The sequence below is a fragment of the Pezoporus occidentalis genome, unplaced genomic scaffold (assembly GCF_034315485.1).
Source record: "Pezoporus occidentalis ecotype Australia unplaced genomic scaffold, CSIRO_AGI_Poc_V1 ctg67, whole genome shotgun sequence".
Lineage (NCBI taxonomy): Eukaryota > Metazoa > Chordata > Aves > Psittaciformes > Psittacidae > Pezoporus > Pezoporus occidentalis.
In genome coordinates, this window is record NW_026916019.1 from 3,059,432 (window position 1) to 3,172,486 (window position 113,055).

The following is a 113,055-nucleotide window of genomic DNA, read 5'->3' on the forward strand; positions in this document are numbered from 1 at the left end:
GTCCCTGTGGGCTGTCAAGTCTGAGAAGAAAGGCATCAAACTGAGAAAATGGATCAGCCAGGTAACTAAGCAGGTTCTTTGTCCATCTAATGGAACTGATAAATGGGAAGGGAGGAGTGAGGGATACAGAAGAGAGGATTTGTGGCCAGCCAACTTAGAGGCTTGGCTGGTACAGTGGAAGAGCATTGTCTGAAGAGCTTGGAAAGGCAGAGAAAGTCTGTGAGTCTGGAGGGGGAAGAAAGAAAGGAGAAGAAAAACCATAAAAAAAAAAGTTTCCTTTTAGGTTTTGAATTCCTTTTCAGGGTTTCCTGAAAAGATTTGCCCAAAGGGAGAGGAGGGACAGTGGTTAAGTTAATTTTATTTAGCTGCTGGGTCTCTGCCAGAAATAACTGCACTTTGGAGCCCTTGCATACTTTCAACTATAATGTCTCTTAGGAAAATGTGTCTGTGCTGGGCTACCTAGAAAGGGTGAGCTTAAGCTGTTAGAATCAGTAAAAGGTGGTGTGGAGTCAGTGGGCTGTGCAGCCCCACTTGCATGAAGGGGTGATCGACAGAAAGGATGTGTCTGTAAACATGGTACTGAGCTTAGGGGAGGAAGAGCACTGCACATCCTCTAAACCAAAGCAGGTCAAGTGCCCTGGGACTAAAACTCAGCTGCCTGGGGGTGTCTGGCCAAGGGAGCGTGCTATGGTCTGATGATCCAGTGTCTGTGTTTCTTCAGACTTCTTCCTGCCTGTGAGTAATGTCTGCTTTATGCCAGGAAAGGTACCTTTTTGCTGTCAGACACCTGTACCAGGATTTGTGGGTATTCTCTCTATCATCTCACTGATAGGGAAAGTGAGGGACAAATGAATTGTCACATGCCAAGAAAGTAGGAGGACTGTGAATGGAACCCAAGTACTAATTCTGAGGAAGTAATTTGATTCTGAAATTCAGCTAAAACTCAAAACTGTAATCCCTGATGCCTGCCTAGCTTCCTTCTCTTCCCTTGGCCTTTCTCCCCTACTCCAGCCTCTTCAGCTGATGCCTGACTCCAGAGCTCCTCATAGTTTGCAATGGTAAGGTTTCTGATACATGGATTTCTTAAAAGCCCCTTGAAATGTTTATGTGAGAATCCCTCCCCACCTTTTTTTTTTTTAAACCTGTCACTGTAATGTCCAAGGGCGTGCTAGAAGCACAGACCTTCAGAAGTCCAGAACAGGAGAGCACCACTGTTTCTCTTATGTTCTTCTATTTATATTTATTTTATTTAATCAAATTCTTTGCAAGCCAGGCACAGCATCCTGTCAAGTTTGGTGCATCCAATAATAACCAAGTTGAACTACAGCCAAAGAGGAAGGTGCCTCAAAAGTTGGGGCCATACGAGGGTGAGGGACAGTTATCTATTTGTTCACAAGTTCCCAACTAGCTGACTATTATTTTTAAGCTCAGTAAAGATTTTGTTTAAAAACTCACCAGCTGGAAGCAGAAATTTAAATGTAGCATCTGTTGCAACATAGTAGAAAAATATATGCAAGGCTGCTTGCTGTTAGGATGGAGCTGCTGAGCTTGATGCTGCCTCAGAAGGTTCCCGTCTGCACTCACGAGGACTGCACCACTCAGGACTTGTTATGCGTGCAAAGAAAGTTGAGAAGTAAGGAGACTCTTCATTTGTCTTCCCTGTTAAAATAGTGGCACTTTTCTGGCTGGTTCCAGATCACACCTACCAAATTTACAGCAAGGACCCTTTCTGAAGAGGACTTCATCTCTCCTACGTTTATGCTTACTTGGCAGTAGATAAATTTTATCAAGGTAGCAACTAGTGCCAGTCTATCTGCTGCTTATAAACAGTCTTAATGCTTGGCAGAAAGGGAAAACAACACAAGAAATAAAACCCCAAACAAACAAAACCATGATGCAAGTGCTTATGAAAATCTCCCAAAATTTAAACCTAATTTACAGTCAGTAGAAGGTTGCTATCCAGAGACAGCTGTACTGTAAAACAGGTCTGCAGGATGGCTGCAGGAGTTGGGATCTATTTGAATGTGTTGTAAAATCAGTACAAGAAAAGGGCAACTTTCAGGGACTGGCATGGTTTCAGAGGGGATGGAGGGTATATCCCTAGGGCAAGAGTTGAGTTCAGAAAAGTTGTGTTTGTAGGTGCAGCCTGACACAGCTCCCCTCGGAGTGAGTTGCTAGTTTCATATTGTAATTATCTAGTGCTAGTGTCTAATAAAATTGCTGGTGGCCTTAAGTCACCATAGCTGACTTCTGGCACAGCTAGTAAACAGCCCTAGAAATCTGCCCCAGGCTACCTTAAGAGTTTTCTCCTGTGGGACTCCAGCCACCACCAAGTTAAACTCAATAAAGCCAGCACTAGGCAACAGTTCCAGTGAAGACAATCATAAAACAAAATTAATAAGTAACTCTAGTCAATGTGCATAAATCTGTCTCTTAAGGCAGCAGATTCCTTAAAAGCAGTAATTTTATAATGCTTTCTCTGCAATATGTTGTATCCTGGCCCATTCAGGAGTTCTGTTCGTGTATCAGGGCAGCTGTCTGAGCAGAGTCTTCTAAAATTAAACTTCAGTTTAATTACTTTGTCTTCTAAAAGGCATTTTATACTCGCAGAGCATCTCTGCTTTTATTCAGGCATGCTATGAACTGTGAATCAGTGTTTCCATGTGGAAAAGATCTACACCAGTTCTGGACTTTCCATGTAGTTTGCAATAAATCTCCATGATCAAAGTCTATCTCAAATTTCTGGAAGGAGTAAAGAATGAACTTCTACCAAAATATGCAGGGAATATTATTTAAGATAGCTACTCTGTAAGAGCAGCATTGGAAAGCTGTCATTGCATCCATCTTTTAAAAAGACACAGAAAGCGACTGGTGGGATAACCAAGCAGTAACTCTCCATATGTGTCAGGAATAATAACAGGCCTAATAACAGAAGCCAATCATCAGCAGACCAATTAGGCAAAAAGCATCAGGGAATGAAGCAGAGAGAAGGGAGAGGGAGGAACAAAGAAGAGGATAGCTAATGGGACCATAAAGAAGAGAAAATACAAACAAGAGGAATTGGAGATGTGTGCACGTCTACAGGGGTATGATATAATAGGCATCGCAGAAACATGGTGGGATGGCTCCTATGACTGGAGTGTTGGAATGGAAGGTTACAGGCTCTTTAGAAAAGACAGACCTGGCAGGCGGGGAGGGGGAGTTGCCCTTTATGTTAGGGATAGGCTGGAGAGTATGGAACTGTGTGTGGGGACAGGTGAGCAGTTAACAGAGAGTTTGTGGGTCAGGGTTAAAGGGAATATAGCTATGGGAGTGTCCTGGGTTCAGCAGTGGCAGTCATGTTTTTTCCTTTGTGGTAGCTGGTACAGTGCTGTGTTTTGACTTCCAGCTTGAGAACAGTGTTGGTGAAGCCGATGTTTTCAGTTGTTGCTAAGTGATGTTTACCCTGACCAAGGACTTTGTGAGGCTCATGCTCTGCCAGGGAGGAGGGCAAGCTGTGAGGAAGCAGGGACGGGGCGCCTGACCCGGGCTAGCCGGGGAGGTATTCCATACCACAGCACGTCATGCCCGGGGTGAGGGGTAACTGGGAGTCATACCCTAAACCTAGTATTCAGTCACAGAAATCAAATGGACAATTGTTCTGCTGTCTTACTGCATACGCTTTTAGTTTCCTGATGTTAGTGGAAAGAGCTGCCTTTGAACCCAGGTACTACCATGTATCCCTATGAGCTTTAGTCGGTTTTATTACTAGTGAATAGGAGTGTGTTTTCATTTTTATTACTACAATAATATATAGAACTGTAGGCATTTATAATGTTTACACATGAAGAGGTGTCATGTTATTTAGAACTGTGCAGTTATATTTTTTTATGCCATAAACCGTCTACAGAAAGCCTTTGAAAGAGTGATGAGGCTGTAGCAGGCATATACAATGATCTTGTCACCCTTGAATTATTTTTCCAAAGCCTTGCTTCTCAAGCTGTCATGCGGGATACTTTAATCTCTTTTGCTGATGCCATTCAGTATGTCCTCTTTCAGGGAAAGACTTTTTAGAAAAAAAGATGAAGCAGTTTATATAATTTATTGGCTGGAGAGTATGGAACTCTGTCTGGGGAAAGGTGAGCAGTCAACAGAGTTTGTAGGTCAGGGTTAAAGGAAGAACAGCAATGGGGGACATTACTGTGGGGATCTGTTACAGACCGCCTGATCAAGGAGAACCTGTGGATGAAGCACTCCATAGACAGATAGGAACAGCCTCACGCTCACAGGCCCTTGTTCTCATGGGGGACTTCAACCACCCTGACACCTGTTGGAAGGATGGTATAGCCCGGCACAAGCAATCCAGGAGGTTCCTCAATTGTGTGGAAGACAACTTCCTTCTGCAAGTAATAGAGGAGCCGACAAGGAGAGGTGCCATGCTTGACCTTGAGCTCACCAACAGGGAAGGGCTCGTTGGAAATGTGACACTCCAGGGCAGCCTTGGATGCAGCAATCACGAGATGGTCGAATTCGAGATCCTCAGGACAGTGAGAAGAGCGTGCAGCAAGCTCACTGCCCTGGACTTCAAAAGAGCAGACTTTGGCCTCGTCGGGAACCTGCTTAGGAAGGTTCCACGGGATACAGCCCTAGAGGGCAGGGGGGCCCAAGACTGTTGGTTGATATTCAAGGATCACCTGCTACAAGCTCAGGAGTGTTGCATCCCAACCAGAAGGAAGTGGTGCAGCAGGAGGGCCAGGAGACCTGCTTGGATGGATAAGGAGCTACTGAGGAAAATTCAAATGAAAAAAGAGGCTTATAATAAGTGGAAGCAAGGACAGGTGGCCTGGGAAGAGTACAGGGATGTTGTCCGGGAAGCTAGGAACCAGGTTAGGAAAGCTAAGGCCCAGTTAGAATTAAACTTGGGTAGGGATGTGAAAGATAACAGAAAGGGATTTTACAGGTACATAGCAAATAAAAAACAGACTAGAGAGAATGTAGGCCCCCTCAGGAAGCTCTCAGGAGAACTGGCTACACAGGATTTGGAGAAGGCTGAGGTTCTGAATGACTTCTTTGCCTCAGTCTTCCCTGACGAAGGCTCTGACCACACCACCCAAGTCTTTTAAGGCAGACGCAGGGACTGTGAGAATGAAGACCTTGCGCCCACTGTAGGAGAGGATCTGGTTCGAGACCATCTTAAAAATCTGAACATGCACAAGTCCATGGGTCCTGATGAAATCCATCCACAGGTCCTGAAGGAGCTGGTGAATGAAGTTGCTAAGCCACTGGCCATCATATTTGAGAAATCATGGCAGTCAGGTGAAGTTCCTGATGACTGGAAAAAGGGAAATATAACCCCCATTTTCAAGAAGGGGAAAATGGATGACCCGGGGAATTACAAACCAGTCTCACCTCTGTGCCTGGCAAAATCTTGGAGCAGATTCTCCTGGATGGCATGCTAAGGCACATGAAAATCAACAAGGTGCTTGGTGACAGCCAGCATGGCTTCACTAAGGGGAAATCCTGCCTGACCAATTTGGTGGCCTTCTATGATGGGGCTACAGAACTGATGGACAGGGGTAGAGCAGTTGCTGTCATCTACCTGGACTTGTGCAAAGCGTTCGACACTGTCCCACACAACATCCTTGTCTCTAAATTGGAGAGACATCAATTTGATGGATGGACCACTTGGTGGATAAAGAACGGGGTGAGTTGTGGTCAATGGCTCAATGTCCGGCTGGAGACCAGTAACGAATGGTGTCCGTCAGGGATCGGTGTTGGGACCAGTCTTGTTTAACATCGTTGTCGCTGACATGGACAGTGGGATTGAGTGCGCCCTCAGCAAGTTTGCCGATGACACCAAGCTGTGTGGTTCGGTTGATACGCTGGAGGGAAGGAATGCCATCCAGAGGGACCTCGACACACTTGTGAGGTGGGCTGATGCCAACCTCATGAAGTTTAACCATGCCAAGTGCAAGGTCCTACACCTGGGTTGGAGCAATCCCAGGCACAGCTACAGGTTGGGCAGAGAAGAGATTCAGAGCAGCCCTGCAGAGAAGGACTTGGGGGTGTTGGTTGATGAGAAAATGAACATGAGCCGGCTTCAGTGTGCACTTGCAGTCCAGAAAGCCAACCGTATCCTGGGCTGCATCAAAAGGAGCGTGACCAGCAGGTCGAAGGAGGTGATCCTGCCCTTCTACTCAGCTCTTGTGAGACCTCACCTGGAGTATTGTGTGCAGTTCTGGTGTCCTCAACATAAAAAGGACATGGAACTGTTGGAACAAGTCCAGAGAAGGGCCACGAGGATGATCAGGGGACTGGAGCACCTCCCGTATGAAGACAGGCTGAGGAAGTTGGGGCTGTTCAGCCTGGAGAAGAGAAGGCTGTGTGGAGACCTCATAGCAGCCTTCCAGTATCTGAAGGGGGCCTATAGGGATGCTGGAGCGGGACTCTTCATTAGAGACTGTAGTGATAGGACAAGGGGTAACGGGTTAAAACTTAAAGAGGGGAAGTTTAGATTGGATATAAGAAGGAAATTCTTTCCTGTTAGGGTGCTGAGGCACTGGAATAGGTTGCCCAGGGAAGTTGTGAATGCTCCATCCGTGACAGTGTTCAAGACCAGGTTGGACGAGGCCTTGGGTGATACGGTTTAGTGTGAGGTGTCCCTGCCCATGGCAGGGGGGTTGGAACTTGATGATCTTAAGGTCCTTTCCAACCCTAACTATTCTATGATTCTAAAATAAATTCAGTGGTAAGGGCAGCAAAGAAGGCAATCCCAACAGCTAATGTGTGTGACACAAGTAGGGCTGTTACTTTTGGCTTCAGAGGGGAAGAGGTGGCAATTTCCAGCCTCCCCTGCCCTCTAAAATTAGTTTTACGGGGCAGCGTAGTTCTCACACCCAGGAACTCGCTTCCCGGAGATTGACAGCTTTGCTGAACTTTTCCAGCCACACCCAAGTGCCATCTGTCCACCCCATCCCCTGCTTTACCAAGCTGCTGAGATCATTTTGGCCCGCCCAGGTCCCTGGTACTACCGTGGTGCCGGTAATGGTGGTACGTACTGAAAGTGAAGAAACATTCTAGGAATAGAATGCAGGGTACAGGAAAGACAGTTTCTCACCCTCCCTTCCACACTGACAACTTTGAGGTGCTCCCCACCACCACTATTTGAAGGTAAAAAAGGATGTTAGCCTGCACACGAGATTAGTTCTAATCCTGGCAATTTTCAATCAGCAGGGCTAATGAGTCCTACACTAATCTACTCACTTATGTGGACGACTAATTACTGCTGTGCATGCCATGACCAATCTGCAGGCTGGCAGGGCTAGCAGCCCCTGAGAACTACAGACACAATGAAATCTAAACCACCTGGACCCTGGGTTGGGAATTTATTATTCTTAACCTCAAGCTCCCATAATGGTTTATGTGTTAACAGTGAGCACAGCATGAGTTAGAAGTACAGCATGAGTTAGAGCTACAGGCAATTCTTTTCGTAAGAGCAATGCGAAATCTTGTTTCAGTGAAGCAGAACAGCACACCTAAATAAGTCAGGTTTTCAAAAAATAAATACTAGCAAGCAGAATGAAAGCCTACCTATGTTTACTTGTACATACACACAGTCTGTGGATTTAATTGGTGCACTGAGAACAATTTGACATACCAGACTGGTGGTTCAAATAATTTTAAACCATGTTATTTTCTCAGTCCTTCTCTTTTCTGGTCTGTTCCTCTCATTCACACACTCCATGCTATTTTGCCAGTTACCCCTTTACAGCAGCACTGACAGAGGTAACACCTCATTCTACAGTCGTCCTTTCCTTTCAAGAAAAACATGTTATTCACACTGCATTCACCATAAATCGTGGGGCTGCGAAATAGCTTGATACCTCATCCAGTTTGCTCTATTTTACTGGTTTAGTTTTTCTTCACCCTTCTTCAGTTCACGGCTGGTGTTGTGCTGGGGAACTCCATTAACTATCCCAATTCAAACTAGTTCATATTCACTGTCTTTTCAAACTATTTGGTCTAAGTCCTTGTATCATAAAGCTGCTGAGAAGGAGAGGAACACCTGAGTTTTATCACCCAATGCCATTTCTACAAGCTTGGGGTTGTTTCTGGTTTGGTTACTCCCCAAAACCTCAGTCTTCTGGGGAAACAAATATGTTTTCCTTCCTTCATGGGAATGTGTCATTACACTGCCTCTTGCTCCCCTTGCTCTTTGGTTTGAAACCCCTCCTCAATCTGGAAATTAGTAGGCAGGGCTTGCTAAAGCATGAGGAGACATAATATCACAAACCATCTCTTTATAAAATGAAATCAGAGAAGCAAGCCTAACTTCAATTTAAAAGCAATACATATGTTGCACTGGAAACCACTAAAATGGAAAAAATATTGACATGTGATAATAGAAATGCAAGTCTATGTGTGCAAGACAGTTTGGGTTGCTTTGAGAACTACTGAATGCTTTTTTTTTTCCTGTGTGGGTTAGTACCTGGCATGCAACCACTGTCCATTATCAAAGGCACTAGATGTGGAAATCATGTATCTTCAGAAAAATACTTGTATTCATCTCTTCACTCTTGTATTCATCTGTTTCTGGTTAGCCACAACATCTCAACAGACAATGAAACTCACAAATTCTGAATAACCAGAAAAACTCTATTCTTCCTTCTTACAATTATTGTGCATCAACAGAACAGTTCAATTCTTTCTTAAGAATGAAAGTAGGAATGACTTCGTTGCACCACGCGGTATATTCCAATACCCTGGCTGTGACAATTGAAGCCACTATGGACCTGAGAAACACCATAACAGGCAATCTGGGATTGCCCCTTTCTAGAGTTTTCTTTACAGTTGGTTCACAGACAAGAGGAAAGCCTTTTCCACCTCATCAAAACCGTATCCCCTGATACGGGGTAATCATAAAACCCCTGCTTTCACTGTTGATGTTCAACACAGGTGTGCACAATTTGTCCAGATAAGAAAAGCCATATGTTCACTGATAAAACATGCCAACATACATGCTGCACCACTCTCTGTGTGGATATTAAGCAGTACACTTTAATTTTGAACTATTTTATGAAGCATTTTGTTTTTCCTATCAGGAGTTCCAGAAAGTGAGGCAAGAAGCAGTGGAAAACTCTGTGGCTTCCTAGTCCTTTGAACATAATAGAGGAATACCTATAACTAACCATAAGCATGTCAGTCTGGAAGAAAGAATAAAAATTTTATCTGGTCGTCTGGTCATTATTACTGCCTAAATAAACACTGTCTGACTGCTCATCTGCACATAGTTTGGGGATGAAGGAAGTTAAGCTTTAAAACAGCAGCTGTTACTGAAAATAGTCTTCATAAGAAAAGGCTAATATCAATCTGCCTCTCTAGCTACAGCTCTTTCATTTAGTGCACACACAGTTAAAATCTAAGTAGAAGAGGAGGTGAGAAATTCCACAGACCTCCCAGCAACACTTCAAACACATTTTCTCAGCAGCAGCATTTATAAAACAGTTAACACTCTACCAGAGCATCTCTCAGCTACTCCTGGTACACCTTGTTGTGGTTTAAACCCAGTCAGGCAACTCGTTCACTCACTTCCCCCCCTTTCTTGCCCTCCCCCTACTCCCAAAGGGACAGAGAGGAGAATCGAAAAGAATGCAACTCCCACGGGTTGAGATAGGAACAGTTTAGTAACTAAGGTATAACACAAATCACTACTGCTACCACCAATGATAATAATGATAAAGGAAATAACAAGGGAAGAGAATACAACATCTCACCACCAGCCAACCGATAACTCGCCCCCCAAGCCCAACCAAGCTCCGACCGATACCTCCTCCAACCCTGCAGTCTCCCAGCCCTTCCGGCTAACTCCCAGTTACATCCTGGGCATGACGTGCTGTGGTATGGAATACCTCTTTGGTCAGTTTTGGTCAGGTGTCCTGTCTCTGCTTCCTCCTGGCTTCCCTTCCTCCCTGGCAGAGCATGAGGCTCACAAAGTCCTTGGCCAAACCAAAACATTGGTATCAGCTCTGTTCCCAGGCTGAAAGTCAAAACACTGCACCGCACCAGCTACCAAGAAGGAGAAACATGACTGCTACTGCTGAACCCAGGACAACCTTCAGAGCTTCAATTCACAGCTCAAACTTCTGCCAATCTGCAGCTACAGCCTACAGCTATATAGGCCCTGACAGTCTGAACCTAAAGCCAGCTGGCTTCCAGTCCAATCAGCTTTAGCAGCTGAACCTGCACTATTTAGTCACTCGAGAAGTCTCCCCCAAGCAGGGAGCTGTGTGATATTTAGGTTACTGATATACTTAGACATATGTTTTAGTGTCCCACTGAACTGGAAGCTCAGGTCTGCTTTATTAACCCACCCCTCTTCTTTCCAAATAATTGGTTAAAGGGTAATACTGATAGAGAAATATTAGTATTAAAAGTTTCTTTTTCCTGTTGTAAGGATCACGGTCCCCAAGGGAAAGGATTAAGGCAAGTTCATCAAGAAAGGTTGTAAAAACAGGAGTGGAAGGTTGAAAATTCTGTCACTGGCTTAAGCAAAGAAAATGTCTCTGCAGCACTCGTCTTAACACTCATGGTAAGGTCTGAACACACAGAGCATACTGATTTATCACCCGTGCTTCTCATGCTCTTCAGAAGTATTTGTAAGGAAATGGTGTTGACTTTGTAGAGAAACTGTGACCTAGCTCAGAGTATATCAGACTATCTCTGTAACAAAGTACCAGATGTCTTCTGCACACGAAGTTTTTCATGCAGTCAAGACAAGCATAGCCAACTAGAATAGAAAGCTCTTTTTTCAATTTCACTGAGAGGGTAAGAGGTGACATTAAAAACCCACAGCTACTTTCAGAGCAACATTTTGAGCACTTTATCCTACAAATGTTGCGAGTACTTCTCTGTGGCAAATTCAGCTTTAAATAAAAGTTATCATAATATTTACTAGAAAATGTGAGAACAATTAAAAGTTTCGTGTATTAGCAGCAGTGACTAGTTGTTTTAAATGTTATGTCCAGGAAAAGCTGTGCTGAGATATTTCCCCTATTTCTCCTTTACTTACTGAAGTCACAAGTTGCTCATAAAAGGCAAAAAAACAAACTGTTTTTAGTGACCTTGTGGGCACACACATTTCCTGAGGAATTTGTGACCACTGAGGCCATGTGCACATGGCCAGAAATCCCCAGGAAATGCCATCATAAGTAATCTTCTATGTTTAATCCCAGAGTTTAAAATTACCACTGTTTGCAATAGCATAATAGTGGACACAGGCAGGTATGTTTTGTTTGTTTCTGTTGTGTATCACCAAAGCTTTTTGTACAAGAGCCCCAGACTGTAGAGATCACTCAATAGCACAGAAAGACAGACAAGTAATACTACAGGGACATTCACCCATTCTATACCCTCAAGTCAAGGATATGGGGTTCACACAGATCTCCGAGACAGGTAGCCATCTAAGCCAAATACACCCTACTCTTCCCAGTTCTGCTAAACTCTGCTTTGTAACACCCCTGTTGTTACACTTCTGACCGTCTCCAGGCAAACATACAATGCCACCTGCTAAAATCAGCATGCAGGACTCTTCTTCACTAAGGCAGTTATCCAGACCCTCTAAACTACCCACTACCCCATTACACTGCATAGCATGCTTCAAGAGGTAAAAAAAAAGGCTGGGGAGGGGAAGGGATAGGAAATGTGGACCTAACTGAATAATGACTTGGAAGAAGATAGGATTGTTCAGAAAGTACACAGAGGTGTGTACACAGCTGAGGTAAGAGCTGAATTTCTGATGGTGGCATATATATAAAAATAGTGTGGACATCAACACAGTTCATGCCACAGGTGAGTTAACAGGAACTAAACTTTATTTAGCAGCTGAAGGCTATATCCTCCTACTGTGAAGGCTGGCCCTCAGACATATCAGTGCTGCAATTTTGTTTGAACGTATTTCACATAGTTCTGCAGTCAGCAAACATGGCATAATAAGGATTCCTCCCCTTCTGACAGGAAGAGAGAAAGATCTCATCACCACCACTACCCCCTCCTATAAAGACAGGAGCTGGAAAAGTAGTTGGAAGGAGAAAAAATGGAAAGCAAAGGAGCACTACTGCTGACAAGACATTCCACTCTCCAAAATACTCCCACTATTACAGAGTAATAGAGATAGCCCACAGACCTAGTGCTTTTCTCAGCTGAAGATAGCAGATCACCTCCCACTATTTAGCCATGGGAACATTCAAAAAGCAATGCAAAATATCTGTGACTGCTCAGAGGTAGAAAGAGTGATGAAGAACTAAAGATGGGAGTCTGAAGAGAGGCAAATGAACTAATATGATGAAACTATCAAGGCAGAAGATTAAAGAAAAAATCCACTGAGAAAGGAGGATGGAATGAAAAAATGCAGAGGAGTTTATGAGGGTGTATGGCCTGGGTGAATACAGATGCTGTAGAAGGGAGTGAATTCACCTGGGGGACTCTCCAAATGACTGTGGGACCTAATCAGTTTCCATGATGCTCACATACAAATGCTCCAGAGCAAGACAGCTCAGCTCCAAATGTCAACTAGAAGATGATCTATCAATCTCAACATTTTTCCTTAAAAATAGACTTTAATGCATTAAATCATAGTCAGTTTGGTCAGATGAAAGGATCTTGAGTGCCATAAAATGAGGTAAGGGAAATCTCTGCATGTCCTCCTGATATATGGAGAAAAGTTCCCATCTGTGCTCTCACTCTGGATGTCATTCTGTGCGGGGGAGGTTTGTAAAGCGTATGGCTTTACTCACCATTCATCTTCACCATTTTCAGATAGTTGCTTTCTCAGTCTTGTGTTTCTAAGGTAACAGACCTGTGACAAAAAGTCTAATTAACTGACTTACTGCTTTTTCAATAATCACAACATCACACCTTTAAAAATGCATCTTCCTGCACTGTGGATGTTTTGCAGCCAGAGACCTCTGAAAACACACTGCTAAAAGGTTTCCAGTTTTCCACCTTGAACTTCTCACATCGATTTGAGGTGCTGAAAAAATACTATCCCAGGTGCACTGGTGCTTTCTCTAGTATTTTGCCCAACAAATCTGACAGTCAGCTTTTTATTAACAATCCTAAATTGTGTGTTCTTGGAATTTGCAGTGAAAAGCACTCATGGAAAAAGCCTACTAAAGCGTGAGCAACAGGGAGTGACAAACCAGTGTCCTCCAAGTGATAATTTACTCTTCTGATGGATTTCAAAGAGGACTATAAGGAATCATGCCTCAAAGGCAAGGACACACAAGAAAGTGGTGGGTTTTATTATTATCATTTTAAGATACATGAGTGCATGATGCAGGACAGCTTCTTAAAATCATATGTGATACAACTGTGTTAAGCAGCTCAGATTGTTTAAGTGATACTTTTGGAGTTTCATCTCACATAAGCACTTTTCTCTAAGGAAAGAGGTCATGATGAAAGGTGACAAAGATAGATACAAATGGATTCTTGGTCTACCATTCCCATAGGATAGCTGTAAGAAAGGCATCCCTTCTGTTTAAAATCAAGAATGGTTAATGCACACTCTTTCTTATATCCTCTAAAACCCCCAAACTTTGAGCTGTGAGCTCCCTCGCTTTTTTTCATCCTGGTCAGTTAAGTCAGACTGCTTCTGAGTCATTTCTTTTACATTACCCAGCATTCTTTATCTCACCCTATATGCTGTATTAATTAATAGGATCAGAGGAAAAATTAAAAGCCCAGTGCAAACACCAATCCCACTTTTCCTACTACATTTTTCAGAATGCTACTTGTTTTAAGAAGACACCATAAACATAACTAAAATTAATTTCTAGTTTCAAATTACTACTAGTTATAAAATAAATAAAACTGAGGTGTGTGACAGGAAGACAGTACCTGCTTTTCAGTTTGTTTCCATGAAGTTCAATGAGAGCAGGGACTGTTATATTTAGAATCATAGAATCATAGAATAGTTAGGGTTGGAAAGGACCTTAAGATCATCAAGTTCCAACCCCCCTGCCATGGGCAGGGACACCTCACACTAAACCATATCACCCAAGGCTTCATCCAACCTGGTCTTGAACACTGTCACGGATGGAGCATTCACAGCCTCCCTGGGCAACCTATTCCAGTGCCTCAGCACCCTAACAGGAAAGAATTTCCTCCTTATATCCAATCTAAACTTCCCCTCTTTAAGTTTTAACCCGTTAACCCTTGTCCTATCACTACAGTCCCCAATTAAGAGTCCCTCCCCAGGATCCCGATAGGCCCCCTTCAGATACTGGAAGGCTGCTATGAGGTCTCCATGCAGCTTTCTCTTCTCCAGGCTGAACAGCCCCAACTTCCTCAGCCTGTCTTCATACGGGAGGTGCTCCAGTCCCCTGATAATCTCTGTGGCCCTTCTCTGGAATTGTTCCAACAGTTCCATGTCCTTTTTATGTTGAGGACACCAGAACTGCACACAATACTCCAGGTGAGGTCTCACAAGAGCAGAGTAAAGGGGCAGGATCACCTCCTTCGACCTGCTGGTCACCCTCCTTTTGATGCAGCCCAGGATACGGTTGGCTTTCAGGGCTGCAAGTGCACACTGCCTGCTCATGTTCATCTTCTCATTGCCCAGCACCCCGAAGTCCTTCTCTGACTTCTATTCCAGCTGGTAGAGCACAGCCATGACTGATGTTCTCCATGTTTATGTCAGAGAGTAATGACAGATGGTAATTTTGGTGGTTTGAATTTTGCAGTTTTCTCTACATATAATTGTAAAGTATAATTCTACAATATTAACAAATTAGAATTGTGCTTAATTTACCTGTGTATAAACAGGACTGTACTTTCTGCTAAAAAATACAGCGAGTTTTCTCTGGTCTGAACACATTTCGCTCAGTTAGTCATAGGATGAACAGTGTGGTTTGAAGGAGAAGCCTCCCAATTTTCATTTTAAATCTTTAACAGATACTGCAATTAAGCCTTATTTAAAGACTAGTCTGAATAAAGCCTAGTGTTCCTCTTGCTCCTCAACTTTCCTTGGTTCTAACAAAGAGAGCCGGGTAGCACAGTGGAGGTATTTCCAGAGACAAATGCTCCAGCTGGTGCTAGCACCGTTGTCAGAGAACGATCTTTGGGTTAATGTACAGACAACGTAGTTTTGCTGGGCGGATGAATGGAATTGGGCTATGACGATGGAAAGCACTGGAACAGGCTGCCCAGGGAAGCGGTTGAGTCACCATGCCTGGAGGTACTTAAAAAGACGCAGAGATGTGGCGCTTAGGGACACGAGTTAGTGGTGGACTTGGCGGTGCTGGGTTATGGCTCGACTCCGCTGCCGCGGCCGCGGGAATCACTCAACCGCCGCCCGCCCGGGCAGCCGCTCCCCACAGGAAGCGGGGAGGAGCGCAGCCTCTCCCGGGGTAAACCCGGGCAGCAGCCGCCTCACCCTGACGCGCGGCCTGAGAAAGCCATTTCGGGGACTCCAGGCGTTTCACTGGTCTCTGAACCCCCTCGCCGCGCTGTCGGGGGCTCGGTGGCGGGCTTCACCTCAGCGGCCGCGGGCCACGCAGGGTGTGGAGCGCCGGCTTCGGGCCGAGTCGGCCTGTCCCCACAGCGCCCCGCCGAGCCGCCGCTCTTCCCCGCCCCCCCCCCAGCAGGCAGGGCAGGCGGTGGCGCCCCGCCGGCGCCCCGGCCCGTACCTGTCCCGGAGGAGGAGGAGCCGCAGCCGCGGAGCGAGAGGGAGAAAGTTAACTCCGGAAAGTTTTCAGGGTAGAGTGAGTGGGAGGACAAAGCCGGTGAGCAGAAGAGAAGGTCGTGCCCGCCCCGCTGGCCGCAGCCGGGGGCTCCCCGGGGAGGAGGCAGCAGCGGCCGGGCCACAGGAGACGAGGGGAAACGGCTGCCGTGAACTCCCCGCTCTCGTCCCCGCTTGAGCGCAGGCACTTGGAGCCTGCTGAGGTGGCCGGCTCCCTGGGCGTCCTCGCTGCCGGGTGAAGCAGGCTGCCGGGAACCGGGGACACCGCGCTCGGAGGAGCTCCCGTGGGGGCGCGGGGCTGTTGGCGGCCCCCCGAGCGCCGTGCTCCGAGCGCTTGAGGAGACGGGAGGCTTCTTCGCTACCCGCGTTAGGGGTCGCATCTCTTCTCCACTGCCCCCCCCTGCACTTTTCTTACTACGACCGGCGGCTCCCATGGCTCTGAGCAAAGGGCTACGGCTGCTCTGGAAGCAGGAGCCGGGGCCGAGCGCTCTGCTGGAGTCGCGCACCCGCCAGGACTGCCTGTTGCTGGAGGCCGGCACCGTGGCGGCGCTCAGTAAGTGCCCCGGGCCGGGCTTCGCATCCCGCGCTGTGCGTGGCGGGGAGTCCAGGCCGTGGGTAGTCGGCTGGTGGCGGTGGGTAAGCGGCTGGTGCCTGCGGAGGGGTGCCGGGGTACTGGCAGCGGCCGGTGCCCGGGGACTTGGGACATTTTCTCCCCGGAGGCTTGGAGAGAGGGAAGGGAGAGCGCAGACCTGGGCCCAGTGGGACACAGGCCGTAGGGAACTCGCCTCACTGTAAAGCCCGGCCTCCGGCATAGCACTCCAGCCCTGCCCTCTCGCTGCCGTTTTGGAGTGCCCCCCTGTCACCTCGTGCTACACATGGAGGGTTGGCCAGCATCTCCTCCCTCTGCAATCCGCAGGCCTGATCGGTGGCTGACAGGCTTCTCCTCTGTTCTGGATGCCTTTAGCATCCTCAGCAGCAGCCAGGTGGAAGAAGCAGGAGAGGCCACCCACCTGTCTGGTGGCTGTGGGGTCTTGGCACAGGACATCTTTCGCGTGCAAGACTTGTACTCTGCAGCCTTGTATGAGTCTTACTGATTGCAGATTCGTACAAGAACACTGCAGAGGGGGTCCAGCTAAAGGGACGGGCCCCAGTGCCTCTTGAAGAAATTTCTGTTCAGCTGTATTGGGTGCTAAACACCAGCATAGATATTCATTTCACAGCTGGGATTGTTTTGGCTTGAGATTCATGTCCCGTAAGAAAACCTGGCATCTTGCTGTGGCACTGTGCCTGCCCATGTCGTTTGCACTGTATATGGTTACCTGAGCGTCTGGGCCTTATCAGAAGCGCTTGAGTCCCACCTGAGGCAGTGGAAGTTGTAGATGTGCCAAAGGTTGTCTCATCTTGTGTTCTTATACTTGCCAACCGTGAGTTAATGTAATGCTGCTGTTGAGGCACACACAGAAAAATGAGGTAACTGACGTAAGGTGCAAAAAGTAGTGCAGGGAACATGTGCTTGTGCTGGGTTGTTAAATTGTTTTGCAGGTAATACTTAATTGTTCCTGTAATCATGCTACTAATCGGTGTTGTAGGAGTCTGTATTCAAGCAGTGCAAAGGAAAGGGAAGACTTAAAAGTTTTTACTGCAAAGAGCTCACAGTTTATGTATGCTATGGTTTGTACAGTGTCAGTCACAATGTCATCTCAGTATCCAGGTCCACTGAGCTGAATCTTCTATGATACATGATGGCAAGACATTTTAGTGTTGGGGATTTTTGACTGAAGGAAGCCAAAAAGGTCATGAGGTGGCAGTTGATTTTCATGAGGATAGTTCTGATGGTGTAAAAATTTTGATCTGCCATGATAAAGATCAGATTAGCGAATTTATGTAGTTTTTCTTAAAATGTACACTAGAAGAATTTTGAACTAGTGATCTGTATGGTGGCTAGTATAAAAGCGTGTTTGTCATGACCTTTGAAGTCCAGTGTTACCTTTTGAAAGTCCAGTGTCACCACTAGAGATAACCGTAATAATCATGTATGCTTTGGCATCCAGCCACTCCATGTTAATAACTTTGTCTTTAATTTAATTTGGTTTCTCTTTTCCAGCCTGGATTGCTTGCTATATTGTAGGAAAAGCTAGTTTATCCAGTTGAGCCTGTTTATTTCTTCTGTTACTGCAGCAAAGGACCAGAAAAGGAGGGGATAACCAGCAATAGGAATTATGATGGTAAATTTACAGTAATTGTGAAGAGCAAACTCTGCAGCCAGGGTGGGAATAGAAACAACAGGAATTCTGTTTTGTTTGACTGGCATTTAGGTTGTTACTAACCATAGAGCGCTCCAGTAGAGGTTAACATAAACTTTGTATATGTGTGGTTTCAGATGTACTAGCCCTAGGATTGTGTTAATTTTGGCTTCTCTGTCTAATTTTCTGTGTCTAAAATAAAGTCTTTTTAAAAATTGCATACCTGTGGTGAGGAGGAATTTTGCAACTGTGCCTTACTTCCACACTAAATAGAAGCAGATACATAAACCTGGAGCGCTTAAGTTGTCAAACAGTTTATGTGGTTTTGCAACAGGAGTCTCATGTTGAGTGAACTGTCAAGAGAAATAATCATGGATAGACGATGAAGGCCCAAGAACAAATTTTAGTCATTGTTCATTATTCTTTTTCCATAATTAGTAAGTATTTCTGCCCTTGAACCGGCATGACAGCTACCCCTTTTTTGAAAGTTCAAGTGCTTCTATAATACTTCTGTACTACAAGAAGTTTAAATGTTGAATTTAACCTTGTTCAAGTGGCAGCAGGGAGTGGGAATCATCAAGTGGTGGAGTTACAAAAAAGAAATCTAAGAAATCAGTTCTGAACTGCTGTCAAGGTAGTCACTGATGTAATCTACAGTGCAGGAAATACAGTTATTTTATTATAGAAAGTAATCTTAGTGAAATGATGTTGGCAGGAATGCTCTGCTATTGAAATTCAGCATAAAAATATGTTTTTCAAGGGCAGAGCTAAAGGTACACATAATTTTTTTTATTTTTTTTTTTCTGAGTACTTTGATTCTGCAGTTGTTTTTACTACGGGATGTTAGAGCACCTCTTATGGTGGATCCTAAGTGCATGTTTTTGGAAATATGCATGTTTTTGGAAAAACGTTTAGAAGCTTTTCCATCGGTTTCACTCACAGATCTGGGAATTAAACCTTTACTAGAGACAAACTTATATATAGTTAAGGTGTTTGTATACTCAGCAGAGCAACTCTGTGCCTCCTGTGCGGCTTCAGTTGCGAGTGTGTGTGCGGTTCTCTGATGCAGCTTAGTGAAGTCAGAGTATAGCCTTGCAGGGGGAGGGATGCAAAACCAGGAAGTGGTAATTATTTACCTGTGTTATGTTTTTCTTTCTTTCTTTCTTCTTCTTTTTTTTTTTTTACACAGAATACAGTTTCTGTGCTGTAGGTACATTCAATGTTTACAATTAGCTTTAGTTTTGTATTTAGGTGGACAAATATGTGTGTAGTATGGAAATACACATATTTATCATTACCTGCAGCTAAGCAGGTGTCTATTTCCGGAATCAGGCTTAAGAATCTGAGGGAAGACCTGGAATCTGTAATTTGGTACCAGACTCTTTTCTTTAAGAGCTCTTTCTTCAGTTTCATGTGTAAGTTGTAGGTATTGTTATGCCTGTCCTTAATGTTGGACCTGGAACCAAGGTACCTCTCTTCCCTCTTACTCCAGTCACTGACTTTTCTGAGTACCCTGTGTTTGAGAACCATGCTGGATCCTGCTGAAGTCTGGGGCATCAGCCTTAAGGAAGGGTTGAATAAAGGAAATTGTGTACAGCTGGACAGTATGTCTGGCTTTTCCTGCTAGCCGTTAAATTGAATTTGCAGCTTTCACAAGGAGGAAGTTGCGCTTGGATAGGCCATGTGAAGTTGTATATATATGCATGGTGGTGTTCATCGGCTCTAAAATATTTTATGCATGGAAAAATGTCACTTTTAGTTGAGTTTATTGAAGCTTAGTTTCATTGAATTGTTGTGTGCCTCTTGTTTTGCAGGGGTTACAATTTTGAGCTAACATGCCAGCCTTATATATAATTTACATCAGGAGCTTTTACATAATTGATATTAGGTACTTGAGGAGTGCAGACAGTGCAGGTCGGTAAAGTTGTTATGAACACAACACAGTTGTAATTATTGCAGAAAGGTGCATTCTCAATTATATGCTTAATAGAAGGGAAGTTTACTAAGAATATTAATGGGAAGCTTTCATGGAGTTTGGTAATTACTATGTGTGCTGTTTAGTTACCTATACTTATTAGTAAATAGTAAACAAATGCACTATGCATTTGCAAACTTGACTTGTTCTCTAAGTGGAAAACTTTTTCACAAGTTTCATCAGCTTCTGTAGCAGTATTGTTCATTAACTATATATGCATGTATGCGTGGATCTCAAGCTGTCTGGCTTGAAAAAGGAAGGATTTTACATGTGAGCAGAGTATAGTTAAACATCCAGTCCTCATCCTAAGTTTTCAAGCAGACCGCTCTCATTGCCTTGCCTCTGTATTTCAGAGTTTTTATGAAAGGCGTTGCAGAATAAAACCCCTGGCTTTGGAACATTTGACAGAGAAACACAGAAATAATTTTCATGTTACCAACTAAAAATGCTAAGCCTTTAGAGTTTTATAGTAATTTATCCCTTGAACTCTCTTTATCCAGCAAAGGTAGTAGCACATCAATTAGTTTTGTTCTCTGTCTAGTCATTCTCTTGTGTCCTAGCACTGTTTGTGAATACTCTGGGAGATGTTTCAACCAGATTTTGATGGCAGTTTTTTGAGATTTCATTAAGAATTTTTTAAGATTTTATAAACATTTCTTGGACAAAACCTTGGGTGACATGGTTTAGTGTGAGGCACCCCCGCCCATGGCAGGGGGGTTAGAACTAGATGATCTTAAGGTCCTTTCCAACCCTAACTATTTTGTGATTCTATGAACTTGGCTCAGGCCCTCTGAAATCATATCCTCTTAAAGTAACACTCTAGTCATCCTTTCTATGTATTGTTTTTTATACTGGTTTCCTTCTCCTTCTCCCTCACCCCCTCCAAAAAAGAAAAAAAAAGTTGGCTAGGGTCTGTCAGAATCCAGCAAAGACCTCCCAGTGTTGGAGGGATGATGCCTGTATCCTCACCTGCATGTCTACAGGGCATGGAGCAAGACAGAGCCATGGTGGCTAGAGGCTCTTGCAGCCCAGAGGAGTCATGCCCCAGGTCAAATGGGCCCTTATGGAGGGGTGCAGCATGTGGGAGCTGCTACCTGACCTCTGGTGCCTGGGGCCCCTGTCCTGGCCCTTGCCAAATGACGGTGGTCACGGTGCATCTCGGGAGTTTGTGCAACACCAAGGAGTGTAATGGGTCAGGGGACTTCAAATTCCATCAGTATCTATAATAGAGGGATATTCTTTTTTGCCATATAAATGTGGTCTGTATGCACTAAAATATTCTGGCCTCTCCGTGTGTGTGACCCACAGGCATGTTCCTTCCCTCTCAAAATATCTGTGGGTGAAGTCTTAAGTGTGCTGAGTCTTTGGAGATATTGAGAAAAGTTCACTGTCACTTTTTTGGTTTCTGAACCCAAATTGCTTCAGGGAGAAAATGAACCCTAGCATAAATAACAGAATATTCCATATGGTAGAAGTTACTGGCAAGCTGTTAGCCAGCCAAAAAGAGTGGCAATGCAGCCCAAAGTTCTTCTGGAGCTTTGTCTTTGGAGCCTGTGCCTCCTGATGCGATTGTGCAGGCAAATGTTCTGTCAAATGACTTGCCCAGAATTATGGCATATTTCTGTACCGGTACTGACAAAACACAACTATTTGTCTGTGCATTTGGAAAAGTCCCGTGCCTGGAGCTGATGTGCATGTGATGCCACTGGCTTGACCTGGGAAACTGGTGGCTTCCATACATGCCAATGTCATGTGCAGAAGCCACCAGAAAACTGATTTTGCTGAAGTTTTAAGTGCCAGAGAATTGAGCTTCCAGAGTCTGAGCTCTTAAGTGGTGCTGTTACTGTATATTTAGATCATTACCGTCCAGAGTAACAATTGTTCTATTGCTTATGTTTTGTTTCTCTGGTGTGTGTGGCATCAATGTTTTACTAGTTTTTCCTGAGTCACTCAGTGTTTCTAAGAAAGCAGAATAGATAAGTTGTGAAAGTCTGATAGCAAAAATAAAATTAAGAAAAAAATTAACAAGTCTTCCTTAGTTGTCATGCGTGCAAGAACTGAGACTAATGCGTTTTGATTTCCTTCGGGGGGTTGCCTCTGCTAAGGAATTTTGCAAGTGGAATTGTCCTTCCTTTCACTTCAAAATGTCAGCAATATACAGGATATTTGTTTGTTTTCATGCTTCTCACTGAGCTACTTGCCTCTTGAGGCTTACAAAGAAAAGTTTGTTTTTCTTTTCTGTTCTATTCTGTCATCTATTGCAGGCAGTTAATGCCAGAGAATTCAGATTTTTTTTTTTTTTTAACTGCTGAAGCTTATTAGGAGCATAAGATTTTAAAGTATTAGCTAAACTCTGAAGTACCATGTTGCTATTTATCTGTGGTTCAAAAGTAAAAGGGCATTTGAGGATACAGGCTGTTTTCCTCTTTCATGAGGTTAACCTCTCTCCTTGTTGGGAAATATATAGAAAACACAGACTTACCCATTCAGGAAGTACTTTGGTTTTACTTAAAAGTAGCTAGTGACAGGTCTGGGCCATGCTAACTCTTACTTCACTGAAACATGTTTAATTCCTATTGAAATCATACCTGATTTCAGTAGGATATCAATCAAAACATCTGATGTACCTACATCACATTATTTTCCTTGCATAAAAATTGCAGCTCTATCTGAAATTAGACTGTTAGAATCTGGAAACAGAAAGCATCTCTTTTTGTACATCAAGGGAAGATGCATTATATTTTAGCTTATGACCAGATAAATTATTATTTTTGTACTTATTTTAGATTGGTGTAAAGTTTACATGTGCTTGTATATTCCTTTATGTATTCTGAAACTGATCTGACATCTGTACCATAGAATAAGAACATTACTAATAATCATGTTGTTTGGAAAGGTAGTGAGCACCCTTCTTTCTTCTAGGGTTGTATGTGGAGGTCCTATGCCTTTCTGTCCCATCACTTTTTACTTGCTGTGTTCCTACAGCATTTCAAACCTACCTTTGTAATGCATTTACTGAGCGAAATCAACTGGAAAACATTAGTGTAGGCAGTAGCAATCTGAAACTTTTGTGAAGACTGGAAAACTAAGATTTGCTGCCTTTCATTTTGTTTCTCAGCTCCAGAAGAAAAGGATGCAATTAAAGGACAATATGAAAAACTCATGGATGCTTATGGCTGCTTAGGAGAGCTTCAGCTTAAGTGTGGTAAGTAACCATATATATGAGATTATAAAATGCCCAGATAACGCTAAACAAGAACAAGTGGCTATAAAGTTGTCCAGTTCCTTAACTTGTTCCTTAACACAGTGCACTGTGTTAAGTACAGTCTGGAAAAGATCCATTTCTTTTCCTATGCTGTGCCAAAAGCATATCACTAAAGGATAGTCTAAGAATTTTGGATTTTTTCTCACTTTTGTCTACCATTCTTAGCTGCATAAAGATAATTGCCCTATCTTACCCTACTGCGTTTGTCCAAGGCAAGCTGTGATTTCTCACTATTTTTTTGAAGGGTTTTGTTTAAACATTGGTTAATCAAGGTCATCTGATACTGTGGTACTACAGATTGCCAGTCCTTGATACAGCGCCCGATTGCCTTTAATTAAATAATTCACATGGATAAAGATCTGCAGAAGCAGGCCTTTAACTTCAGCTATTAAAAGTCATTGAGACAATATTTATTGTCATTGCTGTAAATTTCTGTAAGGTTTGGGAATCTTCATTTACTAAAGGACTTGCTATTACATTGACAACAGGAACGTTAATAGAAATACAGTGTTTTAGGAAGAGAGCTGGAGTCATTGATTTGAAGGTATCTTATACAGCAGACTTCACTGCATGAAAAAGATGCATTAAATCTGTATTCACTATATGCCCTGTTCCCAGCGTCGTCTTAGCGTAAACCTTAATTTCGACTTGGAGGAATGACAAGGCTGTTTTCCATATAACTTGCTGCTTGGTCAAGGAATCTGCCAAAGGCAGTGGTGGTGTGAGCACTGGTGTATTTAGACCAGTAGATGTAAGTGTAGGTTTTTATATCCTACTTACCATTTTATGGTTTGAGTAATATGACTTGAGATTGATCTGAAGAGGTAACTGCAATCAAGAGAGATTTCTATGTCATAAATTAAAACTGTAGGCTCATCTAGTCTTTTAAAATGAATGTGGGCTTTTTATTTGTTTTGTTTCTTGTGGAATTAATTAAGCATTTCTATGGAGATTAGTATCAGTTCGTTAATGTAATTAAAAACAGAGGACTTGTAATTAGTTTTTCTTGGAACTTGCATCTGTTTTTCCTCATAGCAGTCTAATGAATCCTGTTGTAATAGGAAATTTAGTTACACAATAGCGTAGCTATTGCATTCAAGCTCTTCAAGCTACAGATGAATGTAGTTTCTTGTATGTGATGGGAACTAAACGTATCCAGTTTTGGTCTTCCTATTCAAAGTTGAATGATTTTTAAATGGGGTGTGAAATTTTCTCAGCCTTTTTCGTTTCTTCTTTTATCTTTTTATTTCTGTGTATCCCATGTCCTTATATTACTTTTTGAACAGCAGCCGGTAAACTTCAGTACCCTCAAAGTGTGAGGTTTTCCCTCTCTGAATTTCATCACTGCACCTCTGTCTAGTTACAGGTTTTGATTACAAGTCCTGGTACAGGAATTCCTTTTGAAGGGATTGTTAAAAATTTTCTTGGTAATTGGATAATTAACTGGAGGCAAACTTCTAACTGTGATTGAGTGAAAAGTCAGGAGGGTCATGCTGTAATGGTAAGCAAAGATAGGCAAACATTTTCTGATGCTGAACAGGTAACTAAGTTCCATCCCTTTAGCTGTTGATTGCATAAAAGATTAACACTAGAAAATAATTGTATTGGATTTGGATGTCAAGGGTTAGGTAGCAGTGGGGGCTACAGAGGTGGCTTTCTGTGAGAAGCTGCTAGAAGCTTCCCTTGTGTCTGATAGAGCCAAAGCCAGCAGCTCCAAGACGGACCTGCTGCTGGCCAAGGCCAAACCCATTAGTGGTGGTGATAGCACCGCTGCGGTAACACACTTAAGGGAGAAAAAACCTGCACAACTGCAGCTGGAGAGAGGAGTGATAACACGTGAGAGCAACAGCTCTGCAGACACCAAGCTCAGTTCAGAAGGAGAGGAGGAAGTGCTTCAGGTACCAGAGTAGAGATTCCCCTGAAGCCTGTGGTGCAGACTGTGATGAGGGAGGCTGTCCCTCTGCAACCCATGGAGGTCCACAGTGGAGCAGATGTCCTCCACAGCCTGCAGGTGGACCCAGCACCAGAGCAGGGCGATGCCTGAAGGAGGCTGTGGCCTTGTGGGAAGCCTGTACTGGAGCAGGTTCCTGGCAGGACCTGTGGCCCCATGGGGAGAGGAGCCCATGCTGGAGCAGGTTTGCTGCAGGACTGGTGACCCCAAGGAGGGCCCACACTGAAGCAGTCTGTTCCTGAAGGATGCACCCCATGGAATGTACCCACCGTGGAGCAGTCTGTTCCTGAAGGGCTGCACCCCATAGAAGGGGCCCACGCTGGGGAAGTATGTGAAGAACTGCAGCCTGTGGGAAGCACTCTGGAGAATTTCAGGGAGGACTGTCTGCTGTGGGAGGTATCACATGCTGAAGCAGGTGAAGAGTGTGAGAAGTCCTCTCTGTGGGGAGGAAGGAGCGGCAGAGACAACCTGTGATGAACTGACCACAACCAGCATCTTCCATCCCATGTGCTGCTGTGGGGCAGGAGGTAGGGAAAATCAGGAGTAAAGTTAAGCCCAGGAAGACTGGAGGGGTGAGGGGAAGGTGTTCTCAGGTTTCACTTCATTTCTCATTATCCTGCTCTGGTTTGATTGCTAGTAAATAAAACTGATTTCCCTAAGTTGAGTCTGTTTAGTCCATTATGGTAATAGGTGAATGGTATCTCACGGTCCTTAACCCACGAGTCTCTCATTTCTCTCCACTGTCCAGTTGAGGAGGGGAGTGATAGAGCAGCTTTGGTGGGCATCTGGCATCCAGCCAGGACCAGTCCATACAGGAAAAACTTTATTTTTCATATAATGTATTTTAGTAGCTGCAAACAATGGCAGAATTGGCCAGCTCTTCAATGAGCAGCAGTGATCACATCGACCTGTTCAGGAGTATCAGTATTTCTTTTCTTGCTACTGAAAGCCTACGGACCATACCTACTAAATTAACTGAAAATATTTCTAAAAGTACATTCCATTGGAATATTAAGAGTATATTTGTTGAGCAGAAGGGGAGACTTTTTTCCGAGACATCAAAGATGTCTCTGAGCACTTTAATTAATCTGTAAATATCACTACTTAGGAATCCAAATAAATCACATTGTATTTCTGCCAAAGTAGATCGTGCTTTTCACAGGAAAGTAGATGAAATATGTGAAACTGGCTCACAAAGTTAATGTTTCCCACAAGAAATAACATTCATTTCTATGTACTTACGTCTGTTAACATGACTCACTAAGTTCTTCTGCTTTCTTTTGTGAGATGGATGGCAGCAAATGAATTGTACAGTGTTTCTGAGTTGTATCTCAGCCAAGATGTTGCTGCCAAAATAGATCTAGCAGTGGCAAATACATCTTAAGTAAAGTATTAAATGAGCTGGCTTTGCAGGGTTCAATTTAGACACTGATGTCAGAATGGGTGCATATGTAAGGCAGTATTTTGACATTATTAGCACATAGGTTGTTTAGTTTAATACAGCTGCTGTATTTGGGGAGTCATTCTGAATTCATTTGACTGTGCATATACTTCTGCTCTTGCACATATACAATGTTTAGTTGAAAGGAAGAGGTTTTAAAGGCAAAAAGGGCAACTAAGTACCTGTTCTCTATTCCTTTTGAACATTTCCTAATAATGTAATCCCATTTAGAAGAGGGAGGAGTATCTTTCAGACTAAAACTGTAGTTTGGAAAATCTTGGTTCTTTTCTTAAGTCTGCTATAGATTTCCTCAGAGGTTTTCAGCTAGATGGTTAGAATCTGTTCCTCTGCTGTGTTCTATTGCTAATTTTGAAGGCAGAAGAGGCAATGATACCTTGCAAATTGTTTTTTGGAGGACTATAAAGTGAAGTGGAGGTATGTGTGGAATGGTGACGGTACAGGCTGAGGGAACACAAGGCAATGGCATGACTGCATTAGAATGGAGAAAGAGCAAAAACTGGAGTCAATTAATTTTACAAAGAAAAAGGCAGTCTGTAGTGAAATACTCACAGTTAAGAAGGACAAAATAAGAATTGAATGTTGCCTCCTTTCCACTGCAGCTTATAATAGGCAATATAAACTGCAGTGGAAACAATTGCCTTGAGTCATGTAGGCAGGTTAAATACAGAAGCTGCATCTTATTATTGTAGTGTGTGACGTACCAGAACTGCATTTCCTGTTCAACATGGATTAAGGCAGTTGGTTTCACAAGAGCTTTTGAAAAAGTGAATGCGAGTTATTTTTGTCTTGTTCCTATGCCAAATATTCTCCATCCTCTGCCTCACTTGTGCAACCTGATGAAAGGGCATTCAGCACATACTGCTGTGAGCAAAACAATTCTCACATTTCTTTGAAAGTGTTCTTTACAGTCGGTTGTGGTAGCTGTAACAGGGCAAAATAATGGTGTTGGCCACAATGCATGAATGTTTATACCTATCTACCTGAGAGCAAAATATGGTCCATAAGCTTCGAAATACTGGTTTTTTATCCTTTAGTACTGTAGATGGGTCTTGCTTTTTCATAGATGTGTTGCTGTGGAAAGTGGCCAGTGAGGAACACTTCACTTTCTTTAAAATTATTTCAGAGATTGCTTTAAAACATTGCGGATTGCATCCTGAGGAAATGAGGGCCATTTCTACAGTTGTGATCTTCAATTGCAGTTTTTATATTCCTAAATCCTAAATTACATCATGTGTAAAGTTTAGAAAGGCAAATATGAAGCAGAGCTGTACGTTACTCGTAAAAGTTAAAGGAAAAAAAAAAGTTTTGTTTTCCAGGGTGGGGGGCCTGGTAAGCAGTTTGCAGCTGATGTGGTTGCTGGTACAAGCTGAAGTTTTAAGAGCCAGACCTGGAATCTTCATCACTTCACAGGAAAAGGTTTTCCATTTTTTTGGGTTGCTTTTTATTTGCCTTAGTGCTGGCCCCATTCATCATGTACTTCGCAGCTGTCAGCTGAATATAACATGCTTTCTGCTGCTGTACTGCACATGAAATCAAGGCAGAATTACATAATTTTTCCACCAAGTGCACTTCAATTAGTTACTTTTTAAAAATTTTTTATAGGAACCGTTGGGCTCCTGTTTCAAGAAGTAAGGATGGAGTTTGGCCTCTCCCTTACTCTAGATATGGGCGGAGCTCCTGGGAGCTGGGAGTCTTTGTGGGCTAGCTGCAGTGGTAGTACTGGCAGGGCCACTGAACATAGGGAACTGATGTAGTGTTAATTCTTCATTTCCTCTTGAGGGTCCACTGCCAGCATTTTAAAACTCAGCTTCCTGACCTATTTGAGCTTACACTTAGGGGGGGTGACTGTTCATTTCATGGCTTTAGCATGTTTTTTTTTCCATGTTGCTGTTGATGTTATGAGCAGAAGAAACATAAATACTTTGAACACTGTTTGGCTCCTCTCAAAGATTGTAACCCTGCGATATGCTTTCAATAATGCTGCCAGGTGGATTTGACTGGACTGACTGATGCGTTGGTGTTGTGATAGCTGTTAGTCTGGTACTTCAAGTGCTACTTGCATAAAAAGAGTTTCACTGGAAGCTTTAAAAGAAGCAGTATTTTTAAGATAATTACAGAACTGGAAATGGTAGTGAGCTGCAGTTTTGAAAAGCTAAGGCTGCGGGGATTAATGGAGTAGTCTGGATTGTTCTAAGGGGAAATACCGTCTAGCTTTAAGGAATGTCTGGGTGTCTTTTCCAACCTAGTTTATTCTGTGATTAAAGCTGTGATATTTTCACAGTGTGCTTAGCAAAACCAATTTAATTTAAAAAATAATTTATTTCTTGTGCCATGGCCTCACAAATCTACCATAGGAAATTCCATGTTGTGTTGATAGCAGGATTTTGTTGTTGTTGTGGTTTGTTTTCTTTGCTTTGCTTTGTTTGTTTGTTTTGGTTTTTTTTGTTCTTCTTTCTTTTTTTCTGGGGGATGGGTGTAGTAAACAAGGAATGCAACTTCTTACATTCTTTTGTGAGGTTTACTGGATAATAAAAATTTATTGTTTAGGAGCTAAAAGAATTTTTCAGTAAATTCTTGTCAGCTAAAAATGTTATTTTCCTTGCAATGAATGAACAATTACCAAAAAACTCAGTGTCTGCAATTTTTAGAAATGGTGAAAGTTCATTTTAATGTTGCTTGTTATAAAACCTGCTTGATCCAGTAGCAACATCCATCCTGATTGAGGCAATTTAAGCAATTGCTACCCTTAAATTTAAATACATTTAGGTAGGGTTGTAGTTGATACAGCTGTTTCCATGTTAAGTATCTATTTTCAACAGGAAAGATTATGGCTTGTTGACATTTATGTAACAGAAAAGAAACCACATTGACTTTTTAAAGTTTAAATTTAGAAGTAAATGGACTGATTTTTTGCTTTAATATGTCCATAATGATAACCAGACTTTCAGTGACTGGCAAACAGAAGCATTTTTCCTGTGGCTGGTAATAGGCTTCTGCCGTATTAGATTCTTTTTGGATATGTAATGCTATTGTTTTATTCCTTGGAATAGCATTTTCTATCTGACAAAATGCCTAGGAGAAAGTGTGAGTGGAGGTAGCATAGTTACAATTTCCATCACGAACTTGTCCAATGTAGTTTACTTAAAATCATTGTCAGCCTGGGTTGAGGGGAAACAGTGTGAGAAAAAACGTTTGTGATTGAAAAAAGAAATTTCCAGACATAAACTGATTTTGATGGCAAAAAGGGGAAGATGGGGAAAAGCCTTTTTTCACTGTGTATAGCTGTATAGCTTAGTGGTGAGTAATTTCTTAGACCTTAATGGAGACATGATTAAAGGACAAATAGCAGAGTAGTATTTCGGTAGCATTAATTTTGCTGTGTGAGGTGCTAAAAGGGTGAAAGGCTGACGGGAGCCTTACCCCTGCTCAGGATCCTTTGACTTATCTGTGCTGTGAGTAAAAATGAGGCAGGGCACAGGCTTGAGCCCTGTCAATATGATACTGTGATTAGCTTGCTCCCTGTGCCAAGAGTGGCATGTACATCAGCCAGGGATCTTCCTCCCACAGGCATTGCAGTGATAGCCCAGAGCTGATTCCCAGGAGCACTGTCCAAATACTACCTGGGATGAACATGATGTCAGGGGAAAGGGCTTGGGACTTTTTTCCAAGTCACAGAGTCAGATTGTTTTATCAAGCTGGGGCTGTGGTGCTGTAGGATTTATGCATTCTGGCTGGTTTTTTTAGCATACTGAGGGATTTAAGCGAATCAGATATTTCAGAGTTGATATGAAGACCACCTCAGCTCACAGAGCAGTCTAGGAGGACAAAGCAGCGAAGCAGACTAGCTCTGTTGTAGCTTAAATCTGTTTGTCTCTTCCTTTTACTCCAACTTTCTGGGCTCTGTGAACTCCTTTGCCAGCCTGCCTCCTTTGAAAGCTATCTTGAAAAGTGCCTGAAGGTTGTTCCATGATTTGGACTGCTGTAAAGAAATTTATTCCATGTGTATAGAATCATAGGATGGTTTGGATTGGAAGGGACCTTAAAGATCATCTAGTCAAACCCCCCTGCTGTGGGCAGGGACAGCTTTCACTAGATTGCTCAATTCACAGGTTGCTCAAAGCCCCCTCCCACCTGGCCTTGAAGACTTCCAGGGATGGGGCAGCCACAGCTTCTCTGGGCAACTTGTTCCAGTGTCTCACCGCTTTCACTGTAAAAAATGTCTTCCTTATATCCAATCTAAACCTACCCTCTTTCAGTTTAAAACCATTGTCCCTTGTCTTGTCATTACAGGCCCTGGTGAAAAGTCTCTCTCCATCTTCCTTGTAAGGCCCCTTTATATGTTGAAAGGTTGCAGTTAAGGTCTCCCAGAGCCATTTCTTTTCCAGGCAGAACAAACCCAACTCTCATGTGGGGTTAACTGCACAACGTCAGGGTAGAGCGTTACAGCTTCAGAAAGCTGTTAGTCTTCTGATGGTTTAGGGACAATGCAGTAGCTTGTTAGCTGTGATTACTATTTCTGAGCCTATTAGCTAGGGATTTGGGGGAGTGGAGATGCTGGATGCCTGCATGTGTAGATGTGTCTTCCTTTTTGGGGATGAGTGCAAGATGTCCCTGCACATGGCAGGGGGTTTGAAACTTGGTGATCTTAAGGTCCTTTCCAACTGTAACTCTTCCATGATTCTATGAGTGCAGGAGGTAGTAAAAAGAGTCTAGAGTCTCTGCTAAGGGACAGCAAGTTTCTAGGTGAGGCAAAACCATGTAGATTTTGATTGGTTTTTTTGTCATGCTTTAGTCCTACTAATTGCCATCTTAAACTAGAGAATTGTTTAGTTTAGATCCAGTGTCAGTGGAGCCAATGAAAGTGTTCATATTTTTTGTCTCAGCATCCCAGTCAGACAGCTCCGAGTGTGCCACTACTGGTTTTCTGTCACTGAAGCTGATAGTGAGCCATATTAATACTGTTTGTTTACATTGCTTCCAGAGTCTCATAAGTGATGTTTACTTAGACCTGATCAGTTTTCGTGGTTTCACAGAAACTATTAGCTATTCTAGGAGACAGCCAGCTCCTCCTAACCCCTTCTGGAGGCTGCAAGGCAGTATTTAGTCAGGTATGAACTAACATGGTGGTAACTGATGTATCTCCTATTCTTAATCCTTTATAATTATGCACACTCATGTGCAAAGGAGGAATAAGCTGTCAGGTTTTATGTATTTCTAACTCTCCACTATGGTGTCATCTAGAAAAGTACAGGAAACGTACTTCTTAAAAGCACTCAAGAAGGAGAACACAGCATACCCTTGTTAGAGAAAGAAATGTGACGAAGAGAGCTTTTTAGTAAATACCACCTACACTGGCCTTTATGCAAAACTGGAGTCAGCAGAACAGAATGAGTAAGAGCCGATCTCCCACCTTGTCCTTCCATTCCAGTCCCATGTGCCTACGCAAATATTCTGGCCCTGCTGAGAAACACTCTTAACTCAAGTTTCTGTAGCCAGCCTGTGATCTGGGAGTAAGGACTCCCCTGCTTCAGAAAAAAAACCTAGTTGGTGTGTGAAAGTTGGTCTGCATTTTCAGACAGTGGGCCACTGTGGAGGGTTGAAGGGCTGTACTACAAAGGGTACTACTTAGCTTGCTCTTGGCAGGTCAGCTGCTGTTTCTGCTATGCTAGAACAATAAATCTTGGCTCATTCCCACCTTCTCTTACTAATTGGAGTGAATGGGATGACATTGTCTCCATTAGAGACCAACTTAAGTGAATCAAACAGTTTTTCTGAGCAAAACCAGTGTTTTCAGAGCAATTGTTCTACTGTTTCTTAATTATCATTTCAGCAAGAACAAGCAACAGTTGAAATCCTACTGTGTATGAGAGATCTGATTACAGAGGTGTTCTGAAGCTTCAAAATTTATCTTTTAGTTTTTAGGCCCTGAATCATAGAATTGTTTGGGTTGGAAGATCCAAAAGACCTTAGAGACCTTCTAGTTCCAACCCATTACACACTTTGTTTCACAGCTGGAATTTTTCTAGTGATAATTGAGGGTGTCATCTAATTGTGTCCACTCTTCTGTGACATAAAAAGGAAAATTTAAAGAATTCATAATACTGAAACTTTCTGAATGGCTGGACATGCCCAGGTTCGGCTGAAGCCAGTAAGAAACCTGAATGCTTCATATCTTTAAAATTCAGAAGTCAGTTGAAAAATGCATAACAAAGAATACACGTTATCTCATATGTGATGAGTCTTTTACCTTTCCCTTCAATCATATCCAATGAAAACATATATTCTCTAGGGTGTCAAAATTTGATTTTTGAGTAGTGTCCCAACACCAAGCTCATTGCACTTCATAAAGTACGTGGGAAAGCAGTCTAATGCAACAAAGGATGAGAGTGTAGAAGTAGTGTGGAGTATTATGCAATTGCACTTACTTACCTGCAGTCAAAAGGAATCCAGACATGTAAATAGCCCATTTTTTGTATTTGTTTTCTTCCGAAGCAAAGATACTGGCCTCTGCTGGAGCCCTGTCAGCACTGCATATGACAGGACTGATGCAAAATGGCATAGCCTGTGTCCACCTGTAACCCTTTTGTAACTGTCCCTCACCTTCTAGGTAATGCCCGGCTGCACTTTCTGGTCCTGGTGACAGGCTGTACATCGGTGGGAAAAATCCTGGATGCTGAAGTTTACAAAATTACTGCAACAGATTTCTGTCCTCTCCAGGAAGAAACCAAGGAAGAGGAGCGCATTACTGCCTTGAAGAAAATCCTGAACTCTGGGATGTTCTATTTCTCCTGGCCTAATGCAGGCTCAAACTTTGACCTGACTGTGCGGGCTCAGAAGCAGGGTGATAACCACTATGAATCTGGTAACTCGTTCTTCTGGTTAGTACTGCATGTTATACCAAAGTCTTCTGTTATCCTTACCTGTATTTTATTGGTCAGACATTCTCAAAGGGAAATAAATGCATTTCAGGTACACCTTGTTTCATCTCATTGTCATGTCATTTTAGAGGGCATGTGGCCTTAGTGAATTCAGGGTAAACCTGGACCAAATGTGTAACTTCTCTTTAATTAAAATTAATCTGATAGTGAAATGCAGTTGTAATGACAACATTTTGTGTTTTTAAGGAAACACAGGATGTACTGCTCACACTACAGAAACGTGTCTCTAGATGTCAAGAATAGTTTCCCCTGCAGTTCTTTATAATAATTTGCTTTAAAAGTTATCTAATAGGAACCTGCACTTGAACTGTTCCTCAGTCCCATCAGCTGTGCTGACGTATCTTGTATTTCTTAAAAGTGTGGGCACTGAAAATCTGTAGTTTAATGTTTCAGTAATATGCCTCAGTTTTTATATTGAAAACATCAATATTAATATGTTTACAGCGCAATGTAAATGTGTTGCATGGAAGAAAACTCCTGTGATACACTGCTCTGTACTTCTTACTTTCTTGTGCTTACAAAGCAAAGAAACAGTATTTTTTGTTGCGGTAAGTATCAGTTGGGTAGAAAGGAGAACACACAATGCTGGGTTTTGTCTTCCCTAGGTGGGTTCAACATTGATTTAATTCAGTTTTTTTGCTTTACAGTTCTGGCAGAATGCTTGAATTTCCATACCCTCTTTTTTTTTTCTTTTTAAACAAAAAGATAGTCACACAGGAAGCATGGTTGTACTGGAAATACACGAGGGTTATATGATGTAGGTGGAAAATAACTGGCAGAGTTAAATGCGGGTCTGCTGCTAGAATGTGTGATGAGTCCTGTGGTCCAAAGTAGGTGAACATTAAATAAGAAAAAAAAAGTTCATAGTGGATGATAAATAAAAATGAGAGAGCAGTTCATCCTGGCTAAGCTTTCTAGCCATGATGCGGTTTTGGCTAGTAAGATCTAGTGTTTTGAGTTTAACTCAGAAGAGAGAGATACATAAAACTTTCTTTCACCTGTGCTAATTATGCATCCCTCTCAAAGAGTTCACCAAGCATGTCAAGTCAGACACGTGGCACAAATGAACTATATTCCTGTGATGAAAATCCTAGGATGGCAGTATCCCTTAATAAAGAAACAACCTTTAAAGCAGCTCTTTTTACCTGTTCTGTCTTTTGAAACTTCTTTTCTTGTAAGATAGGTGTTTGAACTTTCTCTCTTTGCTGTTCTGGCTAATCTAGAAGTAACCGTTAGGGAGATTCCATTCTTATGTTATAGAACAGGGATGGTGACAACATCACATTTAGAAAATTTATCTTGAGGCAATTACGCGATATTGGAGATATTGGGCCGAAAAGTAGGTTCTTTAGAGAAGTAAACAATGGAATAAATAGTTACACAATGAAAAGTGTCCAATGTCCTAAGTTACAGGCAGCACAAAGTGCCTGTTAAATGCACTGCAACAACAAAAATCATCTGCTGGAATTAATCTGAGTGAGTCTGTGAGTAAAGCTAGGGGAAGGAGGTGGAAGAGATACAAAATCTTTTTAGAGCTGCTTTTTCAGTTACATATTTAGTTTTTAAAGGTAAGAATGACTTGCACCTTTTTCAGAGAAATGCTGTACTCTAGAAGAACAATTCTTCAGGGGTTTTGCTAGATGTAATAACTCTTGTATTACTGAGCAATATATGATCATAAAAGGGATTTTCTTGGCCCTCATCTGTGACTAAAGGCACATTTTGGAAAACCATCATAATAGAAGAGGCTAGCGTCACTGTTAACCAGGCATGATAGGTTTCTTGGGTTGTTGATCTTAAAATAAATTGAAGGTTAAAACAGACATTCCTCTTAATTTTAGTAGCGCTTTTTGCAGTATCTCTGTTGACTTATGGGTCCAGTTTCTGCTTGGAAAAATTTTCCTGAAAATCTTCGTGGATTTTAAAATGGCTCTTCAACCTATAGTGTACGCTAAAGTGGTCCAGGCAACATTATTCAGAAAGTAATTAGCTTGACAGCACTGTCATTTATGAAAAAGATTACTAAATTTCAGTGTATTTCTGGAGCTGAAAGAGGTGACATTTGCATCTGAATTTATGAGAGAGAGGTACAAGATGTAAGGACAGCACCTTGGTGGTAGCTGTGCTATTACAGTTTGCCATGTTCCGTCCACTGTAGTAGTTCACAAGGATTTCTTTCTGATATTTTGTGGTTTTGGATAAAGGTACAACAGAAAAGGGGTCACAAAACATTAATTGCTTCAGTTAGTGATTATTGTGGGGTGACACCCACGGCTGTCTGTCTTAGTTTATTCAGTAATGTATCTGTATGTTGTTGAACCTTTCAGGAACCAGCTATTGCACGTGCCCTTCAAACACTACCAGGTGAACTGCTCTGACTGGTTACTGAAAGTGATGTGTGGGGTAGTGGACATTCGCACTGTTTATGCTTCCCACAAGAAGGCAAAAGCCTGCCTCATCTCTCGCATCAGCTGTGAGCGAGCTGGTGTCCGGTTTCACATTCGAGGGGTCAATGATGACGGACATGTGTCCAACTTTGTTGAGACAGAGCAGGTAAGTGCATGTATCCACTAGCTTTGAATAATTCATTCCACTCAAGTTTAAGTGGGGCAGAAATTCCAACAAGAATTAGAGGAGCTCAGCAAGTGTTTTTTCCAAGAATGTTTAAAATGCTGTTACATTTGTTCGTGCCCATTCAGCATTTCTTTGCAATCTGTTCTTTTTCTGGGTTTCTGACTTTCCATGCACACGGTTTTCACTAATACTTATGTTTTCTTTCCTGAATGCAGAAGTCTGGCCTTTTGATAGTGTAGTGAAATACAGACATGGGGTTTTAAACCTTTCAGAGAGCTCTGTGTGTTAATACATGTGAAATCAGCATGTGTAACAGTGAGTTTCTCAGCCTTATGAAACTTACTAGTTATCAGTCGTGAGGCTCATATATTAAACAAAATAATGTTTTCAAATCTGTTCCATAACCTGTGTCACACTTTTATGCATTCTGCAGACATTTTAAAGTGCATTTTTCTAAAATTCATTGTGTTTTCCATGCTATAGAATATTGGAGAAGAACTAGTTTGAAAGATTTTCTATAAAGTCATGGTCTCTATGCTTCATTTCTGTTTCGTTCATTTTAAATAACACTGTTAGGTCATTCCATCAGGTTTGCTGCATTAGCCATTGAAAGTCTCTTGCGCTACAGTGGCACGACTGTATCTACACTAATGTAAAAGAATTTGGTTAGAGATGCTGGGGGTGATTTTCAGCAAAGACTAGAGCTTGGGATTTGCTTTTGTTTCTAATGAAGTCACTTAGAATCATACAAAATCTTGTGGTAAATATTTGTCCTTCAAGTCTGCCTTATTGGATTGAAGCCATCACTTCTTTGTACAATTTTATTTTCAGCTATAAAATGAGGATGATTTTTAACTTCCTGTCTCACAGGACTTTAGCAGACCAGTGAGGACAACATTTATAGAATGTAGGTAGTTTATTACTTGCTGTGGTGAAGAATTAGAGCTCAAATATATCATTCTAGTTAAGAGGAAGCTGCACAGCAAAGGAGCTGTGTTAGCTGGGAGTCAAATCACCTTCAGTTAGTAGAGTAAATGAAGAAAACCCACTATTTTCTCAGTTAAGCAAATTTCAGTACAACTCATTTTGGAAGAAACTTTGCTTTATATTCCCGTTTGCTTTGTGGGTGATCCTCTCCAGTGAGAAGTGGTATGACACAGTTATACATAAATGATAAAAATTTTATTTCCAGTCGATGTTGAGACAAAATATATGAGTGAAATGCATTCAGCAGGCTGCCTTAATTGGCACAGCCTAACGACATAACAGTCAGTTGGTTTTATTACACATGGTTTAGCTTACTACCTTGAAAGTGAACAAAAAGCAGTGGACCCTGGAGAATCTGAGATCTTCAGCGCCAGCTGAAATGAACACTTTCTTATTCAAGTGTAATCACTTTTTCCTTTTTGACTAGGAGTAATTACTTGCAGTCATAATCATCATACAGAAAAGGATATCTCTGTAAGCAAAATGGATAATTGGCTGGTAGTAGTTTTCAAAAATGGACAAGGATCTGTTCCTTAAATTGCATTGTTTTCATTGTCTTCTGGGCAGATCCACAAAACTGTATGTAGTGTAGATTGTTTTTATATGTGATGTATGTGTCATATACATGCAGGTGCACATACAATGAAAATAAATTGCTTATGTGATGCTCATAAGGGGAGGCTGGAGAGACATCTTTACATGACACAGTGAGTGTAGCATAGAGATACTTAAACTCTCTGTGTCATTACTTGTTCCAGGAGAGTTATAGCTGTGTCACTGTAGGACTGTGCCTGACTGCTGAGGGTGGCATACTCCTCTCAAAAGGCCCATACGTCAGCACTAGCGTTTCCTCCTGGCATTGTGTAAGTGTAGCAGCTTACAGTTGTGCTACCCTTTCCATTACCCTACTGCTTGCAGCAGGCATGCCTTCAGTCTCCTCTTTGTCCAAAATTCAGCAATGTTTGGGTGCTTTCAAAATTTCCTCTTAAGATGTTGCCTTGCTGGTGCAGCTTTAACCTCTTCACCCAGTTCTTTCTGAGGACAACTTGGACTTGATACAATGCAGCATTGCTCAGCAGAATGCAGGAGGAGGAATTGCAGACTGGTATTACCCAGCCTGCTGGTGAGGCTTGATCCCCAAGACATGCTCAAAGCATGCACAACATGTGAATTTCTTGCACAGTGGTCAGAGTTCTCATCGGGATTGTGGGTGGCTCTTTGCTCATGTCCTTTCTTTTCATGGTTTGCCTGCATTTTCAGTTGGCTGGCCTGGCAGCCTTCCACTTAGCGTTCAGGCTTCCACAAGTTCTGCTGATAGGATGCCAGACTCTTCCCCTGCTGTGCTTGGGTCTAATGTCAGCCTCTGAATTCTCTGCTAATAATTCTCTTTTGTGCTTCTGTCCAAAGCAACTGCAAGGCAAGTTCTGCAGCATCTACATCTTTCTAGAAAGTCTGTCAGTGCACTGGGAGAGCAGATGCAGATCTGCCCAACAAAAAGTGTAATTTCCCCTGGAATCTGGGAACAGAAGAAGGGACATATGCCATTTTAGGTAATAACATAGTACAGTCTGCTATTTTAGTTGAGTGCCTTCTCATGAGCATTAGTGCAAAGTACATTTGCACTACTGATTTGAAGAATGTTCTCTTGCTGAAATGCAGAGAAAATAAAATGTTAGAAAGGGTTATCAGCTTTCTTTCAGATCAGTGTCACGTTTGCTGCACTGCACTTAGCAGTTGTCTAATTATGGGAAATACTTCTGGTATACTGCTTACTAGTTGGGTCAGAAGTAACTCATTCTATTTAATTATGTTCCTGAAGTACAGTATGTTGCAAATGATTAGCATGAAAAATAAGACGGCTTTTGCATCCCAGCAGAGAACCTGAGGATTGGCTCCTGGTGAGCGGCAAAGCAATACTTAGTTGCTAATGCCTGCCTTAGCTGGGCCTGGATCAAGCTGTTACAGGAACTGCTGTGCTTTGTTCCTGTTCAGCCAGGGGCTGCTGTGAAGTGGGAGGACTGAAGGTTTTTGTGTGTTGCAACTGGGTAAGCAAAAGCAGAAGAGTGGAATGGTTATAGGGTGAAAGGCTCTAGTAGGTTCAAAATTTTAACAAGGGTTTGCATTTTTAAAGGATTGTGTGGTTTTGATTTTTGTTTTTAAAGGAAAAAAGAAGGTTGCTGTTGCTAATGGTGATAAACACTAGTTTTACCAAGCTGCACGTCCTAAGGAAGCAATGTTGGGCTAACCACTGGGATGCCTGAGATCCAGTTTAAGCTGCCATCCACTTACCAAGGAAGAGTCCTAGAATAAACTCTCTCCTACTTTCATAGTAGACTACTGACTAATTGCTTATGAAGTAATATCTTGGCTGAATAACATTGTGTTTTCATTTACTGCAGCCTGTACAGTATAATGGCATGCTGTCTGTGCACTTTCATCGATAAATAGACCCAAGGATTCTGAAAAGCCAGGACTTTTCCTCCTTTTGTAGGAATTACTTCTAACATTTCTCTGTTTTTTAGGAAAGGGAGAAACAATTAGTCTTATCTTCAAGCAACTCTCTTATGCATAGATGGTATGCTTTTTTCTCCCACTGAGTTAGCCTTGTGGCATTTTAGCTCTGCAGTGAGTCATTTTTTGTGGGCTCACTTAACTGCTGTGACTCACCGTGTTTGAGAAGAAGGGGAGGAGACAGTTAAATATCTCGCTTCGCTTTTGCTTTTCAAAAAAAAAAAGAAAGAAAAAAAAGCTACTAGAGGATCTTTCAGATGTTTGATCATTTAGCTTGCATCTTTACAAAGAAAAAAGGAGGAAGAAAAAAGGTAGGAAACACTTAAGGAAAAAAAATGTGAAAGGAAAAGGGATTTAATTTTTTTTTTTTTTTTTAAATCCCTCTAACATGTACTTCCAGATTTGCTACCAGTATTTTGTAATGGGGTGGTAGCCCTCTCTACTTGCAGTATTGCAGTTAATCCTCAAGTAGTTTTAAAATCCTAATGTTTCCCAGTAATAGCTTATGTTTCTCTTCACCTTTTCTTCCTCTCTAGTAATCCCTTAAAGTTGAGACTGTATCACATTCTTTTAATTCTTTTCTGCTGATAGGATTGAGAAACAAGCACGCTTTCTTCATTTAGTTTGTGTGCCTGTCACTATTTACATTTCAGCTCCTCTCCCAATTATCCTTTGAAGAGTTAGGCTAAACTCTTCACATCTTATAATGTGACTTATGGGGAACAACTGTAATTTACTAAAGATAAATGAGTGGTTTCAGTTGTCTTCTCCTTCATGGAACTGTGTGAGAAAGAAAATGGAAACCTTGGCAAGGTATTAAAAGGAAATGCCATGAATTTGGATTAACCTTCCCTTTCTTCCAGTTTAAGAAAAAAATGTCAGGCGAGGATTAAGAAAAATGATCCATTTCACAATAACTCCTAGACCATGTTGGATAGCTCTCCAGGAGAGGAATGGATGCAATCATGTAGTTAATTTATTTTCTGGATCAAGTTTATTATGGCCCCAGGCAGGGCAAAGTGCATTATTTTGGCAAGTATATTCTTGGATCCTGTGGTCTGGGCTAAAGGAACTCATGGAGAGATATGTTTAGGCCATCTGTTATCCATGCTCTTTGTGGGTTGTGTGGCAGAGCGGGGAATCACAAAACAAGCCTTGTGAGTATCTGTTTTATCATGGATGGATGGTTTCTCTGTGCGCCCTTCGAGTCTGTAAAGAATTTTGCTGTTTGAAGTTGTGACTGAATAGTTGTTTATTTCTGATGAAGCTGAGTGATGGAGATTAGTAAATAAATTATTCCAAGTGATGAATGGGCATAGCATGCTGGGATTAGAATACCAGCTGGTTGATGTGGATGTTTACTTGTTGCTCAGAAGCAGTATCAGTTTGCTTCTTGCTCAGAAGCTTACTAGCAGTACCGGTGCAGGAAGTTTGTGTTGTTAGGAAAGACCCTTGGGTCACAGGGGCAAGGTCTGGCCATAAGCAACAGAAAAGAAGGATTGAGAAACATCCTTTTGAACAGTCAGAACTATCACGCTTGATCCTGGAGTCAGAGAAAGGGACCACAAAAAGAGTCTAACATGGCAAATTCTAACACCAGAGGTCAGAGGACAAGCAATCTATTATCAAGGCAAAGAGGTCCTCCACTTGGGTTAAGTATCCAGTTGCTACTATGTTGTCAGGTGGGAAACTGCAGGAAATGTGTCTGAAAATCCAACCAGCTAACTGGATTGGATTGTTCTATGAACTAGATCCTTTGAGATTAATGAAGTGGTCGTCAAGTGTTTTGAGAATTTGATAGGAATGAACATTCGCCTTGAGGCAAGTAGGCAACAACTTGCTGTCATTTTGGATCTAAGACAAAGATAGGATTCCACAATAGTATTATGAAGCCCAAAGACAGGGATTTAGCAGTCTGTATCAACTATAATGACAAAGCGTTGTCTAAAATATAATGTGATTGTTGTTGAATGTTTACAGAAAAAACAGTCTAATGTTCTTGGATGTATTTCTTGTCCATGAGTTAAGGAAAATGGAGGACAGGAAAATTCTGGAAATTGAATATATCTTCTGTGTTGTGACTTAGAATAAGGGAAACGGACTGATAGAGGATGGGGTAATAAAATCAAAACTAGAATAACAAGTGGGATAGATATGTGCTTGTAGAAAAAAACATTGTGAGTGAAAGATGATCAAGGCTTGGAGGAATATGAGAAAAGAAATTCTGTACTTATCCGTGCATAAATTTTGGAATTGAATAAGCGTCAAAAGTTGGAATCATAGAATCATAGAATCGTTAGGGTTGGAAAGGACCTTAAGATCGTCTAGTTCCAAACCCCCTGCCATGGGCAGGGACACCTCACACTAAACCATGCCACCCAAGGCTTTTATTTGTGACTGTAATTTTAACATGGATGCATTATCAGTGCTTATTTACGATTTTAACGAATGGGGTTTTTATAGTGTACATGCGTGTTCAGTTTATGTCCATTCCTGAATTGGAAAGTCTTAATCTCAGTCTTTCAACCTGCTTACTTAACAAGTCTGCTGGTAGGAAAGCTGTTGCTGCGATTACTGTGTAAGGTCAAGGAGCATATACAATGGAAGGCAATGTCAAGATCAGGGGTTGTGTTCCTTGGAGTAGTGAATGAAGGACAGTAGGTATTGCTGAAATTCAGGGAAGGTTTGCATAGTTGTAATGCTTAATGGGTACAGTCTGTTTAAGAAAGGAATGACTGACAGAAAAGTAATTCTGGTGAGTCTCCCACTCATTAAAAACACTAGGTCTTTTCCCAACTCTGTGCAGCTTGGAAGAAAGTTATTTTGTACTCATCTGCATCACAAGAATGAGGTGAGAGGATTGTGAAAGAGCACAGGATTGCTCCAGAGAACAGGACGATGAGCCCTGTAAGTGAAAGTTAAAAAAAAATGTGCTAATGCCAAGAACTTCCTTGTGAATGACTCTGGAGGGGCCATGCTCCCAGTTCAGAAACCTCATCTGAATTTCTAAAGGCTACATGGCAATGTGCATAAAAATGTCAGTTTCTTTAAAATGCCCTATCATCATAGGAGAGTCCTGTACTAGACCCCATCTTGGTAGAGGAACCCCTAGCCCATCACATCAGGGTGTGGGCATCCTGTTTAGATCACAGGAATGATTCCCAAACAGTTTGATCTTTTTGTTGTTGTTGTTTTTAAGTTCTCCAAAAGGACAGCTTAATAGAGCCAAAAACAGTTAGAAGAGGTAGTGGGTGAAAACCAATGAAAAGAAAATATGAGTGATAGTAGTAACTAACATCTGTTAACTCTTATGATGTTGAATCACTAATAAGTGGAAATATGAGCATCTGTTAATGCAGAAAGGCAGAAATGTTTGATCAGTATTTTTCTTTTGTATTTGGCATAAAGAAGGCAGGTATATATATTCATAGTCTGTAACTGATGAAATACTTTCCATTTAAACTGTAGCTCAGCAAGATTTTAAACTGAAAGTATTAAAATTAGAATTATTATTACTATCTTTTAATCAGTGGGTCTGGAGAATTTGCAGCTGGGACTTCTGAAAGAGCTGGTCAAAGAGAAATACTTGAGCTTTGGATTTTTCAGTTAGTTACGGAAACAGCAATGTTCAGAAGGTTGTAAAGAAAGGTAAACCTCTGTGGCAAGCTGCCTGAGTGGCCAAATTGTACTTCATAAAAATCTTTTCTGTATTCATCATCATTAGATATTTCAGTTCAACTCATTCATCTCTAAGGTGATGACTATTGTCACATTTTGAAGTGAGCCAGTCTTGACTCTTTTTTTGCATAGATTCAGGACCTGATCCTCATTTAGTATGAGTCAGGATAATGCTAGGCTGTCAGTGGAGCTACAGAAATTTGCTTTACCTTAGGATTAGCTCCATGACTGTGATTCAGTGTTTGGAAGTCACTGACTCATTTTGGTGCAACCTGTCCCAGAGAGGATGTGATAAAGAGAAAGAAGGTGGGCCTGTTCACTCCACCTGTAGTCCAGCTGCAGGACAAATGCTTCTGAGCACAGAACTGCAAACAGGCGCACCAGTGTGTTCCCATGGTTATTAGCTCCTGCACGCAGGTACCATCAATGTTTAGAAAACTTTATTGGGAGAGCGTTTTATAGGAGCCGTGTTACTCGAAGTGAGGCAGGCCTTGCAAGAAAGCTTCTCTGAGCAACTCCCTCACTTGCAAGGGATTGCACAAGGATGCAGTGTGACAGAGAAGGTTTCCTAATTCATTAGTGTGAGGCCAAAACCATAAAAACATACAGTTTTGCATTACATCTGGGCAAGCCATCATTCTAACACTGACACAGTGCCCCTGACAAAGCCTCTTAAATCTTTCTTCTTGGTGAAATGGGGATAGTTGTAAATGCTCTGCAAAAATATTGTAAAGATTAGTTAGATAAAACTGGTGACAGAATATTTAAATACCCACCTCTCTGGTGTAGCTATATACTGCTTCTTTTCACATGTGTAGCTCTAAGAATTATACACTGGTTGTGACTATATAAATATGAGAAGTCAATGTAAATTAACGCACTTCCCCTGGGCCACCCAGCAAGCACTTCTAGTGGCAAACCTAAAAGCACAAACCACATTCAAGCTGTAGAATAACCTATTTTCATGTTCTTTTCTATTTTGGGAGCTACTAGCTGGCTGGCAGCAGTTGTGCTAAGTGATACAGTATGCTTAGAGAAGCAGCTACCTGGATGACCTGGATACCATTCCTCCACAGGGCTGCAGAAGACTCATTGTCATGCATGAGATAACAGAGATGTGTATCATGTGTATCATATATCTTCCATGGAAAACAGCCAGGATTCCATTACTAAGTATAGGTCAGGGGAGTGAGCCAGGCTTTGCACAGTTGCTCTGTGGTCATACTGGGTCTGAAGATAGTACCTTTTGTGCTAAGTTGACATATAATGTAACATTTGCTTGGGGGCTGGTGGAGGGGTAAGGGAAAGGAGACAGTCAACCTTTCTGCGTAGCATAGATCTGATTCAAAATCAGCTTGTTAGCAGTGATCCTAAGAGCATATATTAAGGGAGAGTTTAAGGTCTGGTTAGGGAAGGAAATAGGGAATTTGAAGCCTCTCACTGTAAGCCTCCTCGAAAAGAAGTAGATCATGTGCTGTTCACTGTATCTCAGAATGGGAGTGGCAAAGCTGCTGGCTTATTTGGACACTGACAAGGCACAACACGCAGTGCAATAAGAAATAGAAAATAAAGCAAGAGATAAGCTTATCCCACACCTGGCATTACCAGTCATCGGTCACAAGGAGCAATGACATTTTGCACAGTTAAGTTTTGAGAGAGACACAGTGAGAGTATATGGTTGGTCTTCCGGAGCGTCTCCACTAGCAGACCAAATCCGTCTTCATTGTGGATGAAAGATTCCTTTCTTCTTTGCAGTGTTAGTGTTTTAAATTTTTTGTTATTTCTGGTGAGTAGTGAATTGAGTCTGTTGCGATGACATGAAAGCAAATACGTTGTGCTTTGTTCCACTGCCTGTGAGACTATGGAAAAGTGGCTGAGCAGTAAGTGGATACAGCGAGATACATGGTTTACTTTTTTTACCCTTTGAGTTCGGTGTCGTAATCTGTCACCTTAAGAAGAGGTCACAGACTGATAGATCTAACTGCAGAACTCCTTCCCTTTATTGCAGACTATTTACTTGGATGATGACGTCTCTTCCTTTGTGCAGATCAGAGGTTCTGTTCCACTGTTCTGGGAGCAACTGGGGCTTCAGGTAAACATACAATCAAAAAGCCTACCTTACTTATCTCTCTTGCTACTTGTAGTTCAGAGCTTCAATAGAATTTAGTTGGAGGTTTTTTTTAAAGAGCTGCAAAGTTCATTCAGTGAAAATGCTGAGCTCTGCCATTTTAGGTTTACATTGTAGAAAATTCTGCATGTTCAGATAAACAGAACTATATCAGGCAAATGCCTATAGTTATGTTTAATATTTTCATGTGTTTGTGTGCCTCTACAGGGAACTGTTTGTAAGGGATTGTGTTCTAATGTCCTAAGATGAAACTTGCAGCAGTATCTTTATAACATTTTCAGTTTAATTTGGAATAACCTTTCCTTCTAAAATGCTCGGTTGGCTTGATGATACTGACCTCCCCAGTAAAATTTGGAGTATCTAGGAATACCAAGAACTCTCTAGGAGTACATTACCTTGAAACAAAATATAATGTCTGGATGGTGTGTTTGCTGGATATCAGTCAAAAGGGTGATGATAATCTAATCTGATCTTCTGCAAGGCAAAGATGCAGGGTTTTGTCAGGAAATTCATCAAGCCTAGCGGCTTACATTTCATCTGTGACTTACATTTTATATACAGTTACAAGATCAAATAAGAATCATCCTAGAACTCTTTGCATTCTCTTAACAGAGGCATAAGCAATTGGAATGAGTATACATTTATTTACGTATACATTAGTAGGGAGAATGCATAAAATAACTGGTTTTTTAGATACTTTAAAGATTGTTTGATACTTTCTTGTCATTAAATCTAGTACCTAGGCTTTATTCAGAGCTACTAGATTTAGGGCAAAAGAAAGGTGACTAAAAGGTCTGTAGTGTTGTCTGTTAGCACCATCCATTGCCACACTTGCTTCTTTTTATAAAGCAGGTCTGCCCATATGGTCATGCACATGCCCTGCCCATGATGTAGCTATGTCCAGCACTGTTGTTCCATATGTTATGAAGCCAAAGAGCTTTTCCTGAAGTATTTTTGGCTAGTGGGTAGCATCTCTAGTTAAACAGAATTTTCAGTTTTTTATTAGGGGCACAGTCTGCCTTTTTGCCTAATCTGGATTAGATATGCAGCTTTCATTTATGTGGTGAATACTCATAACTCTTACTCCTTGGATGTGAATGTGCTGACACTGATGTTAGAAAGAATTGCAGAAACTAACCTCATGAAAAACAAAGGAAGATGATGAAGTACGGGAAACAATGCATGATCCTATAAATAATTAGCAGTGTAGTTTTTGGAGACAAAAGAAGCTCCCTCATACTGTAATAACAATAGCTGTAATTCAAAAGGAGTTTAGGGCTCCTGTATGTTGACATATGTATTAAAAGTCCTATTAGACTGATGACACAGGATTTCTTCCTTCCTATTTTGAAAGGACCGTTCTGGTGCTTTTTTAGTTTGTGCAAATAATGAAAGACGAAAGAACTTGGGACCCTCAACCCATGGAACTGGCATAACTGCAGGCTTTTCTGCTGAGGGAAGGGCAGAAAGAATGCTGGGCACGCAGCATACTCGTGTGAGGCACTGTGGGATATTTGCTAGAGGAAGCTGGCGAAGGGATGTGGTTTGTTTGGCCATAAAAAGATGTGTAGTTATTCCTTTGCTTAATGATAATCATGTTTTCACTTCTAGTTGAAAGCATTGTTGTCTAATAAAAGCTGTAGATTTTTGTATTAAGGATATTATGTGTGTGGGTGTGTGGAGTCAGCTGTAGGTGTCTGGTGCTGTTAAAGAGATGTTTTTCTCTGAAGGAATAAGGGAGACATCTAGTGATTTAGGACTCTAGCAGTTTAAGAAGTTATTTTTCTCTTTTTTTTTTTTTCTTCCAATATTTTCTTTTAGGTGGGTTCCCATCATCTAAGGCTTAACAGAGGTCTAGAAGCGAATGCTCCTGCCTTTGACAGGTAAGCTTCATTCCACTTTGGCCATAACACAGAAGCCTGGCATTTAACCAAGATTCTACTTTATGCCTTCATAGCAAATCCTGAGATATGTAAAACATGCAGCCAGTCTCCCAGGTGTTGTGGATTATTAAGTGGGTTTACTTAATTTATTCACTCATTTTTGTGCACTTTCCTTTCTGTTTTTAATGATAATTGAATTAATTTGGTCTCCTGGCTTGTTTCTGTAAAAGCTAAGAAATACCAACTAACATGCAAAAGGAAAGTCCTTGTAACCCTTTGTGAGCCAACAAATGTGAATTTGCACTTAAAGTATGCAGAACATGTGTTCTTTACCACTGTAACCCAGGTAATTAAAAAGTAAACACTGCTTCCATTCAATTATGGACTTGTTTTTCTCCCCACTGCTATACAGAAATAAGCCTATTATTCTATGGTCAGTATTGTATGATTTTATCACGCTGATGCTTTTTTGCTTTAGCCAAAGACTGGCTTGTAAAACTTTCTAAACCGTGAAGACTCTGCTTGTCAGCTGGAAACTGTAAAATAGCCATGCATTAGCTTGATTTCTTTGAGTGTCTGTGAAGTGCTGTCCTTTAAGGGCAAACTCCCATGGATATCAGTGGGAACATTGACTGAAAAAGACATGAAGAATTCAGGCTGAGGAAAGTTTTCAGTGCATAAGTGCCAGGTCATGTGATTAGCTTCTGGTTTAGCTTGGTTTTGGCAAATCAGAGTTTATGTTGATTTTGGTTAAGGCCTCTTAATTCCCTGATTTCATTTACTACAACTGTTAACAAACATAGTGTTTGTGACTGTTAAGTTTCGCAGCACTGAAGAACCCAAACAGGGATTAGAACCTAAAGGGACTATGCACCATTAGCAGTCCCTGCTCCAAAGGGTCTTAGCTTACATTCTCCAAGCTTTTTAAGGTTCTTAAATCCAACCGAATTCAAATGCCTTTGAGACTCATGGTCTTGTGGTCATCTGGTGCCATGGTAACTAGCCCTGCCAGTGCCCGTGAAGCTCCATCTTAAGAGGTTTGCATTCCACAGCAGAGAAACTTTATATAAAAGAAAACAAAAACTTATTTAGCATCTTCTTGTGCTACCCAAGAGATTGAGAGTACCTCAGCAAGGTACTTAGAGTAGCTTTCTTGTAAGAAACATGAACGTGAGTTTGATTATACTGTTCCTTCTTTCCATTGTGCACAGTAAAGCCTTTGCTTTGATCAGGTTATGGATGTCTCTGCTTACAGATCTGCAAAGACAGTCTTTTGAAAATGGGCAAAGAATAAGCAACTGCTTATAAATAAAAAGATCCTGAAACTTAACAACCTGATACAGCTTTTCTGAGAATGTTAGATTGGATGTAGCCTATTAAATTTAACCATCTGATAGGTTAATGTGTTGAGAAGACACTATGGGAAGCGAATGGTAATCTTGTTAGTGGATCTTTTGTGTCCTCTCTCCCTGGAAAATCCTCAGGCAGCTCTGCTGACAGTACTTAAGCGGGTGATCTAATCTCCAGCTGTTGTATGGAAGCAATATTGTCAAAGTAGGATTTTGATGCTGGGATCAGAGAGGTGCAAATGTATGGGAAGAGCTGGCATACAGAGAACTGGTTGCAGAATCGGGAACATCAATATGACCAGACAGTATATTTAGCCATGTTTCTTAAAGGCCATGATGATAACTTTTTCTTTCTTTTATCTCCTTCCATGATTTTCCTTGGGGCTTGTTTCTGGCTATAGGATTTAATGGTGCATGCCAGAAGATGTGTGCTTGCTATTTTCCCGACGCTTTGCCATTGTATGTCACTTTGCAACATTTAAGAGTTTTTCATTTATGTGAGACTTTATTTTATTTTTCTTGTCTATTTCTACCCAGCTTCCTTTTAAGTACTACCAAAGTGATGGTAGTACATGATGGAAGATGGCTTTAAGATCCAACTGTTTCCTAATGAGCCAGCACAACTCCTGTAGCACATGCATGCCGACTGAAAAAAAATTACAAACGGATGCCTCTGCATCTGGGTAAAAGCTCTTGGCTTGAGAGTCCCTAAGCATCAGGTTTTGAGAGATGGCATAGATGCCAGAAAAACCCACCCACGTTATACTTGTCCTATTTTGTTTTTACTGAAGAATCTGGGTCAGGCCACTTGGCTGAAAGGACCTTTGGTCTGATCCAGTGCAGCAGTTCTTGTGATTACTAACCTTCCTGCTTAATTTAATTAAGCTGAGAGCGAATGTCTCAGTGTTGCAGTATCTTAGAGATGTTTGAACCTTGTCATCTATGGCATGTGTGTTTGTGCCGCTCTGGCTTTGGCACTGGAGTCCTAGGCCCCATTGCTGCTGCTACCTCTTTGTAGGCTCAGCCCTGCAAGATGCTAGGTGAATAAAGTGTAATATGTTTTTTTTTCTCTTGTTGTCTTTCCTATGTAGTTCCCAGGCTGACAGCCAAGAGGTGGGAGCATACAAAGGGCAAAGCTAACAGTGACATAAAAGATCTGGGGCCTGTTTCATAAGATGCCTCTTTTTTTAAGTTCAGTACAGAATACTGTGTCCATTAATTGCATCCGTTCACCATTTGTACTTTAATAACTGATTGCAAGGAAACTGAGGATGATGTCTGTAGCTGCTGTGGCTGAAACTTTCTGCTGGATGGAGCAACCAGTGATCTTGACTTCTGTATTTTAAAAAAGGTAGTAGGCAACATAACATGGTTTTTTGTTTAGTACCGATTATGGTTACTTTTGCTGTAGGCATATGATGCTTCTGAAAGAGCAGTATGGAAAACAAGTGATCGTTAACCTGTTGGGAAGCAGAGGAGGGGAAGAGGTGCTCAACAGAGCTTTTAAGGTAAAAGCAATATTTTTTTTTTTTTTTAACTGCTGATTTCCCCTGAGTCTTCATGTTCTTTTGTTTTCCTTCTGGCCCAGCAGGTGGTGAATAGTTTATCTAAAGAAACTGTTATCTCTTTATTAGATATTACATACTGGGAGGGTGGTGCTTCATAGTCTCATGGCTTAATTTCCACCTCTGCCTTCCTGCTTATTTCTTCACATGGTTGTACACATTCTCTTTGATTGGGCTTTAAAAAAAATATTGCCTTAATTCACCTAAGAGTAGTTCTTATTTGCAAAAATGAATTGTAGTCAGCTTTGTAATAGCATATAGTCACCTGTGCAGTCAGATGCCTGATGGAGCTGCTGGAACTGCTTGGGAGCCAGGCCCTGACCCTGGCTCACAGAGCGTAAGCCAGCTGTCTTGCTCTGATTTTAATGGGAAATAGCTATCTTGCACTGATTGTGATGGGAATTAGTTGCCTGAGTACCAGATAACAGTGATTCATGGAGAGAGGTTTTCCTGGCCCCTAAATGTTCCCAGGCACAACTAATACCTGAAAGCAGGAATGTCAGGCATTGTAGAATTAAAGTTGCACTGAGTTTTAGTGCAGTATTATCATGGCCAGATTTTTAAAACTAATGTGAAGCCACAGATTGGCACAGAGTGGGGTTTGCAGCAGTGAAATAGGTGTCTGAATCTGGCAGGAGGTTGATGGAAGTCTGCCTCTGAAACACCTGTTGCTTTAGAAATCCAGTACTTTGGAGTATGTCTTCCTAAGAATAATATGAAGAATGGTTAAAGTACACACCTGTAATAAGGGTTATGTATTTATCATTGGTAAAGAATGATACAACAGTCTGAGATCAAATGTTTACTGTGTGAAACTAAGCAAAATGAACATTGTAGTTAAATAGAGGGATTTGTTTCCCTCTCTGTTGGAATATGTACTTGAGACAAGGAGCGGCTGGAGGGTTTTGGCAGTTTTTCTGTATGACCATTTCCTTCTCCTCCAAAAGAGCTAGGGAGGACTCCCAGCTTTCCAAGTGGAAACTGACAAAGTGAAAGTCTTCTTCTGTACAGAATGTGGCCAAAGAGAGTATTTGTGACTAAGGCTTGCAAGGCAATGAGGAAGGTACAGAACTGAAGTCTGGTCCTAGCTTCTGTTTTCAGCTTCTTCCTGAATTTCTGCATAACACAGCTAAGCCTTTATAATGTCCTGTTTTCCCTATCTTTAAAATAGTTTTTATGGTTTATTTTGCAAAACCACTGAAATTTAAGGGTAAGGGAGAATCACTTCTGAATACAAATCTGACATTTCTTGCAAATTTAATGCTGATATTTTATCAAATTCTGATGATGTTTAAGACCATGTTCATGGCAAGTACCATACAACCAGAAGTTAAGTCAGAAACAGGGCATCTCTAGAATAAATACATTACATTTGTTCATTTATTTTAATGAAAGACCAGTTTTGTTTAAATTTTAAAATTTATCCCGCTTAAAAAAAAATAAAAAATTATGAAAGCAATCTGTGAGCTGAAAAAATTAAGGCTGACAGCACAGGAACCTGAAATTTTCTACCCATTCAAAACAACCACCTCTTGGTCTTACCTTTGTGTTTTAATAAATGGATGTTTGGAGAGACTATGTAGTTAATTTTTACTTAAATGATTTGAAAGGGCTTGAATTAAAAGTAAAGTAATTTATAGGGGAATGGTTTGGAATGAAAACCTTTCTCCTCTTCTGTTATTGGTTTGTTTCTTTGTTTCTTCATCTTCCTTGGCTTGTATTCCTTCCTTTTCTCCCAGCTCTTGCTGCAGTCTTAGTCATTCTCATCAGAGTTGGTTCAAAATATTCTTGTAATTACTGCTGCTGACTTCCCTTGATCAGAATGTCACCACTACCGTTCATTTATACAGCAGGAACAAATGAAAAATTGTAAATGACCAACTTAGCATCAGCTGTTGCCAGACCAAAAATCAATACTGTTCCCAGTAATGCTGTTCCTCCCATAATCATTCTCAGTAACAGATGTAATTATATTTACAGTAAAAGCAGTGCTGTAGCATAGAGTTAGGAATACTCTGACAATGATCTACACCAAGGCAGTGGGTAAATACCCTCCTCAGCAGCTGTAAAGGCAAGTTGAGGTGTCAACAAGAGAGAAATGGATACCAAGTATTTTGGCTTTTGTAACAGTGTAATGAAATAGATTTTGCACATCCCCTCCAAAACCATGCAACACCTTTAAATTTGTTTCTGCAGGGAAGGCTTAATGGCTTACTTGATATAATTGTACTGGCGTAACTGCTGCAACTGTACACTTTTAATGTAATATCAGAATTGTTTGTTCAGTTTGTGTCATAATATAAGTGGAGAAAAGAATCCATCTCTTGGGATGAGAATGTGCAGGAAGAAAGGGAATAGACAAAGACATGCATAGTTAGAGTTAATGTAACAGTTTAACAGTTTTCTCTGGCTTTGTCATGGAGAGCAGGATGTATTATTGTTGTATCTATTACAGATAATGAAATTTGTGGTGATTACAGAAATATGTGTGAGGTCATTGAAATTCAAGATGAAATAATGAGACTATTTGTGCCTCTTCTTTCACTTTTGTGGTTTACCACAAACATTTTATAGTATGTTTCCTGGGATATAATTTTTTTCTTACTTACTTCCTAGGCAACCTCTACCTAAGTTTAAGGCCATGTTTTCCCATGTGTTTGCACTTCAGGAATTGTTAAAACAATACACCTATGCACCGTTATGCTCTTCTACCTTAAGCAGCTCTGGATAACCTTCTCATCAGGGTCCTGGTCCTGAGCTTGCCCAGAGCCATATACCCTTGTGCTCAGAGGTAGCAGTTCACTGCTGCAGGGCTACGAGTAGCCAAGGTGCAGACAGCAGCAATTCCGAAATATACTTTGCAGTTACAGTTTGAGTTCCCCTGCCGAAAAATTGGGGTGTAACAATCCAGATTAGTTTTAGAAAGAAAACAAACGGGGGACTTCAGTTGCTTTTTTCATGTCTGGCCTTTCAAAATTCCCAATGAAATTCTCAGTATTAAAAACATAATAAAAAGTAAGCTCAGTAGTGATAAAAGCACACTGGTATCAATCCCTACAGTGTGGTTTCAGCAGAATTTGGTTTCCTCCTTTCTCTGTCTAAACAGAAACTGCTATGGGCCTCTTCCCATGCGGCAGACACTCCTATGATAAACTTTGACTACAAGTTTGCAAAAGGTGGGAAAACTGAGAAACTGGAAAATTTGCTGAGGCCTCAGCTGAAGTTGCATTGGGAAGACTTTGGAATCTTCACAGAGGGCGAGAATGTAAGTCCACGGTGAGTGTCCCTGCCCCTCTGTCCCAGCATAGCAAGGCACTACCTGGTTGATTTCTTGCTGTGTTTGGACCATGAGTGTAAATGACCATCTTGAAATATGATTTTGAGACAAAGTGTAGTCTTGGTGCTAAATAGATTGTTTGCTTAACTGCATCTCCATTGTTTGGAATCTGCAAAATTACCGGTGCATGGATTTGCTAATACAATGTTGCAGATGTAGTCAAATAATTAGACAGTTTAATGGAATACATTGTCATTATCAAAATGTGGGTGGGAATATTCAGGCTGAATATTTGATGATCTTATTCAATCAACTTACGATTAGATAGTATTTTAAAATATATCTTTTTTTTTTTCCTCCCTCCTCTTGTGTTTGGTTACCAAAGTCTGCAGACAGGTACTTTTCGAATTAATTGCTTGGACTGCCTGGATCGTACTAATAGTGTACAGTCCTTCATTGCACTGGAGGTGAGTTTGTCAGGGGACCTTTTGTGGAAACATGTACTGCATACATGGTCTGTTCCATGGCAAAGACAAGAAAGAGGACATGAGCCTCATTTATACAAGTCTGTTTTGCCGGTACTGTGATAAAGAATGGTACTGGCTGGAATACTTAAACTGAGGATAAAAAGCAAAAACACATTTAAGAACAATGTCACTGTTGTTTTTTCTCCTTCTACACCTAATCCAGATCCTGCTTGCTCAGTTAGAGAGCCTTGGATTGAACTCTAAATCTGTAATTGAGCGCTTTGTGGAATCCTACAAAGTAATGTGGACTCTTAACGGTCATAATCTGAGCAGAGTATCAACAGGCAGTCGTGCCCTTGAGGGGAAGAACAAGGTAAAAAAAACAGCAAAACTGTTTATTCACAAATAAAGAAAGATGTCTGATTTACTCTTTGGTGTCTGAGTGATGACATTCGGTCACTAATGATTCCTGTTCAATGCAGGTTGGGAAGCTCAAGGATGGTGCCCGCTCTGTGTCTCGCACTATTCAGTCAAATTTCTCTGATGCAGTAAAGCAGGAAGCCATAAAGTTGCTGCTCATGGGTGACTTCTTCAGTGAGGAGTATGCAGACAAAGGCAAGATGCTCATGGACCACACTGCACTGCTGGGTGAGGCTGGTGTAAATCCTTTGCTTTTCTTTTGTGTCTTTTTAGCTGTCAGATATAATCAGTTGCACCCTTTTGAAAAAATCAATAAGCAAGCTACTTTTGCACAAATCTATTGTTTAAAGCCATGCTTTCAAGTGACCCTAGCACAGCTCCGTGTGTTTTAATTCCACTAAGCTTATTTCTCATATTTTGTTTTGGACTTCTAAGTATGTCTGCTCTTTGACGGTGATCTCCTCTGACAGTTTAGAGAAGTTGGACCAGAGGGAAAGATTTTAGGGCTGTATTCCCAGCCTGGTCCTAAGTTTGTCTTGAGGATGTCTCTTGAGCTCAGACCTTTTATCTCCTTACTTTTGGCCTGTGGTTTGCGCATACTTTTAGCATTTGGATCTTTAAAAGCACAATTACATTGATATGTTGGTTCATCCCCTGCTTTACTCCAGAGCCCTGATAGTCCACAACATACACATATTGGTTTGCACCCGTCTAGGGTAAAGCACCTTATGTCTCTCTGAGAAAATACTTGTATGCAAAATATAGGATAATTGCACCCACAAGCAGTATCAGGTGGTCAGTTTGCTTTAAAGAGCTACCAGATATTAGTAGGATAGACTTGAAGCATTCAGCGCCACTTCAATCCTGGGGCTGTTCACTGATACGGACCACAAGGAAGATTATAGATAGCTTCTCCATGCCTGACTGCCAATGCAAATCAGATAGTTAAAGATTAAGGTTACCTCAGTTGCTCAAAAGAAGCGCAGTACTAATTTTCTGTGCTCACCAAAAATAAGTGAATTACAGCAGTTTCCTGTGAGGAGTTCTGACCAGGCTAGAGAGCCACAACAGTGATAGATTTGGACTCGTGTAAGACCCTGGTCTCTGCATTTCCCTTCACACTCTAAACTTTTTAGGACTTCAGTTTAATTCATAACGTGACATGCTTGATTACTTGTCCTATTTTTGGCTAGGATAGAGTTAATTATCTTCCTAGTAGCTAGTACAGTGTTGTGTTTTGGATTTAGTATGAGAATAATGTTGATGACACACAAATGTTTTTAAGTTGTTGCTAAGTAGTGCTGATACTAAGTCAAGGACTTTTCAGCTTCTTATACTGCCCTGCCAGCAAGAAGGCTGGAGGGGCACAAGAAGCTGGGAGGGGACACAGCCAGGACAGCTGATCACAACTGACCAAAGGATATTCCATAATGTATGACATCATGCTCAGTATATAAACTGGGGGGAAAGCTGGCCAGGGGCTGCTGCTCGGGAACTGACTGGGCATCAGTGGTGAGCAATTGCATTGTGCGTAACTTCTTTTGTATATTCAAATTTTTATTATTGTTATTATTATTACTATTATCACCTTAATTATTTTCTTCCTTTTCTGCCCCATTAAACTGTCTTTATCTCGACCCACAAGTTTTCTTACTTTTTCACCTCTTTCCCCCATCCTGCTGTGAGGGAGGGAGGAGAGAAAATGACTGTGTGGTGCTTAGTTGCCAGCCGGGGTTAAACCACAACATCACTGTAGGCTAGACTGAAAAGGTTAAAGGAGCAAAAATAATTTGTTTGCTTATTACTTGAAGAAGTGCAGGAAAATGTATGCTGAAACTGAGTGAATGGCCCTTCAAAGGCTTTCAAAGAGTGCCTGGTTTCTGGAAGAGAAACTGTTGATGTCAACTCCAGCTATCTTGTAGTTCATGCCATCACCATTGGAGTTATTCCTTAGCTTTTGTGTTGTTGCTGCTAGATTAATGTCATTATTTCACACTGGCTGTTGTTTCTGTGTTGTTTCTGTTTGTATGCTTTCTGTCCTTTTACAGCACATTCTTTTACACACCCTCTTTCTCTTTCCTCTCTTTCATCAGTAACTCCAAGTATTTTGAAGGCCATGTCAGAGCGTCAGTTTGAATTCACAAGCTTCAAGCGTGTTCGTGTTGCCACAGGGACCTGGAATGTGAATGGGGGGAAGCAGTTTCGAAGCAACATCCTTGGTACCAGTGAGCTGACAGACTGGCTGCTGGATTCTCCCAAGCTCTCTGGAGTTTCTGAATTTCAGGGTAATACTTCACAGTCAAAATATGTAAGCAACGTTTGCTGGCATCTCTGGAGACAGTGAATTGGGACACACGACTTGACCAGCTGTTCTTTCCAAAGGCAGTGCATCTTAGAGGGTATTTTTCTGTCAGTTCTTAGGGGTGTGGGCTTGTGCTGCCTTCCTGCAGCAGTAGAATCATGTCTGAAGAGTTTCTGACACTCAGACCACCTCCTCAGTTTATACCATGTGTCTGTTTTGAACTTTCAGAAGTAAGAGGTCTCTTTTCATGCTACGATGGGGTGTATCTGCTTATTCTGCATTCCATATTTCATTTTCTTCTTCCATATTCTGTTCTTTGTTCTTCATTGTAAGTGGGAACTACATTCTTACATGCCCTCAGAATGTCTACTTGGTTTTTATCTGGAGCTAAACATACCTGTACAATCTGAACTCTGAGATTGTCTGGAAATGTTACTATCAAAGCCTTCAGACAAAAAGATTTATTTTTTTGAAGGCAATTTCATTTTCTTTTCAGTATAGAAAGCTCTTATACTTGTGGCTTGTTTAAATTGGCTGCTGAGTTTCTTACTTGCAGAACAAAGTCAGATATTGCAATTGATCTACAGATTTTATTAAGGAAAATGAAAAGTGAATGTTCTGCCATTTAAAAATTGAGTGGTTACAAAACTATGGCAAAACCTGTGCTTTTGTTGTTACAGTGGAACACTTAGCTTCCTGCAGGCATCAAAGGAGTAGTCCTGTGCCTAAACTTGAAGCTCAGGAATTCATTCCCCAAATCTTTGGCTACTTGCACAAGTTGTCTTGTTTGAACCCCCAGTGCTTAGGTGCGTGGATATGTGACTAGGTGCAGACCACTCTACTCTGAGCATCTTAGGTGGGTGATTGGTCCAGTCTGTTTCAGGAACAACTGAGATGTGTTAGTGCATGGCTGTGTTTGTGATATTAAAATCTCTTGAGTGCTTGTCATGTGCTAGCCTTGCCAGGCCTTCCCCTGAGACAACTGGAGAAGCAGGACTGCATGGTACATGCAGTCATAATGTGATAGGTATAAGCAGCTTCAGGAAGAGAGCTGACTAATGTGAACAGAGCTAGGGAGTGACCATGCAAATGTCTGTGTTCATGGTAATGTTAATGCAGTGCCTACACAAATGGGTAAGTGTTCAAAGACAAATGTCCAAAATTATTAATGAGAAATGCACATGTGACAGTGCCTGTCGTGTTAAGCCAGTAAACGAGACTAGCTGTCATGTGCTAGTTTCACCCTTGTGCCTACAGAGAGTTGCTGCATATTTTACTTCTTTTTCTAGTCATGTTTTCTGGGGCGTATCTGATTCAGGCTCTTATGGTTGTCTGCTGTTTAGGTCTTCATGTTGAATTAAGTTGCTGTTACCTTGGCCATATGACAGTTCAAAAAAAATAAAATTATAATCCCTTTAGGCAGTGGACAGACCTGATGGGTCAACTGATATACTGCACAATATGAGAGCATTTGATCTTTGGTGTTTTACAAGTGTATTATCCACAGGCCTAGGCCAGGGAAGAAAGGGTCACTGTGCTCTGGAGTGATCTAACCCAACCTTAGGTATGGGTGATCATCTAAGAGGATCTCAGAAAAAAAAGAAGAATAATCTTCAAAGTCTTCCTTAAGCTGGTAGATAAATTTACTAAAGGCATTGACATGGAAGTGACATACTGGTGTCTGGCCAGTAAGTGCAGTTCCATAGGATTGGTGTGGAAAACTAAAAGCATGTTGAGTAAAATGGCAAGTGAATGAAAGATGGTGGGTAGTGAGATGATGTGGCTTTAGTGATGAGTAGGGTGAGGGAGAGAGAGCATTGAATATTTTCTCATCTTAACACAGCTATAGTAAAATGCTCTATAGTGAACTGCTTCCTGCAAGAGAGATGGAGACCAACTGGTGAGAGAAAAGCAGGAAAAAAATTCAGAGGAACTGCAGGGGTTGTTTTGTGAGATTAGATTAAAGGAATTATGAATATGTATATCTTGGCAGGGGTTACACAAGCTAGAACTACAGGAGTGATCTCTAACAAATCAGAATACAAGTTGTTAGAAGAAATAACAAAATAGTAATTCTTGCATGACTTTTCCTTTTTTTGCCAACAGATGATAACTTCCCTCCTGATATATTTGCAGTGGGGTTTGAAGAGATGGTTGAATTAAATGCAGGGAATATTGTGAATGCCAGGTAAGTAAAAACAAAACAACAACAAAGAAGAGAAAAGCCATCAACAAAACACACAGAGGCAACCCCCCCTCCCCCCAAAAAAAACAAACACAAAAACCCAAATGACCAACAAAATAAACCCTCAAACCACAACTCAATACAAAACAACAACAAAAAACCCACCATCACAATCCAAATGCATTCTGCTCCCCCAGAGGAACCAGCCAAACAAAAGCCTCCACAGTTGTTCTTTTTTATGGTCAGATGTACAGAATACTTTCTTCCAATCCTGTTGCTTGTAATCATAGCTGGAAATATGTTTGCCATTAACAAATGGCACTGGGAAGGTGTTTGAAGTGCTGTTTTTCTGTGAACTTCTGTACAGTGGAATATATGTTTCTAAGTCTCTTAAATCAACATTGGCAGAGAAGAATTCTGATGGTTAACACTGATTTAATGCTTGTCCTTAAATCCCTGTCTGATGTTGGAAAAATGTGCTCAGTGACTACAAACATAATTGGCATTCTTGTGGGAATTTTAAAATGAATTAATGTTTCTGTGGCTAATTGTGTTTATGAAAATTATGGCTAGAGAAGGAGTTAAAGGCAAAGCCTGAGCTTGGCATGTCAGCATGCACAGGAGGCTGTTGTGTATACTGGTCCTTTTGAATCTGGATTGGGGTTGGAAGAATTTTCCAATGTGGATCCATCAGGCTGACCAGTTAGTTCTCTGTTTTGGGAATGGCAAGTTACAGCTACAGTCATCTCCCAGTCAGGGAAGATCTCCTTTTCTCTGTTACCACAAGAAATCTTACAATTCATGAGAATGACATGTATTTTTGTTTTTATGGCTATGATTACTACAATCTGCTTCCAGTTATCCCCAGTGAATAGGGATATCAAACATCATGTGAGCATGGATCTTTCTAAGCACAGTAGACAAAAAGCCTCTCATGTCCAGAAGTAGGATAACTGTTTCTGTGTGCTGTGCCTGGGCTCACTGACCCTGCTAACTCTGGACTGGCTCACAAGGAGGTATTAATCTGATTCTGCCATGCATCCATCCTACAGCACTTCCAGTTCCACAGCCTAATGGATGTCTGTAAAGCTGAGGCACAGTTAATCTGCTCATTTTATTGACTGCATGTGGTTTCTTTTGATTCCATTAAATGATTTTATGTTTGTTCCAGTACAACAAATAGAAAAATGTGGGGAGAGCAGCTTCAAAAAGCAATTTCCAGGACTCATCGCTACATTCAGCTGACATCAGCACAGCTTGTTGGTGTTTGTCTTTTCATCTTTGTACGACCATACCATGTCCCCTTCATCAGGTAAAAAACAAAACAAGAAAACCCAACCACCCCACCCAACCTGTGTTTTCAGTAACATCTGTTGTTGGAGCATAGCCAACAAAGGGTGGGGCTGGTTTTTCAGCTTGGTGGGGACTGCGCAAAACTGGTTTCTGGTCTCTGCTCAGTGTGGGAGACAGACATGTTTCCCGGCAGCTGTAGGCTGGAGTCCATCCTGCTGGGTAGCACAAAGGCCAGGCAGCCCCAATATCTTCCTCCAGTTGAGCTGAGAAGCCGGGCATGCTTGGACAATCAGGGTGTAGCACCTTGTTTAGGTGCTGTCTTTCTGGAAAGGGAATAACCTGAGCTAGTAAGTCCAAGAGTTCAAATGAAGGCAAGCGCCTCTTCCTGAAGGACATGTTTTACAGGACTAGTTCCAGACCTGAAAAGAATGGTGGAAAATGTGGAAAGGGAAGTGAGGGAAAGAGAGCTATTTTGCCATGTGACATTTTATAGAATCAAGAGCTTTTAGGGCCCATTAAATGTTTGTCTCTCCCAGATGTTACAAGAACCGGAACCACGTGCCTAGTCAGGAGGGTTCAGAGCTGTGTTTCCTCAGCTTGCTAGTACCAATGTCCCTGGAGACTGACCAAACTCCTCTTCCCCCTAGAAGATTACCAAGCCACAGAGAATATCTGCATTAAAATGCAGTGGTCAAGAATTGTGCAGGGTGAGCATAAATAGGTAGGAAATAAGTAATTAGCCAAAACTACCTTTGGGCATCTGTCTGACCTTGAAGTCTAGAGTGGTCCAATAAGTGCCATATACCCCATATTAGGGCACTGATAGGCCACTGCATTTTGTGATCAAAATATCAAAAGCTGCCTCTTTCTTCCTTCTGATCTCTTATCCACTGAGAAGATCAGTGCAGAGCTTGTTCAACATCAAGTGCTGTAGGCTAAGCAGAGTAATGCAATCCAGGTAACTGTGGTGGTCTTGCATTGCTGCCTTCCCAGTAATCTTTCTTCAGCATGATTTTAAAAAATTACATGTTTCTGCTGTCATGAAGCAGTCCAGAGGAGAATTGTGTCTGCCAGTTTTTGACTTTTCACCTGGCTTAGAAGAAATTTGAGTAATCCAGCAGGAAGTGCTTAACTTAAATGGAAATCAGAAGCAAAACAGCACAGTGGCTCTGCTGCAGCTGTCAAACTGGATGTAATCCTTTGAAATTCCAGAGGAAGAGGGAAGGGTTTGATGTTGGTAATCAAGTTTCATGAGTTAATGCTGATGTGCTGCTATGTGTTATGTGAGTGTAATCAAACCTAGCCTGTATGCTTGTGTAGTTTTTTCCCATGCCCAGAAAAGGAAAACAAAAATTATCAGAAGTGCAAAAGAAGGCTTCTGTGCTTACAGAAAAAAAAAAAAAGCTTAAGCTTTTTTGCTTACCTGGGGGTGTCTTCTGGTAGTTTTTTGCAGTCATGAAAAGAGAGAAAAAGAGGGAGAAAAAAAGATAGAAAGGTGGGGATAGAAGAAAATCAAGAAGGGAGGTAAGAGAGCTGTAGTGTCTTACATCATTCAAATCATGAATGCCTGACAGTAACTGAAATAAAACTTAGTCCACCTGCCTCTTACTTTAGCAAGTAATATTCTAGTCCAGATCTGCTTGACTTATGTCTAGAAAGTAACATTTTCTCACTAGGAAGGGCATGCGTGGTGCTGGGGTTGGTTACAGCAATGATCTTGTCATTTACTTACCTGATCAGAGAGGCATGCTTTATTCTCAGAGTAGAGTGGCCATCTGGGAGAAAGTATCCTGCAAGCAGGTGGTCTGCTTTGCCAAGTCATTTTTCTGTAGTGAAGTGTATGCTAATCATGACATTGAAATGCCATGTAATTAAGAACATAAAGACCCTAAGCAATTTGTCATCAGTACAGAACTCATTTTAGGAGTTAGGTATAAATAGTTGTATCCAATAATCACTGATTTTATTGCATCTGATTTAACAAATTATGGGTTATGATCTTTAATTGACTGAAAAATCTGGCACCAACTGCGAAGTTGGCTTTTAACATGTAGTAACACTAATGAAATTGTTAACTGCCTGAAAAACAGATTGCTGTATGTTCAAAACCAAAAGGGAATGTAATAGTAAATTTAGTTATTGTCTGTATTTTAAAGATCATAGTAGATTTAAACTTGAAAAATATGTTTTGTAGAAATTCCCAATATTTCGGAAATAGTGTCTTGCTCATCTGTTTGGAAGAGATAGAGGAGGGAAATACATTCAAATAGTTTTATTTCTCTGCTGTTGTATTATATTTACTTTGAAACACAAGTATGTGAGCATCATAAACCAAAAGATGAGCCTAAGACAACAAGTTTTCTGGAGGGGAGAAGACATGGCATTCTAAACTGGCTTTTCCTTTATGTTGCAGGCAAACCTGATTGAATGTTTGTCCCTGCAGCGCTTTACTCTCTTGTCTTTCTATTTTTACTTTTTTTTTTAATATAGGGATGTAGCAATAGACACCGTGAAGACAGGAATGGGAGGAAAAGCTGGAAATAAAGGGGCAGTGAGCATTCGTTTTCAGTTCTATAGTACTAGTTTCTGCTTTATATGCAGTCACTTAACTGCTGGGCAGACTCAGGTGAAAGAAAGAAATGAAGATTATAAAGAAATCACACAGAAACTCAGCTTCCCAATGGTAAGTGTATGTGCATGTATGCTAAAAAAAAGTTGAGATAGAGGATGTATCTTTGCATTATGAAAGCTGATTTCAGGCTGTCTTTGATGACAGGTCATATCAAGGAAGTCATCTCAGTGCTATGGAGAATGGGCTTGTAGGACAATGGTAAAACATTTCACAAGAGACCAGATAACACCCAACATAGCATTCACTTTACAAATGTTCTACCCCTTTCAAAAAATATAGTTGCTGCAGTGCTTGAAAAGTCCTTGCATTTGAACGGTTTTGAAGTTTATCATTCACAAAAGTGCAACTTAACTGACAAATCTGTAAGGCCTCATGGATAAAATCTAGGTGTCTGGCTAGAGAGCATAATATCAATAGCACTTGCTGGCACTAGTTAGTAACAGTACCTAAAAGACCATCCATGCCACTCAGAACACGAGTGCTTTAGCTGCTCCTACTCGGGTATGACATACCAGTTGTTGGCCACTGACACGGTACTTTCTGTTCCCTTCACTTTGTCCTTACAAATGTGTCACTTCCAAGGAAGGCTGTTTGGCTTTCCTCAGTGTGTGGCAAGTAGGCTTAGCTGCTCTAGCTGCACTATTGTATGTGTATGAATAACTTTTTCCCTAAATTGTGTCAAATCAATCATCCTAGTGTTTTATTTCACACTTGTCTCCTCAGGCCAGTAGATGACTCATGAGATTTAGTAGCAGTTCTCCTTTGCTGCCTTCAATGTTGGTTGCTTTAATTTCCACAATATTTTATTTCTCAGACCTCCCTGGAGAGGTCCTAAACCAAGGAGGGAATGGACCAGCTTGTGTATTCTGGTTTGTCAGCAAAAGATTGCATTTAGGTTGCAAAGCATAAAATTTTAACTTCCTGTTGTTTGCAAGGTTTAGAGGTTTGGCACATGCAGCGTATCAATAAGTTGTTTTATGTAAGAACTAACACTGAAAGTCTGGATGTCCTGCGTAGAATATCTGTTCCAAATGGCCATAAAGTTGTGCTCATGGTAGTTTTTTCCTTTTAATACCTCATTAGCTATTTTATGTCCTTTACATTTGCAATAGCTAAATGTACCTCTGTTTGCAATGCATAGAAAGAGTGCCCTCTAGTGCTGTGACAGCCACAGCACTGGTATGATTTCTTTACAAATCTGAGTATTAGAGGTTTATAGCTTAAAGGAAAGGAAGGAGGAAGAAGGAAAAAAAAAACAGAAAGACTGGTTAGAGGATGGGATGTAAAATTTAGAACTGGAGTGAATTTTCATTGACGTTTTATTTCAATACATTTACCAAACTACAACAGGCACATAAGATCAAATTTGGAGCTTGTTCTTACTCAGAGCCTATGTCATTGAATATTCCTTGGTAGCAGAAGCACATTTTGTGCTATATTTAGAATATGTAAACATATGTGGGTGAAATGTGTTAGGGAAACAAGCGTATGTTTTTAATATTCATGATAGCCAAATTGTGAATATAAAGCAGGGATCCTGGCTTAGACATACCTTCAGGAAACAGGGGTCAGAGCCTGAAACTCTTGTTTACAAATTCAGCTCAGCTGGATGCAAAAGACAGTGAAGGAACTGTTCCATTTTAGCACAAGGTGGATTTTAACAAATAGAATGTGACAAGTAGGTCCAGTATTTAGTAATTCAGAGAAACTGGGTTCTACATTTCAGTGCATTTAAAATGTGTTTTCATTAATGTGATTTAACATTAACAGTATTCTGTACCTCCAAACTAGGGGCAGAGCATGTTCTCACATGACTATGTCTTCTGGTGTGGTGATTTTAACTATCGCATTGATCTAACATATGAGGAAGTGTTTTATTTTCTCAAACGTCAAGATTGGAAGACACTTTTGGAATTTGATCAACTACAACAGCAAAAATCCAGTGGAAAAGTAAGGCAGTGTGTCTCCTTTCCTTGAATACCTGTATTTTGGTTTGGTCTGGTTCCTTGAGAGAGTAAAAAAGTTGCCTTTTCAGACCCTTGTTTGTAGTACATGAATGTACTAATTTGTTTAAAAATCAGAATGTTGTTTGTTTGCAAGGAAGCAGATGCATGACAATGGCACCTACCTCATCTGTGATTTGATCAAAGAGACGGTATTTGTCTTCATAGATTTTTAAAGACTTCCATGAAGGGACTATTAATTTTGGACCAACATATAAATACGACGTTGGCTCAGAGGCTTATGATACAAGTGATAAGTGCAGAACCCCAGCCTGGACTGACAGAGTGCTTTGGTGGAGAAAGAAACTGCCTTTTGAAAAAACAGGTGCGTAAGATCCTTCCTCCTCCTTTATCTGAAAGCTGTTTTAGATTTCATCCAGAATCCGCATAAGGGTGAATGGTGAGGGAGTGAGTTACTGAGTTCTGGACATAAGGGAATTTAATCTAGTGTATGGTGAAGAAGTGAGTTAGTGAGTTCTGGGCTGTCAGTTGTCTTTAGATGTGTCCTGTAGGCTTTGTCAAATTGCGGTAGCTTTACTCTAGCAGATATTCTTTCAGCTTCACTGGAATAACTTGTAGGGCTAGAAAGAGCCATTTCTTCATGTGAACAAAGGGCTCATGCTAGAGAATTAGAAGGTGCTGGGAGTTCTCTCGGGAACGGAAAATAATCCAGCTATAGCAATCTAGAAATTATTCTGTTGTTTTTCAGCAGAATCATTAGTCCACGTAAAGTTCCCATGTTCTAATGGCTAGGTTGTTGCCACTGTTGTCCTCAGCAGATGTATAAGCACTTTTCTGTAATTTCTTCTGCCATAGTAATTCTTAGGAATATTTTTGCTAGCTCCTGGAATCGGGGGTGATTCCATTAATTAGTGTTTGTTAAAGTACTTTCTGATCATGAGTGGCCAGCACAGCAGAAGGGCTCTTTTCACTTGTTATTCATGAGTTACACGAACAAAATAAAAAATATTTCTTTGTGTGTCCAGGGACAGTTTTCATAACCGTTCTTTCAGTCTGTAGGTACATCCCCTGGTGTGTATAAAATATGAACAAAATCATATTTAAAGTGTAATTGCTGGAGAAGTAGTTTAGTTTGTGCCTGCAGATTTGCTTTTTCACATGCCTGGGAACTACTGCTTGGAATCCAGATCATACCATGAGTACACTGATGGTAAAAGGTACAAAGCAAAACTAGTGCATTCAAAGAGTATGTGTCAGTGTGATACAGAGTTATATGCTCTTATTAAAGGAATGAAAAATAATGTAAAATGAGGACCTTAAACCATTGAAGGAGATGTAATCTGGGAAAGAAAAACTGTGTGAGATACAATAAGGAAGTTAAAAAAGCCCTCTTGTGCTGGCTGTTTTCAGTTTAGGAGAAGGAAGACCTTTCAGCATATTCCTTATTTTGCATAGCAGGTCTTGCCTCTGGCAAGAATTTAGTTGATGGAGTACACACAGAATGTAGGACCTATCTAGCCAAAGCAGGTTCCTGTCTTTAGAGCTTGTAGGCCTCCCACAGCTAGCTCACATAGGTATATACCTGACCCCTTGTCTGTTCATCCACCTTCCCACCCCTTCAAAGCTTTTCTAATTATTTCACTACCAGAGTTCCTCTCCTTTACTGCTAGTGCCAAGGCTTTTCTGCCTCTTGGCTCCGGTTCTTTTGCCTTTCTTTTGCTGTTACAGGCTAGAGGATTATTTGCCTTCTGAGAAGAAAGTGTACCCACAGTACAAGTGTTTAGGCATGAACATGATATTCCATATTAACTCATTTTCAACTCCAGAGAAAAGAAATGGAGTTGTCCATTAGCCTAAACAGTGACCTAGAACCTTCCTGTTATTCACAGCAGTATAATACTCTGGCATAATGTCTAGAGCACTTTGTCACCTTCATGCATTGCAAAAGAAGTATTCAGAGGTTAGATTTGCATAGGTTTGCTTTCTCCCATATCTTGCGCATTATTTCTCCAATCCCTGTGTATTCAGATTTACAGCGTGTTTTTCAGGTACAGTGTCTGTTTGTATGCTCCATAATGGGGCAGGAGCCAAAATCCTAGCATGACAATGTCAACCCAGATTGTACAGGCAGTTGATTGGGTGACATTCAAGCTAAACATTTTACAGGTGTCTTTTTCTAGTGATCAGCTGTCTCTGTTGCACTCCCTGTCCTTTCTGTATTTTTGCCCCAGTCCCTAGCTGGTAAATATTTCAGGATACAAGAACAAAAATACCCCACCTCCTACTACTAGGGTCTGTAAAGTGCATCCTAATAGAATAACTCTTAACTGTTAGTACAGCTAGTTTTGAGTGAGTTTTAAATCATGTTTTGTGCTGCACAGCTGGAGAGATCAATCTTCTAGACAGTGATCTGAATGCTGAAACTAAAGTCAGGCACACCTGGACACCTGGAGCCTTGATGTACTATGGGAGAGCCGAGCTTCAAGCATCTGACCACAGGTAAAGTCCTAAGCAAATAATGAAAGAAAGGCACTAGGTAGAATGTGTCATATTGAATTATGAAGCATTCATAATGTCATAATTGTTGTATTATGGTTGTAATACATACATTGTTGTAACAGGAATTACACTCTTATTCTGCGTTTATTATCCATTTGGAGGTTTTTTTTTCCCCTCATGGTATGTTTTATACCAGGGGGAAAGTATCTATGGTCTTGTGTTGACTTCTGCTGCACTGTGATGTCAGCAAGGATTGGATAAGCTGTAGCAACAGATAGAGAAAGCTGAGGGCTTTCTGTTGCTTGGTTTTGGAAAGCTCCAATAGCAAAACAAGCTGCTCTGATGGGCTTCCGCTCAGCTTGCCATGGCGGAGGACGAGGCTGGGACAGTGTGGCCTGAAGAGATGTAAGCCATATGCACAGGGCTAGGCATGACCATTTCAGAGTAGTGAAGTGTTGGGCTTTTGGGCTTCCCTTAGAAATGGAGATGGGAGAAGCAGTTAAAAATAAAGACCAGTGCCCCTGGTTGGTCCATATCATTAACTTGTCTTTAGGGATATGAATGACCTTTGTTAAACTTGTTCACTGCCTCAAACAAATTCTGTAATAAATTTACACCCTGAAAACTCCCTTGGATTTGGAATAATCTTTGTCTCACCCTTTGCATGCCCTATGGAAGTGCTACAGTATTTTTCCTCGTAGCAGCGCTCAGTGACCCACAGTAGCTGGCTCTGTGCTTCTCACAGTGCTTCTGCATGCAAGAACTGTTCTTTATTCCTCCAGCAATGCAAGAACGTGGCTCTTGCAATCAATTTCTCTGTGTCAAGGCTTTGACATTGCTGTCTTCCACAAAGCACAGTGGAACTGCTGCACTCATTATAAAGGACCCTGAGGATGCAATTGGTGAAACATGACTGTTGTACATCATTGGTTTTCTATTTCAGCAAACTTGACTGCAGAAACTGTTTTTTAATTACAGTCAGCAGGTTTGCTTTCCCAAGGTTTGTGCTGGAAAAAGGGCTTGTGACATATGGAAATGCATTATGATTCACAGTGCATGTAGAAATACTTAACTATTTCTATGCTTCCCCCCCCTTTACTATGTCTTTTGGGCTCTGCTATTGTTGCTTCCACATGTTCTGGCAATGCATATTTTTAATCTACGGCAAGTAGGAGGCACCAATTCCACTTGCTGCTCTCTGTGTATGTGCAGGTGGCAATCTGAGAATGTGGATTGCATCCACTGAGATGGAAGCTTTACTCTTTCAGAGAGCTTTCTCAGTTTTATTTAGATCTAACACACAGAGGGGTGATTTGTAAAAAGGCTGAAGAAGTAAGTTTGCAATGTTGGCTGCTTATAATGTGATGGATTGACATATGTTTGCTACATAACCAAATTATACACTTAGAGTACTTTGTCCTGTTTTTGGAAGAAGGCATCTTTATGTGGCCTTGTCTAAGAGAAAATAATATATTGCCTTCCTTATCTATAGATGTTTGGGAACACAGTTGTTTGATAATGAGTGAAATATCAGGTTTGCCAGAAGTGCTACACACAACTGTTATTTGAATTCCTTTACAGTCCTTACTGTTACATTCAGCTAATTCAGGACTGGTAAATATATTTAAAAGTGCTCAAGGCACGATTCCGCTGCAGGAAAAATGAAACAACCCACCAGACTCTGAGTTTCTGGGTTGTATTGCCAACCACAGTGCTCTTTTGCAGTGAGACCTTAAGTAATCTGTTCCGCTTCTCTTTCTGAGGAGGTCATACATAATGATCACTTCCTTCTAAGGCATAGCAGGCTTAATTAAACATTTGCGATGAGATGTAACATCATGGAGTTAATGGTCATAGTTGTATAGATTTCCTGTTGAGTGATATTGATCTTAATTTTAAATAAGCATTTCTCCTTTGCTTTATATAGGCCAGTGTTAGCTATTGTAGAAGTGGAAGTTCAGGAAGTTAATCAAGCTGCCCGTGAGAGTGTTTTCCAGGAAGTGTCATCTTTCCAGGGACCACTGGATGCCACAGTAGTGGTAAATCTGCTATCACCAACACCAGAAGAGAAGAATGAATTTCCTGAGGACTTGCGTACAGAGCTTATGCAAATGTTTGAGAATTATGGCACTATTGTTCTGGTCAGGTAAGTTTGGGATCTGAAATGGCATGTCGGCTATTCAAGAACATAGGCTAGAAATTCCCTTTTTGTCCTGACAGATTCTAATTTTGTATTAGAAAGCAATATGCTGCATTCCTTTCCTGCATGCTGAATTCCTCATTAGAAATTGAATACAAGTGTTTTGAATACTTTTTACCTCTCATCAACCTGTTAAAGAAATAGTCTAACAGTTCTGTCAGCTGAGTGGAGGAGAATTTTATCTGGTACAGCACCATAAAGCAGAGGCCTTGATGTGAATCATCACCTTTACATGCAGGCCTCATTTCTATGCATTGCCTCTGTTGGCAGGGCCCTGCCTCACTTCCTCTGAGGAAGTGCTGCTCTCTTCCAGCACTGTCATGCTCACTAAGATTTCCTAGCTTGCTCACCTTTCTTTTGGGAGTCATTTTGGTTGTTTGTTAATAGTACAGCTTCTTGAAGTTCCATCACCTACTGAGTTTGAGAGGGAGAGTGCAATGTGATACCTTCTGGCAGAGCAGTTTAATTTCATTCTGTACAGGGCTCCAGCATGTACAGCTCCTGTACAAGGCTGTGAGACTTCTGTTTTGAGAAATAAAGGCAAAAGATCTGGTAGTTGACCTCGGAAACAAGACCAGAAACTTGTTTGTATTATATTAGACCTGTTTATTAAGGGAGAAAACAGATGACCTCTTGTATGGTCTTATGAAGTACGAAATATAAGTTGAGGGTTTAAAAGCAACCCTGCAGGAACAGCAGCATCACCTTGTTTGTGAAGAAGTGGAGCAAGAAAAGAGTATGCTTTGGTGGTTTAGTTTTGGTTTTAATTTCCTCACACCTTGAGAGTATACCAATTTTGGGGAACATCACATGTCCTCTGAGGTGAGGACCTATGACATACATGAGGGGTATGGAGAGCTATGGAAGTTAGTACAGAGAGAGGGCAGATATCAGTCTTGGTCAGACCTGTCAACAGCTGCTGAAATGTTTGTACTTTTGCTTCTTGGGCAGGCAGTCCAGTCAAGGGCAGGGTGCTGGGGTCACACAATGCAGGGTGGGGGAGAGGAAGAGCTGAACTGGGATTCATAGATCATGTTACTCCCCCCAAAATAGTGTTGTGAGGAAAATACAACTAAAACCAGATATATAGCTATACAAAGCTATCATGCTTGCCTTTAAGGCTTTTTATTCAGCGGTGAAGTAAAATGCATTGTTTTTAATCCTCTACCCTTTTTTCCTAGGATCAGTGGAGGTCAAATGCTGGTGACATTTGCAGACAGCAAGTCAGCTCTTCGTGTTATGGATATAGATGGTGTAAAAGTAAGACTCTCTCAAACCTTTAATAGGAATTTCATAACAAATTTCTCAAAATTGGTTGCTTAGAATAAGACAGTTGAGTTTCTATCTGTATCAAGTAGTATTATTTTAAAGAAACTTAGTGCTCACAAAGTCCTTAGCTTTCACAGCTGCTGAGGCTTTTAATGCAGGATTTCAGTTTTGGAGGGCAGGAGGTGACTTTTCTTGGAGATCTTAAGGAGGCCTTAGGATTTGGCCTTTGGTACCAGTGCAGAATATATGGACTTGGCTGTTGCTCTGGCACTTGAAGCAGTTCTCCTGAGATAATATGTGACTTCATGCTGTTGCCAAAGCATCCTCACGATTGTGGTTTGGAGACTTTTCATTACTCTTAAGTGTATCAGATAAACTCTTTCTACCAAGCTGGAACAACATGATTCATTGGCCTCCATGGCAAACTAAGCATTAGCAGTAGGCATTTACCTTCCCATCCCCTGCTCTTCCTTTCTACACACATGCTCTACAGTTCATCAGTCCCCTCATTTATGCTGATAAAACTGTGGGGCTGCACTGTAAACTTAACACTCAAGTAACAGTACAAGCCAAAATGCAGTTGCATGTGTGCAGTGTCTAAAGGTGCTGGGAACCTGACTCAGGAACTTTCCATATTAATTTTGTTTCAAAGCTGCTGGCTTGAATACATCTCACCCCAAATGTCATGAAGCAACACATATAAGCAGTTGCGGTCTTAACCTGTTTAATACTATACTTTCCATATACATCAACCATCATATTTGGGATTATCTGAGCAGAGAATCTCCTTACAGGTGGCAGCAAGTAGCAAATTCCTGTGTATTTTAAAGCTACTGACTCAAAAATGGAAGCCTCCACATTATTACTATGACAGTATTGTTCTGATGATATTGGATGCTTCATCAATTTCCCAAGTATTTCCCAAATGTAGCATCAGTGCTTTTGAGCTGTGAAGCTAATTTTCTTTCAAGAATATTGTTACAGCCTGAACACTTGGTTGGGGGGGTAGGAAGAGTGCTTCCTTTTCATTTAGCTTCCTAAATGAAGCTAGTTGCATCAGTTTCTGAAACAGTTGTACAACAGACTGGCAGCACTTGCTTATTCTCTTCAGGTGTTCTCATTTTGTGAAGCTGCTTGGCAAAGGGGAAACCGTTCTTTCTTTGCATTAGGTTAGAGGCAGAACAGTGAAGATCCGGCCCAAGACTAAGGACTGGCTAAAGGGCCTTCAGGAAGAAATTGCTCGAAAACGGGACAGCATTGCACCCGTTTCTCCCACGGCAAACTCCTTTCTTCTGGAAGAAAATTTTGACTTCTCAAGTTTGGACTATGACTCGGAAGGTGAGCAGAAGGATTCTAAGTGAAATTGTGGGAAATGGTTTGCTGACTTTGATTGCATAGAGAAAGTACTGTAGGAGTGTCAGTTATATCTTAATCTGGAATGAAGCCACAATTCTTAAAAAGAGGATCGTAACTAAGGCCATGACCTGCCTTGTGCCTGGATAGAGAACTGTTGCTGAGATTGTCCTATCAATTTAGTGTTACAGTATGTGGTAGCAAATCCAAGTTATGGTACAGTTGTCTGTATAGAAACAAGCTGTAATGAAACACATGGGTTACACAAGAAGCTTGCCCAACCTATATATTAAATGCATTGACTAATAGTAGAGAGAGACCGAGAATACATTTCCTCGCTAATTCTTTCTTACTTAATATTTTAATTCAGGTGATATAGTGGAGGATGAAGATGACTATTTAGATGATACTTTGTGTCAACACCTAGTAGATAACACAGCAGAAGATATGCCTGAGAGCTCTGGACAATTTGCATCCACACCTCTTTCAAACAAATCTGGACCCAACCCACAGCTCTATAAAGGTAGAGTATCTACCTTCCTTAAAGTAAGACCTGAAAGTTTCTCCTTTTGTCTGCATTTCCCTGTTCATTTCGATTTTCATTGTAGGTCCTCCAAAGATGAGGATCATCTTTTTGGTACATGCTCACGCTCAACCTCTCCTTTGAGTTCGTGACAGTAGCTGAGGTCCTCAGGCATAACAGCAATACAAATAATAAAGCTTACATCCTCCTTCTCTGTAGCCAAGGCAAGAATGCTGAGAAATGCTGGTTTCCTTTTATAGTTAGGAGAAATTAAGTCTTTCTATCCAGTGCATGTTGTTTGGCACCAGAGTATACCACAAAAAAATGTCTGTTATTTTCTTATTAGTGAAGGACTGAGCAAAATCAAACCAAAGGAATCCTGTAGATTCAGTGATGGGCTTGGCTCTGTCCTTTGAGCAATAGCTGTGGCAGTGCAGTCAGGTGTAAGCTGGGAAGTACAGGAGTGGTTTTGTTCTAACAGCATACTTCAAGGAGGCCTAAAGTTTCTTCTTTGTTCCTATTTTATTTGAAGTTGAGGTTCACACAACAGGTATATTCATTCGTTTAGTGCTTCATAAATTTGTTACCTTTTTTCCTGGTCACCTGGCTTGTTTGTATGTTAATGGGAACTGACTCAATAAAGAGAAGATAAAGCTGTGAAGAGAATACTGTTAAAAACTGCAGCAAGAACCAGTCAAACCAGTGGAGGTCTTACAGTGGGATGTGATCAGGTCATGCTTTGGTGATCAAGCATTGACAGGCTGGGTCATGCACTGAACACTTCATTGTGACAGCAAGTGGTTCAGTAGCTGTCATTCTGTGCTCTCTCAGAAGTGCTTTGTCTTCTGACATACAAGTGAAAACTTTAATACTTTCAACGGCTGAGTCAGAAGTAAGAGTTCAAAAAGATTAAATTAAATTCCTAACTTTACACAGATTTTCCAAACAATCAGAGTGATATACAACTTTTTTGTCCACCTTGAGTCATGCTGAGTGCAGTCTGGCCAGACCCAGAAACCTAGCCCTGAGTTGAGAAGTAATCTGTCATTATTAAATACTGTGAAGCCAATCACTTTGTACTGTAGGATGACTTGCCCTCCAAACACCTCTGGCCTACTGTGTGATGATTCATTAAGCTACAGAGAATTGCAGTGATTCTTTTCACCCGCAATAACTCTTTCCCACAAAAAGTATCACAAAGTAAATGGAGATTAGGTAGTTTGAAGGAGGTCAAGGTGCTGTCACACAGCTCAAAATATTATATATTCAATCCATCGTGAAAGTCTCTGCAATTTCAGATGTGTCCATGAGCTTCCAATTCTGGCTGAGTAACTCCCAATCGAAGGTATGATGGTTGTATAGCTGATGTTAGACACAGATGGAAACCAGTGATGGGCAGAACAGTGTGTATGTATGTTTCTGAGGTCAAAGAAGGGCACAGCCTCACAAAACTGATGTCACTGGAAGCCATAGCCTAAAACCAGCAGCCTTTTAGGGGGATAGAGTGGTGATGGCTGTTTTTTGTCTGTGTTCAGTGTTACTGCCAGAATTTCAAGCCATGCTTTTAGGGGCCTGCATGACTCCTTGCATCCTACTGATGAATGTGTATTTGCAGCTTAGAAGTATAGAAAATGCAAAGAGAAAGGGGAAGGAAGGTTGGGCAGATCACAGACTGTCTCTGTGGCTACCATCCGCTGCTGAGTGGGAGATGGGAACTGTGAGGCAGCTCAGTATTCCCTGCAGAGCACAGCCTTCTGAAAAACAAGAACTTGTGTAAAAATGCCTCAAGTATGACAGACTGCTGCTACACAGCTCCTTCCCCATCCTCTTCAAGCCACAGGGACAAAATTAAACCCAGTGAATTTTGGAGCCCTAAAGAACAGAGCTGCATGGCTGGGTAGCCATGGCAGGGTAAGAGAACTGAATTGAAAGCCCTCAATATAGCAGAGGGGGAGATAAAAGCAATATCACTGCTTCTCACTTCTTGAGCTGTCAGAGGCTTAGGCAGGAGGAAAGACTGAAATTACCTAGTCATGTAAGAAGATGCAGCCAGGGTTTACCAGACTGAGGCAGTTGTACTCTGCAAAACAGAGACGTAACATGTGAGCCGTTCAGATTTTTCACTGGCATAAAACAGTTCTCCTGAGCACATAAAGTTGTCTACTCTTCAAAGGGAAATTCCTGTGTTCAGGAAGGAAGAACAAGGGATTGGCCGTGATTAACTAGCCTCCTTGTGGCTGTCATGACAAAGTTTGAATGTGAACAGGTTGCCACCAGTTCTTGCTGTGAAAAGCTCAGAACCTAGTACGGTGACTAATAACACTGAAATCAGATGCAGGCAGTCTTTGTGTTGATATAAACAGTTAATAAATGCTGCAAAAGGGGAGAGAGAAAAGTGTCTGACAAAAGCGTACATGTTTCTTGGAGTGGGAGCAGGAAGACATTTAGTGAAAGCAAAACAAGATGAAAGGAGCCGCAGCATGTTGCTGAGATACCTGGTTGAGGTTTGCCATTCATAATTCCCTCTCTCCTGACCATCTGAATTTGGTGCATCTCACCCAGCAGGTATCTAATACAGATTCTTCCTAAAATTTTCCTAGATGATTCAGACCTGGCCAATCTGAAGCGGGAGCTGGAGGTGGGTGAGGAATGCCATCGCCGGCCTCCAAGCAGGTCTCTGTCCATTCCTACCAGGCCTTGGCCACTTCAGCCACCACAGAGGCCTCCCCCTCCAGGTGAGTTTAACTTTCTTTAACCTTATGTTGGCACAGCTGAACAGTTTTGCTGCCAATTGTAGGTGACAAAGAAAGTAATACCTTGTTCTGAAATGTGAGGCTGTTGAGGTATTTACATTTGCTTCCCAGTCTGTTTCAGCCTGACTGTGGCTGCAGTTAGTGGGAGAAGTTTGTCCTTAAGGTGACAGATTCTCCACAAACAAATGCCTTTAGTGAGGATGGAATGGCCCATATGTTCCATACTAACTCAGATTAGTGAGTTAACCAGCCACTTTGTGGCAATAAAAATAAATATCAGTGTTCATGCCTGTTGACTTTCAATGTCACTGAGTGTTTTCTTACTGTTTCTTTGTTTCTGACTTAATTGTAATTTTCCTGTTAAAAAGCCTTGAGAAAATATGTGTTCTGGACAGTTTTTGTCCTTTCCTGTTTTGCAAGCAGTTCTTGATTCTGTGTTTATGAGAAACAAATGCAACATGGATTATAATTCTCAGTGAGGCACAAAGGGGAAGTCATGCTCTTCACCTAAGCTTTACCCACCTGAGATGCCATCAGTGCTATGCTGCTCCTGGTTTTATGGCTACTTTTGGGTAAATGCTGATTGGTAGATCTGCATAATCATCTGCACCTTCTGTAGGACACAAGCTGTCACATTTTTCTTGCAGCCCTAAAGTCTCTCTTCTGTGTATATTTTTCAGTCTTAAAAGTTCTGTCAGACTTGCTACTGAAAGATGAGTTATTTGGGATTATTCACATTCATTTCTAAGTCTTGTTGCACAGAAGTGACAGCTCTGGTATCTGTATTTCTGTGCCTGGAACTTGTGGGGAGATTCCAATTGGACACAGGAAATTTTTTCACAAATGGAACAATCAGCCATTGGAATACTCTCCCCAGGGAAATGGTGGATTCCCCAGTGCTGGACACTTTAACGATTCAGCTGGACAAGGTGCTGGGACATCGAGTCTAGGTCATGCTTGCCTAGAAAGGTTGGACTAAATAATCCTTTAAGTCCCTTCCAACCTGGTGTTCTGTGATTGTGTGTTAATGCTCAGCTGAGGTTATTAAATGAATTAAACGAAAGCAAGACTACCTAGGAAATCGCTTCCTGAAGCAGTTCCAGGTTTCAGCATTTCATTCTGTTTTGATAACTTTTTTCATCTTAGATTAGACCAGTAATAATTCAGCCCATCACTCCTAGATTAAAGTGTCTGGCCTTTGACACTCGGGCAGAGGAACTCAAAGTCCCCAGTATCCTATGGGAACACCTTACCCAATGTCTGTCCCTGGAGGAGCAGGGAGGGTGACAGCATCTTTTTTTACTTACCACAAACAATTTCAAAGCACATTGCTTTTGCTCCATTGCAGATAAAATGTTGGACCAGTTCTTGAATGTAAAAAGCCATTTTTATTCCTCTTTCAGCTGGAACACCAAGCAAAAAGCCCCCCTCAGATGGTTCCCTCTCTCCAGAAAGCCACTCCTCCTGTTCCATCCTGGCAATGGCAAAGCTGCTACCTGGAGCCCCTCAGCAGCCAGTGAGTCCTGCCACTCAGTGTGGCCACTTAGTGTTGTCCTGATCACCCCCATCCATGTGGACACAGTAGCCACTGAACACCACGTACATGGCTGAAAGCGGGTAAATTTAGGTTAGATATTAGGAAACAATTCCTCACTGCAAGAGTGGTGTGGCATTGGAACAGGTTGCCCAGAAAGGTTGTGAATGGTTCCATCTCTGGAAGTGTTCAAGGCCAGGTTGGATGGGGCTTTGAGCAACCTGGTCTAGTGGGAGATGTCCCTGCCCATGGCAGGAGGGTTGGAACTGAATGATCTTTAAGGTCCCTTCCAGCCCAAACCATTCTATGATTCCGTGACACACCTCCTGTACAAAGAAGGCAGTCTGTCACATGCCTGAGCTGGCAATGCCGAGATGAACTTCTTTGTACTGTAATACTAGATTGTAGGACCTGCTCAACACCAGATAAATGTTATTAATTTGCTAGGAATTAGAGAGGCCAAAGAAGGAGAGAGAGTGGTGCAAGACTGGGGCACTGTTGGTTTATTCCACCTGCTGCTTTTTGGCAGATGCTGACTTGAATTTTCAACGCCACAATAATACGCTTTGATTCTTTTCTCACCTCTTTTTTGATGGGCCATGCTAGTGCCCAGAATACAACTCCTGACCATTGCCAGCAAGGCTGCTAGCCCTCTGAGGAGACCAAGACCAGAATGTGGGAACACCTCCCCACTCCTGTCTCACTGGATAAGAACCCCAGAGTATTGAACAAGGGATGGCTAGGGGACCAGCTGTCACAATAAACCATTGGTCTGTCTGTTTAGTGGTAACAAAGATGTAGTATCTTCCAAAAGACCCCCCCACCATTGCTGTATTATTGATTGATTGTTGAATAGCCACTGGCAAAACCAGAGCTTTGCAGGTATCTGAGCTTAGGTGTAGGATTACAGGCATACTAGAAAAATCAGTTCTCTCAAGATCACTCATTCTTGTATTTTTTTTTAAGCCTAAAGTCCGGACTGGAATAAGTAAACCTTACAATGTCAAGCAGATCAAAACCACCACAGCTGAGGAAGCAGAAGCAGCTATTAGATGTCTTATGGAAGCTAAAGGAGGTGAGCACAGAAATCTTTATTTAAAGAAAAGTGCAGATGTATTCATCCGTTCCATCATAGCCCAGAAGCGCATATTTCTATTCAGAAACTCACCTGAACACTGACATACACATTCAGGCAAGGTTGTACTTGGTATTCTCTGACAGGTTTGATAAGACTAACCTTCATTTCCAAGATGACTCAAGTTGTGTATTTCATTTTCGAACCCATTACTAAGAGCACCTTGAGCTATTTTATGTCAGAATTAGTCTGAAAATTCAAAGATAAAGATGGGATCTTACTAAACTGACAGTACCTGTGTTAGCTCAGGGTTGCGTAAAGGATATTTGCTGCTCTATCTGGTGAATGCTCACTAGTCCAAGTAGAACTAAAAAGCAAGTACAACAGTGGGAGAAATAAGCTGGATTCTGTTCGTATTTGGGCAGCAAGTATAGTTGTAACCTGGACAGAATCTTGCACTACTGTAGCTTGAATAGCTGAGCTAAAAAAACATTCTGTGTTTAGACTGTTTAATCCCTGGAGAAGAGCTTCTTGCAAGGGCAAGTTAGAGCAGGAAACCAGCTTAGGTACTGAAACTCAGGTGGTGCGGAATATACCCTGCAGGGCTGCAAGTTGTCCTTCTGCTGATGCTGTATGAATGAGAAAGAAAGCAGCATGACTCTGAAGCTCTCAGTTTAGAAAGAAAATATCCCCTTTCATGTGTAAATGGAGCAAATGCAGTCTGGAATAATCCAGTTTAATTAGAAATATCATAAAGGCATCTTGATGTTTGTTCCTCAGAGAGTACTGTTCATTTGGCTTTGAAATCACATTTACTCTCCATTGATTTTGAAATTCACATTAAGCATTTCACTCAGGAAGCTTGTCCTGTCAGCATCACTTTCAGTCTCTTGTGCTGTACATCCAGTTGGCATATGTAGTTCTTCCCAAAGTACAAGATGTGCTTAGCAGCATTACCTTGATTTTCCAGATAAAAAAAAACAAGGCAAAAGGAGACTCACGACTTGAGTGAGTCCAGTACTGCTGACCCCCAGCCACTGTTTTTTCCACTTGGCCAAACGGTGGCACAGCACTGCTGACTTGGCATGAAATTATTCCAGGCAAGGGAATTTTTCCCTAACTGCCTCGTACAGATGTGATGGGATTGCAAGGGTCTGGATTTATTTCTAAAACCTGACTTCCTGGCCTGAGACAGCCCTTTAGGCATGCACTTTTTAGGAAACATGACTGAAAGAAATTACCTTGAACCTACATCCTGATCAGGCCAAGACACTGTATGGTTTTGCATTTCAGGACTACAGGAAGATGCAGTAAAGCCTGCTCCAACTAAAAACCAGTCCTTCACCAAAACAGAGCCTCTTCCCAGCTTGACAAAGTCAGCATCATTTCAAGGGTCACAAGCAGGACCAGTGCTTGTGCCCCATCGCCCACCACCCAAAGTTCCAACTACGAAGAAGCCAGTACCACTGCAACGGACCGGAGTCAAGGTGGAAAATGTAAGATAGTTGCAGCAAAATGCATCGAGCCTCCATTACAGAACATGAACGATGGCAGGAGGGGTGGCCTGTTAAATAGTTTTGTGTATGAAGTCCTGTCATTTGAAGGTCTTAGCCAGCAGGCACTGAAATGATTTTGTGTATTGAAGTCACCAAGGCATAAAAATGTAAGAAAGATCAGAAAGAAAAGAGAGCCGCGAGTTCCTTACTTGTTTGTATTCAGCTTTTCTATTTCTCAGTCCATTCTTTTAGATTCTGTTATTTTTCTTCTGGTTTGTCTAAAGCTCCTCAGGATTTCAGACTCATCCCTTCTTTATCACAGTGTTTACTTCTGACCACATCATGAGTGGTCTGCTCTGTAATGATTTGAGGCAGCTTCATCAGTATGCTGTTCTGTATCCTGTTCAGAGACATCTAACTTTGCTCACACACCTTGTAATGGAAGTCAGCCTTTCACTTTGAATGCTGGATTCTACTCAATAGTTCTTAAAAATTCAAGCCTGGAGGTCTCTGTCAGGTCTCTACAATAGAGATAATAGTTCACCTCTAGAACTGCTAAAATGATTATTTAATGATGAAAGCAATTTATGTACAAAAGAAAGACAAATCTTTTATATCCTTCCTTTGACAAAACCTGTGCTAGAAAGCTCTGTTCTAAGTTGCTGGGATTCCTGCCTTACCTTCCTTTGTAAAGGCATTCACCCCTTCCCTATAACGGACTTTGCACCTTCTGTACTTTTCAAATTCACAGAAGTAAAAAACCCAGAGCACAGAGTGCGTGCCCTTTCCTTAAACGCTCAGTAACAAGGAATGGTCGGGTTGTGTTGTCACCATTCCTAGGGTGCTCCTGAAAGGCACTCAGAGGGTTTGCTGTTTTGGTGTTAGTTACATGAGATGTCCTGCAGGAATCTATCTATTTCAGTTTGACTCTGCTTCAGGTTTCCACTTCTTCCTCCGAGTGAGTTCAGATGGGAGTTGTGTACTTGAAAACCTCTACCCAATCCACCTCTATCGTTCAGAGAGCATGCAAGCAAATGCAGGCCACTTATTGACAACATATAGACAGAATTGGCAGGAGATATGTCCATTATGAAATATTAAGTAAATATTTTGGCTGCATTGAAAAGCCTGTATATTTTAATACTGTGAAAGAATAATAAAGAATTAAATTGCTTTCATTCAGTCACACAGAGTTGTGAGAAACCTGAAGCAGCCATTTCCTTCCTGGACTGGGCTGCATTTATATAGTTTTAAGTGGTGAATATATGCTAGACTGTAGTTGGATAGCTTACTTTTAGTTTCTGTTCCTAGCATCACTGAGACATGACAGAGCCATTAGTGCATTTATTGGGTCAACTGAAGATAATTGTTCTTCAGCCTTATCTATTGGCATATACCCAAAGGTATGTGCTAATTTTGCCCTCCCTATGCATTCTTGCTTAAATAATATTAGTCAGCAGAGAGATGTTACAAGTAAATAACTCCTCAGAGCTGTGTTAATTGGGCCTGGAGAAAAATCCTAACAGGAAAGAGACTCGGAGATGTATTTCTTATATAAGGAGTGAACAAGCTGTAGTGTCCTCATCCTCAGCCAGCACTCTGTAAGTGTCCAAGGCACAATATGTGAGAACAGAACCAAGCAGGTGCAGTATAAAACTGCACTGTCAAGCCTCCTCTTTGTACTGCTCTTTTTCATTCCAGTACTGTCAGCTTCTCTCAGTAATGCCATCAATAAGACTTGCACTAGCAGTGACTTAGAGTTAAAGATACCCTTTTTAGTCTCACATTTCTTGTTCCTTTTTCCCCTCAGGCCACATCTACAGAAGAGCAGTTTGAACAACAGCCATCAGAGTCTCCTTTTGGCTTTCCAGAACCCCCTCTAGAAGCTGGACCTATTCTTACTCCAACCAGGATTACTCCAGTCCCTAAACCCAGAACCACACAACCTGGGAAGCCTCAGGAGAGCAGGGGGAGCAGTGAAAGGCAGGCCCCTTCCTCCAACATGGCTGACGCCATTGCACTGCCTTCGCAAAATGCCTCCTTTGCCCCAAAGGTGCCACCAAGAAGAAAGAAGTCGGCTCCTGCAGCTCTTCATCTGCAAGTTCTCCAGAGCAGCGACAACCCACTTTTTAGTGGGCTGATGTTCAACTCCAACAACAACAATCCTGGGCTCTGCCCTCAGACTCGGGATTCTCACGGCCCCATGCAGGCATCTCTCTCAGCTCCTGCCTTCTCTACCAGCCCAGAAGACAACACAGCTAAGCAGCTGGCACCAAGCACCACAGAATTGATGACCAACCTCCAGTATCCTCCTGTACCAGGCAGCCAGCATGCACAGCTCTCGGATACCAGCTTTCTTGCAGAGAACACCAGTCCTTTGGACCTGGACCTGGATTGTTCCTGCCCTCTTTCTATGCAGGTGGCATCAGCTTCTCCAGCACACACTCCAGAAAGTCTAAAACATCCCAGCTTGAAAGATTTCAGTCACTGGGTTACATTTAGTGATGATGAAGACAGTAGTGGCCTGGCAGAAGGATTCAACAAACTTCTTGTCTTAGAGCAAAACAAAAATAGCTTGATGAAGGCAAATACTGATTTAGAATTGTAAAATTTTGTCCCCTTATTGTTCCTATAGAAATTGTAATTGTAATGCAAAATCAATCTATCTTTTGCACAAGGATTTTTATTTAAGGGAATAGATTATCTGTCCAGGCTACATTTCATGTTTAAAGGTAAGAATTCTGCCCCTGGAGGGACATGTATATACAACCTAACCTTATCTACAGCTTGTTTGAAAAGTTCTTTATCCTAAGTTATTTCTTTTTATTAATCTTAAACATCTTAAGATGTTTTACTTCATTTCAGGTACAAATCATGTATAAGAATATGTAATGATGTACGGATAAAAGACCCGCAGAAGAACATTTTCCTGTGAAATTTATGTATTAATCCATTTCTGCCACTTGAAATAAAGCACCCTTATCTGAAATAGCTGGACTGCTGCAGTTATTCTGGAATGGACACCCAGAAGGAGAGTAGCTAGCGCTATAGCTACAACAGTAATGCTAGCATTGTTCTGCTGCTTACTTTCTGTTGTGCAATCAAGGCTTAAGCAGTATCTTCTTGTAGATCTCAATAGCTGTGGTGTTGGCAGGCCCTAGTACTTGCCTTGTTAAACTCATTCCTGTGCTAAAGTAAAATGCACGCTGTGTGCTGTGAGGCTGTGCAGCAGAATCAGGAGAAGTGGTCAGCAAGAAATGTCTCGTTTTACTTGACCAGGCAAGTGAACCTGCATATTACAACAGACCTCTGTTAAGTGAAGTGCTGTGCTGTAATAACATGCCTCAACTGTTCTAAAACGACTGGGGAGCTACTCAAAACACTGCTCTGACCTACAAAGAGATTAAAGGCATCCCTAGTAGGTTTTCTAGCACAGTTCCAAAACTCACCATAGTTTTCATTCACAGCAAGCCAATGCAAAACAACATACTTCACAATGAAATAGCACATGGACAGTGACAGTCCCTTTTTGAAGAAACACTGTCATCTGCTCATGTATCAGCTATGGAAATACAGTGGAAATATGGAGAGTAGTTGAGACCAGCCGATGGCCTAAGTCATTGACGTATTCATGTCTTATGCTAAAGGCAGCTTGGTAATTCAGTAGTTGTGTCCCTGTTCCCATCCTGTGCTTTGTAGGAAAATGCCATGGCAATCTTTTATTCCCATGGTGCAGATGAGGAAAGAGCTGCTCTTGGAACTCAAGTCTAAGCATATGCATCACAGGCTGTTACATACTGAAACTAAGCCACAAGCACATGACTGGGAACAGCAGGACCCTCCTGCAGTGGGGAGCAGTCTCTTGTAGCCTAATTTGCTCACACTAAAACTCATCTTGAACCCCAAACCAGTAGGCAGGTACAGGGTGGAAGGGTGAGGAACTACTGCTCTGTGTGCTCCTGCTCATCATCAGCTATGCAGTCTGTTTTGTACCAGGGAAGGAGTTGCCATATGAATACCATTCCCACCCTCAGCACCTGTGATAAAGCTGTGCTGCATCAGGGGATCACTGGCCATGAGCTGAGAAGGCTAAAACCTAGAACTAGACATGGGCAACCATGTCTAAGGCTGCATTTAAGAAGCATGTGCACCACTGTAAAAAAAAAAGCTTTTGCTCAGGGGCACCATGCATCTGCAAAGGGAGCACACCTAGGAGGCAGCTGCAACACAAAGACTACCACGCAGCTACCATCATCTTTCTATGCAGTTTCTCACGACAAGAGGTTTAAAAGATGATAATGTGCAATGGTTCAGGCCACGACAGCACTGATAGGGGAAGCAGCCCCTGTTAACCACTGTGGACACCAGCCAAGTACTCCTGCGTGACTGTCCTGCTTCTCCCTTACATGCACCCAGTGTTCACTTACCAGGGTGGGCTGACTTATGAAGTATTGCTCAGCCCAATGCAGGCTTGATCTTCATAATGAAGTCATCTCTTGTTTATTAGCAAGGCAGCAGTCACGCTTCTCAGGAACCCATGATTTGGCAAAGATAATCCATAGTGCTAAATGTGTCTTACTGCTCTTGCTGCCTTGCCTGTGCAGTAAAACTATACCCTGTGGATGCCATTTGTTCAAAGCAGGCAGTTAAAAATGACAAACAGATTGGAGCTTGTCATGGTGACTTCTTAACAGAAACACAAAGATCTTTCTTTTATTATTAAAGGACAGAGATAGTTTTTAAACAGTTGGTGAAGCTGAAAACAATCCCTTGGGGTTTTTCCAGGAAAGGTGTATTTTAAAAGTTCAGAATTAGGATTTTTTTTAATATGAAAATCAATTTGCTTGTTAGCATCTTGGAAACTGGAATTCAGCAATTTTGTTACTTGTTATGCCTACCTGTTTCACTGCTGCTGGCAAATTTTGGACACAGCACGTACCCTATCAGAGCAGATGCTGCCTTTATCCGAGCACCTGCCATCCTCCTCTGCGGCCTTCTCTGCCAGGCACTTAACTTAAAAAAAAAAATCCCAAATCCTTCAAAGGGCAAATGCAGTGCTAAGCTTATCTGAGTGCCCATTTAATGTGGTGGGAGGCTGGTGAATAATGCTGAAGCCAGACAGTTGTTTTCCTACAAGACAACACAAAGCTGTAACCTCTTCGTCCTCTTCCTAACAGAAAAGATACGGTAAATCTGTGTATCTTTTGAAACAGAAGAGATACAGGCACACTTCAGTATGAAACATCAAGAAAAGTAAAAAAGAGTATGTTATATGGCCATAGCTAGTGCTTTCTGCGAAGATAATTAACAGCTCTAGGACAGCTAATTTACATGTTAATGAAAGAGGTATCTGGAAAGCTGCAGGAAAGCCCATTAAAATGGATTTATACAAATCAAATAAAATCTGCTTTATTAGTCTCCTTGAAGAAGAGAAGTATGTGGCCTTTAGCATTCTACCTTATGACTGTGTTTGTGGCTAGCTGCCTCTTAAAGTATGAATCCTGGCAGGCAACTGGCTTATACCATCAGTGACAGCATATACTGGTCAATCACAGCAAATCGAGGGAAAAGAACAGTCAGTTGAGCTGAAAAGGTTACAGCAACGAATGAGGAATCTCCTGGCTCAACAGATTATCTTCCACACTGGTGTCCAGAGCCCCAGCCAAGGGATTTTTCAGAGGCAGGTGCTTGTGACCTGGGTTCTAGTTTTAATGGTCGGAAGCAAAGCAGGGCCAGGCTTGCCCTGTGCTTGGGAAGCCACTACAGCAAACTCAGACCCTTCTCATTCAGGATTAAGCATTTTTACGTGGCTGATCACTGAAACAAACAAAGAGAACCAACCCCAAAATATTATTTAGAATTTCCACTCTGACAAAACAACATTTTTGCTTTTTCCTTTTTGTCCAGAATTGCCATTTTCACCATATGGAAAAATATCTTGTCTCGAGCTGCTGCCTGGCACTACGAGCATAAATCAGAGTGAAAGCCAATTTACGCTACTGTAATTACAGGAATTAAAAACTTGATGACTGTTGCTACTAGAAATACCAATACAGTTATACAAGAGTGCTGGACCACAAGTGCAAGATTAATGAACTATTAGCCCTTCCTGCTTGTCTTACTATTTTAGTCCTGGATGCCACAACACAGAGAAGAACATCTTTGCAGACAACTCACATGTACCTGTCAGCCACAGCCACATCTGCAAGTTGGATCCCCAGCTAGGAGGGATTAAGGACATAATTTCAGACCTAAGAATTGACATAACAGCAATATTCTGAATTAATGTGGCACCAGAGAAGCACAAAAGCGTAATTTTCTAATGGAAGCAGATACAAATGCTACACAACAGACCTTCTTCTGGCCCTCGAACCAATGTCAGTACGTGGCTTAGGAAGCCCCACTGCAAAATCCAAAAGCACAACTGAAAAACTGTTCAGTTTGGTAAAACATTGATGACCGACTGCACCCCCAGTACTACACCCCTTACCAAAGATGAAGGGTACATATGGCATTCTCCCAGCACGAGACAGTCACTAAAACACAAAGCAGGTCCTTAACAAAAGTGAACATGATCTGGAGTACTCATTTGGCAGGTCATTCAACTTTAATATATTTTATGGCATATCTAGGACATTTTTAAAAACACACTTCATTACTATATTAAAAAAAACAACCCCCAACTTCCCCTTAAAATATTAGTTTTAAAAGTTACATCTATACATACAGTTAAAAAAAGGAGAAAGTTGCCATAGTTACAGTAACAAATCAGAGACGCATTTACTGAGATGAACATGTAACGTTATTGACGTGAATCCCTGTAAGCCAAATAAGAAGTCTATTAAAAATCCATACAAGATTTGTCATACTACACACGCATTCAGTTATTAGACGTCTTGTCTGTTCACAATGAATTCCACATACCCTCTACTTTGTGAATACAAAGTGTTCTAATATATTTACACTCAGTAAATATATTTAAATAATATATTCAAGCCACAGTGTAAAAAGGATAAACCTCTTTAGAAGTTCTGACAGTTTTGTTGCGTTTTCTATCTATCTGAAATACCTCCATGCAGTGTTCTTACCTACGCCTTGGTTAGGGGGAAAACATGCTCTTCTTGCCAGCATGGTGCTCTACTTCTCTGTACTGCTCTTGTGACTTTCACTATGCAACTGCAGCAGGTCAAAGCTCAACTTCCAGAGGTGCATTTTCAGATCTAGTGTCCCCCTGGGCCGGAGTGCCTTGAAGTAGGAAGAGCTGAGGTGGCCTCACGACCTGGCAGGACTGCAACAGCCACTGGCACCTGCACCAAGCCTGTGCAGAACTGCAAAGCCCATTCCACCTTTGGTAGCTTTCATAGCTGCTATTTTAAGGCCAGTGACATTAGATCTATTTCACATGAGTGATGTTAAGAGACATCTTAAGCCTGTCATCAGTACAGGCCTTATTTAACCAGTGGTCAGCTACGACAGAGTAGCCTCATCACAGCCTGTGTTTGTTTTCAGAGAGGGTTGGGGAATTGGGTGGAAGGAAGAGACAACAAGTACATGAGGCTGCTTTTAACTACATTGCAAACTAAGACTTTATAAAAGTGACTGAGTGCTGCCATATTTTCTTTTTGCTAAAAAATACTTAATCAGTACTGCTAAGGTAGCCTTAATATAAATATAAACTCAAGTAAGACAACACTGCTGTCTTTTCTCTGTATCTACACTGCTAACACACTTGGGCCCCAACAGTCCAAAATATCTGGGATCTTCCACATTTCCAGTGGGACTTAAGATCACCTGAATTTATTCCTGCATTACTTTTCTCTACCTGAGCTCCAAACTCTAAGCATTAGCTTTCTTGTCAAGGCCTACATTTGCCTTATTCCACTTGAGCATTTTTCAATGCTCTTCTTTAAATCAGCAAAAGGAGTTTCTAAATGAGTACCATGAGCCAGAGATTTGAACGTACCATCTTCTCCATATGTCCTAAGAGTAAAGCAAAAGAACTAAGCCTCTGTTCTGTATCTTCCATGTGAACAAGCACAGAAATGCTGTCTGATCAGATACACACTGTCCTAAAGAAAGCAATCTCACAAGTCGCTAAGGTTAAGAGAGAAATGTACAAGGTGAACACTGCTTTTGTGTTCATTAGTACAAACAGATTAAAACAACTGTAGTTGCCTATGCAACCAACCTATCTCTAACAGAAAACAGAAGCCATATTTGCTGACAAATCCGAGTGGTCTATTAAATGAAAAGGCAAATTACAAAACCTCCTGTAATTTGGCCACTAGACCAAAACGCTACTTTCCTTGACTTGGATGCACTTCTGCAGGCTCTTAACATGGCCTGTAAACCAAAGCTTTGAGGCAGCCACATGCTGCTTCACCCCTTTGATACAACAAATTATCACCTGTTTCTGATCCTCTCTGTAAGATTTTAGTCCCAGATGTAGAGTTACCTTAATGAGACCACCCATCTCCAGAAAGCTCCTTTTTTGTTCTTGATAAAGAAGATAACCTGGGCACTCTCCATAGTCAAGCTGTGTTGCTCCAGAGGGATACCTGTAGACTAAGTGCTGGAGAATTTACACACATTTTGTTGACAGATCATGGTCACTCTAAGCCAACACACATTCTCTTTTTGCCAGGTTTACAGGACTTCAGTTTGTATTTGTTTTGAATATATTTTAGAAATAAGTTGGAGAAGTATCTAAGTTGGAGATGTGCTGAAATTATTTTAGCTGCAGATACTATTGACATAGCATCTTTGTAGTTCTGCAGATCCCCTAACAAATGTCAGGAGAAGAACTTACTGTGTTACGCCAAATAGAGGAATAAAATAAGCAGCCAAGGATGGCAAAACATCAATCTCCAAGTTCTTGGGCTAAAACATCTTGAATGAACTTCAGTGTATGTTGGTACAGGAAAGCATCCTTCTTCTTTGGCTTACAAATATTTAGATGATTAACATCCACTGGAATAAGGTCTCCAATTCCTAACTCTGGGAGAGGAAAAACAAAAACAGGAAGAAAAAAATTACAGAAGTTAGTAAGATTACCTAGACTGAAAAGCACATCTTGCATTAGCAATTCCTCCTTCAAAAGCAACTTTGCCTATCTTCAATTTAATTGTTTTGTCTTCGTTATTTTTTAATGTGCTAAAAGCATCAATACACACTGTTATAGAGTCAGATAGAGCTATACACTGCTACAAAACCCACAGTGGTAAACCACCAGCTCAGAGTTCAACTATCTTTATTGGGAATATGCTAATGTACATTTCTCCATACAGACAACTCTGAAGAATCAAAACTTCATTTACCAGCATCTGACTGACACCAAAGTCCTGACTGAAGTTTAAGCATTGATGTGAAAAGGAATAGGGCTTAAAATTAGGGTATGCGGATTCTGATCATCAGTAATTGCCCACATTCCTTATAAAATACTTGGATGTGGAGATTAAATATGGAACTAGAGTGAACCTGAAATATGCCACAAATCACTACACACATGTCAGGGGAAATGAAAAACTTAGATTGCTTAACTGTAGGATACAAGTATTCCATTCTCAGCTAATGATTTTGGGGCACACTAGGGATTTCGCTATTACTATCACTATCCCTACTAGTGAACTTTCCAGTTAGGATGCCATGACTGCCACATTCCAGTTTATTATCTATTCACTCAACCTCCTGAGAAATCTTTCATTTTGCTCGAACTCTATCTTTAACCATGTAGAATAACACTAGAGCAGGATGAAGGTTTGCCTTCACATGTGCAAGCATGCATGTAAGAAACGGAGTGTATTGCGTGTCAGCATGGGTTTTGAACAAAATGAGTGGGGAGCCACTGAACTGTCATGTGCCCTCCACAGGCTTTTCAAGAGAGCTCACGTGCTGCATTGTGTGTCATTGCTAGAAGAGGAGAAATACGCTATAATGTTTTAAGTGCACAGGACATATCCAGACCTCTTTTTCATTTTATTTTGTTAAAAAAAAAAAAAAAAGCCCAGTTTTTCAGTCCTTGCCAATAAAATTGCATCACAACATTTTCACAAAAAATTGCTTCCTCAGAAGACATGCTGGAAAAATACTGCTAAATATTGACTCAGGAAAACACGGATGTATAGTCCCCACTTTTTAAAAGCAATAAACTTGCATGTAACCTAGTGGGTTTAGCTGGTGGAAAGCCTCACCTAAAACCCAACAAAGCCATGGTTTCTGTTCAAGGCCTTACAGGTACCTCTGGCAGTGCAGAAGAGGGTTTTGCTTGGGGAAAACCTGAAAATACCAGACTTAAATAAATTCTCCAGGTTGAACACCCATGAACAAAGCAAGAGAAAGAACTGCCTGGTTTTCCCTTCTCCAAAAGGCAAAAAGATGGAGGAAAAACTCTTCAGGAGGCAAACTACTGCTTGAATACCTGAGATACGGAAAATAATGGCATTCTTCACACTGAAAAACAGTTTTTTCCATTAGCAGTTCGCTAATTTTCTTTCTTTTTTTCTAAAGGAAGAAATAGCTGAAATTCATGGGACCTTATAAAACTCTATTCAGCCTATCTATACAAGAATAAACAATAGTTACCCATAATTACAAAACAACAGACTATAACAATGTAACCTCAGACCAGGGTTTTTTCAACAAGTGTTCCTCACAGTTAGAGAAATCAAAACAAACAATTGCTATTCTAAGATATAAATGTAGCTGCCTCTGATCTTAGCAGGAAAACTGTAATTTAAACTGAGCCAAAAGTTTAAACAAAAAAAACCACAGCGTAACAGATGCTTTTTTTTTTTTTCCCAGGTCTTCCTACCATAGCATTTCTAATCCTTCCTCATTAATGATGCTTACATGAATATATACAAAATAAAATAAATTAAATGGCTATTTGACTTACTTGCTGATTCCAGAGGCACAATGTGCAGTTTTATCATACTACTTATGTGTGTTGGTAAGGTTTCTGCAAAACTCAGCACTGAAAATTTCTTATCTTTGGCAAGAGACAGGAAGTCATCATTCAGCTCTTTAAGGGCAGGAGAATCTGAGAAAGAGCAACATAATTTGTGCAGCGTTATCTTGAACATAAGATTACAGCATTTGCCTAGACTGCATTCCTAGAGATGTTTTGGAAAAATCAGTACTCCAGAAAAAGAAGTAGCATTTTGCTTTTAATCGTTTTTTCCCAGCTATCACATATAACAATTTTTTATTTGTGCTTAGCATGGAATTTGTTTAGAAGATAAGGGTCTGAAGTCCAGCATATGTTGAATTCCTACATTGCTAAACGGCTCATACTACTATAAACCAGTTCTGACTCCCTTTTTTCCCCCCTCATCTCTGCAATCAAATGAAAGTTACTCAAAATTCAACACTCAACCCACAACATTAAAACATGTTTTTTATCCAGCTTTTTCTGACAGCATGATTAAAAAAAGAAGCTTCCTGGATGGATTAGCATAGACCCCCGCTGTGAAAGGGTAGCAAAGCAAGCATACCCTTGCTGAGTTCTTTAACCTCTGCAGACGGAAAGAGAAGATATCTGGCATTCATAGAATATTCAGCCAGCTGGGAACCATGGTGAGGTACACTATAAAATATGATTCCTCTGGTGTTTTTTACAATTTTCTCCATTTCTGGATTCTTGGAAGCATCCACCAGCATCTTTTTGACTAGAAGACCTGGCAAGAGAAACTGAATTAATGCAGGGATTTAAACCACTGTGAAAATAATGATCACGCTACATTATCCATGAAACAACTAACCATATTCTTGCCTCAGCTGATTAGCCCTTAGTTTGTCAAATATGTAAGATTAAGCTCAAAAAAACCACAAACAAAACCTGAGGAGGCATTAAAATGAAGTATCAATGAACGATGCAAAGCCATTTATGGTTTGCTTTAAGTGTTGCTAATGACACTCACTATATGTCTGATCATGGAGAAAATTTTGCCTCTGGGTTCCCATTTACATGAATTTCAACTCATTGATTTCATGTTTTTAAATCAACACAGTAAAAACAAACAGCAATAAAAATCCTTTCAAAATGCATATGCTGATGAATACAATGCATTAAGAAAGAAGAAATCTATTTTCCATTTTTTGCAAATGTTTTTTGATAAACTACTCCGAGTAATGGCATTTCAGACTGAATCTGTTCAACAGCTTATTCTGAAACATAACAGCAAAGAAATACTTTGTATCAAACAGGCAATGTGCTTACCACCCATGCTATGTGATACCCACACCAGAGGTCTGTCTCCAATTCCAGCAGCTCTGAGCTTGTCAAGAAGCTCATTGCTCCTGTAAGCAATAGACTTCCTGCAAAGAAAAAACAAACAGAAGCATGATGAAGCATGACAGGTTAAAAGGCCATGTTAAAACAGAAGGAATTTGCAGTGCTGCACATTAATGAAAATGAATTAAGTACACAAAACATTAATTACTTAATTATTGCTGCTACACTAGAAAATGCCAAAAAGTTTTGTAAGGTTGGCTTCACAAAGACATCAGGAATTAAGCTAAATGCAATTTTCTGATCTTGCTAGAAAGTTTTCTTTTAATTTACTCATCTATTTCCTTTTAGTTCAAAAGATCTTTTTATGATGTCTTATATAGTTTCATTTACACATTTTAACAAAAGTATGTTTTCATTTTATGAAAGCATCATTAATGCATAATGGACTTTATTCACAGAAACAAGAATATACCTAATGTCTAGCAAAAATGTATGTTGCTAACTAAAAAATACTCACAATGCGGAGCAACGTACATGATCAACCACCAAACACACTTGAAAAAATCAGAGACAATGTCTGCTATACTTTCCAGACAATAATCTCCACATATTTTGCGCTGGAATAGTATAAAAGCACAATAATTCTCCACTTTATAAATTAAGAGACCGAGCTCTGAAAAGTATAAGCTACATGCTAGAGGTTGAAAATGCACTTGTGGTACAACCAAAACAAAACCAATGACAATTCCCAATCCAAGCTTCAAAGTGCAACATTGTTACTCTTTGCAGTGTCCACAAGAATTGAACATAGAAGACCCTTTGATAATGAAATCATCAGGATATTGGGGCAACCACTGTGCAAAGTAATTCACTTCATCTCTACTGGTTCTCAGCATTCTCACTAGAAATTGCTTTATAACACATATGAAAAGGCCACTCAGGTGTCTTTTCAGCTGAACAATAGGTTTTAGGATAGCTGAGAGACATAATTCACTTTTAGGACAGTGAATGAGCCTGTTAGAGCTCATGCATTTAGAGCAATCATAAGGTTGTGATTCTACTTCTACATCTTTGCTCTTGATAGTTAAAAATACCAATATCTTTAAATATATTTCTTTTTTGATTAACCATATACAATTAGAAATTAATCAAATACTATGCTTGGGTGACCTGTAAATAGCAGGTGTAATAACAGCAGGTAATGTGATTTCCCACTTTGTAATAAAAAAGACATTATCTTAAAATAAATAGATATATATTCCTTTTTCAAGTCTTCTTACATGAAAGTTATTCCAGATGGACACAGGAAAAATGTTCACTTTTTCATTTAGGTTGAAAGAGACCTTTAAGATTACCAAGTCCTACTGTAAACTCAGCACTGCCAAGTCAATCACTAAACCATGTCCCTAAGTGCCACATCTTTAAAAGATCTCCAGGGATGGTGACTCAACCATTTCCCTGGGCAGTGTGTTCCAATGCCTGACAATCCTTTCAGTGAGGGATTTTTTTCCTAATATCCAATCTAAACCTTCCCTGGCATGACATGAAGCTGTTTCATCTTGTCCTACCACTTGTTACTTGGGAGACTGACCCCCACCTCATTACAACCTCCTTTCAGGTATCTGTAGAGAGCAAGAGGGTTTCCCCTGAGCTTCCTTTTCACCAGGCTAGATAACCTCGGTTCCCTCAGCCATTCCTCCTAAGGCTTGTGCTCTAGACTCTTTATTATTTTTGTTGCCCTTCTTGTTGTCAAGCATTGGAAAAGGCTGCCCAGGGAAGTGATTGAGTTACCATCCCTGGAGATATTTAAAAGATGTGCAGATGTGGTACTTCAGGAGATGGTTTACTGGAAGACTTGTCTGTGCTGGGTTAACAGTTGGACTCAATGATCTTAAAGGTATTTTCCAACTTCTATGAAAATGATACACTTCATTTTATCATGAGGATAAAGTCATTGGGATTTTTTTGCTGGGCTTATGAAGCATTAGTGGGGCATTTTAGGAAATATTCCCCTTAAGATATAAAACTAATGTTACATTTACATCAACTAACAGCATTATCTAGTGTCTCCCTTAAACATGAAGAACAGACTGTAAGAATTTAGGAAGTTGGCACAAGTAGTTACCTGTAAGGCTACAAAGCTCAAGCATATCATGACTGTACCTAATGTTTTTCCAAAATCATTTTCAAATCCAACAGGAAAAATTAAATTTAGTTTCACACTAGGTGATCCCAAGGTTCGGCTTTACATGTCTCCCTCACTTCCAAACTGCAGACATTACATATGTTACCTGTGAGCTTCAACAGGACATTTTGCTTTCCAGTCACTCAAATCAGTGTCATATTCCACAGAAATGACTCTAAGGGCAGGACAGTCTGAAGCCAGCCATGTCTAAATTGAAGAAAAGCAAAACCAAAGCAGCTTATAACTGAAGTACTTAAACTCTTGTAGGCAATTTAGCAGAATGGAGCAAAGATGTTACTATGGGGACAATATCAAGCAAGATATTTGCTCTTCAGTTAATCCCTAAATATATCTTACACTTAAGACTATTACTCTTTCATACCACACTGCCGAGCTCTACCGTGTTCCCCAACCACAAAGTAGGCAAAGGATGCAGATAGATTACTAACTTGTGCACTCCTGGCTCCCTCTCCTGGGTAAAACAAAAATTACTAACATTACCAACAGCACTGATCAGTTTACAGAGATACTTTGGTGGTTACACCAATGTGAGTTGCTTGAAGCACTAATTACTTATCAAAAATATTTAAGTAGCAATCTGCAAAATCTGAGGTACTCAGACACCTATGTAAGAAATTATAATTAAAAATTAATTTTATGTATATTTTTTTCTCAGCAATAACATTCCATAGCAGAAGAATGATGTTGGAGGCTTAAAGTTAGCAGGGATTTTCATTGCAAGAACAACCTGCTCAAGATTTCAGCTTACTAACAAAAATATATCAGGAACTTGAAAAGTGCTACTTGTATAACACATTATAAGTAATTTGATTTAAAAAAGACAACTGCAGACAGTGTAACTCTAGATCCTCTGGACAGCTCTCATTCATGAGAAATTAATGAGAATGTTGTTGTCTTTTACCTTTGGCCAGCACTGACTATACTCCTCTTGTCCTTCAGAAGCTTTTTTATCCAAACGCCGGTCAATATCTTGCTGTCGCCAGGTTTTAAATGCTGCTCCCAAAAGACCATGAACAAAAAGGATGTCTGCTCTGATGGGCTGACTGATACAGAAAAAGGAATTTCTAATTGCTGCATGGTACATATTCTTTTAGCAAGTAAAATTTACACATCACTTTTAACCTAAGGGATGACAAAATTCTATTTTCAGCACTATATGTGACATCTTATGGTAAACATTTCATGACATTTCATGATATTTCAAAGAGGATACTCAGAGCCAGACAAAAAAAAGGGATCCACCCAGAAGAGAGAGATATAAAAAGAACTATGGAAAATACCAGCTCACAAGTCATATTTTTCTATAATGAAAACCAGCATTCTCTCCAGCTACTTTTAATGCAACCTGGTAGTTCCAGCTTTATCGTGAAATTACATCCTTATTGTAACTAACACCAATAACACCGGGAATAGTTGCGACTAAGTGACACACCACATTGGAGACTGCTTCAGCCCCAGATATACAATCACTATTAAAAGAAGCTGCAGCTGTAAATTTACTGCATCTTAAGCCAACATGTGCTGCTGCCAGCAAAATAATTATCCCGAGACAGCAAGCACAAAGGTTACATGGTTGTAATGCATGAAAAGCAGTAATTCATCTTGTGTTCTGTTCAGATTTCTCCTGCAGTACAATAATACTTTTACAGTCATGGACTGCTCCAACCACTTCTGTTGTTCTCCTATTTGAGAATCTATATTCAGTCCTCTCAATCCAGCAAAGAACAGCAGGAGCAGGTGACATCAGTACAGCAGCACTCTGATGTCAGCTCTTTCAAAGTTTTTTAACTAAAGAGTTTAACAAGCAACTGAAAGTACAACATGTACAAGTAACTCAACATGTACAGTTATCTCCTTCCACTTTACCTGCTGCGATATTGTGGATGTAAAACATAAACACCATCTAGATACTTTTCTTTCACTGCATCTCTGTCTAGATTAGCCAAAGCTCTGGCTGCATGAGAAGACTGAATGACATGTGGGGATTTCATTACTTCAGCAAGTACAGAAATCCAACCTACATTGAAAAAATAAAGTGGCAGGTTAACTAATAGAAACATCATCCAAACAAAAGAATTCAGAAACATCATACTTCAAACTATACTTGTGAAAACAGATGTCAAAATTTAAGAATGGTAACATCAAAAATAAATTTCTAAACAGAATAAACGTTGACTCCTGTGAAAGCTCTCCTTAAGAACACTACCTATAATCTATTTTCAGTTCTCCAAATACAATAAAAGACGGCCAAGCTAGTCCAATTAAAATTAGCAAGGTCTCTGCTTTTGCATTTCTCTTATAAGAGCCAAGATGAAGAGTCAAAAATAGTGTTCAGAATCCTTCTGCCCTCAGATGCCTTATTACAGCTAATACAGAAGAAAAGCAACATTGCTTTTCTTTCTCTTCCTGTGTCACAGCTTTTGCAAAGGAAAAGAGCCTTAGAGGTTCTTGCTTCTTGCACATCATCCAGCAAGAAAAGAGTAGTTTTATCAACTCTTAACCAGCAATATACAACTGCTCAACTCTGGAGTCTGGTTCACTGTCTAAAATCCCATTTATACTGAGAGCTCTGCCCCAGGAAGCTGCTGACTTTTCTGTTACAACCTCTTCCTCTATACATACAGTTTTAGCAGTCACCCTATCAGCCATCATATCAGAAAGCAAGAAAGGTACTAAAGCTCAGACCCAAGGCCTTTGTAGTCTAGCTGTCTTTCCCCAAAAATAAGTAGTAATGGAAGTTGCAGAACAATAAAGGAATAGAGCAATAAAATGACAAGTATATAGGGCTGATTCTCCATTATATTCTTTCAGGCTTCCACAGCCAACTTGGCTTCTGTGTGTAGAACCTTTGGTCTTGCATGACAAGAAACAGCAGATGAGCATTCCCTCTTTGCATTCTCTGCGCTAGTGAGGATTTTATAAATCTTGGTCAAATTCTCCTTCAGTCGCTTTTTCCATACTAAGTGTCCTATTCTAGTTATTTGTTCTTTATACCACAGTCATTCCAAATTTTTTATCACCCTCATGGTCTTTCCCTGTGCCTTTGCTACTTCTCCTTTTTGCAACAGCAGATTAAAAATGTGTTTAAGAGGCAGACAACAGCTCAGATTTATACAACAGCATACTGGTATCTTCTATTTTTCTTATTCTTTATTTCCTAATAAAACATTGGGAATTATTTATTTGGTACAAAAATTTAATTGTGATAATTAGGGGCATTAAAAAGGGGCATCAGAGCAAAGCTTAGCAGAAGTTCCTAGCCTAACATGAAACAAGAGAGGGTGGAAAGGTATGTTTCACTTTGTTCCAAAAGCTATGGACTACAAGCTGTTCTGTTCCTTTACAAGATTAAAACACAGTCAATTAAAAGAAAAATTATCTGCAAGAGAAGAAAACTCAGATCTTTGCCAGTCATGTAAACTGAACATCAATCAAGTCCAGCCTATCACCATCCATCAGACTTAGCACACCTCTGCAGCACTGACGTATGTTGGCCAGACAGCATACAGGACTTTTTGATCAACACCACCTAAGCTGTCTATACTTTCTGTACTAAAAAAACAATAGCACCACCTCCCCACCCTCACAAATAAAAAAAAAACCACACCACTACCATCATCCTTTGTATTTTAAAAAAGCACTGCATCCTCCAAAATTTTAGAATAGAAACCTGACATTCAAACTGCTTGCACTTGCTTTCCTTTTACCTGCACGTACTATGGAAGCATGAAGACGTTCATCTAAAGCCATATTTCCAATAATGCGAATTATGTTCCTTTGTATTTTTGCTGAATCTTTACGCAGCTGGTATATCCTCTGTAGTAACTGAAGGCCTCCTTTAGCTTCAATTTTATCACAGTGAGAAGAAACCTAGTAAATACAGTAAATACAATGACAGTAAATAGACATTCTGCAAAAGGTCGAGATGCCGTTAATTCACATATTAGGGAGTCTGAATGATGCCGAGCCCTTAAAATGTAGAAATTCTTATGAATCTAGAATGTATTATGCCGTAGTTGAAAATAAAGTAAGTATTTTAATATGCTAAACATATGATTTCTATGGATTAACAACCTGAAAGATGCTGAGTATCATCACTCTACTCTCCTCCACATTTGAGAGAGATGAGATAGCTCTCCACTTGATGTGATCAAACTTCAACAAAAGTTTAAGAGTCTGAACAGGATAATTATCTCCATTTGTTAGAGCAGTATCTCAACCCTAGCTACCTCTCTTCCTGTTCACCATGTAAAATGGAATCATTATAATCCCTTCTCTTTGAATGGTATGTCAAAGATATGTCTACATCCCATGCAGCGCTGCTACTATTACTGATCTTAAGTGCGATAACAAATTCTAGTCCAAGCAGATGAATATACACTAATTAGTTGTTGTGGTAACTACTGATATTGGCCAAATGCTTCTGACTTGAACATGTTCTTTACAGTGCTTGAAAATGCATCGTAGTTATATGCTGATGTCCTCAAGTCTGTGGCTTTCAACAGACACACACACATTTGGAATTAGTACAGTCACAACTTGTTTAAACTGAAAATCTGGAGTATAAGAAGTTCTAGACTGAGTCAGAATTTCTATGTATATGGAAGATGAACAAGGAATACTGGCAAGCTGCTCTTTATCCATGCCTACTGCCAATAACAATTTGGCATTCTCAATGCTGTTTCTCAGTGTTCCAGGCTTCTGAGCAATTAAGCACACACAGAAGAGTACACCAATAGGGAACAAGAAGAATCACTGCTACACGAAGTCTTCCATACTCTGTATCTGTGAGAGATGTGCAAACAGCAGACTGGCCCTGGAAAGATGCATTGTATTAGGTGCATGCTGTGCATTGTTCTGCCAAAAGCAATGACCCCTGGAAGAAGGTCTTTTTTTGAAAGCCAAGGTTTGCATTTCATTCTGACTCTTGATTAAAATGAATTCATGAAGCTACTCTGCTTTCTAGAAACCTGACACTACAGTTAGACTAAGAGCACTAAGAGACCACTTGTAAGATTTCTGAATTAATGTACACCAACTTAGACAAATCCACACATACTTTGCACTGAGAATTTCGTATTACCAATATCTCACTTACTTGAGAAGCTGCAGAGCCTCATAATGTCTATCTCAAATAATGACAGTGTCAGTGGGAGGTAGCCCTAAACAGAAAAAGACTTCTGGACTTGAGGCATTCTCCCCTGCTTTTCTGTGTCAGAGCTCTCTTAACTTTTTGAAAGATACATACAAGTATACCACAGTGGAACTTATACAGGCTAATTAGAAACAAAAGAACTTACATTCACTTCCAATTAAAAAAAAATGAGTCTGTCATGCTGCCTTCCAATTCTCACCAGTCTTGATTGTTTGAATATCCTTACAGAAGCGGTAAGGGATAGGAGACAAGGAAATGGCAACTCCTTCCCAATATATGAGAGCATTAGAACAGAATGTTTGTAAGTCTAGCTTTTCAGTTATAGCTTAAAGGACAAATTACCTTAGAATGCTGTACTAAAGCTTGCAAGCAGAAGAGTTCCACTGTCTCTGAAGGGATCTTACTCAGTGTCTCACAATATGGAAGGCCATTGCCTCCAAAACACCATAAACCTCCCTGAAATGAGAATCAGTAAAAATTATACCACATTCCAAATGGCTACAAAAAAATCAGCATTTATAAACTAAAACATTAAGTTTGTAATGGTCCATAGAAATTTCTACAATGAGTACGCAGCATGCATGCACTTTTCAAAACATACAAATTACACAACAGTACACAATATCTAGTATTTCAAACTAAAAATATTAACTAGATTTCTAGTCAGTAGTCTCCATAGTCTATTAGCTTCAAAACATAAATTAAGGGGCAAAATGTATGATTTTCATTTTGTTGATGAATGTCTTCTTTCAAGATCATTTGCTCAAGCATAAAAAAAGCAAGATCCATACTGTATCTAGATTTGCATAGCTGCAATAAAGAGGAGGAAAAGGAGGAAAAAAGGTCTTCAACACGTAGCAAGGTCTCTGAGGACCAGTCTTTCTCAACCATGCAATAGGAAGACCAGCATAACCTCAATAAAAAACAATTTTCTAGAACATCATGATTATCAAAATGCCTCCAAGTATGGTGTCTTACTAGAACTCTCTTTAAAACAAGAGGACGCAGTATAAAAACAATAAGGGGTGATAATGCAAAAATATTACACATAACTGTGTCATAGGAAATAGTTATTGCACTCTGAAATCTCTAAACAAAGCCTGGCAGGCATCATTATTAAAACATGACAGTAATTTTTACGACTGCGCCTTATAAAAAATAATTATCACTGATTAAACAGTCATGAATTTTAAATAAAAAAATAAAATGCAAAATACAATAGTGGATTACACTGGGATTATAATTATTATTTTTAAGCAATAACAGCCCTTTAAATGACATTCCTAAAGCCACTTAGGAAATTGTTGGACAGAGTTGAAGAAAGTTCCTAGTTTCCAAGTACAAACAGACTGCTAGACTATTTAAATTCTGGTTTTGGCAACAATGACCTGTTACAGGGAGGCATTTCCATGTGGTATAAGAGAGTTTACTATTTAAGGTGTGCTAACAATTTATCAGTTTGCTAGTAAGCTTAAAAGAGGTTTAATCATCTCAGCAGTGAAAGAATATCCAAACAACAGGTAAGATGAAACGTGAAAAATCATTTCATGAGCACTGCAAGGGAAGGAAATGTTCTGGACAAAATACTGAAATACCTGCTTTATGGGAAGGCTTGTAAGAAAACATATAATCTTTCACTAGACCAACCAGTAGAGCTGGGAAAGATAAACAAGCTTTCAAGCAGACAGACTGTGTGTAGAAGAGATTTTATTTATGTTGTACAGTCACAAAGTCTCCTTCTCCTGCAACACTCAAAAATATGAAAACAGGTTTGTATCTTTGAACTCTGAAGGAACAAAGAACCCAACTAGTTCTATTCTGCAGGCGGGAACTCACCCTTTGTGCAGCGAGAATCTGGCTACTTTCACGTAAAGCAAGAGATGTGAAGTGCTGGACACATGGATCAAGATCAGTCTGAGGTAAAGATACTAACAACAGGCGAAGTTCATCTTCTATGGTATAATCCTGTGACAAATAAGCACAAATAGCTTTTAGTTCTGTTCAAAGCATGAAGCAAAACACAGAGAAAAAAAAGATACCTGAAATAATGAAATCACCCATATTAATAAGGCCACAAACCACAAACCCTGCACTTAAGTGCTCTGCAACTTTGGTTTTATATTACACCTGTAAAGACTTTGGAAACTGGTAATTCTAAAGCCACCATCTGAGTGATGAAAAGCAAGCTTTAAACTTCATACTTTCATGGCCTTATTCTATATAGGTCCAAAAAAGAAAAAAAACATTCTTCTCGGCACGGGAAGCTTAAAAGTTCACCCTTAACTACACAGTAATTTTGGTGCTGCTGCATTAAAATGGAGGCATAAATTACTAATAGAAAATACAGACAACAGTTCTTTTAATCTTTTATCTTCAAAATATTCATATAGATGTTCATTTAATAATCAGAGTAGATGACAGGAAAATAGAGTATATATACAACCATACACTAGTACAACCTAGTACTTCAGGACTGACAGGTACATATCCACTATCCTGTAATGTTACAAAGATAAGCAAGCAAAAGCTGAGAATATCTCTACCAATGAAAGCTGGTTTTCAGAGTTTCATCAGTTAAGATCTACAGGTATTTTCTGATAGGGACTTCTGCCAGCATTCATTCTATTAGCATTACAAAAACCCTTTGATATTATGCTTTATGTGCCAATTCTGTTTACTGAAGAAGCTGATATGATGACGATTGCTCAAACCACCATATCTATATATATATATATTTACTAATGACCATAAAAAACAAACCAAGGCCAAATTTATCCAATACAGATTTGTTGGTAACCAAAAGCTGGCAATAGAAGTGGGCCTACAGCAGAAACTTACACTGGCACTGAGGATGCAAAAGCCTCCAGAAAAGCTCTCTACATGTAGGAGTCTGTCAATATCGACAAGTGTCCTGGGTTCAGCAGTAGCAGTCATTTTTTCTCCTTCTTGGTAGCTGGTGGAGCGCTGTGTTTTTGACTTTTGGCCTGGGAACGGTGCCGATAACACCGATGTTTTTAGTTACTGCTCAAATGTTTAGACTGACCAAGGACTTTCTGAGCCTCATGCTCTGCCGGGTAGGAGGGGAAGCTGGGAGGAAGCAGAGACAGGACACCTGACCAAAACTGATCAAAGAGGTATTCCATACCACAGCACATCATGCCCAGGATGTAACTGAGAGTTACCCAGAAGGGCTAGCTTACTGCGGGGTTGGATCAAGTATCAGTTGGTGCTTGGTGAGGCTGGGGGGGGGGCAAATTATCGGTCGGCAGGTGGTGAGGTGTTGTATTCTCTTCCCTTGTTATTTCCTTTATCATTATTATCATTGGTGGTAGCAGTAGTGATTTGTGTTATACCTTAGTTACTAAACCGTTCTTATCTCAACCCATGGGAGTTGAATTCTTTTGATTCTCCTCCCCATCCCTCCGGGAGCAGGGGGAGGGCAATAAGTGGGGAAGTGAGTGAATAAGCTGCGTGGCTGGGTTTAAACCACTACAACAAGGCAATCTAGGATGACCCCAGGGGTGTATCAATATATGTTTTGTATAAAGTTTTGTATTTTGGTCTCAATTTTACTACTTTATTACTTACTTTAGAAGAACTCACTTCAGTATAGTTACCAACAACAAAAGCACTAAAACCAACCAAGCAAGCAAAAGCCATCTAATACCTGCTTTTCATTTACTTACATTCTTTATTTCTGGCAATGGTGGCGGAGGCAGGAAAAAACGAAGGTTGATATCTTTGGATCGAGCCAACCCTATAGTAGTCCTTTGATCACAGGTTTGGGCAACTGTACCATACTGATAACCTGTAGTACAAGAACTTGAGTGTTACAGTTAAAACTATACTTAAGTATTTCATTTGGTTTTAAATGTAGTTTCTGATCTACTTTGTAAATACACTTGAAAAAAGAGCAACCTCTCTGCAATTTTGTAATCACAAATTCCTAAAGATAAAAATTGCAGATGTTAGACTAGCACTATACTGAGCTGAAATACACCTGGGCACTAACCGTTCATTAGAGACCAGTCTGATAATGGTTCTCAGATAGAAGATGAACCCAAACAAAAGCAAACATTCAGTATTGCCACCTTGAAAGGAATACAAGAACTACAAACCCAAGCTTAACACCTGGGCTTCAGTTACAATTTGAAAGGCACCCTGCATACCTTTTTCTTCATACAGTATTAAAACCCAGCCTTAAATCCACATGCTGCAAAGACAGAGACATGTAATTTTAAATGATACAAAATACACGTTTCAGTAAAATTGTTACAGAAGATACAAGACCGACTTTCAGTAACCCTACCAGATTTAAACAGTAACTAATCATAGAATCATAAAATCATAGAATAGTTAGGGTTGGAAAGGACCTTAAGGTCATCTAGTTCCAACCCCCCTGCCATGGGCAGGGACACTTCACACTAAACCATGGCACCCAAGGCTCTGTCCAACCTGGTCTTGAACAGCATTCACAACCTCCCTGGGCAACCTATTCCACTGCCTCACCACCCTTACAGTAAAGAACTTATTCCTTATACTTAATCTAAACTTCCACTGTTTCAGTTTTAACCCATTACCCCTTGTCCTGTCACTACAGTCCCTAGTGAAGAGTCCCTCCCCAGCATCCCTATACACCCCTTCAGATACTGGAAGGCTGCTATGAGGTCTCCACGCAGCCTTCTCTTCTCCAGGCTGAACAGCCCCAACTTTCTCAGCCTGTCTTCATACGGGAGGTGCTCCAGTCCCCTGATCATCCTCGTGGCCCTCCTCTGGACTTGTTCCAACAGTTCCATGTCCTTTTATGTTGAGGACACCAGAACTGCACACAATACTCCAGGTGAGGTCTCATGAGAGCAGAGTAGAGGGGCAGGATCATCTCCTTCAGGCTGCTGGTCACGCTCCTTTTGATGCAGCCCAGCACACAGCTGGCTTTCAGGCCTACAAGCACACACTGAAGCCGGCTTATGTTCATTTTCTCATCGACCAACACCCCCAAGTCCTTCTCCACAGGGCTGCTCTGAATCCCTTCTCTGCCCAACCTGTAGCTGTGCCTGGGACTGTTCCGACCCAGGTGCAGGACCTTGCACTTGGCATGGTTAAACTTCATGAGGCTGGCATCAGCCCACCTCACAAGCGTGTCAAGGTCCCTCTGGATGGCATTCCTTCCCTCCAGCGTATCAACTGAACCACACAGCTTGGTGTCATCGGCAAACTTGCTGAGGGCGCGCTCAATCCCACTGTCCATGTCACCAACAAAGATGTTAAACAAGATCGGTCCCAACACCGATCCCTGAGGGACACCACTCATTACTGATCTCCAGCTGGACATTGAGTCATTGACCACAACTCTTTGTGTGCAGCCATCCAGCCAGTTCTTTATCCACCCAGTGGTCCATCCATCAAATTGATGTCGCTCCAATTTAGAGACAAGGATGTTGTGTGGGACAGTGTCAAACGCTTTGCACAAATCCAGGTAGATGACATCAACTGCTCTACCCCTGTCCATCAGTTCTGTCGCCCCATCATAGAAGGCCACCAAATTGGTCAGGCAGGATTTCCCCTTAGTGAAGCCATGCTGGCTGTCACCAAGCACCTTGTTGTTTTTCATGTGACTTAGCACGCCTTCCAGGAGAATCTGCTCCAAGATTTTGCCAGGCACAGAGGTGAGACTGACTGGTCTGTAATTCCCCGGGTCATCCATTCTCCCTTTCTTGAAAATGGGGTTATATTTCCCTTTTCCCAGTCGTCGGGAACTTCACCTGACTGCCATGATTTCTCAAATATGATGGCCAGCGGCTTAGCAACTTCATTCTCCAGCTCCTTCAGGACCCACGGATGGATCTCATCAGGTCCCATGGACTTGTGCATGTTCAGATTTTTAAGATGGTCTCAAACCTCTCCTACAGTGGGCCCAAGGTCTTCATTCTCACAGTCCCTGCATCTGCCTTCCAAGACTTGGGTGGTGTGGTCAGAGCCTTTGCTAGTGAAGACCGAGGCAAAGAAGTCATTCAGAACCTCAGCCTTCTCCAAATCCAGGGTAGTCAATTCTCCTGATAGGTTCTGGAGGGGGCTCGTGTTGTCCGTAGTCTGTCTTTTATTCTCTACGTACCTATAGAATCCCTTCTTGTTACCCTTAACATCCCTAGCCAAGTTTAATTCTAATTGGGCCTTAACTTTCCTAACTGGTCCCTAGCTGCCCAGACAATATCCCTGTATTCTTCCCAGGCTGCCTGTCCTTGCTTCCACCTTTTGTGGAATGTTCCTTTCCAAATCCTACCTACTTCATAGCTGGAAAAATGTGAAATTACATACTGACACTGAGTAGCAAAATGAAAGGGAAAAAGAAAAAAACCACCCTCAAATGGGAATAATATTTTCTTTTTATAAAATTTCTTTCTATCTTTGTTACTGTTATACAATTCTAGAACAAAACTGCCAAGCCATATAAAATATAATTTTCACAGTCAGAGATCAGTCATACTTTGTAATTTGGTGCAGAATATTTACAGCTGCAAACTGAAGTCACCAAAGCTGCCTTTTGGACAAGCAAAATACTCTACTTATGTTAACAGACATGCTGAACAATTTGGTCTTAGCTGTGAAAAGTTAGCACATACTTTCAGTCTTAATCTTTCTTGGACTCCATTCTGGAATTACCAGCTTAAAAAAATTTTCTTTCATGAGGTAGCTAGCAAGAATAATTGGTGTTTTTGAAAATCCCAAATACTACAGCAATGAGCACTATAAAAAAGTACAGCAAAAGCAACTAAATTCCTGAGTACTGGCCATCTTGTGCACTAAGACCTGAGATCACCTGCTAACAGATATTCTCCCATAAACAGGAGACAGTTATACTAAATTAGTATACAAAGCTTCAGTTTTGGTACATCCTAACTTTCAAATGTTTTCAAATACAGCTTTTTGATGTAAATTTCTTGAGGAAATTAATTAGAATTTTAAAGAGGTAACCTGAAACAAGATAAATCCTATAAAGCACTGCAAGAGTGAAAGGTCCTCAGCTGATCTAGTTACCACAATAATGAGAGTGAAGATTAGTGACACCTAGCTTATGTGGACTAGTGATGGAGGGGGGGGAAGAGGCCAAACATATTCACAAACACCCCCTTTACTTGGGGTTTCAAGGATATTTGCTGCTAGAGCAACAGGGAGAGCTCATTACTATTAAATAACAACTAAGATGGAAAATGGCTTACAAATAATACTTGCACATACAAGTCCTCTATTTTCTCATTGCTACTTTGCTATTACTACCTATCAGCTACTAATCAATTTTTATTAACTTAACCATGGCCTTGAAGTCACTCTTACAGAGCCTTATAAAAATCACTGCCAGGACTTGTGACCGTGCTAGCAGTCCCAGCTGAAAACAAGGAATTAATGAACATGAACTGCCTTCCCACATCACAGCAGTGCACAACAGTGGGTGCAATTGTCTGGTGGGGAAACAGAGAGAGGCCTGTACTGCAGATACACACTCTGTACCAGGGTATAAGGAAAGAATGATTGCTTGAGATATAAATAAACCCCTCACATTTTAGACCAAATTTCAGACAGTATTTACACTTTTTGCAGCTCCTAGCTTTTGTTGGCAGCAGACCTGAAACAGCTGAGACACTTCCGTTTCTGGGATGAATTAGGCTGTATCTGTATACGTTACCATGCCAGTGACTGTTGTTTGCCAGGTCTTGTACAGCCTGAAGTCGGACCTCTTTGTCTTCTGACTGAGTTCTCTTTAAGAGAAGCCATAAGGCACATTCATGATCTTCTCCATCAAATGTACTAAATTGTTCTTTTACCAGGACAGAAATGAAGCAGACGTTATTATTAATGAGCATTTTAACAGTCACGTTTCTATTTGTTAAGAAAAAAAAAACCACACCACAACTGTTTCTTTTAATAACTGAATATTAATCATTAGCGAGTAATCTCAAATCTCTTCTGAAACATCACTTTCATTTACTATTAATATAGAAAATTGTAAGTAATATTACCACCATTTCAATAACAAAAAAAAAAAAAGGTAATTTTGTAAGAAAAATTACTTTACTTTCTAAATAACTGATGTTCCACTATTCAAAAATAGTGATCATAGATAAAAAGCCACGCTTTCAATACCTACCTTTAAAAGGTCTCCGGAAAAATTTAGCTTCTGTTTCTAGAATTTTCCTCACTGCTTTATGGATTTCTTTTCTGGCTTTGTACGTGATTCCTACAAGAGAATTTTTAGATTACTAGAAGACTGAAAGACAGTTTTCTCACATTATTTTCCATATATATATATATATGAAAAAATATATACACACACATACACATACGGACACACATAGCGACAAGTATCTAATATACAGAGAACTGTATGTATAGAACTATCTTAAAAAACCAGCTATTAGTTTAAAATAAATTTGGTGACATTGTGAAGAACACTATTTTTGTAACAAATCTCAGGTAATATAATTTTCTTTATATAATGGTGACTGACAGAAACATTAATATGCTATTTTTAGGATCCAACCAATTATAAATCTTACCTTGATATTCACTTTGATTTAGAGAAGCTGTATGTACATATATATAGGACTTAAGTTTTTCCTGATGTAGAGCTTGAGTATCAATTCGCAGTAACTTCTTTAAGGACAGGACTTCATACGTAATGAATACAAAGCCTCTTTAAATAAAAGAAAACTGTGTATGAACATTAATTTTAAAAATATTATGGTAAAAACATGTTAACAATCACTCTGGTATTTATCATGCAGATTTTACCAAGTTTGTAATAGCTGACATATTACTTTAATTTAGCAAAGTAAAGACTCTAAAATACATTAAAATAAGTAATAACTGTCAGAAAATATGCTTCAAAGCTATATTCTACTATGTCTAAAGGTCCTGTAGCATTGTTACATTTTTTGAAAGATACACATAATACAATTAAAATTTTAATTCATAAGTTACATGCATGCTTGTCGTTACAACTTACCCAAGTATCAGTGATCCAGTTACCTTTGCAATTTTTCCTTGAAAATAAACAAAAAATACATGTCAAACAAAGTTGTGTCCATCACCTCAATATAAATACAGTTAGCATTTGATTACCAGACACTAAGAATGTCAGCCGCTAAGAATAAGCTTTTTTAAACTTTTCCATTGCTCTCTGGCTTTCAGAGAATCGTTACCTAAATTTACAAATAGGAAAAACAATAATTGATCAGAATTTCCTGCTCTCCTAAGCAAGACGCTAAAACATGTACCCTGCCAGTACTATTTACTTTAAGTACTGCCACCCATCAATTAATTATATTCATTGCTGAGCTGCAGGCACGAACAGTAAACTTTCTCTGCCTGTGCAACTAGCATTCATTCAGAACATTTTAAGGAGTTACCCAATGGTGGATATTTCTTCAATTTATATGAATACGTACAGGAGCATGTATGTTCTTTGAAAAGTGCTGCAGAGCCTCTTTAAGAAAATAGGTTTTGAAAAAAAATTACCACTGAATCTCACAGATAAAGCAAACAGCTGAATAAAAACATGCCACTTGCAATAATTTCCCTTTTAAATCCAGCAATTCCTGTCAGATCTGAGTATTTTGCCTGGATTATAGGATCTCAATACAGAGAAACCCCATTATTACTAGTAGCAGCAAACCCAGTGGAACTCATCTCACCTATCATGAATAATTTCTTTTCCTCAGCATGAACTGGGAGATTTGCCTCCCAACTACTGCCACCAGGTTGTGAAACTGTAAAAATTTTGCATGCACAGAAGAGGCAGAAAATGTTGAAAAACAACTGGCAGAGAAAGTTGAAAAGGCAAAAAATTGCAATGCTTCCTGTAGAGCAGAAAAATAAATATTCTATCTTTTAATGCTCAAAAAACCCCCTTAGAGTCATTAGAATTGTCATCCTATACAGAAGGCACTGAAGAAAGCAGACACTAAGTAGGAAAGACTGCAGAATTAATACCATTAAATAAGGAGAAAGAAACGATAGGAACAAACTTTATTGCAACCTTATTAATAGTTTATGAATGTAATCTTTTCATGGCTCTAACAGTTATAAAAAAATAAGATATAAAATGGAGATTGCATTTAGAGAGGGGACCTTCATCTTAGTTCTAATTCCAGATAATCTTCTAGAGTCAATTTTACATATCATTATGCAAAGCAAGGTCAGAGGCAGACACCCACTTCAGGCCAAAAAAAAACCCTGATCACAAAGTATTTATGGATTTAGATCTTTAGTATCAGTTAATTATGCATGGGTTCATATCAACACAGCTTTTTCCTTTTTATTAACACCTCAGATCAATACATATAGAACTGTACTTACTGATATCATTCCAGGGTAGATGTGTTTTTGTGGCTGGACCAGGAGTTCCTATAGTTCCTATTTGTCTATAGCAAAATACACAGTAAGCAGTCACTGACATTCTGTGTGTTGAAAAAAAAAAAACAAAACACAAAAACAAAACAAACACCAAAAAAAAAAACAACAAACAAACAAAAAGAGAGAAAGCAATGATTGATTTGAGAATTACAGCAGAAAACCTGTAGCAGTTTTTTCCCCAGTCCTTTTAATACAAAGGTCATGATTGCAAAGGTCGTGATTTACAGCAAAGGTCACAATAAACCATATTTGTGTCATCTAACTCTATATAAAGTGCTCTAATTAAATAAGTCTATGAACTCCTTAAATTATTAGGCTTCATTTCAATTACAATAAAAATTTAAAGCAGTGTCTGATACAGTGTCTTGGTTTTAGAATGTATCTCTAATTAACTTCCCTTGTCAGCTTCCTTTCTTACTTCTTCGTAACTCTCCCTTAAATACCAGATAAAGTCATATGTTGTCGTGGTTTAAACCCAGTCAGGTAATTCGTTCGCTCACTTCCCCCCCTTTCTTGCCCTCCCCCTGCTCCCGGAAGGACGGAGAGGAGAATCAAAAAGAATGAAACTCCCATGGGTTGAGATAAGAACAGTTTAGTAACTAAGGTATAACACAAATCACTACTGCTACCACCAATGACAATAATGATAAAGGAACTAACAAGGGAAGAGAATGCAACACCTCAGCACCAGCCAACTGATAACTCGCCCCCCTCAGCCCCACCAAGCACCGACCGATACATCCTCCAACCCTGCAGACTCCCAGCCCTTCCGGCTAACTCCCAGTTACATCCTGGGCATGACGTGCTGTGGTATGGAATACCTCTTTGGTCAGTTTGGGTCAGGTGTCCTGTCTCTGCTTCCTCCTGGCTTCCCCTCCTCCCTGGCAGAGCATGAGGCTCACAAAGTCCTTGGCCAAACCAAAACATCGCTATCAGCTCTCTTCCCAGGCCGAAAGTCAAAACACTGCACTGCACCAGCTACCAAGAAGGAGAAACATGACTGCTACTGCTGAACCCAGGACATTATCCACCCCTTATTCCATACCATTCACGTCATGCTCAGATCCCACATTTTCAATATACCATCACTCTTATCTAAGTGCATGGACCAGTAGCTATAAAGCTGCTGCGTCCATCTGGTCCATGATGCCAGGCTCCATCTCTTGTAACAGTCTTCCAGAGCAGGAGAGACTGTGTGCAGTGTTCACACTCATGAATAACCTGGGCAATAGTGTCCATTGCTAAGTCCACCCCTCGATCATGAGTCCATCTCTATGTTGCATCTCTGCTCTGATGGCCTGAAGTGCCATGGGCCCACCAGGCTTAAAATAATTCACTGTCCCCTTAAGCAGTTTCTGACGGTTGTTGCTGGGGACTCCATACAGCTGCCTTCCATCTCCGACGCTTCCAAAGCACTGGAGGGGCCCAGTGGACTAGATACTTGCCCATACTGTCCCACACACCCTACCACTCGTGACTGTCCAGCCTTGGGGAAAATCTCTTGGTCCCCCTGTATCGTCATCTAACCCCAGGCAAGACCCAAACCCGACTCTGCTTAACTTTTGAGATCAGACAAAATGGTTGTGGGTAGAACACAGCCTGTGTTTGTGCCAACATGCTGATCCCCATCACAATCAGCAGGCAGGTCCCAAGGATACCCAAAGGCCATTCAAAACCTTCAGAACTCTCTAACGATGCTGCTGTACTTGAGCTGTTCACCATAGCTGGCAGGATTCGAACCTGCGCGGGGAAACCCCAATGGATTTCTAGTCCATCGAGATCAGACGAGATCGGGCGTTTTCACCAGCTACCAAGAAGGAGAAACATGACTGCTACTGCTGAACCCAGGACATATGTCCATCAAGACATTCTTCATTATGATACGACTTTAATACAACTCAGTAATGAACTTTATGCTTTCAAAGTATGTAACTGATTCTGTTAGCAATAAAGTCTTTTATTTTGACTAACAAGGATCAAAGAATTACTACTACATATTTTTTCCTTTAAAAGGGCAAATCCAACTAACACTTTGAGAATGTGAAAACTCTACAGTTAATAAATATTGGTTCTAAAATGTCTGACTCCATGGGCTCATGAAACTCTAAAGGGCATGCTTACAGGTAAAACATAAAGGACTCTTGTCCTAGAAAAATTCTTACACATGCAAAAGAATGGAAACCTAGCCATGGCCATGAGGAACACAACCTGTTCTAAAATTAAGACCTTAGTAATCCATCATTATGAAGACTCAGATTACTGACAGACTAATTGGACTGTATTCACTGAATGCTGAAATCAAGCTATATTTTTTTTCCAGTCATCAAAACCACCTACTGTATTGTAGAATACCCAAGTTCTGAACCGCATGAAAGCATGAATCTCCTTGACAGCAAAAATCTCCATGAAAGCAGTACCCGAGTTCTTCAGAAATGGTTTACTCTTCTGACATACATATGATGTAAGGCATTGAATTTTCCACATTTTACAGGTTGGAAGATGAGCTAAGAGAAGCACACTGCATCTTTCTTATACATTCTAGATATTACCTTGCCTCTTTGAAAAAGTAGGACTATTCAGGAAGCACCATAAAGACACAGTGCACTTTAGACCAATGATAAAGGCTGTATGTTAACCTCTGCACAGTGAGGTTCAAAGTCAAGCACTGAAAACCAGGGTGATTTTGGCCAGGCAAAAGCACCAATTCCTCTTTCTACCACTCAGGTGTATTTGCCATTTTACATACTAGCCAAAGTTACTGCCTTCACATTTGATTTCAATGAGAAAAACTTCCCTCAGCTAGGAAAATAAACAAATTGGCTTGGCAACCTACAACAACAATCAAGTTCTGCATATCACATCTGCTGAAGACTTAATCTCAAGTCTTAGTAGATAGAATGTGTAGTATTTTTAGTACAGGAATTATGCCAAAATCCAGAAAAAAAAAAATTAAATATTTTTAACAATCACAAAATACACAAAAATTGGTTTTGCATAGATTGCAGAAGTAATGTGAAATTCATATTTTGTAAGTAAAACTCCACTGTCTGCATTAATGCGTTTACATTGACTTGATGATCTTTAACGGCCTTTCCAACACAAACCGTTCCATGATTCCCTGACTACCCCAGCACTGCCACAATCACAGCAGAACACTTTTTTGGGTTCTGTTATTCCAGTATTGTATTTATGCATTGTCATTCACTTCAAGAGAATATGTAACACTATGAAACACTTCCAAGGCATTAATAACCAGCCCTCTGGAGACATCTCCCCCGCCTCCAATCTATGGCTTTACTATCTTTATGCACAGAACCACAGTACTAACATTTATTCTTCTACCTAACCACAACATGTAGCCGCAATAAACAGCAAGTGCCACAATCCCCTGAACTAGGCAGCCAGTAACAAACTCCTACAAGGGCCTATGCGGTACCAAAGTTTGTAACCACCACAGCGTGGGGCAGTTGCAACTGCATAACTAGGGCATATTAAAAATAATAAAGATTTGGGCAACGTCACATCTAACTAGCCAGGAAGCAAAGTGGTAACAACTGTGCCTCTTTCCAGAGGGGTAAACCCACAG

General features: G+C 40.7%; 2 protein-coding genes across 6 annotated transcripts; one reads left to right on the forward strand and one right to left on the reverse strand.

The window, feature by feature from the left end:
* The first annotated feature begins 15,929 nt into the window (after window positions 1-15,929).
* Window positions 15,930-82,455, forward strand: SYNJ2 (synaptojanin 2). 4 transcript variants are annotated; one of them, XM_062640841.1, is made up of 27 exons: window positions 15,930-16,268; window positions 23,052-23,138; window positions 33,219-33,489; window positions 35,877-36,102; window positions 45,308-45,391; window positions 47,249-47,310; window positions 50,071-50,167; window positions 53,331-53,500; window positions 53,887-53,968; window positions 54,192-54,341; window positions 54,451-54,616; window positions 56,482-56,673; window positions 58,797-58,878; window positions 60,047-60,187; window positions 62,659-62,851; window positions 64,592-64,750; window positions 64,972-65,128; window positions 67,146-67,263; window positions 69,191-69,409; window positions 70,645-70,723; window positions 71,902-72,070; window positions 72,456-72,608; window positions 75,209-75,343; window positions 76,765-76,877; window positions 77,862-77,970; window positions 79,264-79,457; window positions 81,277-82,455. In XM_062640841.1, the coding sequence occupies exons 1-27, from the start codon at window positions 16,148-16,150 to the stop codon at window positions 82,072-82,074; spliced, it is 4,527 nt and encodes a 1,508-aa protein (XP_062496825.1). In that variant the 5' UTR covers window positions 15,930-16,147; the 3' UTR covers window positions 82,075-82,455. The 4 variants fall into 4 exon arrangements, with proteins under 4 accessions (XP_062496825.1, XP_062496824.1, XP_062496826.1 ...); XM_062640840.1 differs by having other exon boundaries at window positions 15,931-16,268; window positions 79,264-79,466; XM_062640842.1 differs by lacking the exon at window positions 15,930-16,268 and having other exon boundaries at window positions 33,329-33,489; window positions 79,264-79,466.
* A 4,068-nt stretch (window positions 82,456-86,523) lies between these two features.
* SERAC1 (serine active site containing 1) lies at window positions 86,524-109,525 on the reverse strand. 2 transcript variants are annotated; one of them, XM_062640847.1, is made up of 16 exons: window positions 109,413-109,525; window positions 108,061-108,097; window positions 107,612-107,748; window positions 107,203-107,292; window positions 106,741-106,872; window positions 102,746-102,867; window positions 100,896-101,024; window positions 99,402-99,515; window positions 97,612-97,774; window positions 95,771-95,921; window positions 94,806-94,947; window positions 93,990-94,090; window positions 91,684-91,781; window positions 90,959-91,141; window positions 90,361-90,504; window positions 86,524-88,463 (listed from the first exon to the last, which is right to left on the reverse strand). In XM_062640847.1, the coding sequence occupies exons 1-16, from the start codon at window positions 109,510-109,512 to the stop codon at window positions 88,327-88,329; spliced, it is 1,980 nt and encodes a 659-aa protein (XP_062496831.1). In that variant the 5' UTR covers window positions 109,513-109,525; the 3' UTR covers window positions 86,524-88,326. The 2 variants fall into 2 exon arrangements, with proteins under 2 accessions (XP_062496831.1, XP_062496832.1); XM_062640848.1 differs by lacking the exon at window positions 109,413-109,525 and adding an exon at window positions 108,749-108,847.
* Window positions 109,526-113,055: the final 3,530 nt, after the last annotated feature.

What these genes read in the sequence shown, in the direction of transcription:
- SYNJ2 (XM_062640840.1), top strand. Translation starts at nt 16,148, where the DNA reads ATGGCTCTGAGCAAAGGGCTACGGCTGCTCTGGAAGCAGGAGCCGGGG. An exon ending in AATGCTCCTGCCTTTGACAG is followed by an intron (nt 47,311 to 50,070) that starts GTAAGCTTCATT and finishes CTTTTGCTGTAG; the next exon opens with GCATATGATGCTTCTGAAAG. An exon ending in TACCATGTCCCCTTCATCAG is followed by an intron (nt 60,188 to 62,658) that starts GTAAAAAACAAA and finishes TTTTTAATATAG; the next exon opens with GGATGTAGCAATAGACACCG.
- SERAC1 (XM_062640847.1), bottom strand. Translation starts at nt 109,512, where the DNA reads ATGTCAGTGACTGCTTACTGTGTATTTTGCTATAGACAAATAGGAACT. An exon ending in TTTCCGGAGACCTTTTAAAG is followed by an intron (nt 106,873 to 107,202) that starts GTAGGTATTGAA and finishes TCCTGGTAAAAG; the next exon opens with AACAATTTAGTACATTTGAT. An exon ending in CATTGCCAGAAATAAAGAAT is followed by an intron (nt 101,025 to 102,745) that starts GTAAGTAAATGA and finishes TATTTGTCACAG; the next exon opens with GATTATACCATAGAAGATGA.